General features: G+C 33.2%; 1 protein-coding gene across 1 annotated transcript; it reads right to left on the bottom strand.

The window, feature by feature from the left end:
* Positions 1 to 48,177: 48,177 nt before the first annotated feature.
* Positions 48,178 to 113,287, bottom strand: LOC129231619 (gastrin/cholecystokinin type B receptor-like). The gene is made up of 4 exons (XM_054865985.1): positions 113,038 to 113,287; positions 55,613 to 55,813; positions 52,780 to 52,950; positions 48,178 to 48,734 (listed from the first exon to the last, which is right to left on the bottom strand). The coding sequence occupies exons 1-4, from the start codon at positions 113,285 to 113,287 to the stop codon at positions 48,178 to 48,180; spliced, it is 1,179 nt and encodes a 392-aa protein (XP_054721960.1).
* Positions 113,288 to 144,179: the final 30,892 nt, after the last annotated feature.

Raw genomic sequence — 144,179 nt, 5'->3', positions numbered from 1 at the left:
ACCTCATCCAGAATATTTTATATCTCTTCGGCATAACGCGAATAAGATAAATGAACCTATATCCGAGGTTTTAACGTTAAGAGCGATGTACTACTGCTGAAAATTGTAACACTGAAGGGTAGGTGCGGTCTCACAGATCGCTTCTAAAGAATGCAATGAAATTCAAACCAGATGCACTTGCCTAAAGATACTGACAAGCAAGGGGGGTGTTCAAGGTCAAAAAACAAAAAGCTATTGGGGAAAATCATTCAGTCGGACTAAAAATGAAATAGGGGTGATCGGATGAACTTTTGAGCGGTTTGTGAGACCGCACCTCCCTTGTTAAGGTTTAATAAGGGAGAAACGTTAATTTACTACACCATAAATTTTGTAAACATAACAAACTTGTAAACTTTAATGCAGGAACATAATTTTAAAAAGTTCTCGATTAATATGACCATTAAAAAAATAAATGAAAGCGAACTCAAAATTCGCCATATTTCTCTAGAAAATAAAAACAAGAGCTTTTAAAAATATATTGAATGTGAAATACAAAACCATATAAAAAATGTTATACTATTTAATCAAAATATATCATTCATTATATCAGTCAAACAAAATTCACACAGTAAAGCATACACAGGCATATCAGCTTTAATAAAATTAAAAAAAAATGGTTGAAGGTTAGTTATGCATATATTATCAATATATTTTTGAAAATGAAACACGTTTTTTCGATTCATTTTCTGTGCATAATGCTTAGGTTTAAAAATTAAATGGAATCTTTTGATGAAAATTCGTACCTTTTTTAGTTGAGTAACAGCATATTTCAATTTTTTAGCATAGACAAATCGGTCATCTGGAAGAAAAAAAGACAAGCATTGACATATTTTAATGCTCAAAAAAAAAATAAATAAATAAATAAATAAATAAAATAAATAAATAAATAAATAAATAAATAAAATGTTTTCAGATACAAGAAACAGAAAACAAAATTTTCAGTTATTTTTCTCAAGTTTTAAAAACATAATAAGCTGTTAATGGTTAAGTTTACTATCTTATAACTAACGTAGATCATCTGGAACCTTTTTCCAGAACTTAAATATATCAGTCGATGTGACGCTAGTGGGGTGAGAAGGTCGAATTTTTTGTGTAGAAAATTCAAAAATAAAAAATCCAAATAAATACCTTTCGCAACTCGTAGAAATGATTTCAATTTTTCCATTGCGTTAATCTGGAAGTTCGGAAAGAATAACCTGGTCTAACCTGGTTAGCCTTTACAAAAAGGTGCTCTTTGTAGATGACAAGTTGGCTTAAAATTTTCATTTGTGTTATAGGTGAATTACATTTCCATAGTGCGTACTAAAATAGAAACAATTTATTCGCTCTCTTAAATCTTAGTCTAAAAGTCAAGTGAATGGGAAGTGACAGTTCAAACTGTAAATACCATAATATTCATCCATTTCCTAAAATATTTTGTTCCATTTCAGATAACACAGATGAGTTTTTTGACAAAACTGCTGCTGAGTTAAATTTTTGTGTTGCTTTAGAGTAAAATAGGCCTGCTTATTTCAAAACCATAGTTAGTTTTCTTTTTACACGTTAGTTTTTTTTCCACTATACCTTATGTGAACGTGACCACTTTCCTTGGTAGAGCGCGTATTATATTTAAATCATGAATAATGTGATTGCTTTCCAAAATATGATTGTGGCAAATTTCAAGTCACTTCATTATCATGGCAAAAAATAATTTTCATTCATTAAAGTTAAGTAAATTCCGTACTTATCAGATATACAAAGGTTCTTTTTTTTTTGGTATTGTGTATGCCACATAGTTGCTTGTCTACAATTTGTTTTTCTTATTTCCTATATTTTGTGAAATGTCCCATTGTTTATGAATTGGTCGCCTTGAACCTTGTATAGCTTTAAAATTTGGCGTGATACCCTGAAGTTGAGATCATTTTTGAACTCAAAGATCATAAATTAGTCAAAAGCAAGTCGCATATCTAAGACATCCAAATTGCTGTTCCTCAGTGTAATCTACTGTACTTCACTAATGGAATTTTTGAATCTTTTTTAAAATTGGAATGAAGATTGGGAGGAACATTTTAATTTTGGTACTCCAAACAGCAGATGGCCACAACGCATTGTAATATCTATTATAATACAAGTTGTGTGTGCTATGAATAATTCTTCTAAAAACCGTTAAAAAGCATAGGGTTACTAAATAAATTTCTGTAAAAGCACTTGTTTTTCCGAGCCGTAATTTTCGCAAAAATGAAGCGGTCATTTCGCGGGATAAAAATTTCATATCAACAGAAAATAGAACCGAAATTGAAAAACCCCGAACAAAGAGGTACTTCGCGAAGCTTAAACTTTTGCACTCACTACGGGCTCGCGAAATTAACGAAAATAAATGCTTTTACAGTATTGTTTTGAATGACTCTCTTCTCCTTTCCTCGGAAGTAGTTATATAATTCTTTAATGGCAGCACTTACCTGTTACAGCTTTCTGTTTCTTTTTGATGAGGGCTCTTATTAATTGCGCAATTTCTTCGTCCACATACATATTAAATGACAATTCATCGACTTCGTTGAAAGTGTCAACTCTGTAAAAGAATGGTTAAATTGAAAAAAGTTTTAAAGACAAAAATACATAAAAGTAAAAGATTGGATAAGAAAGTTAACTTTATCTACTAATTATGAAACTGGGGAGCAATGTTGATAATGAGTGACAACTCGTGTACGTCGAATTTTACTATCCTTGCAATGTTTAATGATTAAGTTACTAATCCTGACGCTGTGTCATAGTATATGAAACTTGAAGATATGTGGTATTGGCAAGATGGAGCCATGTGCGGCAGGATGGGCCGAAAAAATGATATTTTCGAGAAGCAATTTCTAATAAAAGAAAAAATTCTGCCTTTATATCCTAAATACGAGAAAAATAATGATAAAATTAATATTTATCTCTTTAGATCGCGCACTGGCTGCAAAGTTTGAAAAAAAAAAAAAAAAGCAAACAATTGTCAAGTTTTACATTTTTATCAAAATTTAAATTTTCAAAATTTTTGTCCGAATAACGTTTAAATGCTCTCTTTTAATACTCTTTTCATAAATCTTTGAAAATATTTACATACCTTCACAGTTTTTACTTTTCGTATGAGTCTCAAAATTACGTGAAATTACCAAAAAATAGACGCTTTTAGCTCATTTTGCACATTGAAGTATTGCTTCTTTTCGATCCCAGTTATAATTTCTTTTACAATAAATGTGCGCTATACTGCTAATTATATTTTATTTCATTAACAATCCAGAACCCTGCACAAGTAGGTGGTAGCTTCAAATCATAATGTAATTCCCTCATAGCAACTGAAGTGTTTCTTGATGGGTTATCTTTTGCGTTGTATATTCTACTGTAATCCGATTCATTTGAATTTCACCTCCACCTCACTACCATGACAAATAGCAATTTCTCAAAAATAGCAAAGTAAGCATTTCTTTGAATCACCGGATCCACGATGTTTAGAAGATCATCACGCACCTGACTTGCAGATTTTGTATCTTTAAATAAGTGCACAGGTTCGTGTTTCACAAAAGTTTGTTCTTCTCTTAAAATTTTAATTTATCGAACCGTAGAAGCATAATTTTAAAAGAGAGAATTCATGAGTGTCTTCATTCAATAACTAGTTTAGTTTGAGAAATATACTACCCCAATACTTCATTAGCACGCGTTAACGAATGCTAATGACTGAAAGGTCTTGGTCATAGGAGAGCGAAATCACAATTCCTCACATTTTCTTGATAACGTCCACCAAATAGTTTTGCTCCCTATTTGAAGCAGTTTTAAAACTGCGATTTCTTCAGACCGAGTTCTTTCGAAGTTAATAATATTAAATTTTACAAGAACAGTTGAAGCTTTATCCACAATTTAGTAAATGTTCCTCTTTTACACTCTGGCTGTTGAAAGGTTATTAAACTGGTTAGTGAGTCACTAGGTTTGGGTATTTCGGGATGAGACAAGATATGAATTTTAATGAAGAACTTTATCCTCGAGATCATCAATGCGAAAATTGAATCCCAACTTGAAGCCTTGATCCAAACGTAAAAACTTTTTCAAATAATATATTTATTGTGATTATAATTTGTTTTACAAATACATACGTTCTGCAAATAACTATTCTTGTTGGGAATTGCACGGTGGAACACAAAGTGAAACCACCTACTTGTGGTGGGTTCTGGGTTCTTAATACAATAAAATATATTTGCATTTCCAACAAAGAGTTGTATAGTGCACATTTAATGTAAAAAATTGTAACAGGAATTGAAAAGAAGAAATACTGCTATGCGCAAAATAAGCTGAAAACGTCGATTTTTGGTTAATTGCACAAAGCTTATGTTCGAATTAAAAACTGTAAAGGAATGTAATATTTTTCAAAAATATATGAAAAGAATGTTAAAAGGAAGCATTTAATCCAGGGGTTCCTAACCTGTGGGTCGCGACCCCTAAGGTGGTCACGAAGCATTTCTTAGGGGGTCACGACATTATCATTACATTTAAAAATATATCCTTGCATAGTTGAAAAATTCAAATACATAGGGGGAAATTGCATCCAGTCACTTCCTATGCCGGGCTGATGCGTGCTAATAAGCACGAAACTGCAGTCCTCGGCCGGAATGACTGAGCTGGCGGTGTATTTCATGTACTATTGTCATTCAATGGTCTTTGGGCTTGACACAACACGATATTTTCCTTCTGCGTTTCCTGTGCTCTAAGGTTTACAAACCACAAACAATTCGAGATGCGCCGTAAAAAGAAATTTAATGCAATATTCCCTTTTGAATACTAGATACATTGAGATCAATGATCCATTTGAGTGACAACAAACCTTTTCTGCAACTAATCTCATCATTTCTATTTAGTTAAATAGAATCGAGATCATCCATTACATTAAATGATCCATTTCCATGTCTCATTTTATGATGAAAGTTTGCGTACATGATAGGACTTGCATTACATAAGTAATTCGCAAAAGAGATAGAACAATTTGAAATGTCTAAAAACGAATATTTAGAAGATGTGCAGCAAAAAAAAAAAAAAAATGCATTACAAAAGTTAAAATCAACTTCCTTTGTCTTTAGTTTAATCAATAATCAAAGAAAAGGGGAGAATGACTGAGCAACAGAGTTGGATTAAGGAGCCAAGAGACAATAGTTCCGTGATATTAAATAATTTTTGAAGACATGAAAGAGAAACTGTCCTACACACACACACACACACACACTGCACGAGAAAGATGCGAGTGACATGAAAACCAGCAATCGTCCCGTCTGTAAACATTCAGGATAAAAAAATGGCTGAATATATAATAAAACATTTGAGTAAGAATCTTATCGGTGTCGAAATGGGTAAAGTGAGCGACTTAACGTATTATTTAAATGCTCTTAGAAAATTTAAAGAAAAGCAATTGCGGTAAAATGATATAGTTCGAGAATGTATTTATTACAAAAATAAGTATCTTACCTCGTATTAAGCAGTGACTCTTCGGACTGCATTATGAAAATGATGAATTAGTTCAACTTCAATATGTAAATACGAACAGATAGATATTGAAAATGTTATTTCTTAAAAACATAAACCAATGCTCACCAAGTGTTTTGCTTTAATGGATCCTTCATCCAAGACAATTTCTCCAATGATATTAATAGCTAATATGCCCACCTAAAGATAAGAACATTAAAAATCATTTCCCTCGTCCCCCTCATAACTCTTATGGGTAAAAACTAAACATGAAGCTTTTAACTTTTTACCTGATTACACATGTTAATCTTGTTAACATGATTTTGGTGGAGGACAATTTTAACAAATTTAGCTATGATGTCTAGAAGTGCTGAGCGAAGTTCTCGAGCTTTATAACCAGTAACGCTGTTTTCAGAAAAGGCAATGTCACTAGAAGAAAAAAAAAGTTTTTACAAGCAATGAGTTTAAGTCCCCCCTAAAAATGCATTGAGTTTTATGAAGTGAATTGAAGATAATACTATCATCTTCAAAATAATTCGAACCATGAAAATTTAATGTAAGTCTGCTTAGTAAGTAGTCAAGATGAAAGAGAAGAACTATAGAAGTTGAAAAACATCAGTAAAAATTATTAATTACAAAATAAAAAAACAGGGATTTAAAAATAAATGTTAGGATACAAAATTACTACTGTGGTACAGAATTCTAACAAGGGCGGTTCGTTCTTCCATTTTCCCGCGTCCTCTAAAAACTTACTAATTATGTGACTAATTTATTGTTCTTTTTATTCATTTATAGGTTTTTAGTCATTGCGCTATTGGCAATTCAGAGAATTAATTACAAAACCTATCTGTTTAAAAGTAAAATTTTCTACAGTTCATTCTGGCCGAAGTTGAGCTCAAGTAAGATAAAACAAAACAACTTTAATAAGAAAATTTTCTGGAAGCTGCAGACACGTGTTTCATGGTTAAACGGAATCTTTTTTAATGCAAAAGAAGTTGTAAATGTCTTTCCATCTAATTGAGAATCCCTGTTCTAGATGAAAAATACTTTCACAGCTTAAAAGATTTTTTTCAAACTGAAAGAATACGAAATAAATATAAGTTAAAGTTTAACCCAAAATATGCCTGATTTCTTCAAAGCATTTTGAAAAATGTTCTTCGTTTTTTATTTCTTTGCAACATTGGGTTTTAACTGAAAAGTAACAAACATTTTAATGCAGATACACTCAAACCTTGATAAATATTATAAAAATAGCTTACTCTGAAAGCTATAAATTTCACTCTTTACATAAGAAAAACATCAGCACTCTTAAGTGTTATTTTTCATCGCCACTAAAGTTGCTTCAAAATTGATTTAATAGCAACCTCACTGTTTGTTACTGGTTATTTAACACAGCAGAGCTACAATTCTGTTCTCTTACTATTTTAGACAAAGGACTGAATTGGGTACGTTGCCGCATGGAAACATACTACATTTTATGGGTTAAAAAATAATTTTTGTTAATGAAGGAGCAAATTTTCAATTTTCTTAAAAACCAGTGTAGCGTTTAGTGTCAAAAACAGCTCAAACGATTATTTTTCAAAATTTTCTTTTTTCCATAATTTGATGCTTCTTGATATATACTATCAAGCTCCAAAGCCATCTGGAACGCGTTAGACAGGTAAAAAATTGCTGCCAAAAACCGGTTTTCTATGATCTACATCTCATACCCGAGTCATTCTACGTTAACTGAACTAATTTTTCAAATCGTCCCCACTGGACCATCTCCAATTTGAATGAAAATTTTATGGAGGGGTAGAGATGCCTTTGAAACTAACCTATGCAAATTTTCAGCTTCCTAAATCCAAATCCTGAGGATCTAGCATCTCCGAAAAATGTGATCCAAGATGGCGGATTAGCTTTTTGTGCCAAATTGCCACGTTTACACCAAGTTTAGAAAAAATTTTATCACACCGGAAGCCGGAAATTTTAGGCGCTTAAAGTATGTTTGACCGTTAGTATATTCAAGGATTTCTGTGAATTTTAACTTGTTAGATTTTGTGTAGCATGCGCGTGAACTTGTGAAAAAGCGCGATGGGAAACATTTTTCATGGGTTTTAAGTTGTCATAAAATTTGAACAAAAGTAATTCAAAAGCTCATGCTGCGTGATTCCATTGTAAAAATGCTTGTTTTTAATGGGTTACAGTTACAGAGCTTAAATATCTATTTTCTAAACGATATTGTCATCCAAAGTGGCTATCAAAACTGTTCAAGTGAAAAATAGCCTATTTTCAAAGCGCTGTAGCTCTTTTCGTTTATACCTATTAAAAGAACATGTTTTTTTTCTTTCAGAATAAGTTTTTTCTTCGATGGTGTTCTTTCGAATAATGATGAAAAAAAAACGAACTTGAAATTATGTCTAACGTAACGAATTGCCATGTTTAATCTCAGATTACGGGACATTTCATAACATTGGAAGCCTGAAATTTTAGGAGCTTAAAGTACTTTTGGTTGTCAATACGTTCGAACATTTTTGTTAATTTGAGTTGATTAACTTTTGTGTAGCACGTATGCAAAGTCTTGACAAAACGCAGCAGAGAAACTTTTTCCTGGATTTTAGAATGTCATAAATTCTGAACAAAAATGATTCAAATGCTCAAACTTTGGAATTCTTTTGTCGGTATGCATGTTTTTAATGGGTTATAGTTGCAGAGCGTAAATATTGATTTTCTAAAATATATTGCCATACAAAGTGGCTATCAAAATAGTTTACATGAAGAATAGCCTGTTTTTAATGTCCTGTAGCTCAAGTTTGTCACCTTGGATCTTCTTTTCGTTGGTACCATGAGAAAGAACATATTTTTCCCCTATAACAATAGTTTTCCTTTTTGATGGTGTTTTTTCAGATAAGCGGGAAAAAATGAGCCTGAAATACTATTCGCTGTTAGTGAGAAAATCTTGTTCTAAAATGAATAAAGAACGGGAAATGCCATGACAACCGATTTATAGGGATTATGCAACTGTTACAAGAGAGAAATAGTTTTTTATTAATCATTTAAAAAGATATTTTGCAAATGAAATTTGATAAAAAAAATTATCTCGTTCTGTCTGATGTATTAGTCTGATTCCTGAACAAAATACTTTTCTGATTCTAACATTTTTTTTTTTTGCAAAAGAACTTTGTAAATGATTAATAAATATTTATTTCTGACTTATAACAGTTGCAAAATACCTTAAGTCGGTTGTCACGGCATTCACCATTCTTTATTTATTGTAGAACGAGATTTTCTTGCTAACGACAAATAGTGTTTCAGGCTCATTTTTTCCCGCTTATCTGAAAGAACACCATCAAAATAGAAAGCTATTTTTATAGAAAAAAATATTTTTTTTTCTCACAGGTACCAACGAAAAGAAGGTGAAAGGTGAAAAACTTTAGCTACAGGGAATTAAATACAGGCTATTCTTCATGTGAGCTATTTTGATAGCCACTTTGGATGCCAATATCTTTTAGAAAATCAATATTTACGCTCTGCAACTATAACCCATTAAAAACATGTATATTGACAATAGAATTCCATAGTTCGAGTATTTGAATCATTTTTGTTCAGAATTTATGACATTCTAAAATCCAGGAAAAAGGTTCTCTGCTGCGTTTTGTCATGACTTTGCATACGTGCTACACAAAAGTTATTGAACTCAAATTAACAAAAATTCTAGAACATATTGACAACTAAAAGTACATTAAGCTCCTAAAATTTCAGGCTTCCAGTGTTATGAAATGTCCCGTAATCTGAGATTAAACATGGCAATTCGTAACGTTACACATGATTTCAATCGGATTACAAGCTAAAGTTTTATTTCACTGGAGGTCACTATGAAAGGATTAATAAAATAAAACAAGTTGCATTTTCTACTTTTGTCCATAGGCTGCCGGTCTGTGCGCCGGTTCGATCTACCTTGCTTACTTTCCGCGAGGCATTTTACAGTGTTAATGTCCTTCTTAAGTATACATAAACCACCCAACTACTCTCCACTTATATACGAACGACGTGTAAAGCATACATCAAAAGTTTAATTCAGCTGTACGAATAACTTTTAAAACCCGAATTGTTAACGTATCCTATCACATAAATTTTTTAGAAGTTATGATTTCTCAAATTTTATTGCACTAAGGTGAAAGGATAAATTTCAGCGGGGAAAAAAACACTTTCGTATAAAGAACGAAAGTTAACAAAAGCGCGGGTAAGGGCTGCATTTTTCAGTTACATGCATGACACGAGTCATTTTGAAAGTTTTTCGCCAAACTGGTCAAAACAACAAAGTGTTCAATTGTTAGTCACACGATTTTAAAAAACAAGATTGTTAAAATTTAAAATTTCAAATTTGGTTTTTAAATAAAGCAATCCAATATACTAATAGTAGCATTAAAATAAAATATAAAATCCAGTAAAAATATTGACCTAAGCGATTAAATACATAAAATTTGTAAGTGTCAGACGGTCTACGTAACTGTTAGAACTGTTTTTGTCTTCATGTATTTTTGACTCTTTCTCTCTTTTGTATTTTTTTTTTTTTTTTCATTTTTTGGAAAACGAGAGCTGTTGCTGTATAATTGAAATTCATTTCTTAAGACTACTTTTGAACAACCGTTAGATATGTTTTAGCCTGATTCGGGAAGACAGTAACTAACACATGAAAACCACCTGAAACTAACTACAAACTACGCAAGAAATTACAGGGAAATATTTTATGTGACATTAAACGCACTTTATCTTTAAACATGCGTATATGCTAAATAATATTTCCATTTTGTTTTGCAACGGTCCATAAGGCACTTTAGGATTCCCCTTTTTTCCAAGAGTTATCATTTCGCGCTTATTTTCATGACCCATAATAACTGCTTATATGCTCTGGTCCCTTTTGAATACTTCAAAAGGGACCAGACCTCGTGAATTTACTCAGTTCCAGAGGTTTGTGAATGAGACTGAGATTGAATTTATATTTATATGCAATAGGATCACAAATAAAACTGGCAGTTAACTTAAATATTTATCTTGAATCACTAAAATTGATGTAGCGCATCTCACAAATCTTCTGATTCTCTACTTCTTTTCAAATTCTTTTTTTACTAAATTGAAAGAGTTGCTAAAAACTCAAATACCAATACACTCTGGAAAAGTAGGATTATTTTCATAAACGCACAAGCATTCTAGTTACTTTCATAGCATAACGAGTAACATACAAGCTTAGATATTTTTTCCATTTTTTGATGAGCCATCCATTTCAAAAGACTGTGTTGTGTAAACCTTAAAATAAACTAAATTCAAACAGTAAAATTGGTGAAATTTAAAAAAAAAATGTATATCAATTCTTAACCGTCGCTAGTATTATCTCCGTATGTAAAACGCATTTTGCTCTTTTGCGCCGTCAAGATGTATTCTATTTATAGAACGATTAAAAAAACCGCTTTGGTGCAAAGAAAAAGAAATTCCAAAATGAAGAAATTGAAGATAGAAAGTTTCATTTACAGTAAACTCCCGTTGAGACGTTTTTGCACATTTTGATGCGTACGGAAATGTGCTCATCGATCGCACCAGCGCTAAACTGAACTCTGCATTTGAGACGGTGGGGCGAAGCTTAGACCAATGACCTCAATGATCTAAGGGGCGAAGCGCCCCTTATTGTTAACGCATAATAATTCGACACTATTATCGGAAATATCCTTCGCTTGGAAAAGAACGCGAACGCAGTGTGATGAGCGTCAACCCTTGGAAATCGGGAAGCTTCCTCGTTGATGAAGGAATCCCCACTCCAGTGCCATGTGAGTAGGTGTGATCGGAGAAAACCCGTTTTTTAGTATGTATCAACTTTTGTGTTGCATTAAACTGGCGAGAAGAAACATTTTTGGTGCAGCATATCGTGACTTTCCGCTTGATACACAGGGCTCTATTTCCCCATAGGCAGAGTTGGCAGTAGGGTGGGCGAAAAAAGAAATTTTTGATAAGCAACTTCTAATAGCAAAAAAAGCTGTGTATTCCATCCTAAACATGGGAAAAATTATAGTCAAACCCCGCTATAGTGAACCCGGGATATAGCGATCCCCCGGTTGTAGCGATCCTTTTGAATGGTCCGAACTGAAGTCCTATGTCATTAATGCAATTTCAAACGCTTGTAACGATCCCCAATTGTTCGAAAATCGGCTATAGTGAACCAAAATTTTCAAAAATTTCAAGCTTTTCAGCATTTGGTGCAAAAAGTAAGAAAGAAATCCTTTCATTCGTAAACGTTCCTGACCTAAAAAGTGGATACACTTCAAACAAATTTTATTGGACAAATTTTATGACTTTAAAAATGTGCAAAGAAGTTTTCTGGTTTCATGTGCTTCAGTATTTTCTGATCTATGCAAAAACCTTTCACAAGAACAATTTCACTTTGAACTCATCTTCTGATATTGATGAAGAAATAGGAGATCCCGAACCTCCAATTTCAGCTCCGAAGGCAACTGTCAATGTTTTTAACTTTTTTTTTTTTTTTGCAACTGAAACATGTTGCGGATTTGTTTCCAACAGCTGACGAAAAAAGTGGTGAAATGCGTTTAAAATCAAAATGCTTGCATCCTAAAATAACATCCTTCGTCCATGCTGTAGAATTTTTTTTTCATAGAAAAAGTAAATTTTTATAGTTTGCTTTTTATTGAGTACAATGTAAATAATACATTTCACTTTTTGTGAACCTAACTACTGATAGAAACATTGTGTCATTAGGATGTCCATTATGGAAGTAATTGAGTGAATTTAGACTTTTTTTAAAAATCGGATGTAGCGAACCCTCGGCTATAGCGATCTCTCAAGTCGGTCAGTTGAGGGTTCGTTATAGCGGGGTTTTACTGTATTAATATTTATGTCTTCAGATCGCGCATTGGCAGCAAAGTTTGAAGAAAAGGTAAAAATGGTCAATCTATCTATACATATAATAAAATAAGATGTTTGTGTGTGTGTGTGTGGCGCGCATCTCGGGAAAACGGTAAGGCCTAGAAAGATGAAATTTGGTATACAGGTGTAGTTTTTGCTGAAGTTGTGCACCTCGGGCTTCGATTTTCGATATTTTAATTAGAAAAAAAGTTATTTAATGTTTTATGTGATTTTTAGCACTTTTTAGTACTTTTAACCTCACAGATCCCGAACCAATCTCGCCACACAAATATTTTTTGTACTATAGGGTCGGAAATTTAATTTTAAATATGATGAACAAAAAAATTTTGAAAATAGAGCAATTTTTGTATTTTTTATAAATTTTTGAAAAAACCTTTATTTTGCATTTTTTTCTGGGTTTTATATTTTTCTAATATCTTCCTGCGAGAAGTATCAAAGCCTCATTTCTAAAATTTAAGTTGGTAATAGTAAAAACATTTCGCCCTCTTCAAAAGAAAAAAATTCTTAAAAATACGCAATAGTTTTTTTTTACAATTTTTTTAATGCTGAACACATCATGTCTTTCCACGCATCAGTCGAAAAAAGCGTTCTTCAATCTTCTATGGCTCTGACGTCACTACTTGGATTTCGCTTCGGTATTTACGACGGAATTTTAATCGCAAACAATGTTAATTTTTTTTTACTATATAGCTTACTTCTAATTTTATGACGTGATGACCACGTGTTTTTCCGGCAGCGCTTGCTTTTTTTCTTTCCTTTTTTTTTGTTTTATTTAGGGATTGCATTTATTTCTTTTTTCATTCTCCCCCCCCCCAAGCTGGACGTTTTGTTGTACCTATATTACGTTACATTTCATAGTTGTGCGCAATTAAGTCACTAAAAACAGCGAGATTTTTTTTTTCTTTGTCACTTACTTTACCTTGTTACTTTTAGCACAGTACGGGGAATTTTGGAGATAACTTTTTTTGTGCTCTACTTAAAATAAAAAAAGCGGTTTTTTGAGTGATCTTTGTTTTTATTAGGAAAAGATGAGCTGGGAGGTTAAAATAAATAGAGATGGATAAGAAATATTAGAGATAGATGGTAAAGGTAGATAGCCGCCGAAGGCGTCAATCTTGGCGTAAAAATGTGAATGGCACAAAAAAAGATAGAGATGGATTGATTAATACTGCTGCCATATTTATTTAAACAGCCGCCAAAGGCGGCAAACTTGAATTAAAATGGTAAATGACAAGTTAGCCAAACAGCCGCCGTAGGTGGCTGCTTGCATAGAAAGGTGAATGGCGTAATAGAAGGCGAACCAGCTGGTCGCCGCAGGCGGCGAGTTTTAAATATTTTTATAAAAATCCAAATGTTCAAAATTTTTGTTCTAATTCCGTTTAAATGCTTCCTTTTTATAGTCTTTCAATATATCTTTGAAATTATTTACATTCCTTTACAATTTTTAGTTCGCGCACAAGCCACAAAATTACGTGAAATTAACCAAAAATCGACGTTTTTGGCTAATTTTGTATATTACAGTATTTCTTCTTTTAAATCACAGTTGCATATATTTTTTACAGTAAATATGCACTATACAGCTCTTTGCTGGAAATGCAATGAAATTATGTTGCATTAACAACCCAGAACCCACACCAATTTGGTGATTGCACTTCGTGTTCCACCAGTAGTTTCCAAGAAAAATGGTATTGACAGGACTCATACATTTGTAAAGTAACTTACAATAATAATATTTGATTTTAAACAAGTTTCTTAATTTCGATCAAGGTTTGAAGTTGGACTTGTGACTCAATTTTTGCGTTGAAGATCGAGAGCATAAAGGTTTTCACATTAATCCATATTTTGTCTCATCCCAAAAAACACCCTGCATACCGACTCACTAATCAGTTTAGTAACCCATTCTACAGCCAGAGTGTAAAAGAGGTACATTTACTGATTTATGGGTAAAGCATCTACTGTTTTTGTAAAATGAAATATTATTAACTTAGAAAGAACTCGGTCGGAAGAAATCGAAGTTTTGGAAACTGACTTAAGAATCAAGTAAAAGTAGTCGATGGATATTGTTATTGCAATACAGAAAGGAAAATGTGACTATGATCTCGCTCTCACAAAACTAAGACGTTTTAGTCATTAGCTTTCCTATAATTTGTGCTAACGGAGTGCTGGGGCTGTATAATATTTAAACTAAACTACTAATGGAATGAAGGCACTCGTAAAAAATATCTTTAAAAATTATGCTTCTATGGTTTGATATAATTAAAATTTTAAAGAAAAAAACAAACTTCCGTGAAACATGGACCTGTAAACTTATTTAAAATTACAAAATCTACAAGTCAGATGGGTGATAATCTTCCCAACATCGTTGATCCGTTGATTCAATGAAATACTTACTTTGTTATTTTCGAGAAATTGTTATTGGTCAAGGCAATGCACTAAATGCGAAATATAAAGGAGTTGGATTATAGTAGAGTATCTATACAAGGCAAAAAACTACCAATCAAGAAGCACTTCAAAAGCTACAAGAGAATTTCTTCCATCAATATTAAGATTTAAAGATTCGAACTACAGCAGTTAGTTGACAGGTCAGCGTGCTTACTTCCTCCGCTTCAGTGATGATGTGAAAAAAAGGATATTATATCCTCTCTAGAAACTATGCATTCTTAAGTATGTATTCTAAAAAAATCCCATATCAGGCACCGATATTGGAATGGATTGTGGTGTTCAGTGAATCTGCAGAAATCCATTTGAGGTATCAGACGGAAGAGATGGATTTCTGGAAAACCTTTATATTTTTCAAACATCAGCACCAAAGCTGAGTCGTAAGCCCAACTTCACGCCTTGATCAAAACGTAGAAGCTTGTTTAAAACTATATAGTTATTACGAAAGTTACTTTACAAATTTTATGTCTTGTCAATAAGTCCAGTCTTCTTGGGAATTGCAAGGTGGAACACAAAGTGCAACCACCTACTTGGGGTGAGTTCTGGATTGTAAATGCAACACAATATAATTGTAGTTCCAGCAAAGAACAGTATAGTGCGCATTTACTATTAAAAAAAAAATACATAACTGGGATCTAAAAGAAGAAATACTGCAAAATACAAAATAAGCTAAAAACGTCGATTTTTGGTTGATTTCACGTAATTTTGCGGCTTATGCGCGAACTAAAAACAGTAAAGGAATGCAAATATTTTCAAAGGTATATTAAACGACTGTTAAAATGAAGAATTTAAACGGGATTAGAACTAAAATTTTGAACATTTGGATTTTTACAAAAATACTTGAAAATTGACCATTTCTTACCTTTTTTTCAAACTTTGCTGCCAATGCGCGATCTGAAGACATAAATATAATTTTTTTATTATTATTTTTTCCATGTTTACGATGACGATACACAACTTTTTTTTTGCTATTAGAAGTTGCTTCTCGAAAATATCCTTTTTTCGGCCCACTCTAGTAGGCAGCTGCCAAGGGCGGCAAATTTTGCTTTAACCACGCAATTTTTTAATTAATTATTATTGCTCTGGAAGCTAGCATTCTTTCATTTTCCATAGTAACATCCTTTTCCTGCAATTTAATAATGTTTACTTTCAATCATCTTATGAAAATGAAATATTTTTCAAGCATGTGTGTGGAAATAGATGTGTGTAAAACAATAAGTGTGAAGACGAATAACGGTGTCGATTGAAGAAAATCTAGTGTCATTGCGTTTAACTAGAAGCTCCAACAAGATTGGAGTTGAATGAAAGTGAAAACTAAAAGCTTCAAATAGAACCTTAACCAGACGTTTTCTTCAAAAATATCATCTTGAATACTTTCGAAAAATTGTGTTTACATATCGGCTACAGAGATAAAAAAATTTTGACTCATTAAATGGAGCATTTTTTTTTTTCGAAGTTTTTTTTTTCCTTTTTGAATTTGTTAGGACATTTTTTTCCTTAACAAACATACAGATGTTTTTTTAGTAATCAGCCTTCTTACATGTATAGATTTGTTAAGAACATTATGCTCTAATAATGTGCATAAAATAGAGACGCGTTCATACTAAATTTTTCTTTAAATGATCTGAGTTCATCGTATTCAATTCGCATTATGAACTTCTCCTGTTGTTTTTACTAAGATTATCAATTGTATGTTGTGTATTGTTAGATGGTTAAAAAAATCTTCGCTGGTGAGAAGTTTAAAATCTCGCCAACCTTTCTACTGAATCGAATTACTTTTAAAGTTTACAGAGTTATGATAATGTGGTTGTTACGAGTTCTCAAGTGACTCATCTATTCCAATGAGTCCATAGAAAATATGGAAACTCTTTAAGGGTCTCAACGTGTCAAAACGGTTTATAGGCGAAAATGCAAACATCTATTCATTTACAGAGGCGGTATTTTGTTCGTTACAGATGTACGCTTTTGTCTCTTAATTATTTAGACGCAGTTTTGTAAAAATAAAAATTTTTTCAAGGCAATATTTGTTTAAAATCTGAACAACCATCCGATCTTTGTTCTAACTGCCAAAAAAAAAAGTATTTTGTTTTAAAATATAATTTTGCTCTTCATGTTTTGCTTTACATTTCCGGACGAAACGAAAATACTTTATTTTCTCTTTGTTGTTGTTTCCATATAAACTCTCTTTGTTCCCCTCATTTTCAACTTAGACTTCGCGATAAATTAATAAGCCCTAGTGCTGTTATTAAACGCGTGCAACAAAACCCCATCACTATCTTCCCTTCTCCTTTGCTAGATTCATTCAGATGGAATCGTCAGAACTTGGTCGCTTCCCAAATTCCACGTCTAACGTTGGCAGACTCTATGTTAACGTGAACGGACTGTATGTACTGCTATACTATCTTATTACCATTACCTCGCATCAGCCGGTGTGCGGGAAAATAATGGAGGTTGATCACGCTTTCGAAAGCTCTTTCCTCGTCCTTTCCTGCTTGCCGTTAATAAAAAAGTGATAAAATAGTTTTTATTCATCATAATAAAAAACTTCTCATCTTGTCAATAAACGTCCATCATTCACTGAGATATTAATTAACAATACTATTTTTACTAAACTCATAAGAAAAATATAACTGAATAAGAATAATTTTATTTAATGTTAAACCGAAATGAAGCAAACGTTTGTGGTCCTGATATTAATTTTTATTATAAACATGAATACTTTCCTATTACATAAAGAAATAAATATTTTTCATGCTAATAAAAAAATTCCTTATACCTCTAAAAGGAATTTGAAGTATTTTATTAAAAAAAACCCTAATAAGTAGCAGTTGCTATGATGGCTTCTGAGTCACTCAGTTTATTGGCATATAACTGAATAGGGGATGGTGGGGCACAGTGAATGAGACGAAAACTTAAAAATTGGGTAAATTTTGAAAGAATGATTCTAAAAAAACATTTTTTGTAGTGGATTTGTACTGCAGCATAAGTATACAATGTTTTGCGACAATAAAATTTTCATTATCATTTAAAGGTTTTTAAAATAATATCAAAAATGGAAACAGAAATTTTCGTCTCATATATTACCCCATATTGGGGTACATACGGAGCACAGTGACAGCATACGAGCCATAGAAAGACAGCATATAAGGTTGAGTGAAACATAATGTGTTCAATTTTTAAAACCAAAATTAAATCTATAATGAAAAGAAAAATCAAGTTATGTCGCACATCGAAATAAAAATTTAATTTTCAAACCGCAAAACGGATTGATTCCGCTTTGTATCATTTCTTTTCGTAGGAGCTGTTAATTACAATTTAATGTTTTTATTCGAAACGGATGCAACATCTGGTACAGATGGTCATATGAAAACACTCAACATTGTTTTACTTTTGCGATAAAAGCTAATCCACAAGTCTCCATGGTTATCTGCTGCCTTTAGAATATTTCCAGCAAAAAAATAGTTCTGTTTGTTGCCAAATTCTGTGAGAACGAAGTATTTTTCAAGTAAATGCTACTTACTGGTTTGGGACAGATTTCTGCACATCTGTCGTTCATTGTAAACGAAGAGTAACTCCATGTTTTCCAAATGCGAATTTGTTTGCTAAACGAAATGACATTCGGTTACATCTTATATATTTCATTAAAAAAATTAGCTGCTCACTATTCAGAAAGTAAATTTATCTAATGACAAATAACCGCTGAACACTTTTTTTTCTTTGGGAAAAATTTGAAAACGGCTTTATACAATAAGTCAAAGTAAAATCATTTACAAGAAGATGCAACAAATTTACAATAAACAACACACATAAACCCTATTCGGATTCCATTCTTGTATATACTCACGAATTCTAACATGTTTTCTCGTTCAATCATCATAAAAATGAAAGTTTTGGATAAACATAACGACGTCTAATTTAACGATGTAAATTTATTATGTTTCCACAACCATTACACTGCCGTGTGCAGGTAAAGGGCAGTAACTGCAAATTTTTCATTTTTTTTTTTGCATTTTTTTCATCTAATGTACGTTATTTTTATTGCACCAGCTTGCTTCTTGGTTTCCGCAAAATTTCCAACATCTCTCTATTGTTAGTATTGAATCTAAAAGGCGTTTCTTCAAATATCTCGAAAACTCATTTCTGAAGATACTGCCGTTTACGTGCACACGGCAGTATATGCACGCATATAGTGTTTCCTTTGCACATACATGGTTGAACTCAATAGAAAAGTAAGTTACCAGTTTAAAGTATGACAACATTGAAAAAGTTTTCAAACCATTAATCTCCGATGTGATTGTCATAGTGGGATTCAAAGGTGACAAGAAAGAAATCTTCCATACGTGGAAGATTTCAGTAATAGGAATGTGTGGATTACTTTCCCGCCTTGGCTGTGAGTTAAGTTTGCGGACTGTAGTCAGGTCGATGACTCCTCAGGCAAGTACCGAGATGAGTTGATGGAATGCCAAAGGTGTCTAGTTCCGTCCTTTATGGAATCATGAATTGTAACAGTAATGGTTATGAGAATGTTGAATGAAGACTTCTTTAAAGCATGCATCAAGTTTATTCTCCGGCATTGCTCTATCGTGGGGAAAACTTAACTTGAAAGCGAGGAAAATCATCTATGTCAATAATAGATTTTGAGGCTAAGTAAGGAGATATGGGATTGCGTCAAATGCACCTTGTATGCTTTAAAACATAAATTAGTTTGGAAAAGCGTTTACGTTAAATGGTTATAATGAAATCAGCATAAAAATGTATCCCAGGGAGGAACAAGGATAGATTTTTTATTGCCAATCGCTTAAAGTTTGAGGAGTGTTTATAGTTTTTTTTTAGTATGGAACATTGTTATGAAAAAATAAGGTGAAGCTTCGTGATGGTAACTTTGTATATTTTCTGAAATACGTTTACACTAAAAAGAATAAAATAAAGTAATTTTGAAAAAAAAACATAGAACCGACTTCAAATTTGCTTTAAAAAGTGAAAATTTTTTTTTAAACCATCGATAATACTTTTAAACGTAATTTTTGAAGTTGGCGCAAAAACTGTAGATAAAATCATTAGTAGCCATAATTCAACGAGTACAACCATAAATTTAACCGTGCCCAGTTTCTTCAATACCACTCGCATACATTATGCATTGATGACAGCATATATGGTACGTAAATGTGTACGTCAGCGTGACGGTAAAAATGTTTCGTTCCGATCTTAGGATGATTTTCTTAAAAACTATGAACAAAGTATTGTTACACATGCTTTTTACATTTTGTTTTTTGCATTAACTTCAAAAATTACGTTTTAAAGTATTATAGATTGTATTCAAAAAATAAAATTATTTTTCACTTCTTAGAGCAATTTTGAAGTCGGCTCTATTTTTTTCTTAAATTAATTTAGTAAACTTAAAAAAAAAAAAAAAAAAAAAACTCATTTGAATCCTTTTTAATGCTTAACAAGTCAATACAATTGTCAATATATATCAACAAGTCAATATATAATAACAAGTCAATAGTCCAACAAACCGTGTGTTTTGCACGTATGATGTAGTTATGATGTTCTGAAAGTGGTCTTAAGAACGCCTTATGACATGCATGTAAAACGAAATTTTTTCTAACAATTTAATTAATTGAAAATCTGATGCATTCATGCCACAAATTTAAAATAGTAGTGTACTTTATCAGCCGCTTCTAACCATCTAACTTTGTTATTTATGTACCTTTCGGTTATGATAGCGACCTTTGCCAATTAGTTTATATCATATATCCATCTCAAGTTAAATACATCCGTCATCAAACTGGTGGGTTTTTAATATTCTTTAACAATAAGTGGGTTTTGAGTTTTACAGTTAGTATGTACCAAATAAAAGTAATCATATAACGTAGGTTCCGAAAGATATTAGACAACGGGCACCAATGACAACCGAAGTGTGCAATTAAAATAAATCTTTTGAAATGCATTGTACTGTTCCTCATTTTGTGCTCTTATGTCATGTAATTCAGTTCCTCGTTATAATTGAAAGAGAGAAATTTTGAAACGTTGCGCAGCATCAAAGTAACAGTGCATAACTTAGGAGACAAAGCTTAATAAACTAATATGAAATCAGAAAAAAAAAGGTTTTAACTCATACTGATAAAGTAGGAGAGGGTGGGGCACAGTGAGGTGAAATACATAAAATTCAAGAAGTTTGGAAACTGATTCTGTAAGAAAATTTTTAAGGTGGATTTGTGATGCAGCATAAGTTGACACAAAAAATTTCATTTGCTATTTAAAGTTTTTGAGATAAATACAAAAGGAAAACGTAAAATTTTGCCTCACCGTACCCCACGCATTGGGCACGCACTGAGACAAAATACGGGTCACAGTGAGACAGCATACGGGGCACAGTAAGGCAACATACAAAGTTCAGAGAGACATCATATAGGGTTAAGTGAAACATAATCTGTTCAATGCTTAAATTCAAAATTAAATCGTAATGAATAAAAATATTTAAGTTTCATCGCACAGCTAAACACAATTTAATTTTCAAACCACAAAAAAGATTGATTTCTCTTTGTATCACTTTTTTTTTCGTAGGATCTGTTATCAACAATTTAATATTTTTATACGGAACGGAGGTAGAGTTGGTCAAGTGAAAACAGTCAAAATGGTCTACTTTTGAACAAAAAACTAATGTACAAGTCTTCATCGTTATTAGCCATTAGAACAACGCACCAATAGAACTTTTCCAACATAAAAGTATTTCTGTTTGACGCCAAATTCTCTCACAAAGAAGTATACTTCAATGTCTCACCAAGGAAGTTTGGAATTACCATGCTGCGCATTGGAATACAAAGAGCAAAAGACATTAGCTCTTTTTTCATCCAAATGCTCGATATTTGCTTTCAAAAGAGATTCCCGAAAGCCTCAAAACACGTGTACGCAGTAATCTGCTAATTTTGTGCTTCAAACCGTTGTTGATTATAAGTGTTATAGTCTATCCATTGTGCAAGAAAATAGAAATTAATCTTCAGAAGGCTGGGAAAAGAAGTTCCAATAGCTCGAACTACCGATTACTCGTGGACTCTTATCCGGTCTATTAGGCCTTCGAGTTATCTTTATAGTTGACGAGTTATCTTTATAAGTTGACTGTATATCATTTAAAAAAAATAAGCGATTTAATATTCTTGAATACTTTTATTTCTGGAAATAATTGAAGTCAGCTGGCATAAACCCGTACTAGTTTTTAGTATGACAATAATTACACAAATGGGACCATAATTTGCCATACCAGTGTAGTCCAATTTATATCAAAAAATTATAATTGAAAATGATTAAAATTTTCACAGCTGTAAAAGTGCAATACTATGTTCTAACAACGTTGGAATTAGTTTTTCCATGAAGTAGAACTGCAAAATTCGTATTCAAATAATTAAAAAAAAAAACTCGTATATATTTGCAGTCGTGAAGAAATATAACACGTACAACACGAAAAAATTTACACGTAAAAAAACTCGTATTGTTGTGAAAATATAAAAAATCACGACTATAAAAGAGCAATTTCTATGTTCTAACAACATTGGAATTAATTTCTAAGTGAACAAGAACTGAAGCATTTGAATCCACATTTAATAAAAAAAAAAACCTTAAGCAGGTTAATTGCGCTTAAATTTCGGTTTTCCATAAAATCCCTAAAACAAATTTTTCATCGAAATATTGTAGAAACCTTATAACACCTTTAAAATTGCACAAACAGTTTTCAATGCTGGATGAAATCGACCCTGTGAATGAAAACTTTCAACAAAACGTTTACGTCGGAAGTCTGTTTGTGCATAACTTTCATTTTCATTACACATTAATTTGCATTTTCCTTCCAGTTTGATTTTTTTTAAATATTGAGCTTTTACATATCCTTTTATAAATTTACTAAGATTCTAAACGTCGCTTGAAATTCATTTGTATATTTTTAGTTAATGAAATATGAACTATTGGAGAAATGTGCCCAAGAAAAAGGATATTTACCCTTGTTTTTCCCAGGTAACATTTTGAAGGAGATCAGGAAGCCCTTTGTTAATATCTCCAACGTAAAGCTCTAACTTTGAAGCTAGAAAAGACAGGATGTTGAATTTAAAAACATTGATTGGCGAAACTAAGTTGCCAACCGGAGTTGAAACTAACTTACATATTGAGCTTGAATGGGACAACACTTGGAATTTGCACAGACGAGCTCTGGTTTCCAGACGTAGCACTATAACCTGCGGGTACGAGCAGAACCTGTTAAGTAGAACGGGAGAAAAAAGATTGATTCAGAAAATGAAAACAGATATAATTGTGTGTATCCAAATTGCATATGGAATATATTAGTATGAAACTGCGAAACATGTGTACAAATTCAAAATCTTTTTCAATGGTTCCTGTATAAACTCGTTGAAATGAGTTAACCGAACAATCAAAAATCAGGCTTAAATAGAAGAAAAAAAAGTAGCCTGAAATTTCCCGTCCACGTGTAGAAAAGAGAAATTTTGTGACTCAAAATTAAAATTTAGATCTCTTTTAGATTTTTTTTTAAATTTCAAACCACCCTTCCCACACCCTATGGGAGTTCCAGAGTGTCACAGGACCTTTGTGGCAATTTCATAAATATCCCACGTAAACAAATTAGTCTTTTTTTCTAAATTAGATAAATACCATAATTGGAGCATGCACTCACACATACCCACATACAGCCGCTTTTTAATTTCATCCCTTCTACTAAAACTCAAAATAATCCTCCAACTTTATATAGTTCATTGCTTAACGCTCCAAGTACCACGCTACCATAACCCTGCCCTTTAGCGAGTGAAGTGTTTTTTTTTTTCCTGTAATTTAAAATTGTTCGCCATATAAACAAAAAAGACATCAAATACTATCTTTCAAATGTAAAATACAGTAACACTCCTCCTAACGGACACCCCTTAGATGCGGAACCCAGGCTCAGGGAAGTGAGGTTTTGGGTGACCGTATGCCGCACAGTGGGACAACCCTAATAGTAATTTTGGACATTGGGCGGGAAATAAAACCATTTAATATTGCATTTTTATCGTTGTTTTGATAAACTAAGAACATATTCAAACTAAACTAACTAGTTTTTAGCATTATTACCCGAAGATAATACCTTTTATTCGAAGAACTAACTTGCTACCTTGTTAGTAGACAATTCAGTAAACAGTAGGTAACATGTTTAAAAACTCAACAAATTTAATTATGTTGTGTGCTGTACTTTATGCGTCCGTAATAAATTACAAAGACACCCAAAAACGTATCTTAGAAAATAAGAAAATTTGGAGATAATTTTCAAAATATTTTGAATATATTTTTGAATTACAAAATCGCTAACAAATCTATGAAATCCCATACATTGTAGAGAGTTTCAGCTTTTATAATCCGGTTTCAGTTCTTGCCTAAACCTGCCTATCCAAAATATATAGACAATTAAAGCCAAGTAACCATTTTACGTTTTATAGTTTGTTTACTTTTTATTGCAAATCCTTCTAATTGAATTCCTTTGAAGTATCAGTTTCATTTTATCCTTTGTAGGGTGTGGGAGGAAAGCATGAAAGATGCTAAGAAACATGGTTTCATTTGCCGATTTCGACTACTACAAAAAGTTGTATTTTTCTGAGTTCTTAGTGTCGACAGATGAAACTAGTATGTTGTGGGCGATTCAAAAATTTCTTCTATTTTTTTCTTATGAATTCTGATCCCTCTCACATGCTTGACGAGGAAGCAATATTCCCAACAAAAACAAAATTACGCACGCAAAATCTTGACGACCATCCCAAATTCCGAGTGATCGCAAAAGCAATTGACAAAAAAAAAAAAAAAAAAAATGACCTACTTCCCCCAATTAATTCTAATTTGAATTCCGAAACTTTGAATTCAAATTATGTTTTTCGCAATCACGAGTTGCGACAATACCCTACTGATTAGAGTTATTGTTTCTAGAAACGGCTCCCCCCCCCCCCCAAGCATGTCCCTCCTCCTGGGTGGTTACGTGTGTATAGTTGTGTGTGTAGGCTTACGTGTGTGCACGTAGGCGTGTGTATGTGTGTAAAGGCGTGCGCACGTAGGGGAGTGTATATGATCATGCGTGTGTAGGACATGGACGTAAACGCCACCGCCCAGCAAAAGTGAATTCTGGTGGACAGTGGTCAGGAGCAGCCGCGCCGCCGCCGCACAGTGTGGCATAGTGGGCAAAAATCCGCCGAACTCGCGGGTTTTGAGCTAGGATCATCTATTATGGCTCAAAATGCGGCAAAATTCTTCGACTATTTCGTAGTGGTGCTACAATTTTGAATTTCTTACCCCCCTAAGCCCCGCAGAGCTCAGAATGGACCCAAGTCGTGATTTTGAAAACTAAAAAGTATGACCATATTTTTTCCCTGATATGTGACTCAATGCTTAGTATAAATCGAGGAATCGGATGATAAAACACAACTTTTGATCGCTGCCGGGTGTTTAGAAATGCTTTTTTCCACCGTATAAGTCATTAAAAACATTATTTTTCAGGTTTTTCCGTTGAAAAAATGGGTTTTAACGGTCTTCACACATCACCCGCGCAAGAACAAATATATATTTTTATTCCAATCTACAAGTTTTTAATCATTTTCCAAAGTTCAAAAGGCAAAAACCTCCCTAAAACACCGAAAAATTGCCCAAAGTCCGAATTTCAGCTCGAGATCCTACCATTGTCCACGGGAATGCACCTGTGCAATAGCGGCAAACAGCTTATTTTATATGTATACATTTATATGTATACATTTTGAGAATAATCGTCTGCGTTCGAATAAAGATCTTTACATTTAAAATTTCCGAATGCTTTTGATGTTTTTAAGAAAATTTAATATATTAAAGTAACAGTTGAGCAAATGTGTAGACGCAAAATTAGTATGTTTGTCTGTTTCCTTGGATTAATCGTAATATTCGAATTGTAACAGGTATGTTTACTCTTTTACATAAGTATAGAAAATAGTAAACTTTGTCCTCTGTTACATAAATAAGTATTTAAACAAATAATGTAAATTAGATTTTTTTTAAAATTAGTTTTTGCGTATAAGACCAACAAAACAACATAAATTTTAATATAAATTCAATTAAAGTTTATAATAAAGTTAAAATAATATCTCTTTACTGTTTTTCATACAGAAAGTGAAAGTTAATGGACATATATTTGTAAATATTTGTTTTTTAAATTAAATAGAGTGAAGTAAAATCATATAATTTCATTAATCCTTTCATCCCTACCTTAAATTTAGCTGTATTATAACCTATAAATTATGTTGTTAGGAACAAAACTGGGCTAAAAGGGTTCATCTGAGCATTAATTGTTTAGTTTAAAACACATTAAAATTTTAACATGTGTTTTTACATTTTAAGTTATAATTCCAACAAAAACACTTACGTAAAAGAGTGAACATGCCGTTACAATTCAAATATTACGATTATTCCGAGAAAACAGACAAACATACTAATTTTGCGTCTACACATTTACTCAACTGTTACTTTAATATATTAAATTTTCTTAAAAACATCAAAAGCATTCGGAAATTTTAAATGTAAAGGTCTTCATTCGAACGCAGATGATTTATTCTCAAAATGTATACATATAAATGTATACATATAAAATAAGCTGTATGCCGCTATTGCACAGGTGCATTCCCGTGGACAATGGTAGGATCTCGAGCTGAAATTCGGACTTTGGGCAATTTTTCGGTGTTTTAGGGAGGTTTTTGCTTTTTGAACTTTGGAAAATGATTGAAAACTTGTGGATTGGAATTAAAATATATATTTGTTCTTGCGCGGGTGATGTGTGAAGACCGTTAAAACCCATTTTTTCAAAGGAAAAACCTGAAAAATAATGTTTTTAATGACTTATACGGTGGAAAAAAGCATTTCTAAACACCCGGCAGCGATCAAAAGTTGTGTTTTATCATCCGATTCCTCGATTTATACTAAGCATTGAGCAACATATCAGGGAAAAAATATGGTCATACTTTTTAGTTTTCAAAATCACGACTTGGGTCCATTGTGAGCTCTGCGGGGCTTAGGGGGCTAAGAAATTCAAAATTGTAGCACCACTACGAAATAGTCGAAGAATTTTGCCGCATTTTGAGCCATAATAGAAGATCCTAGCTCAAAACCCGCGAGTTCGGTGGATTTTTGCCCACTATGCCACACTGTGCGCCGGTGGACGGTGGTGCTGCAGCCCTGGTCCAAGCTGAAAAAGGAACCGGGACGTCAAGGACATTCAAATGAAAGCAATAAGCAATCGTGATTGCTCAAAAAAAAATTAATTTGAACTTTGACACCTTGAACTCAAATTATGTTTCTCGCAATCACGAGTGTGTGTGTGTATTTGTGTGTAGGGGGATATGTGTATGTGTGTAGGTTTTTTTTTGTGTCTGCGTGCAGATATGAATGTGTGGGTAGTTGTGTGTATGAGTGTTTGTGTGTGGGGGGGAGGATGTGTATGTGTGTGTAGGCATATGTGTTTGTGTCTGTGTGCAGGCATGAGTGTGTGTGTAGGGGTATGTGTTTGAGTGTGTTTGTGTATGTAGGAGTGTGCATGTGTGTGTGTGCACGTGCGTGTACGTATGCGTGTAAGCGTAGGATATTGACGCAACCTGGAGACGGTTTTCGCTATAGGAGCAGTATCGTGAGGCGGCCGGTCTACGGTGATGGTGCGGAGGGTGGCTGTTGGAAAATAAAATGACAGGACGCCAAAAACAGTCAAATGAAAGCAATAAGCAATCATGATTGCTCAAAAAATTGCATTTTGACATTTTGAATTAAATTATGTTTTTCGCAATCACGAGTCTGTGTATGTAGGCGTGTGTGTTTGTGTGTAGGGGTTATGTGTATGTGTGTGTAGACATGTGTGTTTGTGTCTGTGTGCTGGCATAAGTGTGTGGGTAGTTGTGTGTATGAATGTGTGTATGTGTGTGTGTAGACATATGTGTTTGTGTCTGTGTGCAGGCATGAATGTGTGGGTAGTTGTGTGTATGTGTGTGGGTGTCTGTATGTATGCGTGTGTGTATGTGTTTGTATATGTTTGTGTGTGTAGGTGTGTGTAGGTGCATGTGTGTGTATGTGTAGTTGCGTATGTATGCGCGTGTGTGTAGGACATGGATGCAACCTGGAGACGGCTTTCGCTATAGGAGCAGCATCGTGAGGAGCCCGCCTGTCCACGGTGATGGTGCGGAGGGTGGCGGTGGGAAAAATCAAAGGAACGTCAAAAACAGTCAAGTGAGAACAATAAGCAATCGTGATTGCTCAATAATTTTAAATGCCTTGCTTGAATGAATTACAAATATTTTATTATTAACAAAAATAAGATGGCAACAGTTAAAAATGTTAAGTCATTGATATATTATTTCCGATCACTTTCGAACAATTGAAATTACGCGAAATACGCAGACGACAGTCTATTACGATTCATCTTTCCTATTGTTGCATTAATAAAACTAGTATTTTTATTTGCTTTGAAAAAAAAAACAAAAAAAGTCAGCCCACCTTTAAGCGATTGGCACCAAAATCGAACCAACGCCTCTAATTTCATATAGGTTCACATTTATTCCAAACTTAATCGAGAACGTAGTATTAGTTTATGAGATAAAGCGCTCGCAATGAAAAAGAAAGAATGTTCGAAAGCACCACCCCCCTTTCAGCAATTGAAGCCAAACGAGAATCAACTCTTGTACCCTCTAAGGGATATTTGTCAATACATTTTTGTTTGATTCCGTGCATTATTTTATTAGTGGTGGCAAAAAAAAGTTCGATAGCTCCACAACCGTTTGAGCTATTGATACCAAAATTGCATCAGCACATGTACCTGTTAGGGGCAGCATATGGACAAAACCTCGTTCGATTCCGCCAGTTACTTCTTATGGAACAGCAAGCACGCACAACTCAAGAAACGTTCTATTGCTCCACCCCCCTGGGAGGAATTCGCGCGAAAAACTAATGGGCACAAGTTCCATAAATAACAATTTATTAATCAATTCTGATCCTCTGATTTCAAATTTGCGACCAAAGGCTTACAATTTGGAACACGATATGCCAAAAAAAGGGAAGAATTTGCTTGAAGATGATGTAATGCAAACTGGATAAACTAATGTTTCATATTTCTATGAAGTTTGTTTATAATTGTTTTTGACTTACTTTATTTTGCATTAATTACTTAGCATTTTATTATTTTTACACTTTAAGTAATGAAACACGATTAAATTATTAAGTAGAAATTAGTTTTACTTAAGTGTTCAACTTCTCCATACACTTGCCCCAGTATGTGGTGCCGGTTCGAAGCCAGGGTAAATGGGGAGGGTTTTGCGATGGTGTAGCATCCACGCATGTAAAACTATCACTCTTTACTGACGTTTGATCAGATCTACAGTCCTGAAAGTGACTGTTTTTAAAAACGTATTGCAGGAAAACGGTAAATGATAAAAAAAAATAATTCTTTCATAAAATTCATGTAGTTGGCCGTAAATTTTTCCCCCTGAGTTCCAAATTTTAGTTGAAAAGCTAAATTCGAAATAAAATGACCAATATCAAACTAAAATAAACATAATGTTTAAATTATAATACTTTGGTACTGTGTCTTTCAACTTTTTTTTTTATCTACGGACCGGCGAAAACTTCTGAAAAAAAAAATGTTGACTTTGCTTTTTTTTACTTTTGATTCGCAGACCGTTTGAAAAAATCGGACCAATGAGATTCCCCCCCTTTAAAAAAAATAAAATAAATAAATAAATAAAAATTAATTTAGTACACTGTAACGAAAACACAAAGCTTGAAATGCAAGGATAAATAACACTACTCGACAAAAAACAACTTTTGTCTGCATCCTGGTTTAAAATTATCAATTCCTGTTAATTTTGGGTTGGCAAAAACAAATATGGTAGTGGATTTTTTAAACTTGCTCTTGTTTTCAAGATACACAAAAGCCCACTGGAGAAAGATGCACAAAAAACGACACATTGATTCGAAGGTAAGATTAAAAGGAAAAAAAAAAATCCTGTGTAATAAATGTTATTAAATAGGTCCTGTATAATTAAACAATGTTTATTTTTCCGAAAACAGTAGTTGCTTTTGATCTATTACTGTAAACGTTTCATTTTCGATAGCTTTTTGTGAGTCAAAGAATTAGTGAACATTATTAACTCGGCCCATTGACCCTGATATCTGCGTTCCATTGTAAAGATATCTTGGCGAAACCTTTCTTCATACCCATTGCTCATAGCTTCACAGTTTTTAAGCGAAATATCCTGGAGGAAGTGAAAAAATAGTTTTAGAGACATGTCATTCATCAATGGTCTCCGAACTTCCGTAAGGATTTTTGACCAACTGTTTTCAGATCTCGTCTTCTCTGCTGTTTAGAAATAAATGTAATATATCTTTAAAGGCTTCTTAAGTGTTTTTTTTCCCCCTTCCCTTTCACATTTTTTTTTAAAAACAGGGATTTTCATAATTGCTCGTATATTTGAAGGCCCATTAAAAATTCTCTCAACCTTAGCTTCAATATATCTTTGAAATTTCCCGTAATATATTAGAAAACCATCTGTTCATAGCTTCCACAAAGTTCCTCATTATTTTTAGCACAGTGAGCATGGGGTTTAAACAGAAGTGGGTGGAACTACTAGCGGCTTATTTTGGGCATTTCTCTTTCCAGAACTGAAATTTCCCGAAGTCCATTTCGATTTTATGTAGTGAGATTTTCTATCCTAAAAAGGGGTCGAAGTTGAGAAGACTGTCAGTCCCACAGGGGATGCTTCTGTCAGGAAAAAAAAAAGCGTTGGTGAGATTTCACCATCCTAGTTTTATTTTGAAAACTAGAGCCAATCTGAACTTTTTATGGTGAATTTCGTGTTTAGCGAGGCAAAATACTTCGGAAATAGTTATTTTCTAGCCGGGTGTATTTTTGGTGTTGACTAGTGTAATTACACACATGTAAATAAATGTTGGAGAAAATCATAAAAAGGTGCAAAAATTGTCTTTTTTCTTTTAAGAAGCACGAATTGCTTATTATTTTCACTTGACCTTTGAATGACGTCTGTCAGTTTAATTTGAGTTTTGGATCATCACCCTCTGCATCATCACCTTCGACCTGCCCTCAAGCCACTGTCTCCACCAGTAGGGGGGCACTTTCCCCCCTATGACCCCTCCCCTTTCCTGGTTTATGCCTATGATTCCATCTCCACGCATTTGAAAATTAATTTTTCACCAATAAATAGTAATTTTGAAAAGATCTGTTCGTTCAATATCTGCAATATAACCGTATATGGCAGTTTTTGCGCATGCCCGAAAACGTCGTCCTTTTTCTCTCCCAATTCTTATTCTAATGATAAAGCACCAATTGACGATCAAATGCATGAGACGTCCACATTTTGTAAAAGCGCTTTTAATGGTAGTACAATAGTGATTCGCTGTGCAGCATTGTGATCTGTAGCGTCGTTCAAGTAATTCTCTTCAGCTCCCCAAGCTCGTGCCTGAGCGCATGCGCATAGAATGGGGAAATTTAAGAATTTAGCCAGCCTGCTAGCTAGCAGCCGCTGTTCAAGTGCAAAGTCTTTAATCCGCAGCCTGATGTGAGACCTCTCCTTTGATCCTTTCGGTTGCGAGCGCTTATTGCTCAGCAGCGCTATCTGTTGGGATCGACCCTCAACAACCGTATCGGTGTTTCTCTGTCTCTGTTTTATAATTTGAATTCCCCTTGATCTGTATTTTTTCACTGTTTTGCAATTATTTTGTGCCAATTGGCCTCTATAGTGACCCTTTTTCATAGTTCGTCTTTTTTCTCCCAACGGTGGTTGTTGTTTAGAGTGTTCTGAGGGTTCTATTTGCTTAGCGATTCTTTTGCTCATGTTCCTTTCCTTATCCTTTTTATTACTTGCATTGTATGCTTATTTTTCTATCTCGCCCTTTGGTAGGTCACAGTTTTTTGAGCGTTTAATAGTTTCTTTTTTCTGTTTTTTTTTTTTTTTTTTTTTTTTTTCCACCTGTTTACATACTAGAATTCTTTATTTTGTTCACTGTGCTCCTTTTTGCTGTTTTTTTTTTTTTTTTTTTTGTTTGTTTTCCTCTCGCATAGTAACAGTAAGTTTTTGTAGCTACCAAACTTACAAATAACAGTTACCTTTGTTTTTTTCATCCTTGTGATTTCTTCCTGCGCACCTGGACAGGTGTATTTTCGCTTGCGTTCTTTAGCAGATCCCTTGTTTCTCACTACTCGTCTCTTGCTTACTGTTGTTTTCCCCGTTGCGCGTGTTTGTTCTCACTGTAGTCCTGATTTTTTTTTTTCATTTGCTATCTTTCGTATCCGCCAATTTTTTCTCTTGAGTTCCCTTTTCCCTCGCCGCAGTAGATTTAAATGCGCCTATTACGCTACCGTTGCGACTTCTGGCGCTTTTTAGCTTCACACTGGTGGATACTTTGTTGGTGTTGCTCATGTTGAGTGTTTTCTTGCTTCGTCGGTGACTTTCTTCTGTGTCCTTCTCTTTTTCTTTCGTCCCTCTTCATTCTGGTAGCAGGTAGGGTACCGTACCTCCTCCGCTCGCCAGGGATTCCCGGATACCCAGGATTTGTTTCTCACGAAACCACTCACCAGATCAAAATTCGTGCTGGTACTACGACAAAAATATGCCGTTTTTGCTTTGTTTGCTAGCTATTCATGCTATGAAAGACTTTATTATGCTAGCGAGCATCACATGCTAGGTTTGCTAGCATACAAAGTAATAGCATGGCACTCTATATAAGCATCTTATGGGTGTTACCCCCTTCAATAACTGCAGAATGCAAAAGAACGTGGGAGAGGGCCCCTATCCCACCTTACAAAATTTCCTTTCGTAAGCCCTACGTTAAGCGCTTACGGTGGTGGTGCATGACAGGATGAAATGGTATTGCCCCAACGTATATCTGATGCGCTTGAGTAAATCCCCCCCCCCCCAAAAAAAAATAATTGGACTCCCATTACCTAGATCTCAGTCCTTCCCCACTACAGTTGATGGGGAATGGACTGTTTGCAAAATATTTCAAAATGCCTGTGAACGACGGAAAATCTATTTAGAATTTAGATGATTAGTCGCAATTATTGTACTGGTGGCTATACGTCCCACAAATGTATAAAATAACAAACACTTTCGATTTGCCTTTCTTTTTCTTCCTTGTGTTTCTCATGTGATCCATTTCACGAAATTCATGCAATTATACAAAAATCGGTTCTTTTAAAGTTACTCCATTCGATTCAAGTCCTTTCATTAAGACAGACGTTTAGTAAGGACACAAAGTAATTCAATGATAACCATACTCCAGAAGTATCTAGTGTTGATGTGGGTGGAGATTTTCAGGATCATTAACGAGTTGATATCATACGTAATAAGTTTTTTATTGTTTTTATTATTATTATTATTTTGAACTAGCTGTGTAGTCTAATTCTTATTTGCAGATAAAGCTAATTTGGATTGAGCTTGTTTTGTCATGAACGGACCCATTTTTTCCTATTATTTATAAATCTCAATAATTTTTGCGGTGTTATAATTTTATGTCTCGTGTTAACGCGTTTGTTTAAGCAATTCATCGCAAAAACGTTGTTGAAGTTTCCCGTTCGCTTTTGCAGCGACTGCTCGGTTTTTGGTATTCTTATTCGATGTGATTGAGGTGATCTTATGTATTATTTCTATAGCCTGCTTTTCTGTCGCTGCGCGAGATCTTCCTTATTTATTGATCAAATTCAAATATTTTTGGACTTACGCTAGTCTGGCTCTGAGGTGCAGGTATATGGAATGATCATACTGATTTAATCAGAAAGTCTCAATGTTCTTCTTTTTCACTTGATGTTTTTTAAAGAAAAAACACGCTGAGTTCATTCTCGAAATTTAAATTGGAGTTCTTAACCCGAGATTGCTCGCGCAGGGTATGATATACCTACATCTTCGCTTTCAATAAAATTTCTCCCCACCTTTTTTTTTTGGAAGTGGACGATTGCTTGAGTAGCTGACGCATAGGTCATAACCTTGAAGGGGTAGAAACAGTGGGGACATTCTAAAATTAGTTTCATTGGAATTGACTTTTACGGGTGTATCATACCCTGCGCGAGTATTTCTGCCACAGTTCTGAACTAAAGCATACGCAATGCTTTCAAGAGACTTAAAATTAAAACCAGGATCTAGTGAAGACATTGCATCCCCTGCTAAAAATGCAAAGTCAACGTACAAACGCTGTACTGAAAGCCCCAATATGAAAGACAAAAACAAATTTATGTGTGAAAAATGTGACAGAAACATTTGCATGGACCATATCGCATGCATTTGCAAAAAAATGTAGAAATTGAATGCAAGTCTTTTAAGAAAGTATTTTATAACTATACTCTTTTCTCTTACTTGCATTTTCAACCTTTTTGAAAGAAAAATTGAACTCAAAAATACTAAAAAACCTCCTCGGATATGAGATACCCTACGTGAGCACTGCCGTTCATTTTGGTCGCGCGAGCAATCTCGGGTTAGATTCCTTTTTATATCTTCTTTTTTTTTCTTTGAACAAGTTACGTTATACTTTAACAACTCAAAACGCTCAGACGCATTCAACTGGTCAGGAACAAATAATTCTAATTCAGGGTAACTCGTTGTCCCCGCCCCTCTTCCAGGAAATCATATTTCATTTTCTAAATGTCTTGGTGCAATTTTGATTTCAACGCAGTGGCATTATAAGTGTCAGCATTTTTTAAACTCCCTCTGAAAAACAAATATTCGTTTAAAGTTTTGTACAGTTTTATCAAAAAGATGAAAATTTAGTGCCCCGCCCCTCTTTCAGGAAATCATATTTCATTTTCTAAATGTCTTGGTGCAATTTTGATTTCTACGCAGTGGCATTATAAGTGTCAACATTTTCTAAACTTCCTCTGAAAAACAAATTTTCGTTTTAAAATTTTGTACAGTTTTATCAAAAAGATGAAAATGTAGTAATATGCGTTTTGGGCACAATAGGAAGGTTTAAAACAAGAACTAATTGTCAGTAAAAGCTATAATTACTATATTTATGATCAAAAAATTGAAATACAATGTTGAATAATCGCAGTTATGGTTATTACACAATGCGTTTTTATTCAGGAGAAAAAAAGCTGCTAGTAATTTAAACGCATGTTTATAAGATAAAAAAAGATATTAAAAAAATCACACATCAATAAAATAAACTCGTTGAAATAACTGAACAATCAACAATCAGGCTTAAATAGAAGAAATAAAAGTAGCCTGAAATCGCCCGTCTACGTGTAGAAAGAGAATTTTTATGACTCAGAACTAAAATTTAGATCTCTTTTAGACGTTTTTAAAATTTCTAACCCCCTTTCCCACACCCTATGGGAGTTCCCGAGCGTCTTAGGATCTCTGAGGCAATTTCAAAAATTTTCGACGCAAACTTATTATTCTTTTTTTCTAAGATAAATTCTTTCAAAACTGGCTAGTAGTAGATGGTTTTATGTACATAGTACAATATGATTCAAAATTAAAATTTACACCCTTTTGATTTTTTTTAAACTACGGAAAATCCCCTATATATGAACTCCTGACCTGATACACTCACACACACCCACATACAACCAATTTTAAATTTCATTTCCCTTCTACTTCTAGGAAGGGTATATAATCAGGACACGATCAACATTGTGGAAAGCATTTCTTGGGTGAGAACCGTCAAATACTTATACTTGCTTAGGTTTTCTACTTACTGGTAGACAAAGTCAAAGATTTAAGTAAATATGACTGTGGAAATATAGTTTACTAGTAGCACGCGCATGACAATACCCGTGCTAAGAATTTAAAGGAAGTCCGTTGAATAAAAAACAGTCACGCTTCCCCCCCCCCCTCTAATGTTAAAATGATCAATTCTCTTTAACTAAAATGCGTACACACCTTAAAAAAAAACTAATGTTTCTTTGGAATTTAAATTTTTCCCCAAAACTTTAAATTAGAGTAACAGTTGCTATAAATCTCAAATAATCCTTCAACTGTGTATAGTTCATCGCTTAACGCTCCAAGTACCACGCTACCATAACCCGGCCCATTAGCGAGTGAAGCGATTTTTTTCTACAATTTGAAATTTTTCGCCAAATAAACAATAAAGGTGTCGAATAGTATCTTTCAAATGTAAAATACAGTAAAGCCCCTCCTAACGGACACCCCTTAGATGTGGACACCCCTCTTATGCGCACAGTTTAATTCCCCGGCAAACAGGCATGGACCCTAATTTATTAGAAACCTCTCTACTGCGGTCACCCTCAAATACGGACACGGACACTGTTTTGGAAGCTATTTATATAAATATTTCCTTTTTTGCGGACAATTGAATTTAGGAGTTTCGAGAATAAAATAATCAAACATTGGAAAATTTGTTACATTTATAAACACACTTGTTTTACAGAGTTTGGCAGGAAAAAACTCTGTTTTAACGGACAGAACACTGCACTGGTGAGAAATTTTCTTAATCCGTTTAACAATTTTTGAGCACAATACATAGCATGAAAATTGAAAAATTTTGTAATCCGGAAAGCAACTAGGCTCCAGTGCTTTAAAGATCTGGATTTTGAGTATTTGCCAGTTGACTGGCATTCAATTTAAAGAACCTGGCGGGAGGACAACCAGCGAACAAGTATTATGTCAGATCGGCTTTTGATTTTGGATAAAATATTTGTTGGAGAAAGAGGCATGTTGTTTTCTTGATGGATCAATGCGATTCAGTTTCAGACAAATTCGTGAACAATATAAAGACTATCTTCTTGTTAGCAAATACAGCATCGAAATTTCAACTTATGAACGCAGAAAGTCATTGCTAGAAAAAAAATGCCAGATTTAACGCATTTGATCAACTAGACCAAGAAACTAAAACTAGTAGCGAATTGCCCAAAACCATTGATTTTTCTATGCGATCAGCCGTGTAAAGTACGCTTGAAGAGGGATTAAAACTGAAATAAAAATAACAAGTTGCTTTAATCGTGTTAAATTCAAAAAAGGATATGTCAGAGTGGAAAGTTTTGTGGCAATGGTGAATCCGAAAGTTTGCAGTCGTTAGCGCACCTATTAAGGTTTAGAAACGCAACTTGATGTCACGTATCCTGATAAAATAGCATTCGATATTTGCTAAAATTACAGTTAAAAAACTAGTAAATTAGAAAGTTGAGGAGATGTGAGACATATATTATACAGATAATTAAATTTAGAGTAAACAATCAGTTATGTAAAATAAACAAATAAAGTTGTAAAATCCCTCTCTTTCGGACACCCCTCTGTTACGAACAAAAATGTCCGCTTCGGAGAGGTTTTACTGTAATTCCGCATTTCAATTGTTTATCGCCAAACTTGCTAATTGACTACGCTATCGTAACCCAGCCTTAGCGAATGAAACGAACTCTGATTAGTTCGCTATCCCATCTGTCTAACGAAAAACGGGAGAAAAGTCCCGTGGTACATTCGAAAATCGTTGTCAGAAAAAGAAGAAAAAGTCGTTTATTTCATTTGTTTTAAAAAGTTTCTTTGGAATTCAAAGCAATTCGCCAGAACACTTAATTACATTTACAGCTACTTTAAAAATTAAAATAAGCCTCCAACTGTAGTGCTTAACGCCTAAAGCGCCAAGCGACCGCGCTACCTTAACCATGCCCTTTTGCGAGTGAAGCGGATGTTTTTTTATCTTGCAATTAAAAATGTTTCGCCAAATAATTTAAAAAGTATTAAACATTAACAGTTGCTTTCGAATGAAAATAATACCTCAAATCTGTTGTTTATCGCGAAACTCGTCAAGCGATCCCGTTACCGTAACCCTGACGATTAGCGAGCGAAGCGAACTCGGATTGAATAGAGATCCAATCTTTCTAACGAAAACGTTTAAACGAAAGTTCCCCCACAGAAAAGCCACGTAATTAAAAAACACCGTACATCTAGGACAAAAAGGAAATGCCGTACCCCGTATAAAAAAGAATTTAACACTATAGGGGCTATCGTTTGAAAAAAAAAAAAAAAAAAACAAAAGCAGAAAAAAAACCTCTAGAACAAAAAAAAAAAAAAAATTATCCCCCCCCCCCTTCTGATATCAAATAATCAATAATCATTCTTTAACAAAAATGTGTAAACACCCTTTAATAACCTAAGTAAAATCCTTTGCAATTTGAAATATTTTGCCACTCAAACAAAACACACATCAAAATTACATTAACAGTAGCTTTCAAATGTATAATAGTTCCGCCACTCCATTGTTTATCGCGAAATTCGCCCAGCGACTTTCAAATTAAAAAGAAAATCAATTAACTTTTGCACAATGAGTTTAAATAAAGTAATAACTGTAAAACATCCGTAAACAATAATGAAAACTTTCTCAAAAATGTTTAAAAAATAAGTAAGGAAAATGTGCGAAGTGCCATCTTTTGAGAGAAAAAAAAAACAAAAATCCCGAGGGACATTTGAAAATTGTCGTCAGACAAAAGAAAAATTCGCATATTTTATTATGTTAAAATGCTCAATAAACAAATCATGGCTCCCTGGCAGTCCTATCTGAACGTATCCGTCTGCCGAAGACGACGTCACTACAGAAAATTCTGCCTGAAATTAATCTAAGTTTAGTCTTGAAAATTGGCTAATTAGGATCGCTTATATCTCCTGTTGTAATTAATTGATAGAAATGGAAAAAAAGAACTTCTTGTTCAGAAAAGAGAACTCTTTCCAAGAACATATAATGTATGGAGGGGGGGATTTTTTACCCCCTAATTAGGCGAAATACGTGAAATTTTAGCTTAATTTATTATTTTTGAAAAAACTAACTCGAAATTTCGGGCATCCAGGGGCAGACCCCCTGGGGTACGTTCGAATTTTTTCACCAAGTTTCATGGCTATAGGTGTTTGGCGCCTCCTAACGATCGGATACAAAGAAAGAAAGAAAGAAAGAAACACCGCGTCACCTTTATATATTTAGATTGCGGCACAGAAGATATTTTTTTCTCTTAGATAACGAAAAATTTCCATAGAAACGAAACATTTTCTTGCTCTCGTGGCGTCGTGGCTCTTCGAACCATTTTTTCCACGAAACAGTTCGTTTTCCAAATGAGCGCAACTGATTTCGATTGACTATACGAATATACCGACTGCAGAGTGAAAATTAAAATTGTTGTATGCTTTTAAAAGTGAGCGCCGTTGTTTAATTCTTCGGAACAGTCCACAATATTTCATGCTGATTTTATACCTGTTATACAGCGCTATCTGTTGTGGGGAAAAGAAACGAAGTATGAAAGTTTTTGCGAAAATATTTCCGGGTTCCTCAGGCACAAAACAGTAAACAACAAAATACATCACTTTGACACCCTTTATAATGTTTATTATTATCACTTCTCCCCCTCAGACAGAACTTTTGGTCACTCCACTGCAACCTTCAAAGAAAATCTTGTTTAAAATTGCCATTGATTTTTCCTACCAGTTAGTAAAGTAAGCAAGCTCTTATAAATATATTTCACATTTATTCCAAGATGTAAAACAGGGCGGGCTTTCTCCTATCTCATGTGATACGAACTAGTAGGGAGTGGAAGGGGGGGGGGGGGGGGTCTTTGCCTGGGGGCAAAGTGAAACAGTTAAGATAACTTATTTTTTTCAAAATAAACAAGTCAGAAATTTGTTCTGAAAATTACGGTACACAAAGAAAAAACAATAAATTTTAGAATATAACTTGCATTGAAACATTATTTTTTATTTTTGGCAGTAAATTTTTATCTCTAAAAAAAGATGGAAAACTTTCACTTCTGTTTTTTTCATGTGGCAGAGTGAAAGATAAAATATTCTGGGGGCAAAGTGAAACAGTTAAGATAACTTATTTTTTTCAAAATAAACAAGTCAGAAATTTGTTCTGAAAATTACGGTACACAAAGAAAAAACAATAAATTTTAGAATATAACTTGCATTGAAACATTATTTTTAATTTTTGGCAGTAAATTTTTATCTCTAAAAAAAGATGGAAAACTTTCACTTCTGTTTTTTTCATGTGGCAGAGTGAAAGATAAAATATTCTGGGGGCAAAGTGAAACAGTTAAGGTAACTTATTTTTTTCAAAATAAACAAGTCAGAAATTTGTTCTGAAAATTACGGTACACAAAGAAAAAACAATAAATTTTAGAATATAACTTGCATTGAAACATTATTTTTAATTTTTGGCAGTAAATTTTTATCTCTAAAAAAAGATGGAAAACTTTCACTTCTGTTTTTTTCATGTGGCAGAGTGAAAGATAAAATATTCTGGGGGCAAAGTGAAACAGTTAAGGTAACTTATTTTTTTCAAAATAAACAAGTCAGAAATTTGTTTTGAAAATTACGGTACACAAAGAAAAAACAATAAATTTTAGAATATAACTTGCATTGAAACATTATTTTTTATTTTTGGCAGTAAATTTTTATCTCTAAAAAAAGATGGAAAACTTTCACTTCTGTTTTTTTCATGTGGCAGAGTGAAAGATAAAATATTTTTCTAATGAAATATTTTCTATTCGATTATTAAAGATATTTTTGATCAAATAAATGAGGAATTAAAAGAATGAATGAATAATTGTAAAGGAAACTAAACAATAAACGAAAAAAATATAAATGAGAAAAATAATTAGTTAATAAAATTGTAAATTAATGAATAAATCAGAGAATTATTAAATGAAAGAATATAAATGAAATAATAAATGAATTCGTAAGTGATTTGATGAAAGATTGAATAATTAAATGAAATAAACTACCTTGCTCCATCCACTTATTAAAATTCAACAAATAAATACTGCACTGAATATAATTAGGTCTCAATTAATATTTAAAATATTACTAAAAAAACTTTATCATTAAATAATACCAATAATAAGTTTTGACGAAATAGTTCAACACTTGTAACAGTTTTTGAAAATTGATTGTACTATCATATTCTGTAATTTTAGAGGGTTTTTTTTTGACTGGAATTAGACTACATGTATTACCAGATAGTTTAAATATTACTAAGTAGATGGCGCTAAAAGCATAGTAAATATGTCACTATTTATTTTGACTCACATTCCCTTATATCGTTCAGTTCACGGAACGTTTTTCTACATCTGTCTTATGAATTCTTGGATCTAAAGTATGTTCGCTCGAGTGATCTCTTCTACTAAACTACTTGAAAAGCGGATAGATTTTGATGATTAGAAAATTTGCGATCTCAATTCTTTCTCGATAAATTTTTTGCACCTGTGACTCCTTGGAGAAGGTTTTTCTTTTTATTACATAAATCAAGAACAAGGTGTATATCTAATTGCATTGGGTTACAATAAAAGAACAGTTTTAACAAAATAAAATTGCATGAAATACACTGCCAGCTCAGTCATTCCAGCCGAGGACTGCAGTTTCGTGCTTCGTCAATTCAAATTACTTATACTTACACTTTTTTTCATTCTTACGGTGTCATAAAAAATCTTGACCCTGTGAGGTATTATGGAGCAAACTGCATATTGATATGACAATTTGTTGCTTTTCTGTAAACTTTTAAAAGTTGTCAAGGATTTTTCGAACACCCATACAGTGTTCGATATGAAGTGTTTCATACACTGCAGAGAAAATTGAAATGTTTCGAGAAACTATTTCGAAATATTACCATTAAATACGGTGTCGTTTCTGAAATCCTAGAAAGAGAGATTTGTGCATGAAAAGAAAGTCTAAAAATCAATATCACACCATACCATTGAACTAGTATTTTCGACAGTTACATTTAAAATCATATTTCATGCTATGATTTTCCAACATACGTGCAATGTCTTTACTCGCAAAAACTGAAAAAAGTACTTTGAAATAATTTGAAATTGGTTTAAATTTCAAATTATTTCTGAACGAACTCCAAATTTATTTCAGTCTTAGCCGTTATATTCATTGACAAGTGGTTAAGCTAAAAAGAACGCTTATGACGCATTTCGGTAATTATATTTAACTTTTTTATTTCAAATTTGTCCTTTATTACATAGTTGGTTTTTCAAAGCATGGACATTTCACTATCACGTGCGGCACAATCCGACTCTATAATTTCACGAACATTTTGTTATAGATCTTAATATTTTAACTTAACAGGAGTAAGCTCATTTTTATTGTTTACATTGGATACAAAGATACTTCTGAGACAGTAATTTTTTTAATAAATTACTTTGTTACTTAACCTCTAATGTATTTGCATGCATCACGTGCGAGGACATCCAAAGTCAACCATTTGTTGCTTACTCTATGCATTTTTTAAAACTTTTGTTTTGTAAATATGGCAATGACGAAACAAATTGTAAGTTTTGAAAACTAATGTTTCACCGTAAAGGAAACATACCTCATTTTCTGAGAAATAATAATTTAACCGTAGAAAAAGACATATGCATATGGCCATTCTACTGGAAACAGTCATTTTGTCTCGCACGTGATGGTTTCTGTATTTCATACAAAAGACTTTAATTTAAAAGGTAGTGACGACAATTTTTGCTCAAGAAGTCATACATACGTTTGTGATTTTGTTCATTACCCTTTTAAATTACGATTTTTAATGAAATATATGAGGCGTCACGTGCGATACAAAATGACCGTTTTCCGTGGAGTGGCTCTAAATTTTGCCTTTCAAAAAGGTGACAGTTCACAAGTGATATCACGCTTGAAATAGGCGGGGTTTGTGAACTTGGTGACAATTTGTTGTAAAGGGGGATGATGGTAATAAGAAGTGTGATAAAATACATCTTGATAGAAATAATAATAAAAAAAACTTATAACAATATAGTTGTATATATATTTGTGTAATATTGTGGGAAATGTAAGAAACAAAGGAGGGAGGATAGAATATGTTAAAAAATTGTGGCATTATTAAAGGGCAGCCTCAAATATGATCAATTTGAAAGTGTTAATACATACTTTGGTGATATCCATCCTTTAGCGGTGGGACGTTGATTGTTTAATTCTACGGCGGGAAAATTTTCGTCCTCTCCAGATACTTTAATCACAGAAAACTCGATTCGCTTCAACATCTTCTTTTTACTAATTCGTATTTGTGACAACAGAATTTCATTGCATGGCCGACAAAGCTCATCCAATCACTTTCATGAAAACACTTATTGAACCCAACATTCCGGTAACCACCATCTACACGTGAAACACACATTTCTAGCATTTCGTCATAGTAACACTAAAACAAACAAATAAACTTAACTCTCACTTTATCGTTTTGTTCAGAAATGTTAAACTGCTTTGTATTCTTTTTTTTTTAAATAAGAGGAAGATTTGCCGACCAACTTTTATGATAAAAAACTTTCATTAGACAGACTTTTCAGTTTTAACTCTTCGTGTTTTTTTTTTTTTTTTTTTGCTCATTTTAAGCTAGTTCTTATTTCTAGTTTCAAAAATATTTTCGGTAAACTCTTCACTGGAGCAGCATTTATATGTTTTAACAACAAGTGTTGAAAACCTGACATTAATTTTCAAGTGTGAAAATGTCTTTTAGAAAATTGGCACTTCTTATTATGATACATAACAGTTCCTTCTATTCGAATATATGGTTTCAAAGGTTAAAATTTCTGGAATAAAATGCAAACATATGCATAAAAACGTCACACCCGTGCGAATGGATTGAGTATTGTAGATCATATAATTGTTGTTGTCTTATGCCAGCTAGACTGGCAATTTGAGATGCGCTGCTTCACTTTTCGAACTGTACTGTAATTTGGTGTGAAGTCCGACTCCAACAGTACACAATTTCCATAAAGACACGTTTATAGGGTAGACAACCAGTCTCAGCACAACATTATATTTACACAAAGGAAGGACAAGGACAGGATAGAGAAAGTACACCCATGCCCGATCCGGGGTAGAACTCGGGCCCTCCTCAGCGCAGTCAGACGCTTCTGACCACCAGACAAGGCGGGTGGCAGAACATAGAATTAGCCGAATAATTTAAAGGTTCGCTTTTTTCATGACTGCAGCATCGGAAAGCCTATAAACATTTCACTAGACGAAGATGCTTGAAATGAATATATCGAAACATCCTTATTTGAAGGCTCAACTTGATCTTTTTTACTATCCACGTGAAAAGTTACCCATCATTGATAGGTGAACTAAATGTAAATCTTTCCAATGAAGTAGAAGTCGTATGCTCTTTTCTAAATCTCAAGTATAACGGAGTGGTATCTACAGTATACTGCAGAAAAACAATAGGATAGATGCAAAATGCAACTGAAAGGCTTTTCTGAGAAAGAAAAGTTTTTTTTTTATTGTTTGATAACGAGGCTTTTCTTCTTCTTTGAATGATTGGGAGGCAATACGATTTGAACTAAGGAACTGCCAGATTTCCCGCCGGCTTTTTGTAGTAAAGAATAGGATTAGCGGCTGGCCACTTGCCGCGAAGCGAACAAGTAAAAACAAGAAAAAGGTGTGCCTAAAAATTTGTATAATGATACTAATTTTTAGTCACGCTATACAATTGCCACTCTCCTTAACCCCGTCTGTGTTATATTGAATTTTATATTATCGGAAAACATTCTTTTTAAAAATAAGAAGAAATAATTCCTTGTCTCTAAATTAAAACTTGATTGCTCGATTAACGATGATACTGCCTGGTAATTTTTATGTTTTTGAAACAGTAAACAAGCTAATTCGTTTTTCAGTTTTTTTTTTTGGCTAAAACAAAAAACAGTGATGACTATCAAATTTTCTTCTAATTGCCACTGGTGACAAAAAAAGAAAAAAAAAAATCCAGTCTTGATATTTATTTTACGGCTGTAAAAACATCCTGCAACACCTTTTACAGCTTTTCCTGGCTTTCGTACGATCTGGAGGAAGTTAAGGTACATCAGGAGATACGGCGTTACCATTGTTTTTGGAAGAAATTTGGCAAGTAGAAGAACCGTGGATGCTGTCTTTAAGTGACTAAATAAGAATTACTAGTGTTATTATCACCTTTTCCTTTGGAAGCTGACATGACTTTTACCTCAGGAAGTTGAGATTACTTTCACCTCAATAAGAGTATCTTAGCGTTGTTCTCGTTTATGGCTATTCCAAACTAATGCTCGTTAATTACAGCTAAGTTTTAGTATCCGGATGTCGTAATCGAGCTGTCGATTTTTGCTTTGTGGTTTGAGATCGGCAACTTTGTATCTTAATTAAGTATTGTTTTTCTCTTTCTTTTTTTCTCTTTTCTTTTTGTTCTTTTCCCACTTTTAAAAATGGAATTTAATAAAATTCCATTTAGCAGAACCAGAACAGCTGATTTTAAAAGGAAAACTATATCATTCGACTTTAGTCTGAGATTTAATGATTGACTAGATGGTTTTTATGGTCAATTAAAAAGCAATAATACTACCAACATTGAGCTGTTGTGCTTTAAAAGAAATATCATTTTCTTTCTAATTCAGGGTGTGACAACATTTTTAATATAAAGGATGATGGATAATATGTATATGTTCCCTTATTATTGTTTGATAGACAAAAAGTGATGCGTTAATTCAACAGACCTTGCTTTTTGGGAATCTTTCCATATTTTAGAGAATATTTTGAACGAATGAGCAGTCTTAAAGGTATTCCTCATTTATCTTCCCTATGATTTCCATTTTTATAATTTTATTTTTTGTATATTTATTTATTTGTTTTCTTACTCGTCAATTGTTACATTTTTTGCATGATTTATTTTGAACTTGCTTTAATATTTTATACTAAGATGTTGTGAATCTTTGAAATATTTTTTCTATTAAGAAAAAAATTTCCTTGAGGCACTTCGTAAAATTCCCTTTTACTAAGCCTGTAAAATGAATTTCAGAAGAATCGAGTTTTTACTTTGTATTGCTTCGTTCCAAATCGTATCTTAAAAATGAATAAACTTACATAATCATTTTAATAGCATTATAAACTATATGCTGCCCTGTGAAGGTACACCCAGCAGTATCTAGATTTTTAATTTTTTTGGCATTTTTTTCATCTATTTTACTTTAACTTTACTGAAAATAAACCATAAAAAGAGAGCCAACTCCCAACATTTCAGTATCGTTTGAGGGCAATCAAGAACGCGTTTCTTAAATTATTTCAAGAACTCATTTTTGTAGATACTGCTAGTTACCCGCCCACGGCGGTATAGTACAGCAGGTGTTTCGTGCCTCATTTTTTTTTTTTTTTTATTTGAGCTATTAGTTGAAAAATAAACTTATAGAAAGGGATCGAGAGCAAAGTGAAATATCTAAGATAGTTTAGTTTTTTTCTGAAATGAACTAATTAATTGGAAGTTCGTTTTGAAAAATACAGTACATAAAGAAAGAAGAATGTGTAAAACTTGCATTTTATTATTATTGTTTTTTTCTTTTTTAGCAGAAAATTGTACTTTTTAAAAAAGAATGTAAAATATTCACTTTTTTTTTTCAATGTGACAAAGTGAAAAATAAAACATTTTTCTAATAAAATGCTTTTTTTTAAATGCTAAAAATATCTTTATTCAAATGAATGTGTAAACATAATAATGAAGGTATGAATGAACAGATAATGAAAAATAAACGAATAATTGTAAAAAAATAATCAATAGATGAGAAGAAATAAATGACTGAAATAGTGAATGAATAAGAAAACAGGTGAATGAATGACTAACTAAGCGAATTATTAAATAAAGAACTGTAAATGATCTAATTACTAAATGTATATGTAAGTGATTTAATAAATGATTGAATAAATAAACAAAATGAACTATTGCAGTTTTCCCCATCCACTTTGCCTCGCCATGCACTTGACTAATTGTACGAAACATTTAAATAAAAACTAGTTTCGTATGAAATTAATAAATACTGCACCGAATGTTAGTAGTTCTCAATTATTATTTAAAATGTTAATAACAAACACTTTATCATTCAATTAAGAAAAAACATTTTTGACTTTCAAAAAAATATTGCAATACAAGTATCACTATTTAAAAATTCCAACTTCAGCGAGAAATTTTTCCTGACAAAAATAGACCATATAAAACGTTACAATGTTAAAATATTACCAGACAGCTGGAGTGCATTTTCTTTTTTGTGTCATAATTCAACTTTTTTATTTATTGTTGACTCTTTTTTCAATACTTAGTGAAGAGGGCGATAGTGATCCCATCATACTTCCATCCGTTATTCAGCACATTTTAATGAGTTCAGAGTGAACCATACGCAGATGAAGTTTTATGAGGTCCATAATACTAATAGTTAGTGGAAAAGTCTAATCTTACTTGTTTAGCAAAATATGTGCTGTTACTGTTGTGCTATAAGGAAAGCGTTTGGTGACGTTATAAGCTGTGAGCCAACCAACCGCAGCTAAACTGTAACTGTAATGTTATGAATGTTCTAGGATTTGTTGTTGCGTCGTGTGTTTGTAAATCGTCAAATAAATAATAAGCGATATCGATAGTAGTACTTCCTCGCCTCCTAAACATGCACGCGAATTATACAAGTGTTACTGATACACACTGAAGCCTATGCTGAAAAATAAAAAAAATACATCTCGTGCGCTGCTATTCCAACTTCCTTACAAAAAACTTTATTTATGAATTACAATAACTAATAACCAACATTTGATCGCATTACTCAATCAGAAAGAAGAAAAAAATACAGTAGAAAATAGTGTCTGCAAAAAATATTTTTGAAATTTAACCTTGTATGCTCCTCTAAATCGATTTTTTAGGCCATCACTCTATGGTTAGTCTAAGAATTGTAAGCTTCCTTTGACACTCATTAGCTTCAAGTGAGTCTGCTTCCGAAATCTGGTTGAACTCAGCGAGCTAGAATAGAGTGGAATGCAACTCTTCTTCTTCTTCTTTTTTTTTTTTTTTTATTATTTCTTTCGTTTTATTTGAGACGAAAAGAGAGACGTCTTTGTTTGGTTCCATTTGAACGTAATTTAACATTACAATAAATTTTTATATGGACATTGCTAAGAGTAATGCTTTTCGGACGGTTGAAATTAAAAATGGTACATACTGAATAAACTTTTTTTTTTTTTTTGTTTACATGACTCTCGATTAAATACAGCTGTTCAATGAATCGCATTGCAATCTTTGGTGTAGCATAGTGAGTCTGATGACTCCAATTCCTGCTTAAGCTTGCTAAAAGAATTTCATTTAGGTGTTTCGAGTCCTTTTTCTTCTCCAATTGACTATAGATATCATCTTGACTGTAGGCTGACCACTCCCTGAATCTCATTTCTGTCAGGCAGATAATCTTCCGCAAAGGAAATATCTTTCCAAAGTCTATGTGGGCTTCACAGAAATTTTGCAAAAACCAAATCAGCCCAATTGTTTGAAATCAGGGAATGAATGGTGAAGATTTTAGTTGAGTGCAGGGTTACTTCTCGAACTTCTCTTGCACACTTTACACGAGAAACACAATCTTGTAAAGGTTTGTAAGAATTCTCTTCGGAAATTTCTGTTCATAAAACAATAAGTTATTGGGTTGCAGCAAGACGAAACGTATGAAAGTAAGTGAAAGAATGATATATTAAAATATCCAACGCCTTCATAAACAAAATTGGAATCGAAACTAGCAATTGTGTTGATGACATAAATGGGTGTCCAGCAGATAAAAAATTCGAGGACAACAATCAGCAACATGCAAGTTACTCGTTTCTTTATAGCTAGACGATGTTCTAAGTTATGGCTGTTCATGTTTAAAGTGACTGTGCTGACACTTTCAGTTGTACTGTATTGATGCCCAGAATGAAATTGAGACGTGACTGTTGATGTCCGGGTGGAACTGCCATGTGTAGGACCACTGAAGTGACTAAACTTCATTGACCATTTCGGTGATTTGCACAAGATGCAGTCATCTGTCGATGTAATCTGGCTACTGAATCTCTGACGATTCCGGGAGTTGCTGATTGATTCATCTAAAATGAAAAAAAAGTAACATTTATTTCTAGAAGCAAAAGAAAATGTAATTGAAACTTTGTTTGAGGAGTTTTACAGATATGTTTCAAAAAAATATTTATATTGTTAACAATTTTTTGGTTTAAGGAAATGTAAGGTAGCTGAAACATAATAGTGGCCTTTTCATGGGAGAAAACTTCTCAAAGTGAACTCTTAATCTTTAAAAAATATTTTCCATTTAACTTAACTAAACAGAAAGAAAGAGAAAAAAATTGCCGAAAAAGGGGATAAGCAACGAAAACCTTGACAGAAAACTAGCAGAATAGTTGCTAGTGATATTTTTAAGAACTCTTTTGTTCTTGAATATGTATGTGAAGAAAATTCTCTATAAGATAATTCAACTGCTTCTTCTTTATTTTATTCTTATTGCAGTAGTTTTCATGTTGTATTTTTGTATTATTTTTGCAAATGGCCCACTAAAAATAATGCATACGAAACTTTTCACTAGTTTGAAGAATTTATATTATCAAGCGCTGAGCATAGGAATTGCATCATTTAACAAAATAATGTTCTAGAATTTTTACTGCATGCTTTAATGAAATCCAATGGGACTGAGCTGGAAAGGGAATGTTATGAAGAAAAAAAGAAAAAAGGATGTCAACTAGATTGATCAGGGTTATGTAAATACATTAAAAAATTTCTCTAATCAAACCTAACTACGAAAATAATGACATGGTTGTGATATCACCCAGTATAGGTTTGTATCAAGTCAAGCGAATTTTGTCAAGTCGCTGAAAGAATCAAATAAACACACTTTGTGAAAGCTGCTGAAATTGGTGTGCAAAATAGATTTTTTGCTACAACAAAACCTGCCAGTTATTCATCAACGCTATCTAAAAAAGCAGATGTTCATGGATAAAAACTGTTGTTATATGTCTTGCAAAACGTACAAGAATGAAATTTCCCAAACGATGCAGAAACTAACTTGATAGCAGAAGGTCACTTGAAGAAATGAACAACAATTGCTATAAGACAGAAAAAGTACAGCATTAGTTTCCAAGGTATTTAAAGCATCCAATCTTTTAACAAAATTTTATAGAAATAAAATCAAAAAATTTGAAAAATCAATCTCACAGTCGAAGTCTCTTTTCATTTTTTTTCTTCCATTTTGACATTGCTTATTTAATTATTTACAAGGAAAACTGGAAGGAGTTGTGAGTCATTAAAAAGTATGAAACACGGCAATCTCCGTCATAACTGAAATCTCAGAAATGTTTCTAGATGTATACTTGTCTTACCATACCCCCTTTTTTTTTACATTAAAATTCGTTACGTCAACTCAAATTAGAAGCTTACTTCTACATTACGATATCAAACAGTATCTTAAAAAAAAAATAACCTTTTGTTTTTCTGACACTTTAACTCATACTTTTAAGTATCGTTGTACCTATGAAGAATTGAGCAATTCCACATGCAAGTAGAATTTTACAGGAAATTTTATTGCGTCAATGGCATTGAATCCAGTTTAAAAAGTTATAAAACGATTCGTTTTTTAGCTTTCCCAACTTGAGTTAGCTTGCTATATAGGGGAGGGTGGCCCAAAGCGGATAGGTTTTCGAAGAACGCTCGAAATTGTAGGTTTTGGACTTTTATCGCAACAATTTTGGTTTTGTTTCCTAGCAGGGCTCTTGAACTTCAAATTAAAAGTGATTTTTGTATTACTTCAAACCCAATATTTATTTATTATCAAACATTACAAAAACTTGGAAAAACCCGATTTTCCCTATCAGGGTGCCCAAAGCGGGTAAGCTTAACTAATTGTGATTTGGTACATTTGCCAATCAAATATGAAGTCATAAATGATTAAAATAGTTGACTAGCTACCTGCCATTATCAAAAAAAATATAGAAAACAGTTGTACTTATCCAATTTAAAGTCAGTACGTTTGTTTATAATAAAAAAAAAAAAAAACTAACTGATGGAAATTAATAGACGAATTCTAAAAAATAACTTTTTAACGTTATATTTATCCTATTGAAATAGAAGATCTAAGTCAAGCACACGAGTCAAGAAATTATACGTAAATATACGATTAAATCCTATATCAGCTATGCCCGACCTGCTCTGCCCGAAGGCACATTTTTATTTCAATAATTATAGCGTTAAATTTAAAAAAAGAAACAAACGAAATGACTATCATAGTTTGTAAGTGGATGGTGTCAGAATAGCGTAATGTTATTGACAACCAAAAAAAAAAAAAAACCTGGTCTCCGACTAATCACAAGTTGCAAAACTTCATTTTTTTTTTTTTAATTTTAAGCCTGGTTGCGCCATGCCGCTTCACTGTTGCTTCGCTGGCACTGATTAAAATTCGGGGGTGTTCATGTAAAAACGAAATACGTTTGCATCACCGAGTACACACCAAGGGGGGGGGGGGGCATACGATGGCCTATTCGCTTTGGGCGATCTACCCGTTTTGAGCCACCTTTCCCTATGCAAACTTACAGTTATTTTCTCTAAAAGTTGGTTGCGGGATCAAGTTTATTTGAGAGAAGCTAAACCTTGTGAATTATCAGAAAACATGCAACGTTAAAGAAACTCACAATAAAGCAATGCATCACAAAGTATGTAATCGAGTTTTGCGCTCGAACTATGTCTTCATAGCAACCAGATTTCACACAACTATGTTTTCTCTCTCTCTCTCTCCTTTTTTTCTCTTTTTTTGTTTTACAATTCGTTAAGCGAGTTATTTGGACTACCCACTCAAAGTGAAATAAACTGACTGTGGTTTTGTTTTTCTCTCAACGTTATGCTTTATCAAAACTCTCCTTTTTCTCGGATAAGCTAAAGACTAGTTTTGGTCGAAATCGATTAAACTTTTAATTTTTGCTAGTAAGTAGGAAATATAAGTAGAAAAAAAAAATCTGTTTTTTTTTTTTTTTTTTTTTTTTTTTTTTTAATCTAATGAAAAATGATCTTTTATGTAGTGATAAATGACGATTGATATAGTTTTGGAGAAAGAAAAACTTTTTTTTAACTAATATTTTTTATTCCTTCCTATTTATTATTCATTTTTCACATTTAAAGGAAACATTATAATCATTAAGACATACCATTTTATCATAATTGCATCTTATCTCAACTCTCCAGTGGAGGGTCTCCACTCTTTAAAAATGCTAAAACCGCATATCTTTCCTGAGAAATATAAATTTTTGCTTTTGCTGTGTATATAAACCAACTGAAACAGCAAATTAAAAATGTGTGAGCCTTGTGCCTTTTGGACCAATCCCGTTTCATAGCATCCCCAATACAGAAAAATCTCGTTACAAAGAATACCAATACAACGAAAATTCGTTTCAACGAAATTAATTTTCAGTCCCGATTTCATTCCCATTACAAAGATAGAATTCCATCACAGCGGAATAATCGTTACAACGAACAAAATTTACAGTCCCTTGAGGTTCGTTACAACGATATTTCACTGTATTAACTCTTTCGCTTTAATTTCAATGAGTGATATATGCATCACTCTGGAAAATCTGCATATGGTATAATCCATATAAATTCAGGCAGGGGGGTTAACCTCACAGTCTCAGAAGCTTTTGAATTCAACATTTGCTAAAATTCAAAAAATAAATAAGTTAGAGGCATATTTTTGCTTTTTGTAAAAAAAAAAAAAAAAAAAAAAATCGACTCCAAATACATTCCGCCACCAATTCCATTTCCCACTTGGCGATTTTCTACTAAACGTTTTTTTTTTCTGGAACGGTTCACAATATTTTGCTGCGGTTTTTTGCCTTTGAAACAAAATAATTTTTTCTTCAACACGATATCCCTCATTTAGAAATTTGTGTACATTTTTTTTTTGCTATAGTGTCTTGAAAAAGTTATTTTAAAATCAATTTTTTAATTTTTTCAAAAACATCAAATTCAAAATTTTTGATTTTTTTTACTGTTGATCAGTACTTGCTAAGATTTTGTTGCCTGAATTGAAATGGGCTATACCATATAATATTTTATTTATTGAAATATTTTATTAGTTGGATGAAGAGAAAAAATACTTACCTGCTTCAAAGACACTGTTTTCCGTTATTTCTGTGCGCAGAATTAAACCTATTCTGGTATAAGCTGTTGCCATGACGATAAGGGGCAAAGCTAACAGAATGCTGTCAAGAATTAGATTGAAGCTTCTCTCCCATGTACTGCTCGGCCAACTTTCTCGACATTTAAATTTTCCTGTAAAATATAGTCACAATCATTACATGGAACCAAATTTTTCGATACAATTTTGAGCAGCATTTTTACTAAAAGTATGTCGACTAAAACAGAGATTTTGTGAGTTACAGTAAAGGGAAACAGAATTTTAATACTTTAATTCTTTTTATGCGTTAAGACATAAATTTTTAAAAAGCTGATTCTTCATATTGTGATTTCCATATGCTCAAATTTATTGAAAGTAAAAGCCAAAGTTTAAAGTTCCTGGAATAAAGTTCAAACATATGCGTAAAAATGTGTCATTAGTGTCATTATTAGGATTGAGCAATGTACCTATTGTCAAAAGCGGTCAAAATATGCAATTGCATATCGTCGCCTCAGATAAACAGTAAGATATCTTAGCGTTATTTCTGGGATCAGATATTTTACTGCTGTTCTGAGGCGACGATATGCACACATGCATTTGCATATACTCAGGGTTTTAACTACTAATGTTTGAAAAAAGAGCAGTATGAAAATAGTATGTTATACTTCGCTCCCCTTCTATGGACCCTGAAACATGGTTTTGAAACATTCATTGCAAATTTGCATTTTAACACATCGACTGCTAGGGACGAGATGACTCAGCCTCCAGAATTATGCTGTATGCGCTACGGACGTGATAACTCGTCCTACAGTCAACACGTTGCTATATTTTTTCAGCGGGTTCCATTGGCTTTCCTGGCTGTTTTGCCGCGCATAGACGAACATTTAGACAAGGTTCAAAAAGAGAACACAAAATGGCGCCACTACTGCGTTTGCTGTGAAAACCTTTTCTGACGCAAGCAGGCGTGCGCGCGATCAAGCGAGATACCTTATGTCTTGTCCCTTGGTTTGAAAAATATCACAGTGTGGAAAATTTCTAGAAACAAATATATAGATTTGTTTTGTATGCTGTATTATTCATGAAAAAGTCCAATAAAACCTTTTCCCTTCAAATTGTTTCAAATAATTAGCTTAGCGCAGGGAGTTCATATATAGGCTGTCGACGACGCAGTCAATGTGTTAACCCTTTGTTCATATAAAATAATTTTAATAAAATTTATCATTTAAAGGTAACATTTAAATGCGTATTCACAATATATAACGAATATTCGGAATTAAATTTGACAGAAAAGAAGCTTTTGCCCATCATCTCCTCTTATCAATGACTTTCGCAAATCACTTCTTGAAAAAGCTCATACTTTTAATAATAAGTTTGGTATCGTTCTGCGAAGATTTATGTAGGGCATTAATTTTTTCGTGTAGTCTTTCGAACCGAACACGTAATGAGCAGGTCATTGTCCTTGATGTGGATGACAAATCTATCCTTGGGCATCCTGGATTATCAGTACGTAAGATTAATTCCAACTTTTCTTTACCTAGCTCTCATTCAAAAGACGGATAATATTTCACGCAATAAATATCTCATATTTTTTCGAATCAGACGCTAATGGTACTATGTGTTGATTACACATTTATCGACGAAGAGTCAAACTGACTGATTACTAAATGATTCGGATTTATCATTACTTATCAAAAGCTCTTTTTTCCCTCACACTAGTTCATTCACTTAGTTTCCAGGAATCCTATATATAATTGAAAGTGGGCTGAAACTAAAAAAATCTCATTTATAATTTCAATAGCCAAACAAGATAATTATAATGAATGCTTAAATATATTTGATGCTATGATCAATTTGCACTTCATTAAGTTATTTAGGTAGATTTTAAAATCAAAATATTGTTAATCAACATAGATTGACTCAAAAATCCTATTTTTTTTGTTTTAGATTCTGAATATATAATATTATTAAGGCATAAAGGTACATTAAGTGCAATACGAGTTAGAATATTTAATCGTGGTGTTGAAGGATCACAATTTTTGTTAATCAACATAAGTTGACTCAAAAGTACTTTGTTTTTGTTTCAGATTTTTAATTGATAGTATCATTAAGGCTTAAAAGTACAATAAGTGCAGTGCGAGTTAGAATATTTAATCGTCGTGTTGAAGGATCACAATATTTTTTTGTTTAACCCCTTCAGACCTGGTGTCCGGTATACCGGACAACCACTTTAAACAGCTACTAATTATTTAAAAATTGATTTAATTAGTTGATTTTTTTGTAGTTGACTCTTAACATTCTACTTATTATAATCTGTGAAATAGTTTTTCGTTTTGGGATTGACAACACTGACATATAAGGATTGAGAGATAGTGGCTCATTTTTCCAACCATGGATTTTCATCTGAAAAGCGAGATTTATTCCTGATTTTTTTTAAAAATATATAATCTTTAATTAATCGTTTCAAACTCTTATATTATGTTTTATAATTGTTTGTAGAGCATTTGATATCGAAGTTCGTTTGGTATATTATCGTTTTTGTATATGAAATATCGATATCAAAAATATAAGTTTGGAATATTGGGCGTGCCATAACTCTTTTAATTTTTCTCCTACAATCTCAAAATTTTGTCTATAAAATACCCTTTACCATAGTACACTGTGTACCAAATATCAACATTTTTGGTCAAATATTTCATAATTCCGACTGAAGGGGTTAAAACTTAAAGATTTATCTCCTTCATAAGTTAAAGTTCACAAAGTTGAAACAAAATGGGAAAATATATTATTTGGTGAAAATGGAATCGTACTTGTTTTTACCTGGAGGGTCCGACGGCAGCAATCCAGATACATAGGCAATCGGAGCCATTGCAATGAAAGACATAACCCATATTGCAATGACTACTCGACAGGCATGGGATGACGTCTGCCAACGTCTTGATTGCAGCGGTTCACAAACAGCATAATATCGTTCCAATGATATCGCGACCATAGTCCAGGCATTAACTGCTACTGTTACTCCTGTAAAAAAGATGACGTTCGGTTATTCGCAATTTCTGGCATCCTTAAAAATCAAAAAATCACTCGCAAGCGACTGATATACCAAAAAGTTTCCTAACGTTACAAGGCAGAAACTATTTTATCAATTAACAGAATTTTATGTATGTTTGCTTCAGGAGTGTCATAGTTGACTCCCGGTCAAATGGGTAGTCTCCCTAAGATAGTTAATTTCACTAAAATTTACACCAGAATTGCTTAACGGTCACTTAGAAAAACATGATTTGGAATTTTTGGTGAGGAAATTTTCAAAGTGATACTTAATTGCTTTTGACGGGATAAATTGTTTTTTAATCACAGTTTAAATGTAGTAAATTGTGATTTTAATGTCAGAGATAAAAATGCGCTCATATAGAAACATTTTTAGTGTTATTCACACTCTTAAATTGATTTGAGTAGTTTCAGCAAATGCAAAGTTCCGACTGGAATGACCTAGGGGACATAAAGTTCGTATAGAACTGAAGAAGCGTAATTTCTCGTATGGCAACATCGAGTTAAATATTCATTTCAAAAGCATATGAAATATTTCTCAAAAAATTTTTTTTTCCGGGGGGGGGGGGGGGGGCTGGGGACACTACACCTTTCTAAATACTACCTCACCTAACTTAATAAGTAAGGTATCATTTTAAAGATATTGTCCCCGCTTTTGTCAAAAATAAACAAACAGTTCACCATTTTGCCTATTTATATTCAAACAAAAAAAAATCCAAAATGCTGGATAGATTCGTTCGGCTTATTTACAAATTTCAGCTTGCGTTGTTAAAAGGGAGAGCCGAACAGCTCAGTCGGTAGAGCGTTCGGCTTTCAAACCGAATGGTACAGGGTTCAGGGGTCAGTTCAAGTAATCTATCTTTATGTGGTATTTAAAGCAATAATTTTGCGGATAACATCTAAAGCGTTAAAGTTAAAGCCACTGAACTGTTACGATTCTTTACTTTTTTGACTCATTGATTCTGCCTACAGTTCTTATTTAGATAAATTCAATGCAAATTGAACTTAAAAAAAAAAAAAGAAAGAAAGTCTGAGAGTCCCGCAAGGTCGGATTAGCAAAGCGTTAGTCTTTCAACTCAATGGTCCATGTTTTGAGTCTACATTTATAGCATTTTTAAAGCAAGCATTTTGCGTATAACACCTTAGGCGTTGAAATTAATGGAGTGTGAAAGACCTCTGCTCAAGAAGACTAAGTGTAAATTAAGCATAAAAAGAAGCATCGTCTTTCAAAATTCAGATTTAAAGAGAACATTCTTTATCTGCAGCGATGTAGATTTTCTTAATAACTGTTTTTGACTTTTAGTATTAACAAAAAATGCTACTCCAAACAAAAAGTTACGATTTTACCAAATAAACCTAAATATTTATAAGAAAACTAATTAAAACAATTTTGTATTATATACGTACATTTTTAAATAAGCATGACTTTCTCTCATAATCTCTTTTTCCTGAAAAATATCAGAATGAATTTTTACTCATTTTTATGGCATCGAAAAAATTTGTTCTTCAATTACTGAGTCCGGTAGTTTTTTATTTGGCGAATATATATTACTTTTTTACATATAGTGTTTTCATATGATATTTTTACCGCAGGGCTATGAATTTCGAGTGCAGATGTTTCGTACGGGCGAGCTAGTAAATTTTATTGTAAAAAAAGAAAACGTCTAGTTGTTATGAAAAATGATGATAAATTTATTCCATCAATCTGTTAGGAGTTAAGTTTCAGTTATTCGGTACAATTGACGTTTAGTAGAAAAAATACCAAATAAAGTGTATGTATAATTCAACGTGTACGCGTACAATTGCAAAAACAAAATGCTGGATGAAATTTCAGCAAAAAATTTTCACAATACAAATATTCAAGCTTGATTAAATTGGAAAAATATGTAAGGCAGGCACATCTTTTACATAAAGGACTTTAGGCTCTATCGGGATTGGAAACGTTTATTTCGTATGAAACAAATAGTTTTATTTTAAATAATTTTCAGAATTCTAAAGATGGGTTTATTTTTAGAAAACGCCCCTTCATTATAAGTTATATTTTTACTTTTATTCACATAAAGGGTACTTTTGCACATTTTACATGCGTTTTTCATGGCACTAGAATGTGTAAAAAATGGCTCAAGAAGTTGTTTTTTTTCCGTATAAACAGCATGTCTCCTTTTAATCTAATTTTTTTCTACCCTTTATTTTAACAATCGTTAGTCCAAGATGCATACTTCCTGTTGCAAAAATGGTCAGACTTCAGTCATTGAAAGTTTTCTGCAGAATAAATAAATAAATAAATAGATCGACAGACAGACAGACAAATAAATAAATAAAAAAATAAAATAAAATTCAGTGAAAAGTTAAGAAATCTATACATTTTATATGGTCTCTATTAATACGCCCCCATTAACGTTTAGGGAAATCACGATAATTGACAAACAGTTCAAGTATAAAAATCTTGACATCAGTACTACCAATATGCGCCGATATATGCAACGCAGCGTTTTCTGACTTATACCATTTTACTCTCGTGGTTTTTAGGGGCCATTTAACGGCTTAAGAGCCAGTTTTTATAAGAACCGGGCAGAAATGGGGTGTTCGAATACACACCCTTTTTGATTTTGCTCAAATTGTTATGGTGCATTCTTTTAAAGATCTTAGAAGACACGTATTTTTTCTTTTCCTCCAAAAAAAAAAAAAAAAATGTTTTGGGGACCTGTAAAAATTTATAAAGTAGAACCCGACGAAGAGGTTTTTCCAAATCAGAGTTTTTTTAATTCGATTATTTCTGTGTATTGAGCATGAGCCAAAAAAATTCTTGTGTGTAGCATGGCTCACCCTCTGCGCTGCCAAACATTAGCAGTTTTTCTATGGGAAAAATGCTAAAAAGTGCAGTTTTCAGCAACCTTTATCTCAGTGCATTGAGGCTCAGTGTGGAACTGGATGCCTGCATTTCAAATTAGTGTAGGGGAGACCGGGGCAAGATGACTATGCTAACAATTTTTGTTGCTTATTAATTTATTTTTAAGGATAGTAAAATTTCCTTTACAAAAGCTGTTAGAGTGGTCCTTTGTAGTATTAAATATAGTACGAATTAATTTTTCAAATGAAATAAATGAAGGATATTTTTATTTTTTCATACCCTTAACAAATCGTCATCTTACCCCAGTACTGGGGCAAGATGACTTTGGCCTGGGGGTAAGATGACAACACTGAAAAAGGTTGAACACAATTTATTTTTTGAATACATTACATATTTCAACAAATTTTTATTATGTTTTTACATCTCACAAAGCATTAAATTAAGCGTAATAAATTGCAAAGTTACGTTGAAGTGCCTAATTGTGCAGCTAACAATAGTCACTAATAAAAAGGCCATTTTCATAATTGGAACATTCCTCACGACACCATTTCTGGCATTGCAGCACTAGAACCATTCTTCCGTTGGAGAGTCAAAATATTCCTCTTTATAAGCAGGACTTGTAAAGAAGAAGTATTGTCATCTTGCCCCGTGTTTCGGCCCGTCATCGTGCCCCGGACTGCCTGTTTGAAAGGATTCGTCTTCATTGCCATAAAGGAAGCTGATTAATTGACGTTTATTCATGGTAATAAGCAGTATATAACCTAAGTTACTTATAAATACTAAAGAGAAACTATCATTCCTGTATCTTTAGCAGAGCTTATTTACACATGCATAAATGTTATAACGTAGCAGCGGTAAACAATCAGAGCTTCAGAACTAAAACAAATATGATAATTTCAGCGTATTTATACTATTGCTGAACGACCAGCCGATAGAAGAGCCAGTAGTATCCAGTTGATGCTGTTTCCTAGAGAAAAACGCATTAATTAAAACATTCGTCATCTTGCCCGGCTCGTCATCTTGCCCCGGTCTCCCCTATGTATATTTTCACAAACAAGTGACAGAACTGTGGGCAAATTCTTTTCAAGAACACAATACAAAACTAATTTCAAAACAGTAAAATGAACTATTCAGTTTTCAGTTCAATCAACATTTCCGGGCTTAAACTTCCCCCCAGGGACCTCCAGATATTATTTTAAAAACTAGTATGATAAAAAACTTACCATAAAAAGTTAAAAACTTGCAAGTAGACTGATTATACTTACTCGCATACTTTATAATATTTTCATGGAAGCAAAGTGAAAAAGAAAGAAAAAAAACGGTTGTTATATCGGTAAAAACATAAGTTATTTGTAAGTCTTTTGAAGGTGCTTTAGGCATATTTTTAAATATTTAAATTAAGAGGGCTTTTTTCGTTTGATAATTACTTACTTTCTACCATTTTAGGCTGTACATTTTGTGACAAAAGTTATTTTCTCTGAACTAAACTACCATGATAGCAAACAATTTCAAAGTCATATTTTATTACTTATGATAAAAGCAATATAATGACATAATAAAACAAAGATACAATTGCCTAACTGACAATAAAAAAATGCAAGAAAAAGCATATAACTTGAGCACAACTAACTGGATGTGTCGTTAACTCGTAAGCAATTTCCTCATCTTAAAGTGCATTTTATGAGCCTGCAGAACCATTGTCCATAGTTATGTCACTTATTTGTGAAAATACACATACTCTAATTTGAAATGCCGGTATCTTGTTTTACATTGACCCTCAGTGCACTGAGATAAAGGCTAATGAAATTTGCACTTTTTAGCATTTTTCGATACAAAAACCGCCATTTTTTGACTGCGCAGAGGGTGAGCCATGCAACTCTAATGAGGGTATTGAATAATTTACATATAATATTACACAAATTACGTACAAAAACCTTGGTGGAGCCTCAGTGCATGGAACTAGGAGGCCTCAAACATGTCCCATTTTCAATTTCTTCGGCACAGTTTAGCCACCCCTGCCAGGATCCACTGAAGGTCAGCCATAAAATTTACGATACATTTCATTTGAGGCACTAAATATCATGTTGTAATCACAAGATTACTTTTGCTGATGCTCAGTGCGCAGAGATAATTGAATATTAAAAAAAGTCGGTTTGAGAAGAACCCTAAGTCGGGACCAATTTTCGGAATTTTTGTGTTTCACAAAAATTTTTTTTTGGAGAAAAGAAAAAAATACGTGTTTTCTAAAATCATTCGGAGAAACCACTGTAAAATTTTTATAGAAATCAAAAATGGCATCTTTCAGATCTGCTTGACTTTTATAAAAACTTGCTTTTAGTAAGTGAGATTTTTTATCTTAAATTGTATTATCTTTTTTCACACACACACACACATACACACACATATATATATATATATATATATATTGCTTATTATAATATGATTCTTTCTTTCTTTCTTTTTTTTTTTTTTTGGCATCAGTGAAAAGTGTGAATACATATCTTTTCTATTGCTTTTCTGTAATCTGTGTTTTTTGGTACAGCAAAATATTCCCGTCTCATTTTCAGTACGGTCACTTAGAACTTAGAACTCTAATATTTGAGTGGATATTGATCGAATGTTGAACTGTTTTTCATGCTTGTCATTCCTCTAAATATGAATAAGGGACATAGGGACCATACAAAAAAGTTATACTTCGTATTTTTTCACTAAACTCTTTTTTCGTTTCAAAATTTCAATGTCTTGACTCCGCATCTTTTTTTGACCATTTTTGCAAGTGGAAGTACGTATCTAGGACTAACGGTTGCAAAAATAGAGGCCTTGCTGGTTAAAGAATACACGCTCTGTATAGGGAAAAATAACTTGTCTACACGCGAATGAACTACTATAAAATCAGAATCATAACCTTAATTTCATACTTTTTAATGACAACAGTGTATTCATTTAAAGTTAATGAAGTAAACAATAATCTGTAAGAAGTTTCTTCATACATTATTTTCTCTCAAAATGGCTGTAATTTGTGCTGCAATAAATATATTTAATCGTTTTCTAAATTAGTTTGAGGTTTCCTAATTTAAGGACATTTTGGCTACTTCTTTTTTATCGATTATTTTGCGCAGCTATTTTTTTGACTTTGTTGACTCTGTATGAAGTACGCATTAGTGGTACTATACATAAAAAAATAAGTTTAAACTCGTGAAAAGTGCGCTACAACTTAAAATAAGAAGCTGCATTTCTCTTATAGAATTTTTCGTTTTTATATTGTCTTAAATTTCTCGATTTCTTAATAGTTGAAGTATAAACCCAGCTTTTTAACTAGTAAAATACTTTCAGAAGAGCAGTTTAACTTATTAGTTTTCTCTAAAAACGAAAAAAGTGCCATATTGGTGGTTTGTATCAAAACATGGCACCCGTTTTTTTTTTTTTTTTTTTTTTTTTTTTTTTTTTTTTTTTTTGCGCGAACTCCCGAATATTGATGCATTCTATAAATCCATTTGTTGAAACTGGCTTATTACTGATATTTGACTAAAACTCGATTTGTTTCAAGGAACATGGACTTTTTCGGAATCGAGAGCAAATAGGAAAACATAAGAAATATTTATATTGCAAAAAAGAGGAAATAACTTCCAGGGCAATATTGGAAAACGAACCCACGACCTCAGGCATATGAAGCAAGTATTTCCACCGCTCGACCACGGAGACCCCACGGCACTTGATGGAAGATCAGTTTTCTCATACGGGAGAGTAGGAAGGTTTAATTCTTGGAGAACCTCTTGTTATATTTCTTTTTGTAAATATTATTCATCCTAAATCTTAATGTACCTGAATGATAGTTTTTTGATTGCTTCGTTTATTGCTGAAAAGAATTTCCCAAAAATGCATGCACTTCATCCCATCCATCAAATCTGCGTTTTCTGTTTTACGAGTAAATTTGAGAAACATTAAATGCAGATTTGGAGGATGGGATTAGATGCATTTCCTTTTGTGAAATAGTTTGTGATTTAAATTATTTTTTGTCCATCTATCAAATACTTGGCAGTTTCGTTGAAACACTTCTTTTTAAAGTGCGTTTCAATCTTAAAGCACCTAAAAATGTAGCTGGAATCTCGCTAGTATAGACAATACTATTTGTTTATATAATCAAGTAATATCAGCAAATTATGTTCCTGCTTTTTCGCCTTTGGAAAAGTGTCAGTTCGAGTTTTCAACATTGTTTCCTTATACAATCCAACCAACTGCTAATTTCAAAGTATGGATTTTCTAAACCTGTAAATTTTGCTCCACTTCTTCAAATGACAAAAATCTTTTGTCATGTCTCTAAGGCATGAAACTAAGCGTAAAATTTCGAGCAGTTCCCCAACCACATTAATTTCAATTATTCCTTCATAAACTTGAAAGGAACTGTCTCTTAGCGACTCATTACCGAAACTACTTGACCCTCGTTAGAGAAAGACGACTGGCTCAATTTCATACTTAGTGCTTTTCTTGCTTGCTTTTCTTTATAGGGCTTCACACTTTTTAAAAACTTTATGTAAATAAATTATTTTAAATGTAACTATTTAAGTACAGGGTGCGGCAAGATATCTTTTTACTTCATTTTACAAAAAAGGAAGTATTGTATTCGCGAAAAAATTTTCACTCAGAAATCGACCTTAATTTCCATTTTACTCATCCCCGAATGAATATTGAGTTTTTTTTTCAACCCGATCACACACGGATAAGTGCCTAAGAACGTATAAACATTCGAAATATCCGTTTTGACATTCCCCGAGTTAATTACAACGACTTTTCTCGTGACGTCCGTATGCACGTATGTACGTATGTATGTCGTCAAACATTCAAGAACGGTATGTCCTAGAAAGTTGAAATTCGGTACGTAGGCTCCTACTGCGGTCTAGTTGTGCACCTCCCCGTTTGGTTGCATTCGGGTGTTTCTAAAGGAGTCTCTCGCCAGTTTTTGGGGAGAAATAATTGTTAATTTCGATGTAAACTCAAGTGGTGTTATAATTTGGCGGACTCTTGGCGATATATCGCCAGTCTCCTGGTCGCCAAGCTTTTTCGCCAACTTGGCGACAAATTTGGCGGTTTTTAAAAAAAAAAATCTTTCAATTTGGCCACTACTATTGACATTTAGAGAGTAAACTATTGAATCACATTAAAATTGCAGGTAATGCGGAAATGACATTAAATTGGAGTAAAAAGGAAGTCATGTGATGTACACATGAGCTCGTTTATTTTACAATACAATGAAACCCTTTTTATGATTCAGAACCAGAAGATTTTGTTAATTACACAGATAAGTATCTAAAGTTCTGTTTTATGCATTTATGAATCTCTCATTTAATGGGTGACACCCCCATTTTCTATGCATTGAGTAAGTTTTGACATTTATCATGACCTTTTCAAACATAGAAGCAGGTCCACTGGCACTTTTTACCCGGATGTTAACCTACAGGCCTTGCAGCGGCTTTGGGTGGTTTTCATAACGCGAATTACCAACACACAAACAAAAAATCGGAAAGGGGCCTAATTGGGGTCTGAAATGACCTAGTGATTGAGGTAATAGGTACTTTGGGAAGTTTTTCCACAAAATAACCTACGATACGAGTGGTGTGGGGAAAGAGGGCGTCAGAATTTTCGTGACAAAGGGGTCCCACCGATGTGGTGCCGCGTGAAAAAGTGTCTGCTATGCCAGGGGATCGCTCTAGGTCTGCAAAAGGCGGGGCCTCTATCCCAGCCTCATTAGAAAAAGAGACAGAGAGAGAAAAAGAAACCTTTTCAAACTTATTTCAAAAATTACAGCAAAAGGAAGCTACAGTTTGGTGGTTTTCACGCGAATGCAAAAACAATGTATGTACTAGGGGAGACTGGGCTAATGGTGATCAGCGTGTATTGGCAGTCACTATGATTTATCGTATAGTGAATAACTCTGATTTAAATTGATTGGTGTCGCCATTTCACGGCAGTTTATGGATGTATCACTGAAACGCTGGACATCATGCGATCATCATTCGGTTCTTGTGTAAGAAATATTATTTTGACGTTTCGTCTTAAAAGAAAGAGAATTTTATTCCTTTTACTCTTTACTTTTCTTGGAACGAGACTGATCTCACAAGAACAAGGTAAGCCATATTTTTGTATCAAGTAATGTTTTATAAACATTTAAAGCATTGGTACACTGCAAAAAAAAAAAAAAAAAAACTGTTGTTTTTACAGTATAATACTGGTGGCTGAGGTTCCAAACTAAAACTGTAAAATTAACAGTTCTAAACTTAAACTTCACAGTAATATACTGACTTATAAAAGAATTTCACTGTGAAATTTACAGCGATAAAATACTGTCTTTTGATGGTATTGCCCTGTGAAATAAACAAGGATAAACTGCAAAATTAGCATTAATATTCTGTTTACGTAGGAATTGGCGTGTAAACTTAACAATGGTATTTGTAAAATTAGCAGTAATATACTGTTTTTTAGTGGAATTGCCCTGTGAATTTAGCAATGATAAATTGTTAAACTAGCAGTAATATACTGTGAAATCAGCTGCATTTGACAATAAAAGTTGCAGTAGTATACGGTTTTATAAATGATTTGTACAGTAAAATTAACAGCAGTAAACCATAAATTTAACAGTTATCAATAATTTCTATGCTAAAGGGATTTTTCCTATCATTGTCTCTTTTCATTGCCGAAATCATTGTCTTTACAGCTGGAAAACAATATAGAAAAGTAGAGCAACGATTCTGTATCTACGTTTTAGAACATATATACAAAATGTGTTCCTTTTCTAAAGTTTTTCAATAACAAAAATAATGATTTAGACAATAAAAAGCGACAATGAAAGAAATATAAAATACTTTTACATAAAAATAATTAACTACTGCTGAACATTTATTTTATTGATATCAATTTCATTGTACACAAATTAATTCAATGCCATCTCTATATTTTTTAACATATGTTAGAGGGAGGGAAAAAGTAGCGCTTTTTCATTTCTACAAAGAAAACAAACTTTTAGCTCTATTGCAACCGACAGAAGAAAATTGCTTAACATGGTCTGTAGTTCTATTTTAAAAACAATTACAGAATTTTCATAAAACAAAGCTTTTTTGATTTATAAAGGTTATAAAAATGAGAAGAGTGTTACATATATAACAGAAAATACTGTAACTTCATTAGAAGTTTTTTTTTTAACTTTCAGCATTATTGTGATGCTACAATGTGCAGCATAACGTGTAACATGTTTAACAGTATGCAACCCATTATAGCTTTGAGTTTATTAAAATTTTATGTATGACATTCTGTGTATTTATTTTCCTTTTTTGGTCCAACTGAAATTATTTTCTTGGTTTTCTTCTCCTTTTTTTAATGTTATGAGTTGTACTTGAACCTACCTTATTTGAGATGTGATACAGACAAACTTTGTATTTTACATCATGTGTGAAATATTCAGCATTTAGATAGCACAGAACGGATTTTATTTTCAACTGAATATTATTATAGATTCGAAAATATTTGATGCTATTTAAGTTTTAAAGTTTACATGGGTGAAAACAATAAATATGCGTTGGTTCAAAATTCCAAAGCTTCTGAAAAGAAACTTTTTCCCTCGGTATAGTAAAATCTGTCAGGTTTATAGGTACAAGTAATTAATTGAAAAATTTCTGTACTACTCCAAAACTTTTATAACTTTATGTTATGTTATGCTGTTTTTATGAGAAAGAACGAAACATTCACACCATTAAAAATTATTTTTTAACGCCTATAATTACATATTCGAAGTTTTTACAGTGAAATTACAGATTTTAATTTAAAATCGACTGCTAGATTCATCTAACTCAAAACTTTTACATCAAGAACTGACTTTTTCTTTGTGACATCTTTGCTTACTTTGGTGCCATCATTAGGGCTTATATTATGAAACCATGTGTCAAAATAAAAAGTGTTAGTATCCACAAGTTTTATGTGATTCTAATTTAAAAAAATACATTGGAAAACCAATTTACGTAGGCATAAAAATAAAAATGCTCCCTAAAGTGATAAAAAATAAATTATGTATGATCTGAAATTAAGGATGCCTCGGGAGTTGTTTTTAATTTGAAACCGTTTAGTATCTATCGAAATTGTAATTGGATCGTTTATTTAGGGATCCATTTAAACGCTAAATATTTTGTTTTAAAGTTAAAAAAACTGTTTGGCAGCAAACTGCAAAATTAAAGTCGATCTTATTTGGATACATTACGTAAGAACTCTAAAAATGAAAAATATAATATTATCTTACGTTTTACTTTCTCTGCAAAGAAATGCACTGACACTGGTTTCTAAAATTTTTTTATAAAAAAATCCTTTTCATTTCAGACATTTTTGAAGGATTTGTAATACGTATGATACTTTAATGAATGAATTACTATCATTTTAATGCACAAAAATTACAAATTGCTGCAGACACGTGTTTCGGAGTTCGAAGGTTTCTCAATGCAAAGATGAGGTTTCTCTCAAGGTTTCTCAACGCAATCTTTTGGGTGATAAGTCATCCGAGAAAAGGCGGGTGACTTCTTGGATGGCTTCTGATCCAAAAGCTTCGTTTCCACACTTCGTTTCATTGCAAAATGGATTCTTCGTAACCCGAAACACGTGTCTGCAGTAATTTGCAATTTTTGTGCATTAAAATGTTGGTAATTCATTCATTTAATTTGCAATAACGTTATTCAAGGTGCAAGCTGTTTATTCGTTACGTATTAGACTGTTGATTAAAAACACTGTTTATTTTGTTAGATCGATTAACTGAAGTGATCGAGAGAATGACTCTTTCGATTAATCAAGAATTCCGGGGGAAAATGCAGCGGAAAGTTTTCCAAAATGGGGAAGCTAACATATTTGGCCCAACGAAAAAAAAAAAAAAAAACTTTTCAAAGATAATAAAACTTCAAACTACTTTCTCCTTAGACTAGGCTTTAGATTATCGGATAGCAATGTGTTTATTTCAAAATAATAATTTGAATGAGGTAACAAAATAATTGTTTTTAGAAAATCAGCAAGGTTCACGCTTAGGACATCCGGTTGGGGAATATGGGGTATTCATTTAAAACAATGTATATTCTTTCTAACCACTTCCAGTTTTCCCCCAGAGTTGTTGGAGTTCCCTAAGGGCCATGGATGTTTTTTCTTACGCTGAAAGAAAGTTTCATACGCTGTAATGCACCGTGCAGCAAACTTAAATCTTTGTTGTTGTTTTCATTATAAAGTTATATTTAAATTTTATTCTTTAATTTTCACACAAATATATACAATAAATAATAAAATACTTAGCATTCTGTTTGACTCCTTCAAACTTAATAACATTTATAAACATAGAATCAGTGTTCCGTAAATTTACTGGCAAATTTGGAAAAAAAAACCCTAAAATTAAAGAAATGTACATGTAATTTAGTTTCATCAGCAAAAATTTCTGTTTACCGGTGACGTTGAAGTGATAATATTTAACTACAGGGTAAAAACTAATATTGAATTAAAATTCAAAAAACCCAGACGTATGAGCGGTCACATTCAGGGCCCAATTTCCACAAAAATCCGCTTTAAAGGCCCAATATGGCAAGCAGGCCGTAGAATAGGCTTGAGTGGCTAAGAACGCTCTAAGTAGAGTCCACCTATTAAACAATAACAGGCCACATGGATCATTTTCGTGGGCCCCATGTGACCGTCGGGCAGTAGGGTGGTCAGAACGGCTAAGAGCTTTCGATTTAGTCATCTTTCGAACAAAATAAATCAAAATCTATTCATAACTCTTTCCGTACATAGTTTCCGGTTCTTAACATTGAACATGACAATTGACATCATATAACATGAAAGCGGGCCCCATATGGCACGCATGCTGCAAGTTAGGCATTAATTGCTGAGAACAGTGTTGATAAAGTTTTCTTTTCAAACAATAACAACGGGCCACACAGACCAATTTTGCGGGTGTTAGGTTGCACTGTAAAAACGATTCAGAAACGTTCCTGGAAAATAATGGGCAGCTGATGTGCATGCACCATAGCTAAGCCAGAATTACAGCAAGTACAGTACCAGCCACTAATAAAATCACTGGATTATAAAATCAGCCGCTTAAGGAAATCAATTCTGGAAGAACAGAATCATTGCAATACCAAAACATGTTAAAACCATCCTTTAATAAAATCACTATCACCGTTTTATAAAATCAAAATTTTGGACATCATGCGAAAAAAATTGATAGAGAAGCACCAAGAAGGGAAGGAATTTGTCTCGGAAGATGAGAAAATCCTAGCGCCAAATTTGCCTCTTCAATGGATGTCAGAAAAGCGCTTGATGATATACGATGCACTTCATAGCAAGAAAGAAAATATAATGTTGAACGATACAAAACATTTAGTAAACTCGCAAACGATATTGAATCTTTACTCTCTAATTCTGTTAACCAAACTGCAATACGCTAATATTTTGAGAACCTTGTGCAAAAAAATAAAAAACCTTCATGTTTAGTTAAAATGAGAACTGTATTTTGAAATACTTAAAACAAAAATAAATGGCGTAATTCATTTTGTTTTTTAAAGTATTTGAACTTCAAAAACCTTTCACTTTTTAAAGGTAAGTATGCCGGTTTTTAAAAACAGCCGCGTTATAAAATCAAATGTCCTGAAAACGAATGTGATTTTAATAAGCGGTGGTCACTGTAACGAGAATTTTACTCGGCTGCAATTCTTGCAAAGCTAACGTAGCCCATACTTATTCGCTCTCTTAGAGAGCTTAACGAGCATGGACGCGCGGTAATCGAACAGAGGTCGATACTCTTTATAAGTACGCTCAGTTAATCTTTAAACTGGGAGCTGAAAATATTTTTCACAACAGTGAGAAGTCTGTATTCGTGCAACTTGTAGAAATTCAGGAAACTTTTTGGTAATAATACTACTTGATTTTTCCAGGAAATGGATAAAAACCATTGAAATCCCGAAACAGTACACGGAAATGCTCAGTAACGTTTCGGAATTTTTTTTACAGTGTGGGTTACCTTCTCGATGAAGTCCTGCTTCAAACAAAAAAGCATTATCAAGATCGGTTCAACTTATTTTTATGTATCATTCATAGTTAACGTGTTTTCCCAGTCTATCTTTCTTTTTTCTTTTTTTTTTTTTTTGCTTCTTTTTAATGTTCATCATGGTTTACGAGATCAAACGAGCAATTAGAACAAAAAAAAAAAAAAAAAATGAAGCATTATAGTCGTAAGATAAGTATGTATTTCCAGTGACACAAAAAATGCCAGAGGAGTGACGCCAGGTAAGTGAAAAAATCCCACATAAACTGTAAAAACAACATAACGCGTCCTTTTTACTAGAACTTAAACGTAATTCGTGATGTCTACGCACAATAAACGTTGCTTTGTACAAACGTACATTTACGTAATGATAAAATATAGAAACATATACTTTCCAGGGAAATACTGCAACGACTGCCACAAGCACGCTTTGTGGAAATGCAACGGTAATTGATGCAATAATATTTGAATTTGGATCAACACCGTCAACTAGCTTTTTCCTTTGTCTGTATTGTTGAAGGGTTGCCTAAATGAAAAGTGGACAAGTGCGATAACATCAAAATGAACAATTCAGTTAGAGCCTCACTGCACAAGTATATAAAAGGTGGTATGGGTCATTCTACAAAAACGCGCTTTTTTAGGTCCAGGGTGGTTAGTTTCAAAAACATTTATTTTTAAGCACTTTTTTATGAGATTTAGAAAAGTATAACAAATTTTGAAAATGATCAATACAAATTAATGATGTTATAAAAATGTTTAAATGTTTTTTTCACTGAAGGGAGATACTTGTATCCCTCCGTTACATGTCCCAACACATTTCTTCCCATGTACTTTTTCATTTATTTAATCAATACAAAAAATATAACAGATTTAATAGTGAAATTTAAATTATTTGATGTTTTTTAATAGGTTAAAAGAATTATGTTGTAAAATAAAAAAAAAATATATATATATAGCATTCATAAACTTTTGAATTACTGTCACGGTATTTCTTGTGTCCTCCGTTCAGGATTTAATTAAGTAATAAAATTTCCTATAGACGGCAGTACTGGCAGCTTATTACAGAGGTTTAGAATCACAAGTTAGCCCTTTTCAACTCTGGGTCTTCATAATGAAGCTAAAGAACTTAGTGTGAAAGAATTTCAGCATTATTCTCTTTGAAGTCAAATAGGTCCTTAACTTTGTGTATCCTCCATTCTTGAGTTAAAAAGGAAAGAATTGCTTGTGTACAAAAAAAGATTTTGTAGTTAAAATTGAATCACTTTTTTAAAGTAAATTCCATGTTGCGTTAACCCTAAATCAACCCAATGATCATAGCAAAACATAAATATTTGTATCCTCCGTTTCTGTATCCTCCGTTACAGTATAGATATAATGGAGGATATACAATCAGAAATGGAGCATACAACTTTCTTTAAAAATCCATTTTAAGAAAGATGTGTACATTTTAATCAGTTCAAACCGTGTTCCTCACACAAAAGGCAATGTTTATTTAAATGAAAAGTTGAAAAATAACATTTTAAATATATATTTACTATCCGTTACCCTCCGTTCACATCCAAAATTTTAACTACAAAAGAAAGTTACAAAATAACCAATAAAGAATGTGACTAACTATGTGAGAGTAAAAAGGTGCCTAAAAGGAACAATGTGAAGTATTTAAAAAAAAATTGAATTTTTTTTAAATGAATTCCAACTTCAAAAACCTACGTTTTTTGTACAATGACCCGTATGAGGTATGCATCTCAAATGCCGTTCAGCGGTTAAACCTGTTTTCAGTAGAGGAAATTGTACCAAAGGAAACTCGTGCTATCCATGTATGATTGGAAAGCGCGGTAGTACGGTTAAGAGCTGCAAACGACATCAGATCTGCCGAGACCCGGCAAAGCAAACATCGCAATCACCAATGATTCCATTGCCTTCGTTAACGAAATGATTCGAGCTAATCGAAAGATTATAAACCCGTGAAATCAGTGACGAACTCAACCTGAGTAAAGGAACGGTTCACACTCTCATCCACAAATATCATCCCAGGAAACTCAGACGACACACGACATTAAACAAATTTTCAGTTGAGAAGTTCTGGAGCATCCCCATATAGTCCGGTCTTGTCAATACGTGACTTCTACATCTTTGGGCCACTTATGAGAGGGAAACGTTTCCATTGGAACGATGAAGTGAAGGAAGCCGTGCAAGACTTCCTCAGGAATCAACCCCAAACTTTGTACAGCGAAAGCATCGACCTGCTGCTGCAACGCTGGGACCCGTGCTTCAACGCCCATGACGATTTCTTTTGATTTACATAAAAATATTATTTTTATTCAACTTGTCCACCATTTGGACAACCCTTATATTATGCGGAATATTTGCGGTTAAGGAGCTCCCTTAGTAATTTAATGTTGAATTTCAGTCTTTGAATTTCACCAGGTGATGGGTGAAGTTATTATTCCGTGGCATAAAGTATCATTACTTTTTTTGTATCTTAACAAACAACACAATGTATTTACAATGTGTTTTGATAGAATTTGTTTTGATGTTTATTTAGGTGTATGATTGTGGTAAGAAACATTGTGTCATGTTATTTCAAAAAGAACTGTGCACATGTTTGTTCAAAAAGTCAAAAAAAAAAAAAAAGCCATTGGAGTATACAACTATTTTTAGCTATTAATACTAAAATTAAACAGTTATCGCGAATCGACTGTGTGGGCCAAGTAAAAGACAATATTCATTATTAAAAAAGCATACGATAACAATAATATAATTTGTTTTACCTAAACAATTTTTATTCGCCGTTGAAGTTCAAATAGCGTATATTCACCTATCTACTAACGAAAAAGTATTCAAAATTTTGATGTAGAGGCTTAGAGTATGCAACCACATCGACCGATTTCATATTTAGTAATTAGTCGTGGCATGTTTACATATTCCATTTTTAAAAATGCTGCATAAAAATGTGATTCATTGTATTTTGTATTTCAATTAATTCCGAGGGGAAAACATTATCAGTCTTAAGCAAAGAAACTTAAATAATGAAAAGCTCTGCGCTTCGAATAAAAAAAGGTAATGCTTTGGTTATGAGATAAATGTGAAATTATCAGAAATTGAATCACAAAAGATCCCGGCTTCTTGTATTTTAATGAATGGCAAAATGAAATTCCTTTCGCCACATAAGAGAATAAAAGAGGCAGAATAAAGAAAAGAAATAGGACATAGACAAAGAAAAGTCGTCGGAAGTTCGCATTTTGATCCTTATACAATCACTGCAATCGAGCCCACACCAATGATAAACTATCTTTTTAACTCAATCTTTTTTCTGCGCCGGCGCTTTTATCATTTCTCATTTGAAAATGTGGGGTAATTTCCCGAGGAATGACAAATTTGAAGAGTTGAACGAGGTAATGAGATTTAAATATGGATTCTACGAGACTGGATTCGGATCAATGCTACCCAAGCGAGGGTTCATCATGCGCCGTTTATGGAGAAAAGGATCCGTGGACAAAGAATCACGTGAGTCGCGGCAACCATTTTTTACCACAAACTGATCGCTATCCCCCAAGTTTAAAAACATGCAAAAGTACAAAAGTATTTCACCAAATACTTTTAGAAATGTAGTGACATTGTATAACAGCCATTTATACTGTGTCTTTTAATTAACCTACAAATTTAAGCTGAAACAACACAAGAATAGTTGCAGATAGCACTGTAAAACCTTTTTTTTATTGAAGTGAACATCGAAAAGAAAGTTAAATCAAAATGTTTTCAACCTTCGGAGTCGATACAATGGCACAACCTTGTCACGAAGTCATCAGCAACTCGTTCAAATGTTTCTCTTTTAACACTTGAAAATCAGTCAATGATGGACTTTTTGAGGCTATTGATGTCAGTCGGCATCTTCTTGTACAGCTTGTACAGTTGGTCTTTCGTGTGACCTCAAAGATAGAAGTCGCTCGGATTTATATCCAGTGAATACGGTGAGATCAATGCCTGGTTCCAAACACACTCTCAAGGGGGTTACACCACATAAATACCAATTTTTAACTATGAACGGTTTTCGGTTAAAATTTCATACTTTGGGAGACATTTTCGTAATGGTGTGAAACCAACGTGAAAGAGTTTCCTTTTATGTATACCCTCCGCCACTGAATTAATCAGCAGAGCCATGTTGTGAGTCACTGCGAAGATATTTCATTTCAAAGTTGTAGGATAATCAAAAGACAACATGTAAATCACAAAGTGAAACAAATATGACCTTTTAAAAACGATAACTACAACCTAAATTCAAAATAATAGAATACTTCTCACTTTTTGTAAAAAAGTATATTTTAACCAAATATAAGTGCAAATTAGGTGTTTAAATGAAAGTACCACCTTTCTTAGACCTTAAAGTTTGCATTTAATTTCAAATAAAAAAAAAGTTAAAAATAATCTTAGACAGAATAATCCAAAAGTTTATAGTGATGAAGTTTTACATTGAGTCAAAAAATTAGAATATTCAAATTAAAGAGGGAAAAACACTTCCAAAAGAAACAATATCAATACTAGAATGCGTCGTTTTCTGCTAGATTCAATGCTTTAATCCTTTCACACACGGATTCTACCACCTGTTTACATTAATCGTTTCACACTGTTTCCAAACCCTCTTCAATGCAGCAACGAGCTCAATTTTGTTGGCGGGCACCAGGCCTTGAACCGCTTTCTTTAGATTCAAAGTTGCCACAAAGTCTTGATCGTGTTGAGATTGGTAGAGTTTCTTGATTAGTTTATTACCGAAATTCCTCTTTCTGTTAAAAATCTAAGAGTCGATTTAGATACATGACCCGGAGTAGAATCTTGCTGAAAGATAAAATGTGTCTCTAAATGTAACAACTGTGCCTCAGATGGAGTATCATGCAGTATTATTGATAAACAGCGGCAATCAATCATTGCTTAATTTTAAGATATATATAATTTTCCAATTTCAGCAGCCGTCATGCACCCACAAACCGAACAGGATGTGTCAAATCGGAGAGAACGTTTTACACAAGATTTCTCATATGCTTTTCTCTTTTAACATTAAACCCGAACACCTTTTTTTTGTTCACAGATATTTCAAAAAAAGATTCATCACTGAATATAATACTTTTCCAACTTTGTTACCTCTGTATGAGCTTCTTTTAGCACCAGGAGAGTAGTGCACGTTTCTGCTTCAGGCTTATCTTTGTTCTTACTTCGTAGATCCGCAATTAAAACTGCAATTTATGCAACCGTCCACGTGTAGTTAGCATGGACAAGATAACTATACATTCTTTCCAATTATTATGAACGTAAGAAGCATTTTTCAACCATTATTTTGGACGATTTACTTTAATTTGGGTTTGTCTCTGCCATGTGTTTCAATTTTTCTCTCTCATTTACTTCGGTTACTTTTTAGTTGATCAGTCCTTCTTTATTCCTTTAAAATCTTACGTACGATAGATTGTAAAACGTTCATTTGAATTGAGTTGGATAGTTTTTTTCTATTTTTAAGAAATGATACAATATGTAACTTCGTTTTTTCTCCTATTTATCACTTTGACGACCCTTTTTGAGCAATAAAAAGCTTTTAAAAGAGCATAAAATTATCCTGGGGCCAAGCTCCATACTTGTGACAAACAATCGGTTAACAGGTAAGCAAATATTTTCGCGACTTTTTAAAATTCACATTGAATGATTAGATTATTCTAATTTTTTGATCCATATAAAAATCTATGTACTTTTCCAATGCGTTAATGATCCATAAGTTGTAAAAGTAATATCTGAAAAGCTGTTCAAATTGATTTACTTATTCATGAATAACAAATTTTACTCTTTTTAATTTGCATGCTTTCATTTTTCCGGATTCAGGGACTAGTTTTGTTAAAACAGTTCTGTTATGCTAATATTTTGAATTTGGGTTGTATTCATTATGGTATAGTATCATAGATCTTCATGTAAAAAAACAGAGAGTATGCATGTGAGTTGATGTATCTGTTGTTTGAGTTCGAGACAGATAAATAAGTCCAAAAGGACGAAATTTTGGTCGCGATTTATCTGGCGACGAAAGAAAAATCGTTCTGGAGACCAACAGATGGCGCTGTCGGATTTCTGAAGCAGAATCGTGCACAGCAATAAAGTTGAGAAAGCCATCTTAATTTTAAACTGTATTATAAGAATTATGGAGAAATAAAAAGCGACAGCACCAATTGTTGGTCGAAAACATAACTATTTTTGTTTCGTTGTCACACAAAACCTGGCATCTTTTCTATTCGTTCAGTGCAAACTGCATTTTTTATATTTATTCGTTTTCGAATTATTAATATTTGAAGCGTGTCCTGACTTTTGGATTACCTTGTAGTTGTCTATGCCCAGAGAGGAGAAAAGGTTGGCTATGAATGATTCATTCTTCACCCCCCTCCCCGCTAATTACATAGTTTTTTATTAGTTTGCATTTAAAACCCTAACAGACAATTTTGATGGATTTGGATAGTGACGTAGAACGCTACGTTCTTCTCTAAATACCTTAGTTTCTTCATTTTAAATCAGCAATTTGTGGCATTTAATTTTTAGAATTCCTTCAAATCAAGCATTTTTTAATGTACAAAATAAAACTATCGAATCGCAAATAGCGTTAATTGAATATTGCAATTATTTTAGGTCTTTGCATGAAAATTTCTTAATAATGATACCATCTACGATCTGACCTGAAAAATGTCAAATACCGCTCAGTAACTTTTGCACAAAAAAATAAATAAATAAATAAATAAATAAATAAATAAATAAAAAAGAAAAAATGATGACAAAGCTCTTCACGAAAACAAAATTGCCTGCAAAGTTAGACCAGCACGAAGTTTCTAGGTTAAATAGTTGTGACTTTAAAGAGAAAAAAACTCCCATTTTTTGCTTAAAATCAGTTTTTTGTAACTTTGGCCTTTTTGAGGCATGTGTTAATGTTGTCGGACAAAGTTGAAACATTGAAAATTATAAAATAAGAAATAACAACGTCAAAACTCACAAATAGCAGATTACTGCAGACTCGTGTTTCAGCGTTATAAGGAACGCCTTTTTCAATGTAAACGAAATGATCTTATGAATGAAATGACGCCCGACAAAAGCAACTTTTCAGCACATTGGTATTTATTTAATTTAATTGAAAATTAAATTAAATAAATACCAATACCCGTACTAGCCCGTTGGCACACACGTTGGTTGCCGTGATCGAAAGTCAAAAAATGATTTTTTTGGGACCACCTAAAGGCACAATAGGGAAGTATCAACCTATCAAATATTCCAATTTTAACTATTGCACAATGTTGACAGGCTTACAAAACACAAAAATTCACCATGACCGGATTTTTAAAACCAACGATTGATTTTTTATGAATTTTTTAAAGAGCGATGCGCAAAAAAGAGGTGTGGCCTAAAACGTCAGCAGCTGACGTCATTTCCCTGTTCCGATCAGAGCTCCATTTCCATGCCGTGTTGCGCCTACCAGGAGGTGAATAGCACTGTCTTTTTCAGCCTTTTTAAAGCATTTTAACCAGCATTTTTTCCATCATGGGGCTAGGATTCACGAAAGGTCAATCCAATAACCTTCCTCAAGTAAAGTCATTCATGGTGTTTGACTTTTTTCGAAAGGACGAGAGATTTAATGTCCTAGAAGTACGGGGAGTGAGACAACAAAGTTTCACCATTGTTATTCTTTAAAATTGTACGTACATATCCGTCTATGTTTGCAGTTCATATTATTCGCATTAGTTTCCCTTATCAAGATTGATCATTTCCATTTGTGTGTCGATGGTTTTTTTATCTGAATATATAAATTACAATGTAAGAGCGCTATTCCAGTTCTTACTTGGCGGCTTTTAATGAGGCGCGCATTTTGTAACAACCCTACTGCAAGTGATTCCAGTACTAAGTTTTAGAGCAGTTTTTGCATGAAAATTTTTCGCTTTGTTGGCAATAAAAGTTGATCTGCTTTTTTTTTTTTTTTTTGTGGAAAATTGTTTTAAATCCACTAATACATGTTAATTATCCTTGAGTTTTTGTGCAACTTAGCAAAAAAAGGAAAAATATATTTTTTTGCTCTTTTGATAAAAATAATAAATTTGAAAATGGTGTTCATTTCATAAAATAAGTACCTTTTTGCAGGTGAGAAAAGTCTTGTATATATAGAAACGCTTCTGGTGATAAACTGAAAATGTATTTTTAAATTATCAATTTGTAATAGTTAAAATTTGAAGATAGTTTGAATGTTAAAAAGAAAGTATTAATAGTTTTTGCATTGTTATTAAAATGGAAATAGTAATGCATCTATTACTTTCTATTTAAGTTTATTGTGCAGGTTTTAAATTCCTTTGTTTACTTGCATTTTTTTTAAAAATATCTCATATGCTTATTAAACATTTATTTATGAACAGTTGTGAACATATATTTCAAACTGTATTTCTCACTTGACATAGTTTTTAATTAAAATGAAGTGCAAATTTTCATTTTCAAATTTTAATTAATAAACACACTTGAAAACACTTCTTTCGAAGATCCTGCTGGGACGGAACAATAACAAATCGCTTGTGAGGAGTTTTTTTAGATGTAGATACGCATCCAGGAACGAAGCAATACTTGTAATTGATTCTACTAGCCATGACAAAGAAAATCAAATTAAAAACAATCGCAGAATGCATTAAACCCTACAGACAGCAAAAGATTTTCACTAGCCTTTTATGCGCGCTGCTGTTAGAAGGCTCTTGTTTTCCCGCGCCTTCCCCCAAAGATCGCCAAGCACTTCTTTGTCCTAGCCAACCCTGCCAACCCCGCCGCCTCGCAGCGCGGCAGTGACGTCAGTCAAAGGACTTACAAGCAAATGACGTCACTCGCGCGTGAACTTTAAAAAATTATTTAAAAAAAAAGTATTAGTCGTATCGTAAAAATTTTTTCGCAGATGATGTTCATGTATGTTACTCTATCAAATAAAAATAAAATTAGAAAATCGAATACTTCCCTATTGTGCTCTGATAACAAACTTCGTAAATAATACTTCAGCCCGAGTCACTTTCAAAGAAGTGTTGTCGGAGGGTCATGCTAACATTTCTGTTAGCTGAGCTTACAGTCAGTCGACTTAATTTTTACGTTTGCATTGTTATGAGAACCTTCTTCGTGACGTTGAAAATCATTTTCCCCACAGGCGCGCGCTGAGCTTCAATAATGGGGGTACCACTGCATCCAGGCTTGTCATTTAAAAGAATACGGGGAGGACAATCACCACATATTGGGCGGCGGGAACATTGGGCGTCGAGAACATTGGGCGTCGAGAACATTGGGCGTCGAGAACATTGGGCGTCGAGAACATTGGGCGTTTTTTCCCCTCTATGCGCAAAGGAAAAATCAACATCTAACACGGAACAAAACACATGACTTTTTCCGATTTCTTAGATCGTTTAAGAACAGGCCATACGTTTCCACATAACATTTAAACGTATGGCCTGGAATTTTTAAACTGAAATTTGACATTCCAATTAACACATTGGGAATGGCTTCTTTTACAATCCATCTGAAAAGTAAAGTCGTAACAACCCTCAAAACAAATCGAGTAGAAGCAAGTTCTGACATACAGCAATCAAACGCTTTCACTAAACAAGCGAGGGAAACGTATGTCTACACGGCGAATTGGATCTGTAACCTGATTGGATGTATCCTTTATTCACGCTGCAATGTCAAAGAAAAGGGGAATATCTTCTACCTTTAACGCGCATGAGAGACGGGAGCAAAATATTTCACGCGAATGGGTGCAGTTCTATGACTTGGTGTCTGTGACGTGCCCCGATTCAGCCAATAAGATACGCTTCATTCAGTCAAGTAAAAGATCTAGTTTGCTCCGTAGACACTAGTGAATACTTTGTCTTGATTACAAAATATTAGAGTTTCCGGAGTAAAAGAGTCTCTACGCGGAGTAATGGATTCTTAATAATTCTCCGGAAGTTGGCAAAGCCAGTTGACAACCTAGCATTTAGTCGAGGTGCTCGACAGAATGTAAAGCACCCACACCAAAAGCACAAAATACCCTGTGCACATATAACGTGATCGAGCAAATCATCATTGCGCTTCCCTATATTATAACTGAAGGGCCTGAAGCCTTCTGCAGCAGCGATTTTCAACTGGTAGTCCGGAATACGGGTACCAATTCAAAGAAAGATTTGACTGTTCCCCAGGGATTTTGCTCGTCCACGTAAAACATTCCATGCAGAAGAGGAAGAAAGAAAACAAAATATATAAGGCTTCTATACCACATCTTTTACGTGAATTTTATGATTATTTTTCGTAGTTTTTTTTTTTTTTTCTTCAATGCGAATTTCTTTTCAACAATTTCATTATAATAATTTTACTTATCTTAATCTCAACATGAAAATATTTTTTGTAACAATTTTTTAACATGTAAAGCTTTACTTACATACATATATTATTTATTATTATTGTTATTACAATGTATAAAAAGGAAAAACCCCTCATACTCTTATGGTTCGGGTAAAATTTCAGTGCGGGGTCTCAGGAACCCTTCTTTTCAACAGCACAATGCTCAGTCACACAGAGCAAGGGTCTCAGCAAGCTTCCTCTGCCATATTATCAAAGTCTCAGGCCTGCTCATTTATCACAAATCAAACGTATGAGGGATCGCTTAAGACATTAAATTGGACAGCCTATGAGTTTTATCGAATTAGTGGCGCGTTAACAGTAACTGGTACGGAGGACATAGGCCATCGTACTAGATGACTATGCCTCAATTCTTGGCTACATCGCCTTGTACATTCAAGCTAGACGTGGAACAACAAGGTTCTTACACCTCCATTAATTTTGGATTTTTCCAGTAATAGATGTTGTTGCTTCCATTTTGTAATCTTTCTAATATCAACGTTGAGAACACGTATGCAAAACTACATTTCATTCTCGCAACTCTTTCTTGGTGCCCAAACTTTTTTGGTAATGAGCAGGGGCGCCCAGATAGGAGGTTACTGTGACCTCCAAAAAACTTCCTTATTCGGCATATTTTGTTTAACTATTCGCCAAGATTATCATCACTCGGCAAAGTTTGGTGATCTTTTAGGCAAATATATCACAATTTGGCGACATTTGGAGTTCCATCCGGCAAAATTATCATCATTCCACAAAACTTGAAGTATTCCGCAAATTTAGACCAGCTGCTGTTCGCTGCGCCCCTTGCAACGACTGCATTTAGATACTGTAGAACAGTTGTGCGAAATTACGGCTCGAGGACCACACCCGGCCGGCAAAGCTGATCAGTGTGGCCCGTTATTTTGTCATTGTTACAAATCGAAAAGTTCATTTAGTGATAATGTCACAAAAATGGAGTCAAATGTTTATAATTTGGTTTCAGAAAAGCCGGAATTTTCTAAAACAGGCATCAGGTAATTGATAACAACAGTTATTGGTTTCATTTTTTCTTTCCGTCTCCATATTTTCACATGTTATATCGAAAAGGGTGCAATGTCTTGAAATTTTATATTATGTGTTCTTACCCCGCGAGACCGGCCCTCGGGAAGAAAAAGTTGGGCACCACTGCTGTATAACATTGTTTTTCAACTTTTTTTGACCAACTGACCGGCAAGGGCATTTATAAAAAAAAAGGAACTTCTGTACCAGTAATGTTCTTTTTTTCCCCTTCTCTTTTCCCTTCTTTCTAATCATTTTTTTTTTTTGCTAAAAACTAAAAAAAAATTAAAAAAAAAAGCTTTCATTTCCAGACCGTGACTTTTAGTAACCAGAGAGGTTTTTCCCTTTTTCTCCGCATCCCCCTTTTTGAAAAACTGTAGCCAGATGTTTGAATGTAGTAGGACCATACGTCTGCCGGCCTGTTGTATGTATCTCTATGTCTACAAATCAGCGTTCCGTTCATTTGCAATGGCGTCGTCAGCATTGCAATTAAAGGGAAAATCTCGGGTTTGTGTACTATTCTCAGATGGGTGGAGGTTCAGTTTGTCGTCTGATTGTTGACAACTGACCTCGTGTCAGAGTGGTACTACGTTCAAGCCGGTAAACGCCCAAAAAATGAAGGACCAATATCCTACAAATGGCGTCATGGAGTGGGATCATGATACATTGCCGTACACGTCACTCAAATGCATCCAAAGGGACTATGACCGCACCTATTTTCGTGGGTGACATTGCTACATGTCTTTAGACATCTGCTGTCTTGAAGTATCTGTAGGGCGTTGATATTTAACTCATAGGAGGGCAAGCACGTTCTTCAGATCTCAATCCCATTGAAAATGTGTGGGAAGCTTTAGGGAAGCGTCTTGCTGGCTGACAGAACCCACCTCCCCCCAATAAACAAGAAAACCCATATCCATGACTGACAGAGGAATGAGATAAATTATCCTTACTTAAACGGTGGAGCTTAAAAGCTGCGGGGGAAAAAAAATCTGATTTTTTGATGTATCATTCTTTTATTTGATTCTATTTACCATGAAAATGATGCATGAAAAGTTTGAACACCGTACTAAAATATTTAGAGGTGACTTAAAGGCCTCAAAGTTTAGAAAATAAAGCGAAAATTACGTTTTTTTGAAATGTAACAAATGCGTTTAAAATTATCGCATCAGTTTCAAAGATTTTAATCGCACACATCAACTGTTTATTTAAAATTAAACTTAAACTTTTGTCTATGCTAACAACATACTTTGACTTTCAATACCTTGTAACAGGAATTGCTGTTGCCTTTCATCACGAGTTAACCATAAACGGGTTAACCATTCCGCAATAAGAGCAATTTCGCATTTGGTATGGTTTCATCATTTACTCCCTTCTACGGTTTAATTATATCCTTTATTTGTTTGAAGTCTACTCTGTTAACCTACTTACTCTGTTAAGTGTTCTAGATTGCATTCAAGATATCCAATTTGAAATTGGAACAATTGATATAATATCATTGACTCATCTGCAACAAAATCTTCTAAGATTTGTTTTAAAAATTCAATTCAATTCAACACTGGTTTTTAAAAGTGATTTCATCTTTAGCAGGAGCTTCATTTTACGTATAATTCAACAGCACCATCAGTGGGACCCCCTTTTTTTGACACTATATTGTTTGTCCTGATGCGTACAGGTTAAAATTTTCTGTGACGATTTTTGACTCATGCCTTATCATTAAATTATTATTTTTTGTTCATCTTCAGGGATTCAATGTCATTTAACTTTCACACGATCAAATCCTTTTTTTAGCATTACCGTCGTCACGAATGAACACAAAATGCGAATCAGAGTTAGAACGGTATTCTAATATTCATCATCTCCGCCCTTGCCGAAGCGGGACAAGGATATCCATGAATCACAGCAGAAGCCGGGTTTACTTTTACGAGGATAGTTCCTAAAACTTGTACTATTGTGCGCTGAATATTTAACTGGTGGGTATTCTTTCAACATTTTTGGTATCAGTTATAGAGTATGACGTGCGTAAATTAGATCGTGAAACATGGTGAATTCCATTTAACGCCCCAATAATGCGTAGTAAAATAACTTTCTAATGAACGAGAAAGATTTAATTTAATGCTAGCTAATGGATTCTAGTTATGCTTTCTGCGAGGCTGTGTGGGAAAGAGGACTAGGAAGTTCTGATGTATTTAAGACATTATACTGGACATCTTTCTAGCCTTTTTCTTTCTCCCTAAGAAATCGTTAATTGTCAGTCTTTCCCGAAGTAATTTTTGATGGAAATACATACTTAAAAAGCGAATATTGTTTTTTTTTTTTTTTTTTTTTTTTTTTTTTTTTTTTTTTTTTGCGAGTATTGCTTGCGTATAACCAGAAAGTAAATCTCTAGTATCAATTAGTTTTGTAATATAAACAGTGTAAATTGCTGAATTGGGGAGCATTCTTTCTATGAGTCCTTTAAAAGACAATGGTCATTTCAAGTTTGAAATTTTTAGCAGAATATCAAATGAAGAGAAGTAATTGGCAAGTCGAAATTTGATATTTTATTATTATAATACATCATCTTGCTATTATTGTTACTGTCTTTATTTCCATTATTATATACAACGTTATTACGATATTTTGAGTATGCAGTCAAGAAAAAAATATATTCTCGAAACTAACTACTAATTTTAATACCTGGTATCATTAAAAAGGCGACTGTTAGCTCAGAATTCTATTCGTTTCCTTTAAAGTACTTAAATGAATTTATTTGCCACTAAATAAATAGGAAATAGCTTAATCAAATTCGATAATTTGATTAAATTTGTGGAAAAGTAGTATTTTAACGTGCTACATTCGGACACTTGCGTCACGGTTGCGTTGCGTAATTGTGTGATAATTGTTTTATTTTTTTTAATTTAAACTGAATATTTTGAAAATGGACGGAAGTAGAAGCCTGATCGTTGTTTTTCAAACTACAACAATACTTCTACCTACGAGTCGCAATTTCTCTTTTCAAAGGATGAAATTTGAACAAACTTTTCAATTTTTTCAATTAAAAATTATATGTATTAATAAAAAAGATTTTATTCCCAGCGGCAAGTGCAGTGTGCATCAAATACTTAGCATCACAGCTTGTCATTAAAGAAGAGAGTTAACGGGGATGATGGTAGAGATTTAGTTGTGTCACACAAAATACCAAAACTAACTAACGATGCATTTCCTTCTAGCTTTGAAAACTATTCCTGTTGCCTTTCTTGTGAGCCTTGAAAACGAGTAAAACTGCAATAAAACTGAAAGTAATTCAGGAGAGAGAGAAAGAAATTTTACTGATTGGTGCGCAAATGATATAATTAAATCATTCGAATGCTTTTGTAAATATTTAAAAAACAAAGTGAAGGAAGAATAGAAGAGCATTGAATCAAAAAAAAAAAAAAAAAAAAAAAACGAAAAGAAAAGAAAAACGTAATATGCAACATGTTAAACATTGAAAAGTGTCCCTCAACATAATAAAAACAAGAAATATTAAACGATTTTGTTTCTGAGCATAAATCATTGATTAAACCCTTAAGATTTTCTTTACAAAACGACCCTTTTTAACGCAAGATTAAAGACTACGTTCCTCAAAAAATACTCTTTTGCGCTTATTATTTTCAAACTACAAGGAAAACAAAAATAAAGCGCTTACAACCGCATTCCCTCTAATTTACTTCAGACTGTAAAAATCAAATCTAGTTCTTTTAAGAGTCGTTTTTGCAAGTTTAAATGCCTTTAATCGCTCTTCATACACGGCGCAACTCCTCAATACGCAAAGCGAAGAGGGATTTCTTCTGTTAGGTTACACAGACGGTTAGGCCTCACGTTGTCTCTTCCTATTTTTCTTCTCTTCCCCACATGGTCCCGCCACGGTTCTTCTGTGTCCCACACGGCCTCGCTTTCAGAGGGCAGATGACGAAACACACAGAAACACAGTGAAGCAGGCGTGCCATCTATCTTCTGTGGCTTGTAACCTTTTCACCACTAAGGACCACTTAGTACCATTCCGAAACAGAATCGGTTCACATATTATAGAAAAAATTAAAGTTTCCAACAACTAATATTACTTTAAATAAAATAAATCCAAACGTTTCTTTTAATAAAATTAATTACAACTAAGAAAATGATCTAGATTAACTTTCACTAACTGCTCTCTGACCATAGGTTGAGAATCACTGGTCTATGTCATTTTAATCCAAAAACTTATACTGGAAATTTAGAGCAATGACAATGGATCCTGATAACTACAATTAAAGCAGATAACTACGATTTTGAAATGTTTAGAGCGGCATGATTTCAAAGGTTTTGATCTTGCCTCTTTATATTAATGTTTCGATAAATTCACCCCAAACTCCCTATTTATGTGATTCTGGGCATTGAGTATTGCCTCAGTGAGAGCAGGGACTTCAGTCATTTTCTTGACTCCCAAGTGGGAAAAGAACCGCACTTTTTACAAGATGAACTGAAGGATGAGAGTAGACCCCAAAAACGCTGAGAGGAGACTCACACTTACCGTGCAAGAACTTGTAAAAAAATTAAAAAAAAAAAAACGTTAGAGTTAGTAAAATTATGTTAAAAACAAAGGTCAGACTTGTTTTTTTTATAATCAAACACTATTTAAAACTTTTTTATGAACTATAAAAGTCAATAGGTTTTGATATTGCGAGCAACTTTCTTGACACATTGATTTGATTTAGAAAAAAAAAATGTTTAATTAAAAAACGAAACATTTTTCTACAGTTCATGGAATTCATTTTTGCATAAATTTGGAGCAACGAATAACTAAAAACTTGTAAATGAGAGACTTTGCAACATCTATGTATTCCAGCCCTAACGTATAATAAAACAGTCAGTCTTGTGTTCTGAAATAGACTGACTGTTTTCAAATATTCATAACAAGAAAACTGTGAATGATAAAATAATAATTCCTGCAGAAAATTCATGTGGTGGGCTGTAATTTTTTTTCTCGTAGTTGCAAGTTTTAGTTCAAAAATTATCCAATCGATGACGTTGCAGATAGTAACCTCTTAAATCAAAGAAAGATAAAAAAAAAAAAAAAAAAAAAAAATACATCATACACTTTCAAAAAGTGTGCTTAATAAACAAAATTACATAACAGTAATTTAAAAATGTCTTCCGTCGGTTACAATTAAATGTCACAATTGGAGAAAAAAGATCGGTGAATTTCAGTTCTTCCTTTTTGATTTAAGAGCTTACTATCTGAAGCACCATATGTCAAAAAAAAATTTGAACTAAAATTTACGGCCCATCCCATTAAAAAAAAAATTGAACAAAACATTTTTGAGCTCATAAAGAAAAATGTTCAATTCAATGTTTGGATCCTGTTGTCAGAATGCATAATGATAAGTTCATCTCTCAGATTCCGAAAAAGAAAGTTCTGTCTAGGAAGAACGGTTGAAATATTTATGTGATGCGCTCTGTCTGTACATTTAGCTGGTGGGTATGTGTCCCTTTTTTTCGCGCTAGAGTAGTCAAATGTAACAGTGAAAATTAAAACGTCGCCGAAGAAGCGATATAACTACAAATCTGGGCTTCTGCCCACCCGGCTCGCTCGCCGCGTGAACTTAACGCTTGATTCGTGCATTAGCGCATCCCAAGTGGTATGAAGTTTAACTTGAAATTATGCCTTCCAGAAGAGACGTACGTGGTTATGCTTTCGTGCAATGGTTGGAAAAACTACATTTTTTTGTTTTGAACTACAACAATAACTACTTTAGTACAAATGTGGTTAACTACAACAACTACTTTAGTATAAATGCAGTTAACTACAACAACGACTACTTTTTTCAAAATGTAGCAATTAAAAACTACTTTGGAAATGTAGTCGCTACTCCGCTACTATTTAAAAAATAAATAAACAAAAAGCATACACACCGCTTGAGGATTGAATGAAAAAACTCAAAAAATGGTTTAGATTAAAAATTTACTCATTAGATTATGGAATATTTCGAAGAATTGAGCTTTTTTATTTCCTTTACTGAGCCAATTTGTCAATCTAAACATTTTTTACAATTTTTACGAATATTCGCTGCGAGAAAGGATTGAACTTTCAACTGAAAGGATTAAAAATTAGAAAGTTGAAAGAATTCAACTTTCTAATTTTGAATCCTTTCCTGACAGTGAATATTTATTGTAAGAAGAGCAACTAGGCTACTTAAAAATGCAGTCATAATTTGATTTCAGTTTTACACAGAGATACATGTTCAGAAAATTGATTTAGATGATGAAAAGCATCTTTTAAACGAAAAAAACTTTTAATTTTCATTAGAGAAGCTAATTTTTCGGAACTTATATTTCGTAGGAACTAATTCATTAAATTTAAGCTTCAAGCTAGGGGTCCAGACATGGACACGATCCAGTTGCGGATCCAGACGACCCTGATTGATCGATTGAGTAATGCATTGGAGGGGGGGGGATTGTTTGACAAATGAAAATAAAATTTTTAAAAAGTTTAAGAACTGTGGCATGTTTTTTTTTTCGAATAATCTGTATTGTTCAAAGACTTTGAATGGAAGTTTTAGTGTTTCGAGTACCATGATTAAAAAATTGAAAAAAAAAAAAAAAAGAAAAGAGGAATTTCTACTAATATTTTGGATAAATTATCTAAATTAAACCCTTCAACTTTTGATTCGTTTGGGGACTCGTAATGTAGAAATGCATCTTTTTTTTTTAATTTTAAGCCTGGTTACGTCATGCCGCTTCACTGCTGCTTCGTTGGGACTTATTATATCTCGGGGGGGGGGGGGTCATGAAAACACGACATACACTGTTAAAACCAAGAGTGCCACAGGGGTAAAGAATTTCACCCTAGGGTGAAAAAACAGTGCCGCGGGGTGAAACGGAGGCTAGGAAGTGTCGTCAAGGTGCTTTTGGTTCCTCAGTGGGTGAACGACGTTAACAAAAGTGATTCAATAGGAGAGCGACTCCTTGCGCATGCGCTCTGACTTATCATCCAACGACGACTTCAGTTTGGATGGCGAACGAAGGAAGTTGCAACGAAATTTGCTTTCACATTGAATGAAGTACAAAACTGAAAATTTCGTGGATTAATCTTCGAAATATCGCGTAAGTAAAGGCATTTGATCATATTGTAGCACTTAGAGCTTTCGAACATATTTAAAGTGTTTAAAGTATGTTGATAACTGCTTATTGTTCCGTTTACCTTATTAAATATTTAATATCTTGCTATTTATATCCTGCAAAACTGTTACCTAAAACTATTTATCAGTACTATCTTGAACAACAACAACATTAAAAAGCAGCCAATTAGACCAATATCTATTTCTTCTCAAATGAAATACCACGAACAAAGCAGCAAAGGCGGAGGAAAAAAAACCCGCCTGAAAAGAAATCTTTCTCACTCAGCGTTTGACTCATGAGTTTCACATCGTATTTTGGTTAACGTATCTTTCTTAGGCGTTATTGCATGAAGCGAATGTAGTTATCTACTCGTTTTTATTTTTAGTCTGACGGAAAACTTGACATTGGGAAGAAGGGCTTTTATATCAGTATTTATCTTGTACGCATAAGGATACTCAAATGTCGAATCTTATACTAAGTATTGATATGTTACGCTCGATTAAAATTTTAAACGTTTATGAACGCTTTTATTTTCCCATGATTCTAATCTAATGTTACCTAATATTTCTAGTTGTTCCGACAAATGATTGATAACTACCTTCCCTATTCATTTCCAGTACGGATCATGCAGTAAAAGTTGTCAACAACATATTCATTACTGAGCAATCCAAGTGTGAATATAAGAAAGTTAGTGCACGAACAGACAAATTAAAGTCATGAACACTTCTAATCTATGTTCGAAAGTTGAAATGTGATCAAATGCCTTCGTATATATAAATCAAAATAAATAAAACACAATTGTATTAAAAAACGCAAACGCGGGGGGGGGGGGGGGAGGGGATCTCTCTAGGAAGCAATAAAGGTGCCATTTTTCTCACCTAGAGTACCATCTTTCACCTACGGTGCACGTTGGGTGAAGGGAGCCAGTTTTTCACCCTTGCTAAGGGTGCAATTTCGGCTCTCTTTCGGGTGTCGCTGGTGAACAAGCGTTTCACCACTGAAAGGTGCCAAACGCAACCTGTAGTTTTAACAGTGTACGTATGCCTTGCCGCTTACACACCTTAGGGGTGGGGGGCATACGAAGGCCTACCCGCTTTGGGCCGCCCTCCCCTCTGTATATTCTTCCTTTCATCAAATGGGACGACTGATTCGTAGCAAAAAATTTTCTAACATGAAATTTATCGCTAATTTATTAATTTGAGGTTTCATTTTGAGAGCAAAGTGAATTTTAATGGGTCTTTCTAGTGATATTTATTTCTTAAAGGTTTTCTCTCGAGGAAATCGTGCAATAAATTTCGGCTCTGAGTTCCATTTTGTTTCGTTTGTTTTTGTTGGTTTCGATTTTACTATTTAAGCTGTCTGCTGTTCATTTTCGTTGGTTTTACCGGTTGTCATACAAAGCAGTTGAAAATAACAACAAATCCTCTCGATTGTTATTGAACTACACAGTGATAAACTGCAGAAGCCAATTGAGCATTAGAACTGCTGTGCTGATACTTAAGCACTGTTGGGGCTGAAACTTCGATAAATTTGCCCCAAATTTCGTATTTGTATAATTTTGAACGGAGTGAGGGAAACAGGCTCATTTTCTTTAACTCCAATTTTGAAAGGAGCCTCAACTTCAAGAAGATGAACTGAAGGGTAAGAGTAGGCTCCAAAAACGTTTAGAGAGAAGACAGGCACTTTATGTGCAGGACCTTATCAATGAACGTTTGGATATTAAAACAAAGGATATATACTTAATTTTTTTTACAATCAAACTATATTTAAAGCTTTTTTTATAAACAATATAAGAGTCAGGTTTTGGCATTAAATAGGTTTTGATACTTTGCTTGTTTGTGCAATTTTCTTGACATTGCCTTGATTTTATTTAGGAGAAGAAATATTAACTTCAAGTCAAAATATTTTGATAGGATTCGTAAAAATCATTTTTGTATAAATTTGGAGCATCAAATAACTAAGACTTGTGTATAGGAGTGGGTGGCGGCGGGTATTTTCAGCAGAGAATAAATGACGCATGTATGTACGTAAGTCAAGACTACGTGTGCGCTAAAAAAAAAAAAAAAAAAAAAAAAAACCTCGTTCGTACATTTTCAGTTTGTGATATTTAACATTTATTTACATTTTTCAGTTTGTGATTATGTATGTAGAATTCACTAAATGAAAAAAAAAAAATTCAAATGTCTATCAACGAGAGTAGGATATTTTTTTTATGTGACGCAAAAATCTTTGCCCGTTTATTTTCGATCTTTCCCAATCCTCCCGCGTTTAATAGCAGCCATTTGTTGCTGCTAAGGAGTCATGTACCTACCGTTGAGAGCTAAGGTGGGTCCCTAGTCAGTTTTGTCCGTCTCACCAAGAAAAAAGAAAAAAAAAAATAAGAAAAAAAAATTAAACCTGCTTCTGGAAAACAATTTACACAATTTTAATTGCCGGAACAGTAAATACCAAAAAAGAGTAAATTTTTTTTAACAATCATAATTTTAATTCAGAATACTACTAATAACAACTTTAAAAAGAAAACAAAATACAACGCAGAAATTCACTCATCAAAACCAAATTTTCATACATTGATAGTATGCATATTCACAGCATTGAACTTAAATTCAAAGCATACTACCTTGCTTTTTGATTTGCGAAAGGATTTTTAACTTCATCGAAGTTCAAGAGTTTCCTGAAAGCTTGTTATCTAGTACTAAAACTCCAAGACTAGTAGCCCATTACAATGTACTTTAGGAGTGCCATTTGTCTTTCAATCTTAAAATAAAAGTGTTTGATGAACATGTAATATTTCGGGGTTTCAAGGATCCCCCTTTTCAATGCAAAAGCTTTCAACTTTTGCATTGAAAAAGGGGTTCCTTGAAACCCCGAAACAAAAGTATGCAGCAATCTGTATATCTTACCTTTAATAAAATGAGACATTTGTGTGTGTTTGTTTGCGCATTGCGGGAAAACGGTAAGGTCTAGAAAGATGAAATTTGGTGTACAGGTGCAATTTTTGCCGACGGTGTGCACTTCGGGCTTTGGTAAACACTCATACTCATTTCCTACACTCAAATAAAGGAAAACTACTTCCTGTACACGTATGGAAGCTGTGGTTTTTTTCCCTGGGTACTCTGCTATAGTTTTTGATTTTATACAGAAAACACTGCGGTAAAATAATACCTGCGTAATGCTTCTGACATAATTCATGCTAATTCTTATGTAAAATGACTCCTTGAATCCAAACATGACAGCCGTTTTCCCCCTGCACTTCCCACTTTTTGAAACTGGCGCTCAACAATGTTTTTCAGTTTTCGTTAGTTTCATTGCCATTATTTTATTTAGAGGGGATTTTAATGGTATAGTTATTCAGTCGTACTGAATAACATTCTAAACTATACTGGGCTTATATTTTTTCTTTTTAGTTTTTTTTAATTATTTTTTAGGGTTTTTACGCAGTCGGGTTTTTTGCTTTTATTTAAAAATCATGTTTAGTTTTTTATTCGAAAACAATAATTTCTAATATTCTATGTAATCCTTATGACAATCCCTCACATAACTTTTTTAAAGAAAAATTCCCCTTGTTGTAGTTTGTTGAAAAGAGAATTGGTTGAAAGTATATAATTTAACATCTGTTCCTTCTCGCTATAAATTAAAACTCTCCTGCTATATAGGTCCATATGACCGGGTATAAGTTTTACAGTAATAAAACAACTTGAAAGGTTACACATTTTCCCCCACTTAAAATGTAGTTAAAAAATATTTGAATAATTAAAATATAATAAAAATATCTAACTTAACCATTTTTTTTTAAATTACGCGAGCAGTTGATTGTTATTTAACGCATATATATTTGATTTATGCAGCGCATTGTTTATCGGGAGTAACGGTTGACCTCGAATTTTGCTGAAAATACGCAAGGACTGCGCGCTCTCTGCTCTCTATCTCAAAAACGTTTAAGTGTACAAAAAAAAATATTGTTTCTACAAAAATTGTAGAGAATTTTATGCTCTACAATATTTAAAACATATGTTAATAACATTAAACCTATGGAAAGCGAGATATTGGCAAAAAAAAAAAAAAAAACAATTTTTGTGACCTTAGACCTTGATTATCTTAAGATGTGGACACGAGATTTTTGGAGACTTGTGAGGCAATATTTATAAAGGCAAAATAAAGGTTTATAAAAGTTAACAGCTTCTCATTCCGAGGTGAAATCTCTACAATGACTGGACTACAAGGGACAGAATTGATTCGAAGAATTTTTTTGAAATAATCAACTTATTAAGGTTCCAATGAATTTAGTCTATAAAGTGTAGCAATACAAAGTTTTCAATTAATATTGAGAAGATTTGAAATTGAACAAAATATTTTAATTTACACATCAACAAAAAAGTAAGAAATGCAACATAAATTATTTTTCACTTACGTTGAAAGCATTTTTCATAGAATTTTTAAAAAAAAATCTTTTTAAATTGTGTATTTTCTGTTTTCTAAAGTTGAGTTTAAATCTTTAAAATCTTCGAGCTCAATCGCATTAAAAGTCGGAGGAGTAAAAACTTTGGAGAAAGTCTTTTGCAAAGTACTTTAAAAGACATTTCAACAATGAAAAGAACGAGAAAGTGCGTTTTGTAAATTTTTTTTCCCGTTGCATTTCATTTTAAGACGGAGCATGAGGACGGAATAACTGAGAGTGCGCAAAAGAGAAAAGAGTTAAATTTGGAAGTACAATCTTTTTGTTAAATAATGGTGTTATTTTTTATGCATTTAGAAACAAACTATTTAAGGATAATGTTGTATCTTTTAAATAAAGGCCTGAAAAACTAACTTTCAAATTCCCTCAGAAATCAAGGGAAGTTCAAAGCACCTATGATAAAGGATTTTATTCAATGATTTATCAAAAAAGAACCATTCAAACTTTCTCTTCAGCAAACATTTTATTTTCCCGATTTTTTTTTTTTTTTTTTTTTGAGCAATCACGATTGCTTAATGCTTTTATTTGACTGTTTTGATGTGCTATCATTTTATTTTCCGTCAGCACCCTCTGCAGCACCACCGTCGACCGGCTCTTCACGATGCTGCTCCTATAGCGAAAACCGTCTCCAGGTTGCATCCATATGCTACACACACGCGCATACATACACAACTACACACACACACGCACACATTCACACACAAACAATACACATACGCACACAAACATATACACAGACATACACCTACACACACAAACGCAAACACATACACACACGCATAGATACAGACACCTACACATACACACACACAAACACATACACACACATATACAGAACTACCCACACATTCATGCCTGCACACAGACATGCCTACACACACATACACATACCCCGCCCCCACGAATACAAACACTTATACACACAACTACCAACACTCATGCCTGCACACACACATACCCCCTACACACAAACACACATTACTCCCCCCCACACAAACACACATACCCCCCCCACACACACCCGTCATTGTGAAAAACATAATTTGAATTCAAGATGATAAAATTCAAATTAATTTTTTTTCTAAGTGTTTAATACGTACTAAAAGGAGCAAAGGGTCAGAAATTATTGCTTTTGCCCTGACTGCACATAAAACCAAGGTAAGCATATCTTCGCACAAAGCCGTGCGGGGGGAACCGCTACGCGGACCTCCCGGACGGTGGAACCTAAGGCTTACAGCTAAGTGGTGGGGTGCGTGCGGAGAAAAGGTAAGCATGTCAAAACTTTACAGTTGAAATTGCACAAGCATGTTTGAGTGTTACGTAATCTTCGATTCGAAAAGCAGAAAAATCGAAGTAACAAAAGAGATATTTCAGTTCTATATTATCATTTGCGGAATTTTTCACCCTTATTTTCTCAGTTAAAATCTGTTTCATCAAATGAAGAATGTGTGCCTGCAACCAACTCTATGATGCAAAACTATTTCTGATAATAAATCGTGTACAAATGCATAAATGGGAATAGGCTTGTTAGATCTTTTACTTGTATTCCAGTGACTTGTGTGAAATTTTTTAACGAATTATGGCCGCACGACAGGAATTGACAAACTTAAAAGGTGGAAAGGATGCGGGGTCACGTTTACGCATATTTATTTTGACACCTAACGTGGTTCTGTTACTGTTTTGAACATAATGTCTTATCATCGTTAAAATAAAGGAAATTTATTACAAACTGAATAGTAAGAGACTGAATAATATTATACAGACTGAAGGGGCATGAAGACAGCACTATGTGATTGCAAGCAATAAGACACGAATGTGTAACGTAATTAAAAATTGAATGGTGATTTTTAAAGCTAAATAGCCTGAAAATACTAAAAAGTTTTGAGACAGTTTGGAGCGAAAAAAGCGTCATGACACGTTTAGAAGTAAAACACAGTAAACGTGCGTAAAGGTGCTCAGACGTCAACGCGTAAACTTGCCCCGTCACCAGGTTTGGAACTATTTTTAACGTGCAAAAAAAGATATTAACATTTCAGTTCATACAAATACAATTCTCAATAAAGGATAAAAGTCGGCTAATTTCTATGTATTTGCTCTTTCTTAACTAAGTATTATTTATTCACAATAAGTTTCAAAACGTTCAACTCAAAATTTACTCGACTTGGTAGAAAACAGATTATTCTTTCTGCATTGCCATACCGAAGCTCGACTGATGCTCAAAAACTTGTGAGGATATTTGCTAGTGAGCAGCATCAATCTGTTATGATTGTTGGCTCTCCAATTACAATTCGTTTTGAAAAAAGGGCACTGCGTAAACATGCCCCGGTCTACCCTATATAACGACACCCGACAAGTATTACTCAAAATAAATAAAAAACAACAAAATATTTACAGTATATTTTTTTGGAAAAGTAATCAAGTCAAATGTGCAAAAGTGGTAAGATGATATTCGCATTTTCATTGCAAAAGTTTCTAACCAGTCTTTTGACCAGTTAGTTGTTATGTTAAGTGTTCGCATCTTTACTCTACGTCGTACTTTGACCATTTTTGCTGTTGAAAGTAAACATCTAGAAACTACGTTTGCAAAAATAAAGATCAAGTTGTTTAAACGTGTTTTACTTTCGTCTCAATTTCTTTTGTAAGTTAAAGAGTAAATTTTGTTCCGCACGTGACGGCTCATTTATTTCATTAAAAATAATAAAAAAAAGGGTAATTAAGAAATTTTGTACAATTCCCTTTTTAAATTATTTTTTAAATGAATTATATAAACAGTCACGTGCGGGACAAAAGAACGACTTTTTCGTGAAATGGCCGAACCTAAGAAGGAAGAAGTACATGAAATAAATGAACAGGAAACACAGGTGTCGCTAATCCTGATAAAGTGAAATGTTTTTTGAACATTCAAGGTCAGATTGAAATCAAGAAAATGAAAGTTTTTCCTCTGTAAAAACATTTTTATCTCACCAATTGGTACGTGCTTAGCTGTTAATTACTATATCATCTAGACAAATTACCATTCACAGATCATTATGCTAAAAACTGGGCTGCATCTACAAGCAGGAGCTCTTTAAAAAGGTAAAACTATCTTAAAGTTCAATATATAACTTTTAAACGTGAATTTCGGGTAAAAGTTAAATTTTTTTAGTGTCTTGAATGAAACTTCTTTGGATACTGTAAATTTTCTGAGAATAACTATATGAACCGCTTTCAGAAAATTCTATATATTTAAATGAATTAGGCAATACCTTTTTATACCAGAAACCGGAAGATTTTCTTGAACGTAGCAAAGTTGAATTTAATTATTTTGCCTTGCAACTAACAGATTTTTGAAGAAAAGGGAGTCGAGTCACACTAGAAGGAAAAGACAGCGATGCTATACAGACCGCTGCGGATAGATTTAGAAATATCCTTATAGCATTTATGTGAGCAAAAGCACATTACTAATTTCAAACAGAATCATTGATCGAGAAACAGTTGTTCTATCTGTATTAAGAAATAAGTCATTTCGTTTGGAAGTAGGTTAGTACAGTTGGACCTCCATATATCGAAGTAGCAAATTGCCGGAAAAAAATTCGATATATAGAAATTTCGATATATAGAAACGATCTTATTTTATCTTAAAAATCTCCTAAAACATTAACATTAAAGCTAACTTTTGTGATGAAACCTAATTTATAATTTATACGAGCATCGGATTAAATGAAAATAATTAAAAATATAACAGAAAATACATTTTTACGCCTTCATGCATCTTCATTCTTCGGCAATTCAACTTGATCCGCAACAATAGGGGAGTTTCGTTTTGACAATGTAATCGAGAGAAAAGTAAAAAATTTACTTAACTTGAATGATTTTTACTGCAGCTAAAACGACCAGGAACGATAATCAACAGACAAAAGACTTGAAACTGATTTTACAATGTTACTGGTTACAATTAAGATAGTATTTGAAATAAACTTGAGGGAATTTAAGAACTCTAGAACGAAACAACGACCTATCTACACACCCCTCAACATCAGATTCCTTATGAGTTTCGTAGCAACCTTTAGTGAACATAATTTTCTCCCCTAACCTTTATTTTTAATGAGACAAACAGCCTAAAGAAGAAAAAAAAAATCTACGAATGTCTCGAAAAAAATTCGATATATAGAGATTTTTTCGATATATAGAAACAATTTTTCTATGTAATGAACATAGAAATTTGCTGGGATTTCGATATATAGAAAATTTTGATATGTGGAAGTTCGATATATGGAGGTCCGACTGTATTTGAAACCAAACGTTTTGAATTCCAGGAACTTTGCAAGCCTCATGTATGCATTAAGTCCGAACAAAACTATAAAATGACAAGAGTCCGAAGAAATTTTTAAGCGCAAGATAAAGTATTTCCCACATGATGTAGCTTAGAAGTTAGTCACGAAGGTATTATTTTAGTCGTCTATGCTTTGCTGAGCTCTGCGTATAAATATATATAGAGATACATATGTACAGTAGGGTGTTTCATAAATCTATGAAGAAAAAAAAAAAACTTACCCTCTTATTTTGTGCCACTACATACAAAGATAGTTTGTGTAACATTTTAGTAAAACATATTTATATTTAGAGGTGGCGCAGGCCACACTTAAGTTTTGTAATATTGATAAAAATGATCAAGAATGCATAATTGCCACATTTGGGGTAAACCTAACAAGGCAGCTTCATAATGCTGTGATTGGGCATTGCCTGGCCTTCACAATGGTGTCAGGTTGGATTTTTCCCAACCATAGTTAAGCTGTGCATTTTTTGTATTTATGAAAAAGGAAATTTTGCAATTACAAAATATGAAAAACAAACCAAGTTGAGAAAAATATGAAAAGCCAATTAAATCTAGAGAAAGTTGGGAAAACAAAACAAATGCACAGAATGTATGATAACTTACTCATTAAGTTCGAAATTAATTTTTAAAGGTACTTTTATTGCAATTTCTATACTTTTTCGATGTTTTAGAAGCGTTTGAAGAATAAACTTTCTATTCTTCGTCATTGGTGATAGTCTCAGCAAATATACTTCGATAAAGGTCACGCTATGCTCCGGATTATGTTCACAACTCTCAGTTTCTTTGTTTTTTTGAAGTTTCCTTGGTAGCTATCTTGAAGCTCCCAATGCTCAGAATCAATTTCAAACGCTACTTGTCTATAAATAGTAGGATAAAAAACATGTTTTTCATCAGAAAACTGTATAACGTTATATTCATCAATTCAAGAATATCCTTCCCTTAAAGTCTATTTCGTTTTTTCTCTTTTCCCCCACTTGGCATCAAAATCAAATACAGCTAGTGCTGCGAAATACTCTCTGAACTGAGATACCAGAGATGTTGTGGCAATTTTTCGCTGGCCACAGTTGATATTTCTGGGTTTTCCTCTTTGTATGCTACAAGACGCTTAAGGAGTTTCGAATAATTTTTTGTTACTTGTCCAGGAAGGGGTACTAGAAACCAAGGTCTCAGAAATTATTTCATAATGAAGATACAGGTGTTAAGAATTCCTTTACAGTCACTCCTATGCCGGGCTGATGAGTGCTAATAAGCACGAAACTGCAGTCCTCGGCTGGAATTGACTGAGCTGGCGGTGTGTTTCCTGTATTTCTGCCTTAGCCCTGGCTATAGGGCGGTAACTTACTGAACAAGAATTCCTTTGCTTTCTCTATGCAAGTTTAAATATAGTTACGAAGATTCCACACACATAGAGAGTCTTTGATATTCACTTGGAATGATGAATAACTACTGAGGCACGAAAGCGTACGCAATAAAAAATAGCTCCATTCAGAATAATTAAAACAAGCTAAGCTCCCCCTGTAATATTCCCTTGCATGAATAATCAGAAGTTGGTTAACGCTAATTCCTTTATTGATTTCATATCGCTTTAAATGGCCGTCTACTCCTCAGCATTTCTCACTCCAGCTTCAAAATGAAAGTCGTGTGTCGACCATGATTTCTGAAATCGTTCAAAAAACAGTACAGTAAGTATATGCTAGATTTTGATGGTCTCGTACATTGTGTAAATACGAAAGAAAGCATAGACTGCAGTTCTGGCAAACAAAATACATTAGTTGTTTTTCTAGATTTTGTTTCAATGTCAAATACATTCCAATTTTAGTAGCAATATTACTATTTTTGTTGTATCCAAGCAAATACCCGTACGAGCTGATCGAGTGACCATTTATCTAACAGTTGTGCAAGGGTGCTTGCCATAGCAATTCCCCTTACTGAATAATTTAAAAGCACTCAACAGTTGTTCATCAATGTACAATCCTGATACTAATACATATTACTAAAACTGTTTTTCCAGATATACTTAAGTTGCATTAGTGTTTCATTCTAGTGCACTATCAGTGGGGCACATAAATGAAAAGTTTTATAAACGTTAATGACCGATTCGGAGCGAATAGTTTGCCTTCGAAAGATAGACGAGCGACTAAGTGTAAAATATTTTACTTCTTAACCAATAGTTTCTACTGTAGCAGCTACTACCAGCGTGGCTTTTTTGTCACTTATATTGACCCTGTGACAGGCAGGGAAAATCCTATATTTTAAACTGCTCGGACTTTGTTATCCTTGTCGAGTATTTACATGTTTCAAATTACACCCTTCTGAACGTAGTATTATTTTGGGTAACGGAATTAGAAACTATTCTTCACCTTTCCAAAGTGCCAAATTTTCACCTAAATTCGATTGCTTTGCGCCACCTTTAAAAATTATTTGATTGGATTGAAATTTTTCACACATCATATTTATAAAAAATTTAAAAAAGTTACTGGATACGAACAAATAAATTCGAAAAAACATTTTTTTTGAAGCACCCTAATTTACAGAGTGTTTTAGTAAACTGTTTGAAAATTCCTAAGAGGGTAGGTGCATCATGACGGCTGGAAACCAAAAAGCAATGCAGAATCGGAAATGGGTTCCCGATGCGGTGATATCTTAGAAGTCCAATGAGCGACTTAGCAAAAGCTGAGGTAAAGACCCCAAGTCACGTGACTCAACAACGACGAATGGTTCACACGTTTTGCGTGAAACTAGCAAACGAAACCCGATTTCTGCCGATGCTTTGCTTTAAACTCTATCACGAGACTTGGGGTCTTAGCTTCACGAATGAAAATTTTCACTCACTCCATTTTATCTCTTTTCAATGGGTGATATACACAGAAGCACCATAAAGAAATAGACCGTAAGTGAGAAATCTTTTCAGTAATACATGTAAAAAAGCAAAGGGTACATGAGTCAAACGTGTTCGAAGTTTTTACATTGGCTACAATACATACCACACGTCTTCAGCTCATGGAACTCCGAACAGTTTGGAATACTCCCGGCATTTCTCAAAGTTCGGGAAACCATTTCCGAGCCTACATTGCTCTATGATTTTGAGTCGTCACAATGAAACCTTCTTAGCAGTTCTGAAAAAGTTAACTGAAACAATGTGTATATGTTCGCATAAAGCGTGCTTGCGCTTTCAAAATGTTATCTACAATCTAGTGACTTTTCATTAATTCTAGAAACAAGGAATCACAGCAAAGGATTGTTCGTAAATAGTAAGTTTCAATTGTTAAACATCACAAAGGTGAAATGAAGGACAGCGAATATGTATACAAGATTGTTATGCAATCCCTTACTATCGATTTTATTTTAGAATCATTAAAACACAATTCACTACATAAACGGTACCTCTCGTAGTTTTTGCGACATTTACCTGATTTTTGGCCATGTATATTTGAAGACGAAATTCTGAAGGTTACGGAATTACTACCATTCGCGCATGCGCAGAATGAAAAATCCTTTAAAGGATTAGACTATATCAAAATATTCACCAGAGAATTACACGAAAAGTATACTAAGGGAAATTTTTTTCCAGGTAAAAATAAAAAGAACAAATTGCAACGTATTTCGATCCAGAACTTATTTAGCTTCGCGTCAGAAACGATAATAACGTGCCAGATATTCGAAGGCTAACTGTATCTTTGTTTCTAATCTTAGTATAATGTTTTTCTTTCATGCTATCAAGTTTGTCGAAATTTAGTGTAAATACGGTGCTATATCCGTCTCATACCGAGACAAGTGAAAAACACTGCCAGGGTATATATTTTAGCGATAATCTTAGCCGTTTTATCTCTTTCAACATGCGTATACTTCATTTCAAAATAATCCTTTGAATTAGCAACAGTAGATGCTATACCTGTTACTTCATTCGATGGAATGGCAGCGACATCTGAGTAATTGTGGTTATGTTGTGCTTCGGTTAAGTGTACCATATGTTGTGCTTTGGTTGTGTGTACCATTTGGTTGTGCTTCGGTTATGTGTACCATTTGTTGTGCTTCGGTTATGTGTACTATTTGCTGCGCTTCGTGTTGCTAATTCGACCTCGTGGGCTGATAATAATTTCCGCCTCTCATTTGGAATATTCACCTACAGTTTTATACCAAGAATTATTCTTCATTAAAGCAGGTATGTAATCATTTTTCGTTACTTTTACTGAATGGTGATTAAAATTTTTCCAGTTTACTAAGCATTAGGCTGTAATTCCCGTTTTTAGTGAACATTTGTTTTGGTATGTTTATCTGTGACTTTTGCGTGGTAAAGTTCATCACCGAGAAGTTTTTGCATTCACATTTCACTTGAGAGATGTTCATTAAAAGGACTGTAGATTCTTTATCCGATGTGAAGTAAATGAACGCTCCAATGCATTCCCAAACGTACTCAGGCATCGAAAACATGATGGTGCTCATAACTCAATTGTACAAAGCTATTATAATGTTCGAAAGATGTTTGATAGTTATCATACATTTAAAAAAATAGTTAGTGATAAATATTAAGATGAATAAATATACATAAATTTCTGTATTTGCTATTAAGAATCTGCTACGGAGCTTCAATACATAGTTGTTTGGTTATGGAATCTATATATTTAATCTGTACGATTAGTTCGTTGAATCAAATGGTTTATAAAAGTTAACTGTATAATATCAATATCATATAACTATATAATATAATATAATATAACTGTATATAACTGTAAAATAACAATATAACTGTATAATGGTTTATAAAAGTTAACTGTAAATGATCTTCCCAAACGATCATTTAATGCAGTTACTGAAACTTTACAAATTCCTTATCTTTAAGTTAAAAATGTCAAACATTCTGAAACTATGCCCCCTGCAAAAGGTGTACGACGTGGACCAATATATTGGCAAATTTTAGCCTTCCATTGCTGGTTTAGAAAATGTTATAGCTATGCAGTTTTCAATTAAATTTCTATTGTATCTTAAACATCAATTTTATATTGACGGTAAACATGCTGCTGCAAAGTTTTAGAAAATTTCGTGCTTAGAAAACTGAACATTATAAAAATGTTATGTGACAAAAGGGATTGATATAACATAAGATTGCAGCCAGATTAAAAGACTACCTCGATAGGAAAAACACAGAAGCTATGAAAGAACTGTTGATAATTACCATGAATTAGAATCTGGAAAAAAAATTTAAACTGCATAATGTGTTAAGATTTGCAAACAGTTTTAGAAATGATTACGATGTTCCTAAATCCAGTCACTAGTATATCGGTCTCATTAAAAGGGAACAATATGGGTAGATTCAATGCATCAAACAAAAATGAATGTTTTAAACGGGGAAAATATCGAGCGGGGGCGAGAAATAGAAAACGAAAAAGTAGGGAGAGGTGCCAATAGAGTATTTTAATTATTTTAAAGTTAAGCGAATGTTTTCCTAAATAGGATAGTCAGGAAAGTAAAATGCCAGGTGATATTCAAAGAACAGTCTGTTAGAAAAAGAACGCTGTGTTTTCCAATTGTTTACGTAAAACAGCGCGTGTAAAAGTCCTTGCGGAATCGACAGAAATAAATGTAATTGATCAAAAGTCAGTTAAATCTGCCAACATTTGCAGTGCAATTAAGTAATGTTTTAGTGCAGTTAATGACTTACACAAATGCGCTAAAAGATTTTACCGACGAAGTTCTTATACAAAAAATATTAAAAAAAAAAGTTTCATGAAAAAAATTCTGAGAAACATTTTACTTTATTTAATAGTCTTGTCATTGGATATTCACGAGGTAAGGGCCACATGTTTCTTTCCTTTTTTTTTCTTATTTAAATTTACCCAGCTTGTTCATTTATAGTATTGGTGTAAGAATTAGAATAATAAGTATTAGTCTACTTATTTATTTAATAAAATATAAAGTAACATTAAGCTAATAAGTGAAAACCGAATAAGAATATTTGAAGAAAATGTCTCTCAGAAAGTAAATAAATGTTGCTTATGTGGTATTTTTTAATGAAAAGATTACTTACAAGGTTTGCTTTTAAATGTAAGTTACCATGATAAGGAATTTTTCTTAACTATTCAAAGTAAAATCAACTTTAAAGAAAAATAAAACCAAAAGCTAAAAATAGAAACGCGTTTTATTTTTATTTCAATATCTTTCTCACAAATGCAAACAATTTACATAATTTCCAGCTAAACGTCTTGGATTAACTTTTTAACTAGGGAAAATTCGTATTTAAAATTACCTCTGCTTTTAATGTTTTTCTTATTTTAACAGTTAACTTTAGATTTGCATTTGTTTTGCTAAAGATGACTGTTAATATTCTTTATAATACTGCATAAAATGGTGCTCGAAACGAACTGATGGTAATATTTTTATTAACTGCTTAACCCTTTTGATTTAGATTTTTTCGAAGAAATTCTTGCCCTTGGAACGGGTTTATTTCAGAGTTTAGTACTCGTTTGAATGACGAAACAGAATCGTTACTTAGGCAAAGCAATCAGATAACTCAAAGTAATTAGTCAAATGGGGTACAGAAGAAAAAAAAAATACCATCAATCAAAAATGGATTAAAATTTTGGATTTTTCAGATACACATTTTGGATAGTATTTTTTTATCCTTTTCCGTCTGAAAGGCAGAACTTACGAGAAATTTTTACAAAAATGCATCAAATATAGCACACAAAGTAAACTTTTCCGCTGATTTTTAGTTGTAGTACATTGCGACGTTCAAAAACATCTTATCTGTTTTCGGTTTTATGGTTGATCCCTTAAGTATGGGAATTTTTACAGCTAAGTAATGGCTTTAAATTAAAGAACGATTAACCTGTATTTCTTTGGAAATTCGGGGAAAATGTTTTATCAAAAGTGTGTTATTTCCGTATTGTTACATATAAATGTCTCTAATGTAGACACGAACAAAAGAACGTTATTTGGCCCAACTTGTTTCTGTTGCATCATATCGTTTGCGGTGAATGAAGTTAACGGGTGCGTGCAATTGTTCGTTGTCCAATAACAATGCGTGTGTGAACTTTTAGATTTTTCAGCTTTTTAGCTGGAAACAAGTTATATAAATAGTACATTTGGCTAAACAACTTAACCATCTCTATGAACAAAAGAGTGCTTCACATTTTCTCTTACCTTTTTCTGCACCCTTGTCCTGTATATATCTTTGTACTTAATGTAACAAGAATCAAGTTCAAACGATTCAAATAGTTATGGCTTGACCACGAAAAGAAGGCGGATGACCTTGAAGCAAAAACATCATTTGTGTCATTTGTAATAGGTTGTTTGTTATTCTTTTGGAATAGATAAGATTAGCGAGACCATGCCTCTTACTATTCGATGCTTTGTCGCAGTTTCTACCTATTATGATACAAATGATGTTTCGCTTGAAGGTCATATGCCTTCTTTTCGTGGTCAAGCTTAGCTTTATTCACCATCCGCTTCGAACCTCAGACAACCGAAACACCGATCAAAGCCTTCTGCAATAAGAATGCTTCATAATAAGGTTGTTATTAGTAGAACACGACTTCGATCGGCGGTTCGAATATCTGACAGAAATTCGACTCAGTTTGTGAATGATGCCGTTAAACTTGTTTAAGTTTTAGTACTCAAAAATATTGGAGTTAAGATTTAACGTCATTTTAGTTTCAAGTTGTTTTGCATTTTTAAGGGTTCATTTACCTACAAAAAACTTTTTTTAGAATGCACTCACTTAGTTATTCTTCCTGTGGAAAAATAGAAATAACAGTTACTTCATTGTCCATTATGTGTTTCGTTAAGTAAATTTATAGTTTTCTAACCTTCCAACTGACATGTAACAAAGTAAAGATAGAAAACTAAACAAGACTTTCAATGCAGTTTTATGATTCACATTCCATAATTGACAGGTTCATAAGAGGACGACCCATCTGTTAAGTTTCGAAAGAACGACCCGCGTTGTGGGTCTCATTTAATACTTATTTTATGTGAACCCTTTTCGCACATCTGAACCATTAAAAATAAGACATTCAGAACTAAAACGGTGCAAGTCAATAGATCAAGATTTTGAGTTGCTAATGGTTCAGTAGCCCCTTTTGAACAAACACTACTTACTGCTCCTCCGTTTTCTGATTGTCTGTCGGCTGTTGGAAAAGAGTTAAACCTAGACTTAATCCACTTTTCCATGAAGTAGAACGAAATGAAAACTAATTTCTGATGTTGTGAAAACAAAATATGAAAAAAAAAAAAAGACTTAAATTACTTTTGCTCTAAGTGGCTCAAATATGAAGCATAAGATCTGTAGTTTATTTTCAGTGCTAAAACAAACGTTTTTGCAGAAACTTATTTCGCACGATTATTTTCGCCATCAAAAATTTCGATTGAGTTTTACAATGTTATGAAATGCCATCTTGAAATGTCGTAAAAGGCATTCAAATCCGGCATCGCAAGGAGGAAAAAAAAAAGTCAACATTTTTTCCACCGGTATGCAGTTGTAGATTTGAAGACATTTACATTGCTGCTCTGATTTTATATTCAAGTCCGCATAGAAATAATGCAGTTTAGGAATACAGCTCAACATTTGAGGTGGTGTCAACCTCAGCAGAAATTTGTTTCTTTAGCTAGAAAAACGAGAGCGGCATCCACAAACCTTTCTGGGCGATCCAACGATGTTTCTTCCGATAAAATACGTGGATACAGGAGAAGTATTAGATTCCAAAATTAAATTCTCGAGTAGTGGGAATATTTTACTTGAATGAGCCTGAAATTCCAATTTTCTGCGGAAAAAAGAAGACATTTTATTTTACCGTGCTATGCAAAATGGGCCGCATTTTTACTGTTTTTTGAGACGTTGAAAGCAAAAGTGATGAAAGTAGCTACGTTTCTAAATCAACAATTAGCACTTGTTATTTTGTTATACAGTAAATTCCCAATTTTCCGCTGAACAGGGTGGCACGGTAACCGCGGATAAGCAAAAACCGCGGATAATCCGAATAATAGATAAGAAATGATACTAGTGTGTATAACAGCTCAAAATTATGCATAACACTCAATCATACATTTAAATTATAGCTATAAACAATAACATTAAATGTAAAAAATATATGTAAAAGCTAAAAATGAACAATAACACAATCATAGTAAAGCATCACCGTTAAAAAAAAATGCAAAAAGAGTCACGGATAATCCGACCACCGATAATCGGGAGTTTATTAGCAACTTATAGACGATGTTGTTGCCTGTTAAACAATTGTTCAAGTTGCAATAACTTTCTCGTAAAGGTGTCGTGAAAGTTAAGCACTCTAAAATAGAGATTATGATGAAAATAGCTCTGTTCCGTTCCCTCAGAGCTAGAGCCTGCACAGTGATGAGAGATGCAGGTCCTTCATTAACATCTGCTTATTTTCATTACACCCGGGTAAGCAGCACACATTGGATGTTCAAAACGGTTGGCTTGCAACCGCAACCATTTTCTCCGCAGTGTGGAATTACCCACAATAAAGCAATTACAAAGCACTAACTTCCATTGGTTCCATGACGCACATGACGAAAATTTCAAATCTCACAACAGATAATGCTTAAAGATAACATTACAGCGGTTCTAAAAGAAATGTAGCAAATCTGCTCTAAAAATGATGAGAAGATTTTACAAAGGTATAAGCACCTTTCTTTTCCATTCTATATAAAATATATTATACAAAATATGATAAAATTTTCCGTGCTTAAATATAATGAAATATATAATTAGCTTACGTGACGAAAGAATCGTCAAAAAATTGCAGTAAATATCAAATCTATGATTTTAGCTGGAGCGCCTTTATTAGTGGCTTTGCCGTTATTGAACCGATAGAGGGACTTCGCTGTAGCACTATTAGCTGCATTTTCGATTATTTTTGTTTCACTAATGTACCTGTAGCATTTAAATACTATTCCCAACTCTTGAACTCGGGGCAAAAGACGATCATCCGAATTATTTTCAAGGTAATGATTTTTAATGCTGCAGTTTCTCAATCACCATATTGTTTAATTCTTTTTTTCTACTTGAGTTCGTTTAATTTTGTGACAAATGATTTATTTTTATTTATTTTCTTGCTTATTTAAAAAAAATAGCGTTTAAGACTTTTATTAAAGTATTTAGTAAGTTGCCATGATCAGTCCCGACCTTATAAGTGTAGCAGTTTTTTTTTTTTTTTTTGGATTATTAGTAGATACTGTATCAAGGGGTTTTATTTTTTTATGAAAATTACTAGCTGCATGCCCGGCGTTGCATGGGCTCCCCAAAAAAGGAAAGAAATGTCCGGTTGATGTTTTGTAGCACTCTGACATCAGTTTCTAATGCGTTAAGGAATTAATAAATGCGCCTTAATGCAAGGTTTGCAAAACACCAGTAAAACACATTTTTGGCAAAAAATCTTACTAACGCCAATAATAGTTATGAATTATACAAGTTATGAGTATTTTCAATTAGCACAAAAGATGAATATATATGCATTATCAACTATAATCTGTGCTCACGTTAAACTGAATTACAGATTATATCTGAAATATTTATGTACAATAACAATCAGCTTTTTACATAAAATGACACATACTGCTTGCTGCTTGGTTGATTACGTGAAACTAACGCATCAAGACTTGAAAAATACCAATATGCATTAATTTAATACCAAGTCATCAGATTCCAACTAAACTTTAGTTAAAATCAATAAAAGCAAACTTTTTTGTTCAACTCTGTTTCATTTAAAGAAATCCAAACAATCTTAATTTAACGTGTTCTTCTCAGTGTACAAAATGTATTTCAAAAGTAAAAACAGGGAGGAAAAAGAGAGTTATTATAATTTTGAAACTCACTCATGTGAAGAGAAAAAGTCCAAAAAAATAAACATAATTAGTCGCACATCCTTAAATATACCAAAATATAAGACTGGTAATGATAAACTTACACTACAATAAATAAACATAACTGAAGAAATAACTTTCATTTGCCGAAAAGAGTTAAAAACGTAGGCTGTAGAAAATATAAAAAAAAGGTAGAGGATAATTAAAGGTTATGTACGAATAGAGCAACCTATTAACCCGGTTGGTTGTTTTGATGGCGTGAGTCCCACTGAAGCAATTGTTAAAATGTTATTTATTAACAGAAATGTAAAAGGGCAACAGAAAGAAATAACAATCATTGCTTAGAATAAAAGAGAAACGAAGCTAATTTTTGCAATAAACTTATAGGCAAAAAAATGTTTTAAAGAGTAGTTTTAGGATTTATACATTAGTATAAAATATAAATTAAACTATTTTAAAATACAATTCTAGATGCGAGCGTTGTTTTACGATTTGGACAGCAGCCAAAAAATTCCCTTTTGAAACAATTATTAGAATTTTATTTGCTCACCCATATGCAAAATGGTAACAGGAAAGAAATAAAAATTCCTGAATAACGTAACGTTAATTAACGTTTTAATTAATATCTCCGTTAATTAAAGTTGTACAATTACGAAATTGGTCCTATTATTTTCTTTGGAAAATTTCGATCGGTACCTGGTTCGACTCTCCACTCGCAGTGATTCTCGAGAAGTTCATTCTTCAGATGGACAGACAGACAGACTGACAGACGGACGCGAGCAGATTTTAATAGTATGGATGAGAGAATCTTAAAAGCCTTGGCCGTCATTTACATGTTTTTCGGGAGTGGGGAGCAAAGGTTATTAACTCAATGCATATTATGTCAATAAAACGACAATAAACAGACCAATATATACATAAATACATTAGTTTAAGCAAGGGATGAAATAAATCCCTCCTGAACCCCTAAATGACGGGCGTGCTTAAAGTACTATGCTAAAGGTAGAGTAGTAAAAAAAAGTAACGACACATGTTGGAACATTGTATAGAATGTGTGTATATAAAGCACGCAAGCAAACGTGAATACAATAACTGACGGGAAAAAAGTTCGAATAGAAGTATTACATCAAAAAGTTTGAGGAGAGCTGAGACCGACGACTTGCCATATAACCATTTTATAACTACCTACTTTTCTTTCTTCTTTTTTTTAAAAGTACATTTACTCATTGTTTAAAAACTAATTTAGCGTCATCTCTTATTCTAGGCATACTTAAAGTAATTTTAATCAAAAACTATTTTCCTGATGAATAATAGGCAAAAAATGTGCCGATTATAAATAGTCCGCAATGTAGCAGATTATGATTGATTATTGGTTAGTATTAATTAATGGGTGTATCTAACCTTGAACACAACCCTTGAGTTCTTTGACACTTAGGGAAATTCTGTTTTGATCCTTCAATGCATGGTTAGGAGCCTGCGTGGCGGAGCGATAGAAGCATTTGCTTCGTGTGCTGAGGTCGAGGGTTTGATTTCCATCGGTTCTGTGTTTTTTTTCCTTTTATTTGCGGCGTAAATTTCATTCTGACTAATGCTATCTGTAAATCATACAATTTTTTACTGAATTTAGAACTCAAAACATCGCAAATCCGAGTTTTCAGGATTGATTTTTATCGTAATCAACTCATCTAATGTGTAACTTCGATTTCCCCTAATATTCACTAGCAGTTTAATTAATTCTAAAGTAAGTAAAAACGGTATGGTTTTATTTATGCATCACAGTCCTTTTAAATGTTAATAGACGCATCAAGTGTTGCACAAAACATCCTACAAAGATTCCAAACATGTTCGATTCTTGTTTCATAGTTTCAGTGCATGAATTTTATGACGAACGCGGACTTCTATTGAATACAATTAAAGTTTGAACATTTTTAACCGACTTCAAAAAGGAGGCGGTTATCAGTTCATACCGTATGTATGTTTTTTTTTTTTTTGTTTGTCCACTCATAGCGTCTCACCTAGTGAACCGATTTTGATGATTCTTTTTTTAATGGATAGGGGATGGCTCAACTTAGGTCCCATTACTTTGTTTGACCATATTTGTTCTTTAGAAAAAAAGTTATGGGCAAAAAACAGTAAATTTTATGCAATTAAAATGATATTGTAGCGAAGTTCGCTCTTTTCATTCGTGGATAACGGTGGCTCAGTGGTAGAATTCTCGCCTCCCACACGAGCGACCCGGGTTCAAATCCCGACTAGGATAAAGTGAATTTTACTAAAATTTTTGTTTCTACTGTTTCCCGTATTTTCTCGAATGTTCTATTAATTTCTGTATCTTTCCAAGTCTGGAAAGTTCCAGCACTTTCTCAAGTTGTATATAAGGAGATGTAACGTTCATTCGTGGTTCTGAATAAAGATCTCGAGTTGAGAATAACGAGTATTCGCTTCATTTGGCTTTCACATTGTCTTCGCTATCTTCATCTACGCGACAATATGAAACTCATTGTTATAAAAGTTTGGTGCCATATAACAGTAACATTAATAGTAATTGTAATGATAATTTTGAATAAAGGCTTTTCTAAAGCAATACAGTGATATAGAGCCGAACTTCTTACTAGGTAACTTCTTACTTTTACTGAAATATCTACATTTACACTAAAAAGAATGAAATAAAAATTTTTTGAAAAAAAAAAAAAAAAAAAAAAAAAAATAGAACCGACTTTAAAATTGCTCTAAAAAGTGAAAAATAATTTTATTCTTTAAACACCATCGATAATACTTTTAAACATAATTTTTGAAGTTGGCGCAAAAACAAAAAGTAAAATCCATTGTAACCATGCTTCGTTCATATTTTTATCAAAAAATCATCCAAAGTTAGGAACGAAACAGTTATATCGTTACTCAAATATGCTGTCATCAATGCTTAATGCATGTGGTAGTGAAGAAACTGGACCTGGTAAAATTTATACTTGTAGTTGAGTTATTGCTGTGAATGATTTTATCGATCGTTTTTGCGCCAACTTCAAAAATTATGTTTAAAAGTATTATCGATGGTGTTTAAAGAATAAAATTATTTTTCACTTTTTAGAGCAATTTTGAAGTCGGTTCTATTTTTTTTTTTTTTTTTCAAAATTTTTTTTATCAGAAACGATATTCAAATGTTTCCTGACTTAGCAACGTACTTGGGACGTACAACTATGAGATACGTCTGAGGCTAAATTCAATCGTAAAACAGGAGTTAAATCTCATGCTCCTATAATTTTTTCTTTCATTGATATGGGACTCTTGTTGGTCTGAATAAACCCCAGGAAATCCATGTGAAGCACTTCAAGAAACATCTAAATTATTTATTTTGTAAAATAATGTAAGTAAGCGAAAAATCGATATGAAAGTTGATTCACGTGTTCTGAAATAAGTGATCCCACAATGAGGGTAAAGAAAGGGTCAAAAGTGGAACAATGTTTTAAATATGTGCATTTGTCCCTTGAACAAGAAAAGAAATAGTCGTTTTACGAAGTCCACTGCACAAAGTGGGATAAAACTAAAAAAAAAAAAAAAACCACAAAAAGGAACTGCAAATGTGATATAAAATAGGCTTAGAAGCATGTTTTTATCAATCTTCAAATGATATTACATCTGATCCCGGAAGCAAAAGTGGCTCTTAACAATTTGAAAAAAAATAAAAATAATAATCATTGATTTAAAATCTGCAGCAAATGTGCTCTATCTTGCCACTAAAGTCGCACAAAGCTAGACTATTTTTATAGCATTAGGTTAGTTAGCTAACTGATGCATGGTAGCATATAAATGATGTAATTAACAGTGACACTCAAAATTTCATGATTTAGAAGAAAAATTTATGAACTTTAAATACATACTATTAAATTAAGACAACGGAAATAAACCAGTAAATAAATCACTAATGCTTTTAGAGTTGTAGTATTTGAGAAAAAAAGCAGTAAAAAGTTGGACGTAAAAACTTGTTTTTTTTTTTTTTTTTTTTTTTTTTCTAATGCTGTTATTTTTTCTTTTGAGCACTTCATTTTTTCGCGCATCCTTTTGAGCTCTCTTCTTGTGAACATTCATTTTTAGTAGATTTAAAATGAAAATATTTCCATATCCAATAGATTCTGTCCACACTGTTTTATAAGAAACTTTGTACTGTATACACCTGTTGAACACCAGTTAAGTGAGAAGTTAATGTATTTTCTTATTAAAGGAAACATTGCACGATTTTGTATCAAAAATCGTTAACATTTGTGCTCCTTTATTATGGCTGAACTGCTAAACTCTTAATTCCTTCGTTATTTAAAGTTACCTTCATCCAAAATAATATATGAAGATACTAAGAACAACGTATATGAAGGCAGGATTATTTATTATAAGTGAGAAAAATACAAAAACTGTAACTTCTTTATGTATATTAGCGATCAAAAAATTCATAGATAACGTGTGGAAAAGTCTTAAAATTGGATACAATTAACAAAATTCAAGCGAAAGAAAAAAAGTGACAATGGACTTAGGTTCGAAGCATGGACAGCTTCCTTAATATGAGGATGTGCAGGAAGTATCTCCCCCTGTATTAGTATTGAACAAGAAGCTGAAACTTTAAGAAGGCTGACACTTTTTAAACTCTTGCTTACTAAATGTGAAAGATATTTTAAAGTACATTATACCTATTTCGTTTTAATAACAAAATGCTGATTTTATTAATGATATTTTGGTGAATTCTATTATAAAAGTAGGTTTCCATTCAAGAATATCCCACCCAGGCCTGTCATTTCATAGTTTCCCAGTGGAGGGGGGGGGGAGGGCAAAGGATATGAATTCAACACATTTTAAAGGGGGGAAACATCAAAATACAAGCAAAAATTCATAATTTTAAATTACCTTTTTTAAATCCAAGAAGGGGGGGGGGGGAGGAGAAGGGTCAATCGACCCTGCCTTAATTTTGCAAATGACGGGCCTGATCCCATCATTAACACTTGTTGCTTTTTGACTTGACTCCAATATTTTTAATGAATCTTAAATAACAAATACACAAATCAAAGAGTAACTGATACGAAATGTTTCCCTAATGTCACGTGTTAATAAAAATGTCATACTACTAAATTCATTAAGAAAGTGACGAAAATAGTAGTGGAAATCTTACCTTGAACATACGAAATAATTTTGCACATAGCTGGGCCGAAAACGAATTTTCTTAATAATGTTCCAACAAGGGTAATTGGCATGCAGAACACCCCCAAAAGCAGGTCACTGATTGCTAAATTGAGCAGGAACACGTTAGTGACTATTCTGAGTCGTCTGTTTCTTGCTAAGGTGATGATCACAAGTATGTTCCCAAAAAGTCCACTCAAAAATATTAAAGCGTATAATGGAATTCGAATAGAACCTTCCATGTCAGGGTACCACCTGTTGCCACTGGAATTAGCGTTTTCAAAAAGAATGCTGTCATTAAGTGAACGATTCATTCTTTTTAAAATAATAAAAATATTAGCAATGATGAAAAAGAACAACTATTTTTATTGAATCAAGTTCGAATCTATCAATCATAAATTTATGCTTTTCTTTACTTTTAAGCGTTGCATCTCAATTACTCGTTTACTAAAAAATCGAACCATAGTCCTGAAAATCAATGATAAATTTCAAAAAAAAAAAAAAACTTTTATGTAACTTACAAAATGAAATTCTAACCGATTTTTTTAAATGAATTCTTTAAAAGTTTCCGACATGTTTTTGTTGACATGTTTGCTAAAAGGATAAACATATGAAAAACGGATCAATTCTCTTTTCTGAGGTTCGCAAGCCTTTCAAAAACAATGGCAAAAAACACGTGATTTCAGAAGCTGAAACTTCTTAAAGGTCTGAATACGAACAGATTTTGAACCCCGAATGAGACGAAGATCTAAGGGGTCGTTTCAGCCGCCAATTTTTCCCGCCTAAGCCTCGCCAAGAAACATCGATAATTCCTAGAACTCAATTTTTCTCAGCGAGTCTAAAACAGTTTTAATGAGCAGAATGTGTCAAATAATAGAAAGCAATAAATATTTTTTAAAGGGATGTTTTCTAGTATTAGTAAAAAAGGGAGGGGGGCAGAGGATCTTTTTACAAGAAAATTAACAGAAAAAAATAATTGCTTAGTATTTAAATAGCGCTTTTTCCAAAAAATGTTTCTACTCTTATGACTAAGTTTTTCTTATGAGCTGTTATGTTATCGTTGAAGCTCAATTTATAGTGTTCAGAGGAAAAAAAAAGTATTTTATTTTCCAATCGCCACCCTTTTTTTTTGTTACAAAGCTACGACTTTTTTGAGACTTTTTCTTGCTTGAGAGTATCACCTGCCGTTTAAGTAGTATAAAATATTAGTTTGTAAGCCCTTTAGCGTGCATGAGGAAGACAAAATTAAGAAGTACATTTTAAAACATAAAAATATGAGGTACGGACATTGATTTTTTAAAAAAAGATATTACTGTAAATAGTAAGCAAACGCTGCTGTGCTTTTTTTTTTGCTATTTCCTAATTTTGTTTACGGGTGAATATACGGTACATGAATTTTAAAGAAAGAAAAAGTCATCTGTTTCGTGTGATATTCATTATTTGAGTAGTTGCCATTATGTTTGTGTTTGCAAAGATGAAGATCAGATGATTTTTGATTTTTTTTTTTTTAGTTTTATAGGCCCACGGGAAAATGTTGTCAGGGGTGTGACATTATTGGCAGAGTCATCTATGTTATTATCTTAATTTTTGACCCTTTTCCTTTTTTACAAATGGTTTTTGCTTTTCTTTCTCTTTTAATTCAGAAATTTTGTCCCTATCATTTTTAATGTTTCGGTAATGTAATCATTCAGCTTGGCGCTTTCTTCCTAGTATCTTTCCTATCTGCTTCTCTTTAATGTTCATCACGATATATAAGCTCGAATGAGCAGCAAGAACAAAAAGAAAAAAAAAATGAAGTGTTATAATTGAAAAAAGATAATTATGCATTTCCAGTGGCTCAAAAAATGCCATAAGAGTGACGCCAGAGAAGTGGCAAAATCACTCATAAGCTGTAAAAACCTTCGAGCAGGAATCAGTAAATGGAGAGAGCAAGTCCAATCACTGGCTTAACAAAAACTGAGGCAAAGACGCCAAGTCATTTGACTCAACAGCGACGAATGGGTAATATTTTTTGCGTGAAACTAGCGAAATAAACATAATTTCTTCCAATGCTTCGCTTTAAAATCAATCACGTGACATGGTATCTTTGCTTCACGAACGAAAGTTTTCGCTCCCTCTATTTTATATCTTGTCAATGGTAAAAACAACATCACGCATTATCTTTACCGAAACTTAAAAAATGCACACAGTAAACATTGCATTGTACAAACGTACATTTAAGTAATGATAAAATTTAAAAACATATCATTATTAGGAGAAATACTGTAACGACTGGCACAATAGGACGGTTCAAAAAAACTTTTTTTCTGCTAGAGTTCAGGACACCCCATAATTTTTTTTTTTTTGTACACTTACTAATAGTATTATGCTGTAAAAGTTTTAGCTTCTTACTCAAATTTTAAGACGGTGCTCAATGATCTCAATTGAACGTTAGCCGTAGCATATAAATTGCCACAAATTGAGAAGTAGTTAATTTCCCCAGCTGTTTTTTTCTTTTTTTTGTAAATAATTATTTTATTGCAATGTATATGCATATTTCTAGTGTATATTATAATATGTAGCATTGTTTTTTCAGTTCGAAGTATTTTTAACCCCCTCCCCATACTATTGAAGTTTGGGGGAAGGGGGCTGAGCACCCTCTTTCAGTTGAAATAGGAAGCTAAAATTCTTCCAGTATATTGCTATCCAGAAATCTAAAATATATTAAAGGGGGGGGGGGCCGTTCTCTAGGAGAAACTTTTTTTGTTACATGTATTTTTGAACCACCCTATGGCACAAGCACGCTTTGTGGCAGTGCAACGAGAATGGATGCAATATTATTTGAATTTTGCTCAATCCCCGTCAGCCTACATTTAACTTTAGTCTGTATTACGCTGATTATTCGCAGTCAAGGACATCATTTATCTGTTTTTATGTAAAACTTCACGCAGTGGCGCACACAAGGGAGGGGTCTAGGTTGTCTGGACCCCTCCCATAGGTCTTGTTTTTTTTTCCCGGTTGATTACGATTCTATATATTTTGTATGTAGAATAATTTTAAACAAAGGTTACAATTTCAGTTCTAATAAGTGAAAAAATAAAAACCTCTTGTTAAGATTTTTTTTAATATTGTGCACTTTTCCTGTTGCAAATTGCTTATAAGAAGCAGAATGGTGATTATAAATGAATACACTGCAATAACCATGTTTTCAGTTTTGTAATTATAGATTAAAATGAGATTCTATGAACTTGAATCCATTTTTTTGAGAAAAGTAAAACCACAAATTATTTTACTCTCTGGTTATTTATTTAAGTATATTTCATTAAACTATGCTAATTATTTATTCAATTGTTTATTTTTTACTGTTTTTCGTTTCCAGGAATCGATAAAATCAAGTCAATATGTTTGACGGTTGAATTGGGCTTTGATATGAGAATGAGACTTTCGACCTTGGACCCTCCCCTTGCAAAATTCCTGTGTGCGCACTGAACTTCAGCCCTTTTAATTTTGCCAGGTAAGGGTAACATTATTTTTGCTTGGCGTGAAAATTATTATTTTAATGCATATATATTTTTTCAAAGTGTTTTGATAAAATATGCTTTGATGTTTATTTAGGTATATGATTATATGGTAAAATACATTATGGCAGGTTATTAAAAAAAAAAAAAAGAACGTTGAACGTGTTTGCACAAAAAGTAGAAAAAAGGCAAGCCAAGGGAGTGTACTTTTAAACTACTTTCAGCTATTAACGCTAAAATGAAACAGTTATGGAGAATTGACTGTGTGGGCAAAATAAAAGACAATATTCTTTATTAATTAAGTTTAAGATGACTATAATGTAATTAGTTTTACCAAAAAAATTTCTTTGCTACGCTGGAATCCCAATAGCGTATGTTCACCCTTGTCTAAAGGAAAACAAACTGAAATGAAGCACAGAATACGAAGTTGAGAATAGATGAATAAAGCATCGAAAGGAGGAAGCAATAACGGTTGTGAAAATGTCAAGTTTTTTTTTTTTTTTCATTTTCGTTCACTTCTACACGCAGATGTAAAAACTTGATATTACTCAAGTGCAATAAGCGTATGACTTAGAAACGAGCAAGCAATGTCTCATAAGAATAAAATAACTACGGTCCTTTAAGTTATTCTGAGGTGTTCTTGACATTTAAGGTACAGTTTTAAATATTAAGAAGCAATTTTCAGGAAATAAGTTTGCATTCAAATTGGGTTCTCCTTCGAGCAATTTATCTGACAAAAAGCTTAAGTCGAAATTTCTGTCATACTGTATGAATCGTCAGTACAAAACTCCCGTTCGTTGCGTTTTATGATTATTGTCTGTGTCTTTTAACAGTTTAAAGTCTATTATGCAGTAATAGACTCTTTAAAATATAACATAGGTGAAAGGTAATCTAAGCAAGAAGACTACTTCTGAAACACCTTTTATTCGGAACATTCGCACAGAAAGGTGAAACAACTTGTTTTTGGTAAAATTCTCAACGATGAAAAAAATTTCGTTTTTTAAAACATTTTAAAGATATCACATCACACGTAGACTGTATTTGTTAAAAGGGTAAAGTAGTCCAATTTGTTAAAATCCGGTTGCTGGTTAAACTAGACATGTATATCTATGTCTTCTTAGTCAATACATTCTCCATAGTCTTCACGGTCCTCAGAGCTTATTTGATGACACATCGCCGAAGAATGCTGTGAATGTACTCTAAAGGTAGTAAAATTTAGCGTTTCCATGACTCTTACAAAAAATCACCTGTCACCATGCTGATGTTTTATAACTGTGCTAAGAACCCCAAATAAGGATTCAGAGATTTTGAATCTGTTCTCCTTTGAAAAAAAAAAAAATTTGAATTTTGACCTTCAAATTATGTTTTTCGCAATCACGAGTGTGTGTGTGTATGTAGGCATGCGTGTTTATGTGTGTGTGGGGGTATGTGTATGTGTATGTAGGATTGTGTGTTTGTGTCTGTGTGCAGGTATGAGTGTGTGGGTAGTTGTGTGTATGAGTGTTTGTGTGTGGTGGGGAATGTGTATGTGTGTAGGCATATGTGTTTGTGTCTGTGTGCAGGCATGAGTGTGATGAGTGTGTGGGTAGTTGTGTATAGGTGTGTGTATGTATAGGTGTCTGTATTTGTTTGTGTGTGTGTATGTGTTTGTGTATGTGTGTAGGTGTATGTATTTGTGTGTGTGCGCGTGTGTAGTTGTGTATGTATGCACGTGTGTGTAGCATATGGATGCCACCTGGAGATGGTTTTCGCTAGAGGAGCAGCATCGTGAGGAGCCGGTCGACGGTGATGCTGCAGAGGGTGCTGGCGGGAAAATAAAATGATAGCACATCAAAACAGTAAAGTGAGAACAATAAGCAATCGTGATTGCTCAAAAAAAAAAAAAAAAAACATTTTCGTTCAAAAGATTTAGTCAGGACATGTTCCCTTTTGTTTGAAGCTACATGAAAAAATTGTAGGGGACGGATATGTTACCGTTTGATTGAAAAGCCAAACTTTACCCCTTCATAAACTATGGATTTGTCCCGGTTCAATTCTAGAGTCTAGGGGAATTGATTGAGTTTATCTGAAAGACATAGAAAATGATAAAAAACAAGTTTATTTTTAAAGAGGATTTTGACAAATTACTCCTAACGTGTAAAAATTACGCAGATCTTACAGATTTGGTTTGAGTCGATTAATTCAGATAGCTCTCAAACACTAAAAACGATAAAATAGGAATTAAATAATTTTTTTTATTTATAAGGCATGTGTAAGGCGGCAAGGTTTGGATCGTAAAAAAAACTTAATTTTGTAAGAACAAGTGCATATATAGTGGAAAGACAGTACTGTTGTGATATTTTTCTTCTCAAGGATCAAGTTGACGTTTAACAAGTTTCCAAACTAAAGGATCCAATGACGGGAAATGGTATGGCATGAATCCAATAATGTTGGAAGCAGTTAGAACTCAGCGTCGAAAAAAAGTTTCTGAAATTAAATTTAAACAGTTTTCTTCTTGCCTTCCATTCCCATTTTAAGGAATCTTTTCACATAAGAAAATGCTTCTAATCTTATTTTTAAATCAAATGTGAGTTTTCACTTTCACAGGAACTCAACGATATTAATATTATTACTGTGACTAAAAACATTTTTTTAGCTTTTATAATTTTATATAAGTCAATAAAACACACCACTTTTGCTCTCCACGGCTAATGAGGGTAAAATGCTACTTTTTCTAAGAACAAAGAATTTTTTTTTTTCTTTAATGAAAGTTAAAGCAATTTAGTTATAGTACATATTAAGCAGTTGAGAGGAAAAATGTCATTCGACGTGTAGCTGTTAAATAACGATGTTTATTATGAAGCTGAAAAATATAAACAGTTAAGTAAGTAATTAGGGTTAAATAGAAATGTTTGCTATCCTGCTATATTTAAATCTCTCACATAGTACTCAAAGATACGAAATTTTAAAGTGAAAATACTTTTTTTCATTTTAAGTATCATTCTTGTATTATTCATTTGAAAATGTTGATTTAAAAATGCGTTCTCTAATAAATTTTGATACTTTATTTAAATGTATGTGCAATTTTTAAAAGATAAATAGAAAAATCAATTTTTTGAAAAAAACTAGGAATTTTAGACCTCTTGCTGAACATCTAAACATTTTTTAAATTTGGATACATATTTTTCCTGTACATGGGGGGACGGGGGGCTATAGGGAAAACGTTTTATCAACAAAAAAGTTTGAACTTCAAAAATATTTTTTTTTTTTTTCTACTTGGCCTAGTGCACAGTGCTGGCCTCGTTGTTCAAATTATATGAAACTTTTTTTTTACATTTGGTTTAATATTAAAGGAAAAATATAAGAGGGTGTGCGACTTGAAACTACGACTTTCGTTTTTTGAGGGAAGGGGGGAAGAACGTAATTTATATAAATATACATAGAAATGTATGCGTATGTGTATTTATATATTACGCATGTGTAATATACGCATGTGTATAAATACGCATGTGTTCCTTATACAAATCCACAATTTATGTCAAAATTTTGCCGAATTTGGCACAGAGGTCCTTTGACGATCAGAAATTTTCATAGGGGGGTTTCCGAAATTAAAAAACTCGAAAACGGTTAGAAACGGAGGAAGCTCCTGCTCTTTTCTACACGTTGATTTGAAATTTTATCTTTTTTTTTCTTTTTAATCAAGTCCAGTGGCGGCTCTAGGGGTGGGCAAGGGGTAACTGCCCCCTGTCGGAGACCTAATGTTGTCCTTCGTGCATCAGGGATGCAAAAGACCCACGGGGCGATTGGCGCTCTGATGAGATGACTGATTTTAAGAGGGAACTTGAGGGTATGCTTGTAACGAATGAACATTGACAGAGATGGTTTCATATCGTAATGTAGCACGATAAGTTGTTCTTTCATTCATCAAAAAGGTAAGAGCTTTGTTTTTCAGTTTGTTATAAAATTTCAAGTCAATTGCATATGATTTTTAATTTTAAAATACATGTGAATAAAAAAGTCTGTCGTAACATGGTTTAGTCGATATAATTATTAACCGTCGTATTACGCGATACCGTTATATGATTCTTTTAATGTTAAATGATAGCCATAGAAAGTAACTGCTGTCGGTCGGGACATTAAAAATTGCGGGTAGCACAGATTTTAGTATTGTGAACTGAATTCAAACCATTCGATGATTTGTGTCGATGTCGATGAATGTTCCCGCCCTCTAAAATACAATCAGTTCCAAGTCGTATACACAATACGCATGCTGGTAAAAAGGAATAGATCATTGATCATTGGAATACTATTATGCTCTAAAAGTGAAGATATGCTCTAAAAGTGAAACAAAAATTCCCGGAATTTAATTTTTTATTGTTCTACTCAAAAAATAAAGGAGTTTTCTTGCAATTTTGAAAAAAAATAAATGTTTTGAAAAATATATTATCTGTCTCCATCTATCTAATCTACATTTTTGTTAAAAATATTATATTTATACTAAAACATCATACTCATACAGTTAAACATTAAGAAGGGTTAGGGGCGGTGAATTTGTCATCTAACCCGGGTGGCAGACTGGCAGAGACCTATGGCTATTCCATTTGCTCTCCTCCTTGTTTTCAGAAAAGGGATCGCTAACCTCATTTGGTGATTTAAGAAAATGGAAAACTTTTGCAGTGCTCAAAAAATAAATCAAAAGTAAAAAACACATAAATGCTAATAACAAACACATTTTGTCTGTAATATTATTCAGATTACTTAACAAAAGAAACTTATGGATATATGGTTCACATGTTTTTGACTGAAAGAAAGAAAATGTAACATTTCAGAAAAATATGGCAATCGTAGTTTAAAATAAAATAAATAGATTAAGGGGGAAAAACGTGATAGCATCACAGAGACAGCTGAGCTAAGGTCGCCTCCCCCGTTAAAACTTGTAAAACTCCGATTCCGACATGGGCCCCAAATTTCCAAAAGCGCTAACATAAACTCTCGCCGTCCCTAACTACTGACATATATTTAGAGAGTAAGAGATTGTAATGTAAAGTGACAACCGTAGTTTTAATAGCTTAAAGGAAAAAAAAACGGAAATGTTACAAAACTGCTTTATGCTGGCCCGATTGAGATACCGAGGGGTGATAGGCCAAATACTTTTTTGGAGGCCCCCTGAATTCAAACTGTATAACTTTAGCCTTTTGCTGAAACAACCTTAGCCATAGAACAATCACTAAAGTAATTTCAGCCATCTGGGGGTCCCTAAATATCAGGACCCCTCGACCACGGCCTAGTTCGTCTACTCAGTAATCAGCCCTGATGTCATGAGATTCAGGGGGCATGTAAAATGCCTCCATAGATTTAGTCAGGGGAGGGAACAGGGATAGGGGCAACTGCCCCTCCCTAAAGAGAACCTCCGACTCCCTCGTTCATTCCAAATGTCACCAAAGATAATTTAAAATTGTAATTTTAGGACTTCAATTCTGAAAAATTTCTGGGGGAGAGCGACTTGACAAAAAAAGTATAAAATGTATTTTTAGGGAAAGAGAACTATAATTTCAAACACTTTCCTAGGTCCTTACTTGGGGAGGAAGTTATTAAAAGCCACTATCTTGTGCCTATGCTTGCCCCTCCCTAACGGGAGTCCTGGCTACTACCATAGGCACATTTAAGTTATAATAAAATAGAAAGTCATTGTAAAACATCATCCCAGTAAAAATGTTGAAAGTTTTTTACTAAGGCCATAAAATTTGTATTTCAAACATAGTCCATATATAGTCCCGAACCCAAATGTCATTAAAGATGGTCTAAATTCTGATTTTAGGATCTCAATTTAAAAATTTTCAATTTTGGAACACTTTACCGTCTCAACATAATCGAAGACCGCTTAGAATGGTTTCTATAATTTCAATTTCAAAAATTTACCATTTTAGAGTTCTTAACTTCCATCCCTACCTTTAAAGTAACAAAAGGTGATTTAAGATCGCGTTTTAATGTCATAAGAAATAAAAATCTAATTGAAAGACCTCACCTCCTCTTTGACATTAAAGTTCTTTTAAAATTGCATTTTTGGAATTTCAAATTTTCGAATTTTTAATATAAAACTATTTCTTCTGTTTACTTACGTTGTGGTTTTCTCTGCTCCCCAATAAATATTTTGAGCTAATAATGGTTGAGCACCGCTACACCCCTGAAGTCACCATTCCGTAAATTGTTGTATTTATAAGGTTTGACTACGGAGGGAGGGGTGGGGAGTGGGAGAAAAAGTGTATGACCGAGGAACCCTCAATGCCCCAAAATCTTAATTGGTCGTCCCTGATCCCGCGCCCCTTACATTACCAAACATGACCTACAATTGCGTTTTTGATTCTTCAATTTTGAAACTTTCCCAGGGGAGCGCCTTGGCTCCTCTTCCCTCTCCCAAATACCAATTCGAAACCGACTAAAATAGCGTTTTTAGGACTTCAATTTCTTTGGGTGAGCACCCGATCCCTTCTCTCCATAAAAATACCAAAGATCGTCTAAAATTGCGTTTTCAAAGCTACAATTTCAAAAATTTTCCGGCGGAGAACTCCTGTACCCCCCAAACTTATGTAAGTACATTACGCTCACAACTACGTTTTTGTTGTTAAGTTTCTTTTTTTGCATGTGTTCTGTACAGCACATATTTCTCCAGATTCTCCGCCATATTCAGATTTCTCGCCAAAGACTAACCCTCTCAAACTAATTCCAATATTTTTTTGAACTCGCAAAAGCCTAGTTTCGTGTTTTTAAATTTCTTCTATATCTAATATATAGAAGAAAGTATTGGTTTCGCGCAAATTTTCGAATTTCAAGATTTGACGGATTCGAACGTTTTAAGGTTTGCTGAGTTCATTTCGACTAATTTTCAAAAATGTCTGCCTGTATGTGTGTGTGTGACCAGTTTTTTGTGGCCACTCTACAGCAAAAACTAACGCTTGAAATCAAACGAAATTTGGTACACTTATGTGCCCTATGTGATCTTGTGCCCATTGGATTTGGCGCGAATACCTCCAAGGGGGGTACAGCAGTGGAATGTTTCTTGAGTTATGCGTGCCTGCTAGTACCCAGGAAGTAACTGGCGGAATCAAACAAAATTTGGTCCATATGGTTGCCCTTAACGTGTACGGGTGCTGATTCATTTTTGGTGTCAATACCTCAAAAAAGGACTGAGCTATAAAACGTTTTTGTCCTCACTTGTGACTGAACAAAAATTTATTGACAAGTAGCCCTTACTGGATACAAGAGCTGATTTTATTTTGGCGTAAAAAGCTGAAAAGGGGATGGTGCAATCGAACGCTCTTTCATTTTCATTGTGAGTGTTCTTTCTCAAAAAGTAATGCTACGTTCTGGATGAAATTTGGAACAAATGTGAGCCTACATAACGTAAATAAGCGTTGGTTCAATTTTGGCGCCAATCGCTTCAAAAGGTGCTGCTTTTTTTTTTTTTTTTTTGAGAATTAAAATAGTTTTTTTAAGGCGACAGCAAGAAAGATAAATCGTAATAGACTATCGTCTGCGTATATCTCATGATTTTAATCGTATCGGGAATATTATCTAAATGATTAAAAATTTTTAACTGTTGCCATCTTATGTTTGCTAACAAATAAAACATTTGTAATTAATTCAAGTAAGGCTTTTAAAATAACTTTAAATTTTCGCTTTTTGCTTTACTTTTGCGATAATTCGGAAATTGGGACAGTCCACAAGTTTTTTGTGGTGCGTAATTTTGTTTTTTCTGGGAATATTGCTTTATCCTCAAGCATGGGGAATGGTCAGAATTCATAAGGAATATATAGAAGAAAGTTTCGTGATGACCACAACATTCTAGTTCATTTTAACTTGATTTTTTAAACATGATTTATCTTTGTGTACCTCTGGTATTCTTACTGGAAATAAAGCTTCCATATGTACATTTTTATTATTTTATTTAAAAATTTTTGTTTTAATTATTATTTTTTACTTTTAATTTTTATGGGGAAGTAGGCTACACATACAAAATCGATATTCGTGTTGTTAGACGCAAGAATGATTGTTTTATTGCTATAGAAATTTGGGAAAAGGAGATTAGGAATTCTGCAAAGTATATTTTGTCCATGCCCCCCCCCCCCCCGCGTCGGGCAAGCTCGCCCCCCTTCGGGAATTTCTAGCGCCACCACTGATAGAGTCTAATTGTTGAAGATGAGCATCTGGCCATTTTTATAGTAGACAGTGCAACACTGGGAAACAGGGTATATTTTAAGGAAATTTGACTGTATGGGCAACTCCAACTTCCTCGGAAGGGGAGGGGATTGTAAATGTGCAGATTATGTTAGGTGAATAATCATCAAAAAAAAAAAAAAAAGTTGGGGTGTGAAAATTGGAATTAGGGAAATTATTGCTAATGGTCGTTTTGTTCGATAGGAAAAGACTGTAAAGAACATAAACGCTGTGACACAGCATTTAGTTCAAACAGTCACTGAGTTTTTGAATTTTTTTAACTTCATTCATTATAATACAACCATTCATTTTCATTTTAATACAACCAAATTCAAATAACATTGTCTTTTTCAAAAAAAAAGATTGCATATAAAACCTCCCTTTGCAAAGTTCAGCTTCTGGTTTTCCTTCTCTTCAGTTTTTAATTTGCAGAAATTTTATGACGGACGGCCGCGGGTTTAAATAGGCTGTCCCACAACCATTTAGAGCAATATTCAATCTTTTGTTTATTGTTTCAATTGTCGTTCCGGCACGATGGTCCGATTTGACTATATTATAACTGAAACTACCCGCTCCACCTGCATCAAATGGGGAGTTGCCATGATAAGTGTTCCAAGCATAAGTGTTCCTTTGGATACGACGAACATTTTCTTTAGTCTTGAGGAAGTGTAGGAACCAATGTCCGAATTTCCTGGGAGTTTCCTGGGAGAGTTGGAATTCGATCAATGAGCAGCCAGCTTTCACATACCGAATCCGCAAATTCAGAAACTTCATTCGAAAATTTTTTTTACAGAAAAATAAACCGATGGAAAAATTTAGGAAAATGTAAGTGGGCAACTTTATTTGACTGTGGGGCCAATTTTGTTTGACTGTGTGGGCAATTGCCCAAAAAAAAACGCATTAAAATATGCCCTGCTGGGAAAAGCAGCTAGCACTTTGATAAAAATTGTTGTTGTTGTCATTATTTCTCAGTACAAATATCCTGTGTTTAGAATCCGCTATAAAACTCCAAGAGTAGTGTTCTTTTTTATTAACCGGCTTTCTTTTTTTTTTGCTTTTATCATCACCTTCCCAATTCTTTTAGACTCCTTCTGATTTACTGCGATAGTACTTCATTTCCACTTAATTAAGCTTCGTTCCCTTATCTCAATATTTTTTCTCCTAAAAACGCAAACAGAGAGGGGGGAAATGTTCGATGATGCTTCATTTAGTTACGAGAGATCGCTTCAACAAGTATACGTTTTTCGTTCTGGCTTTGTTTCCGAAGCCCATTTTTATAAGTTCCAAACTTTTAAAAATCAGCATTAGAAGCATGCCTGATGTACGCTAGAAACATCCTTAAAGCTCATTGTGCACATTATTTCCGCTATGCAAATGCCTCGAATGTGTGAGCTTTTTTCGATGTGTTGAAATTGATATTTAATGATTTTTTCTATATTCGCATTCTTATGTATTATTGTACAATTATCTATCCGTTTGATCATAAATAAGTAGGGTGAGTTAAGATAAATGGAAAGTATTTCAATTCTCTTACATCAGAGCCCTCCCTTTCTTTTGTTTGAATTAAGAAATAATATATTATTTTTTGGTGTTTAAGATTGCATTCTCTAAAAGTAACTGGATTTGAAAAGTTTGGCTTTATGACTCTTTATTAGTTAATGAGATCGAACTTCCTTTTATCCTAGAGGGTTTCCTTTTAACACTTATGCTAACGACTATAGAATTAAGTCCCAGATTATCGATTTACCCATGAGTACCTTACGGATTTGGTTTGTCTTTATTAAATGCACCCTTCTTGTTGCGAGAAAGTTCAAAAAGTGGCCCTAGGGCAAAAAAAAAAAAAAAAAAATCTGAGCTAGAGCATCTGTAAAATGGTTGCGAAACTGCTTGTTCTTCGGTTATATTAATCGGGTGCCAGGTCTTGTGGTTAGTGGAGAAAATGGACGTGCGTTTTGCTAAATGAACGGACCTTTTACTCAAACATCTATTGTGCAGCTCTGAGAAGTTGAGCTCCGACTCGGACAATGTTTACCTCTGTTTTGGACAATCGGGAGAGGTAATTGGAGCTAATTTGAGTTGGGAAACTCTCTTAGTAGTTTTTCAAATAATTCCAATTAAAATCCGAGCCAATAACACGTCTAATTTAACACTCCCCTAAAACAGGTAAACATAGTCAAGGTCACAGCTCAAGTAACCAGAGCTGCACAATATTCTCATTTTTTCTCACATGTGAAAGCAAAGGCGGTTCTGCATAATAACCCCATTCCGATTGAGTGAAAAATAAATTTTGCTTTTCCAGGAATCCCGCAATTGTATTGAACGTTCAATACATTGAAATTGTATTGAATGTAAATCAATTGGGAAGATTATTTTTACTTGGGGTAGACAAGTAACTTAACTAAGTAACAAACTAACTTTAACCAAGATAACCTTAAACGCTGCAGTCAGCGAAGTAACTGCGTTGTGATCCGCATCTATAAAAGTAGTGCGTAAGAGTAAAACTGTGTGAGGTGAACAGTAAAAAAATAAATAAATAAATAAATATCAAAGAGAGCAGTGTAAAAGAAAAATAATGATTATTGTTAGGCATATTGCACGAATTTTTACATTTGCTGTACTGTGGTTTAAAACAAACAAGCAAAAAAATCTTTTATAAATATCGCAGAAAATCTTGAAAAAGTAGAATAATCTCTTTAATGGCTTTGCTTCAACTGGTTCATTGTAAATGTGCTTAATAACTTCACAGCTTTTTTTTTTTAGAGTCAGCTAAAATTTGCAGTGCCATAACTCAGACTCTTTTAAATGCCAAAAGAATATTTAATGTAAAAGTACGGAAATAAAAAAGAAGACCATTTCAAATTTTAAGTCTTTAATTACACAACAAACAACTTGAACCTCTGTTATAATGGATTAAATTAAATGATGCAAATGTAGATTGTGATATTCATGATAACTTATTCAAATTTACCGGAATTTTTTAAAATAGTATTTCGAAATAGGAGTCGCTGACTGCAATTGCAGTGCATAACTTTGAAAGAGCATTTCGAACTACTTGACTGCGTCGTTAGAGAAAAAAGTAAGCAAGCCATTTCTTTGCTTTTCCCATTACTTTCTGTCGGGAAATGACGTTTGAATTCTGTCATTTGGCCTCGCGGAAGCAGACAGATTCACAAAGCGGACAAAACACGTCCAGCTACGAGAGTAAGACGAACACATTAGATGGATTACACGTGACATTTTCAGTTTGGAGGAAAGTTAACATAATGGAAAAGATTCCAACGTAGTTCAGGGGATATCAGATTAGAAAAGATTTTCCAACGGAGAAAATAGGAGGAGACTATCCTCCAGAATGTTATTAAATTTCGTGTAAATAGATTCGATTTTCAAAAACGCTTGCTTTTGCTATAGTTATCAATTGTTTCCGATCAAGTTTGATGAGTTTTAGATTTTAGTGATCAAGTTTTAATTTTAGGCAATTTTTAAATTTTTGTATGCCCTGGTTTTAAATCTTTTAAAGATTGCATTGAAGAATTAACAGGTTACGAAATTTTGATGTACAAGGCAAGACCAAATAACTTTCCAATTGCAATCTGGTAGAAACACACCCTGTTTTTATCTTTTTAAGAACAAGAACCTAAAATCAATTTTCTTATTCGATTTTAAAAGTTCTTATGTTCTTTTCTAGGGGTAGCCAATCATAATTAGTTTCAAAATCTTATTCAAATTTGCCTACGTGAAAAACATTAGTTACAGAATTTGATGTCTTCGAAATGTCCAATACCGTGTTAAGGACATCATTCGAACACCTTCAGATAATCTTCAATGACTTTTCTGATGTCCACAGACTATATTACAAAAGCATGGTAAAATGGTAAAAATTAAGCATTTCACTGTAATATGCGTAATAAATTTACATTAATAGTTCACTTATCATCTCTACTTGTAAAAAATAGTTAAATGTCAGTAGAATCCTGCGTTATATGTTGCAGCTAAAAAGCCCATTTTTTAAGTAAACATCTATAGTTAGACTCTCAACCTGTGGGACCACGAAAGAAAGGAGTTGCGACCACAAAGGCAGGGCAGAGTAGAACTGTGATGTTAAGGGTGCAAGGTGCAAGTTCAATATGAATGCTCAACTCAAGATGACACATGCAGCACTGGCGTTACAAAAAAGAAGGGAAGCCTAGGTTTCTCGAATGATTGATAAACGTGATGAATATGACTTGACGTTAGAGAGTGTAACGGTTTGACTCTCATAAGTTGAAGCATGACGTTGAGAGAGTCAACTTCTTTTTGGGAATTCAGTGAAAAAGGAGCGTGTTACTGGAGAAGATTAAGTCGGAATGACTACTACAACAGTAACACCACTCATCCTCCCTTTATTACCCCAAAAGAAGTGAACATTGACAACGTCATGCCTCACCTTATCAAAGCCGAGCAATGCCATGGTGAATAATAAAAGGTAGGCGTCAAAGAAAACATTTTACGCGATTAAAGTCTCTTTCGTTTTCTAAGATGTTTGAACGGCTTATGGGGATTGCTATAGCAAGACGGCTTTGCCCAACTCTTAATAAATTCGCTTCTTATCAAGAATGCTTTTTCAATTTAAAAGGTATTCGTGTTACATTTAAGTTCAGTCCGATTATTCCTTCTTGATGATGTAATAACGGACAGTGTGCCTTGAAATTTTCTGGTTTGCTTACAGCAAAAGTTTAAAATGTGTTTGTTTTAGTCGAAATTAAAAAAAATAAAAAAAAAACGAGCTGATATGTGCATCACATGACTTCCTTTTACTCCAATTTTAATGTCATTTTCCCATTATTGGCAATTTTAATGTCATTCAATAGTTTACTCACTAAATATCTCCACTAGTGGCCAAATTGAAACCAGATTTAAAAAAAAAATTTGCCAAATTTGTCGCCAAGTTGGCGACAAACTTGGCGACCAAAAGACTGGCGATATATCGCCAAGTGTTCGCGAAATTATATCACCACTTGAGTATACATCGAAATTAACAATGATTTTCTCCCCAAAATGGGGAAAAAGACCCCTTTAAAAACACCCGAAAGCCACCAAAAGAGGAGGTGCACAACTAGACCTCACTAGGAGTCTACGTACCAAATTTCAACATTCTAAGACATACCATTCTTGAGTTATGCGACATAAATACGCACATACATACATACGTACATACGGACGTCACAAGAAAAGTCGTTGTAATTAACTCGGGGAATGTAAAAATGGATGTTTCGAATGTTTATGCATTCTTAGGCACTTGTCCACGTGTGGTCTGGTTGAAAAAAAACTCAACATTAATTTGGGGGTGAGCAAAATAGAAATTAAGGCCGAATTTTGAGTGAAATTTTTTCCGCGAATACAATACTTCCTTTTTTGTAAAAGGAAGTAAAAAACCCAAAAGAAAAAAAAGAAGTGGTTTTAAAGTGAATGATTTAGTAGCACGAATATTGTGTAGAATAGTTCTGCTAATCACTTATGTTAGCATCGGGAAATAGGAAGATTGAAATCCACTGTTACAGTCTTAATTCATTAACAGGCTTGCTACATTATCAGATTGTATCGATTCATCCATTTTGCTTCATTGCAAATTCTGTACCTTACAGCAGAGTTGAGCAAATTTTAATTGCATTGACAATTAAAGATTAACAATTGATTAATTGGTAAACGTAACCACAACAACTAACAATTGATCAATTGTAATTGTGGAAAATTACAATTAACAATTAATTAATTGTTAATTGTAGTTTTCTTCAATTAACAATTAATTAATTGTTAATTGTAGATTACTACAATTAACAATTGTAAATTGTAGTTTACTACAATTAACAATTGTCGATTGTTCTGTGAATTTTAGTTAAAACTAACTCATAAAAAAATTACTGGTTTTGTACAATATATTCTACAGACGACAGGTCTACCTGGGACATGGACGCTAAACGGGTACCATATTACTATCTATTTAAATACACATGTTAGCAACAAATAAAATATCTTTAAAATATCAATAACTTTCAGTAAATTACCGCCCAATAGCCAGGGCTAAAGCAGAAATATATGAAATACTCGAGTCGAACCGAACCATTCCTTCGGTCACTCGTCTGGTCCGCGCTAATTCTATATTAACTACCAGTTTGTTTGGCACTTTTGGCTTCCTTAAGTGATTTCCATCTCCAGCACAGACACTTTCTTCTGCCGGGCTAATGCGTGCTAGCACGAAACTGACTAAGCTGACGGTGAATTTTATGTATCAATAACTAAATTACGCGGAGTAAATTATTTACTGCAGCATATGACTTTGCTCAAAAAATCTTATGGCTCCAGCAAAACATCCTAAAAAAAGGTATATTTCAATTAAAAATTTAAATTTTTTTCCGTACTAGTAAAAGTCTGAAGAACATCTGAGGAAAATTACAGAAATGTATCTTAATTACACGATTAAAAAAAAATTAAACAGAGCGATCTCTGAGATCTTACGCCCCCTGTTATGTCCTTCTTTCTGATCCCCGCCCCCTGGATTACCCCCCCCCCCAGGTTAAACTATAAAACAATGATTTGCACAATTTTAAAGCACTTCATTAAAACACAAACATGTACGTGTGGAAAAAACTTGCCAAGACGAGAATAGTTCACGCGGCAAGTGAGCAATCAACACTGAACGAAAATACGAATTCGAATAATGCTTTGAACTCTGTACGCTGCGCTGTACCAGTTGATACATTAAATTAATTGTTAGTTATAATTATTCCATAAAACAATTAAAAAAACTAATTGCAATTATTTTAATTGTGAAAAGCGATTAACGTACATTAATCTAATTAAATTAATTGCAAAGTGCAATTAACAGTTTAATTGCAATTGATTTAATTGCAATTAATTTAATTGCAATTACTTTTTTAATCAATTAACAAGGCAATTGAAAAAATAATTGATTAATGCCCAACACTGCCTTACAGCCAGATGTACGTAAGTCATATTACGGTAACTTTACAGGAGAGAGGAAAAACTTTTTTCTGTCACGTGCAAAGGATGGGACGCGCGCACTTTTAACCCTAGTAAAAAATTGAAAAGGATTTTTATTAAGATCTACGTTCACATGGTTCGATGAGGAATAGACTTCTACATACCATTGTATGTAGAAGTCTATTCCGCATCGAACCATACTATATATATAACTAATAAACCAAATACACTAATAAAAGAATGCACTAATAAACCAAAAATCGCAATTTTTGGACCTTCGTGTGTCTGGCTCTGAGGTACACAATTGTTAAATTTAAAAAATGCTTAAATTGGCATTTTTACTTGTTTCTAACTTTAACGGTAATTTTTTTACAAATTACATTCATTGTATTAACCAAACACTCCTCATTTGACATGAACTTTTGTAAAACACATTCAATGAAACACTCTCATTCGCATTAAATTCTGTCTCCTTATGAGATGCAGCTAAGTTCCGTTACAACGGAAATACAACGGAATACCCGTTTCAACGAAATAAATTTTCAGTCCCGATTTAATTTCCATTACAACGAAATTCCAATTATAGCGAACAGAGTTTGTGGTCCCTTGCAGTTCGTTGTAATGGAATTTCACTGTATTGCGAATATCAGGAATAAAAAAGGAATGAATGATTAAAAATGAAGTTTCTAATATTACTTGTACATGATTTAATATTGCGTATCAGGATTGAAAGTTTGCTATTGCATGCATCGCAAAGCAAAATATACACAATTTTGACAGTCTGTAAAATGACATACTAAAACATAACGTACTAAGACCTAGTACTGTAAATGGAAATGTAAAAAACTAAGTTCAGGGCTGTAATACAATTTTACAAAATCCGTATTTATGCTGAACTTCCCTTATTTTACGCTATGCTATTATTTAATCTACGGGATGACTGCCATTTCGTTTTATTGAAGCTCAGATTTTATTTAAAAAAAATATCTCAAAAGTCTGTGATATCTTTTTATTCACTTCGATAAATATGGAAAAATACATTTAGGAGATTTCTGAAACATGTAGCTTATTTGCAATGCAACAGCGTCGAGAGATTTCTTGTATGCGGGTACATTCTGTAACTTCTACTTTTATAAAAGGATATACCTAAATGTAAATTATCAACGAAAAAAAGAAATTTATCAAGAAAATGAGATACGTGTTTCTGAGTTACAAGGAACCCTTTTTACTTCCTTTTAGAAAAAATCAAGTATAGTATTCGCGAAAAAATTTACACTCAAAAATCGGCCTTAATTTCCATTTTACTCACCCCCAAAAGAATGTTGAGTTTTTTTTTTCAATCCGAACACACGTGGATATGTCCCTTACGTAGGAGCGTACAGACACCCAAAATATCCATTTCGATGATCCCCAAGTTAATTACAACGAGTTTTCTCGTGACGTCTGTATGTACGTATGTATGTGTGTATGTATGTCGCATAACTCAAGAACGGAATGTCCTAGAAAGTTCAAATTTGGTACGTAGACTCTTAGTGGGGTCTAGTTGTGCACCTTTCTAATTGGTTGCATTCGAAAGCTCCAAAGGGGGTCTTTTGCCCCTTTTTGGGGGGAAATCATTGTTAATTTAGATGTAAACTTAAGTGGTGTTATAATTTGGCGGACACTTGGCAATATATCGCCAATCTTTTGATCGCCGTTTTGTCGCCAATTTGGCGACAAATTTGGCGATTTTTTTTCAAAATCTGGTTTTAATTTGGCTATTGTTGGTGATATTTAGAGAGTAAACTACTGAATCATATTAAAACTGCCAATAATAAGAAGATGGCATTAAACTGGAGTAAAAGGAAGTCATGTGATGCACACATTAGCTCGTTTTAAAAAAGCTTACATAGGTACATGTATCTGGCAAGAGTGGATCTGTGAATTTAAACCTTGTAAATCCTTAAATTTATTTGCTGCACAAAGGTATTTTCTAGTGACTTAAGAACTTGTTAGTTTATGTGGAGAATCCTGGCTACGTCCATGCACAATCCCCTGCATGTTTTAGTGCACTTTCTGGTTTGTTTACAGCAATGTTTAAAATGTGTTTGTTTTTGTCAAAATTTGAAAAAAAAAAAAAAAACTGTTTTAAAGTAAATGACTTAGTAGCAGTAATATAGTGTAGAATGGTTCTGGTAACCACATATCTTTGAATCGGAAAATAGGACGAATAAAATCCACTGTTACAGTCTTAATTTAATAACAGGCATGCTACATTAGCAGATCGTATCGATTCATTCAACCATTTCACTTCATTGCAAATTCTGTATCTTAAAGCTAGATGGACGTAAACTGCATTAAGGTAATTTTACATGAGAGAGGAAAAACTTTTTCTGTGGCATAGCAAAGGATGGGTTTAACCCTGGTAAAAAAAATTTAAAAGGATTTTTTTAAAGATTTTCTTTGCACTAATAAGCGGAAAATCACAATTTTTGGACTTACGTCTGTCTGGCTCTGATTAACGTAAGTGTTGGATTTAAAAATATTATTCTTACTGACATTTGTAAGTTATTGTTAGTTTTTTTTTTTTTCCAAAATGTTTTACTGAAAAGATATAATACTTAGATCGCTTTCGATTATTCTGTAATTTTTCTTTTTCTTTCTGTCACGCTCTCTTATTTTCTGACTTATTTTATTCTGATACGCTCACGTCCTGGAAAGCTTCTCGTGCAGGTATTGCCAGTTTGTATTTAAATATAAACGTTTTTAAAGTTTAGTTTTTGTACTAAAGTTTAAAACTACTTTAGTTTTACCTCTTTGTACTAAAAACTAGAACATAACAACTCAACTAATAAAAAGATAAATAGTATTTAAAACTATCTTTTCAGCACTTGATAAATTTAAAGATTTTAAATTATCTTTGAAAATATTATTGTTTTCACGAATGGAAGAAAAAACTTGTTTTTTTAAAAGTTGCATGCTGAAATGCAATGCTACTCTTAAATAAAGTGCAGAATTGCACTAAATCTTTTTTTTTTTGGACGCTTTATCCATTGTTCCGCTAAAAAGAGTTCATCCAAGTAACAATAGAAGAAGTCTTTTCAATTTCTCCAACAGAGACATTTTTTATTTGGATCGATTGAAAGATGTTTTCTTATTGTGCAGTGAAGAACTTTAAAGAAAGTAGAAAATAATCTTTTAGAAATCGTAAAATCTTAACGCAGTTTATTAAAGAGCCGACCTTTGGCGTTTGACAGTTCGAAGAAACACATTTAATCACAGAGCAAGAAAACTTTTCTAATTGTTTGTTTGTATACATCAATGTCAAATCAAGTTAAGGGTCATCTCTTTGATACTGTTTTATTTATGGCCTTGTTTTTGTATTTGTGCTGCGATTGGAAAGGGAAGATTTTTTTCCGACCTGAATATTGCTTGTAAATAAACTTTAAATAAGGCGTTTAGTAAGAAATTCAACTCAATCCAGTTTTCCAAATTTTACAGAAGAAAGAAACATTTTGTGGTCTGACTGCTTAATTTTTCAAAAGAATTTTGTTTTCGTTTGAATAAATTTTGGTATATGATTTTATTTTTGCATTAGATGAAATTGAAAAGATGTGCAGGAATTGAGCTCTCGTGAGCTTCATGCTCTGTGTACTTAAGTTTTCAAAAGAATTTAATTTTCGTTTGAATAACTTTTGGTGTATGATTTAATTCTTGATTTTTTCTCTCTCAAATCAGCAGTATTGTCTTATCATTTACAGATTTTAAAAAAATAGAGCTGTTTTGAAATTTAAAGGATTTTTTTTTCTTTAATTTTTATTTCAAAATCCAATTATGTTAAAGTGATTTCTCACTTTTTCAGAAGCCTGTACATTCAAAAATGAGTTGATAAAGAAGTTTATTATAGTAATGTTGATGTTATACTTACGCTTTCTCAGTGGTGATATGGTATAAGTATGGATTAATCTGATTTTGAAGTAAAAAGGGTTTTGGGCAGTTCATTCAATCTGATTAAAAAGGTTTCGTTCGAAATTGCTTTGCAGCGGGATATTGTTGCCCAAGAAGTATCAAACTACGAAACAAGAAAACATATGAAAATTCATGCAATGAGCTGGTTTTGATACTAAACATTTCAATTGTTGAGTTTTGTTAGTGTAGTTTATCTTAATCGCAGCTATGATTACTTCCACATCTAAAGTTCGGTTTACTCCAGTCTACTCCGTCAGTACTGTGGCAGCATTTTGATAACTGTCACCAAGTATTTGAGAGAAAATATCTTTAAAGTTAAATAGATTTAGATAGGAAATACCACATTTTGCCAATTGTCTCTAAAGGCCAGGCATATTTCTGGGGATTGTTGACAGCACCTCTTTTGCTATACTGTCAATGAACATACCCTCTTCATTTCCGTGTACCATGAATAGGTATTCAATCTAACTTGTACTTTTTGATTTGAACATGGAATTTCCAAATCGCTGAAAATTGCTTTGATGATTTTATTTTTATGATACTGTTAAAAAGAAAAAAAAAGGTTCCCCATGTGTCCTATTCCAAATGTTCGGGGTACAGTGAAAAAAAAAAAAAAAAATATGCGCACCTCAGTGAGACAGCATACAGAGCTGAGAGATACCTATATGCTGTCTCTCTGTACCTCAGATACAGAATTTTATTTTTATGATACTGTTAAAAAGATAAAAAAAAGAGATTCCCCATGTGTATGTTCCCCATGTGTCCTATTCCAAATGTTCGGGGTACAGTGAAAAAAAACATACGCACCTCAGTGAGACAGCATATAGGGCTGTGAGAGACCTATATGCTGTCTCTGTGTACCTCAGATACAGAATTTTATTTTTATGATACTGTTAAAAAGGTTTAAAAAAAAAGATTCCCCATGTGTATGTTCCCCATGTGTCCTATTCCAAATGTTCGGGGTACAGTGAAAAAAACATACGCACTTCAGTGAGACAGCATATAGGGCTGAGGGAGACCTATATGCTGTCTCTCTGTACCTCAGATACAGAAGGATGTAAGTCACATAATGGTAATTTTACAAGAGAGGTAATCTTTTTGCAAGGAATGGGAAGCGCACTCTTTTAACCCTGGTAAAAAAAATAATGAAAATAAAAAGGATTTTTATATTAAGAATTATGTTCACATGGTTTGATGCGGAATGGCCTTCTACATACAATGTCCTAATAAACGGAAAGTCACAATTTTTGGACTTATGTCAGTCTGGCTCTGAGGTACACTGCTTAAAATAAAAATTAAATCATGTTGAAGAAAAGATGAAGAGTTTCTCCGTAAATTGAATACAAATTTAATTTTCAGATCACAAAAAATATTGATTTCGCGTTAAAAAATTTCGTTTCGTAAATTTCGTTCATGCATCTTAACATCTGCTACGGAATACTGAATAAAAACATTCACAATGTTTTTACTCTTGAATAAAAAACAAATGTACTAATTTGTAGAAGCCCATTCCGCACGTACTTAAAAAAAAAAATAGATTTTTTTACCAAGGTTAAGAAAGAGCACGCGTTCCTTACTTTGCATACGCCAGAAAGAAGTTTTTCCTCTCTCCTGTAAAATTGCCATAATGTGACTTACGTCCTTCTGGCTCTGAGGTACACATATTAGAAATTAAGAATAGAGAGGTGCAATGTTCAAAAACATGAAGATTTAGAGCAATTTGGAAGACTCCTGTAGGTATTTCTCCGTGAAATACTTAAAAATAAAAAAAAAAAAATCTCCCCCCCCCCAGTCTAGCAGTGAGTTTTACATTTCCCCCCTTTTTTGACATAAAACCAGGGTATAGGAATTACTCCTATGAACTTGTCCGAAAAAAAAAAATACGCTGTAAATAAAAATTACAAAAAATATTGGAAGCATCGCAGTTTGCTTAGTCTGAGTCGCATCGCAGATCTTCAGTGAAGAACTTTTCCATATTACTCAACTTAGATTCACAAATATAATTAAGAAAAATAATTATTAAAGTGCGAAATGTTAAGACAAAATTTATTTTTCCCATTATACAAGCTTTACAAATAATTAAGAAGCAAAATGTTTTTCCTTTTGTTATCTTCGTTTAAACATCATATTAACATTGTAGAAGCGCTGAATAGGCGCTACCAAACAAGTAAATAATAAAGAAAACTTTTGAAAGAGAGTATCTGAAGAAAATGCCAGAGACAAAGAGAAGATGTAACTGCACAGAATTACTCACTTAGAAACATCTAATAACGAAAGGCGCATTCATGATTTGAATGAAAAATATGTCTTTGCTGAACAATGGCTCCATTGAATGAAATAAATATTTAATTTTCTGCTGCGATGAGTCAATGAGTATGAAAAGAAATGGAAAATAATTTCATTTGCGTCGACTGTAACACATACTTAGAAATGATTAACAAATAGCCTTATCACAAAAAAAAAAAAAAAAAATGCCCCCTTTCTTTGTCATGTTCAGAATGAATGTCGAGTTTCTCATAGATATCAAATCTGACGAGCTCTGAAAATTCGGGTTTAAAGAGCAGAAAAATGACGTGAAGAAACAGGAGTTAAAATCAATATTGCAGAATCGGAGTCGGACTGATTTTTTAGGGAAAGAAGCAGGAATCAGAGGATTTTCAATTCGAGGAGTCGGTGTGGGTTATTCTCCCTCTGAATCGGTAACTCTGCCAAGGTTACGAAGTCGTGGATTCAGACTGACTTTGGCGTAAGGGATATGGAGTCGAAGGTATTAAAGTTCATCGAGCTGCTATAGGCCTATTTCCGCCTACCCCGCTGCCCCTGGTTAAAATAATCGAGTACAGCTTATTATTGCTGACCTCCAGTTTTGAATACTTGTAAAATGAGGCGAAAATGCTTCGCTTTCGATTTGATTTTGATATTGAGGAAGAATAACATATTGTCCCCTCAAGTTTTGGTGCGTATTTAAAAGTTTTAAATGGAAATTAATTTATTTTTTAAAATTGTTTATTCATCAGTTTCATTTTCATTTAAAACTGATTTTATTATTTTTTAATCTCACAAATTGACTTTTGTGGGTAGTTTTTTCAATGCAGATCTATCTCTTCAAAATGAATGCATAGAATCTTTGGAGCTCACGACCACTCATCGAGTCAATGGGGATAATAGGAAACATAGTTTCAATGCATCAACAACCTTCCCTTTCTTTTGTCTGAATTAAGACACACAACTTTGTGCATTGTGTCCAAGGCTGCTATCTCTGACAAAGGTATGAACAATTGGATTTTATGACTTTGCTACGGAATGAAATGATTTTTCCTTTTAGAGTAAAGTCGGCATGCTTTGGACATAGGGTCCTTCACTGACCCAAATTAGGAAAAAGAATCAACGTTCTCTTTCAACTTTCAGAAAGCATTTTTTAAACATATTCTGACAGAATCCACAAGAGAGCATCCCTCAATAATCGTGGTTCTTCGTTCCTTGTGCTATCATGTGTCTTTGTAACTTCTCAAACTTTTACATGTGAAATCAGTTCTACATCAGTAAAGAGTTTAAGTACTTATTTATGAGCACTATTTCATACTTTATGCACTAGTGTAGTTGTACTTCTCACTTCTGTTTAGGTTTTTATTTAAAAAATATTCACAATAACAACACATCTCCAAACGTAGAGATTTAGTATTCTTTGCTTTATGAATGGTGTTCTGTCAAAAAAATTATCCAACCTCCAAAACTAATGAAAATTTGACTGTGCTCAGTCGGAAACTTTTGAGACAATAGTTAGGTGCTCACACACATTAAGAAAAAAAAATATTTCCCTTAAAATAAATATGTGTGACTGCATCTTTTTTGAAATATATTTTCAATTTTATTGATTTTCGTGTGACTCTAGTTAGATCTACAATGATTTTAAATAAGGAAAACTACTTTGGGCCAAAGTATCCAAAACGCAAGGGTAACATTGGCGCAAATAAAAAAAATATTAAGTGTAATAATACTTGGAAATAAAATGATCACTACCCAAAAATTATATTGCTAGAACTTTAGATGCGTAAAAAAGGTTTCCACAGCGTGGAAATATGAATAGTTACAAAATTATTAAAGATGAGAAAAGTTCTCAAATGTGGGTCAAAGTAGCTCGTGTTTGCGGTACCTTGGAGACTAGATGGTAGATGGGGGGAATGTGACCTGATTGGTATGGTCAGTATGGCGCTGGGACTCAACGTCATTATAACCTCCTCGGTCCCCTTGTATCACATGCGATACATACGTTTCATAATTTTTTGTGAAGCCTGAAACGCAAAAACAAATTTGGGACTGGTTGTATCACATGTGATACAAGTTGAAATACCGCATATAATTTTCTCGTTTAGTCAGCAGATGGTAGTACCTTTCCATGATAGGGATTTCAAGTAGAGTCTCAGAATCAAAACAAGATGGCTGCGCGTCCTCGAAGTAAGTATTTTTTTCTTATTTATATACAAATATTAAACTCTTTTTAAGCTATGCATTTTCTTTGCATGTGTACTTTTTACTGGTTAACACCAAAAAAATAAAATTTTATTGAAATATTTAAGCATAATGACTTGTTAAATTTGTTTGTATCACATGTGATACAAGGGGTCCTAATCACTTTATGAATACACTTTTTTAATCTACTTTGTTTTAATTTTTTGAAATATTTTGGAAGAATTTGCAGAGTGATATAATTATTTCTCAAGGTAAAATCTTTAGTTGAGGTGTTTGCTTTTTATTTTCATCTATTTTTCATGATATTTTTTTTAATAAGTTTTTTTTTTTTCAGTGAAATATTTGACACCAGATGCAGTTTTGGAGCTGATGAATCGTGATGATTCTGATGTAAGTTCACTGTCAGACGAAGATGATTATCAAAGTGATCATGGAAGTGAGATGGAAGAAGAAGATGATCCGGATGTATCATCTGACTTTTTTTGCTCAACGCTTTTCATGAAAATAAAAAATAATGTTACTGTACTACTATGATACTACTAATATGTACCTAAAACGTCAATAAAGCTTGATTTTCATGTTGGATTTATAAAATGTATGTATTGTGTGATTAAAGACTAAGATTTAATTAATTATTTTAATCTTGCTTGATACTTAAAAAAATTCTGATTGTAGTGTCTTGGTCCTGATGTATCACATGTGATACATCCCCCCTAGCTGCTATAAATTAAAAATATTTTTTTTATTGCACTTTTCTACATCATAGTAACCATAACAACTATTTAAGTACCTCTTACCAAATATCAAGCTTTTATTTTTCTCTCGGGTCTGAGGAGGTTATACTGGAGAATTCCGGGTTCGATACAAGCGGCTCGAAAATTATCCCTGTTCACTGATGATGACTGGGGGAGGTAAAGGCCGACTAAATAAGCAGGCTCTGGCCACTGCCTTCTTGAAGTCAAGAAGGCAGCAGCCAGTCCTAATTGCCGTCAAGAAGGCCTCTGTCACTGAGGGTGAAAAAGGAGGTCAAAAATTTGAGAAGAAATGTGTGCATCTTCGGATCGGGCTTTATCTTGCGCTTTCGCTTCAAGATAAAAATAATAGCTACACTTGTTTCGTGAAATAAAGCTTGCCTGCACCTATCATAATAATTATGTGTTATTCAAAATTATCTGCAAGATGACTTGAATAATGAATTATTTTATTACTTTTAAATAATTCACCTCCTATTCAAATATCATTTAATCGTTTATATTTAAAAAAAATCATACACAATTTGACTGACATTTCTCAGGTTCGTTCCATAAAACTTTCAAATTGTATTTAGCAATGAATTTTTTTTAATGGGAAAATGTGAAGCAGATTTAAGTTTGAACATAAATTAAGCCCAACTAAATTATTACAGCATTATTTAAACGACAATTCTTCTAAAAAAGTTTCGAGCTTTTGTTTTTTGTGACCGAAACACTGAACATATGCACTTAATTTGTTTTATAGTTTATTTTTGAAGTCCCTTTGAAGAGCATATCTTTCAATTGACAGGAAGTTAAATGTATTACAGGTACTCTACATCAATGTACTTTGATAAAAAACCTGATATGAACCCTTGTGCAGTCCTACCTAGCACCTTTTGTCTTATTTTCACTGTTTCCAAAAACAGAATTTCCTATAAAGCTTAAATTTGGTTCAACATAAATTTCATCCAAAAGCAAGTTCACCAGAAATCCACTCTTTCAAATACAAGCAGTCGGCACTATAATCTATGGAGCTACTTTGCAAGGAAATGCTACTTATGGCTTAAGTAAAAATTCTTGGATGGGGTAGAACAAAATATCCACATTTATATAATGATTGGTTAACAGAAGAAGAAAAACATAGATACTAGATGCGAGAACAATGGTTCTTTTACTATATCTTCTCTTTTATTTGTAGAATTATTCGCTAATAGAAGTTAATTTAAAAGGAACTCTAGATTTTTTCATGGCTTTAAATAGATTTCAAAATGTGAATTATTACTTCTATCTTAGACTGAGCATTTAATGTATCAGGTTTTCTTAATATACAAAGAATATCACCGAACTTATGAAGTGAATTTAATACTTGTAAATGTTTAGGTAACTTTTTCAAAATAAACTCAATTTTATCCAGAAATAACTCATTTTGAGAAACTTAGAAATGAAAAAAAAAAAAAAAAAGAAAAAATTAACCCCTTTTCCCCTACTTGGTTTCCATTCACTCCTGATTGCCGGATTCAAGGGGTAGATCCTATTTACGCATCAAAAAGCTGGAAAAATGTAATTCATGACGTAATTGTTTTCGTAAACTTTTGTCCCAGAAGTGTAACTAGTTTAGTCCAATTACTTTGCATTTGTAGATCTGCAGGATAGGAACATGTAAGATTACTGCTTTGTGAAAAATTAGTTTTCAATGTGTAATCTTCAAACAATTGTTTTGAAACACTTAAAAGTTTCAGATTAGCCTTTATTATTTTACCTAAATTTATAATACTTTTAAACCTTTTATATGTTACCATTCATCAGCATTTTAGTTTCAAAATTTACCAGAAGGGAGGTAATGGTTTGCTTCCGTTTATCCTATATCTCTATTAATCTATGTGATTTTCATGGCAGTTTTTAAGTTATTTATACTGTATTAGATCTGTCTGCCGTATGCGAGCAGCCGAATGTTTGTTTGGAGACCAAAATCAGATCAGAAGTAAATAATAAAATTAATGACGCTGTAGAAAAGCAACCTATTTGAATTGCCTGGATGTAAAAAATATTTTTTTCCCCTAAGCAAAGAGAAAGAAAACTACTATCAAAAATTATTTTAGTTTGAAAAATAAAATTTCTCACGTCTTTCTAAGGTACTGAAAATCCAGAATCTTCAAGAGAGTACTTGTTAGGGCATCTACTTAATGATGCGCAAGTTTACTTAGCTATTCAGTAACACTTCAGTGCTTTTCGAGTTCAGAGCACTTATGAGAAAGAAATCGATGAAATGACTGCCTCTTCATTGTGTAAAGAAAAGAAGGTTCTAACGAGTGTTAAAAATACTTGAAAACACAACTGTATTTAGGTACTCTGTGCATCTGTATACCAGGTAATGCAACCCATGGCATACAGGTTTAGGAATGTGGGACAAAGTGAAATAGTTAAATTAATTTAATTAGAATTAATTTAATTAGAATTAATTTAAATTTGAAATGTATGCAACTTTGAAACAGAAACGGCAGTTTCTCGTATTTTGATAATTATTTTATGTAAGTTGTTCTTAACGTTAGTAAACTATCAAGTTTCGTTTTCTTCCGCTTAAGAAACCGAGACTTGATAAACGACAAGACTCAAAAGGAGAGCATTTCAATGCCTTTTGCCTGAAAAAAGTTTCTTTTCAGGAGGAAAAAAATGAACTTTTTTTCGTCTAATAATTCCTCGATTCAGGGAAAAGGAACGGAAATGAAGGATAAGATGCTGAAATGACAAGCGAATATTTTCAGAGCATTGGGATTGCTCGAGCGTTTCTTTTTATTTCTCTTACAAAACTGATGAGTGAGAGGCATAACTCATAACCTGATTCTTTTAGCTACATACCCAGTCATAGTTTAATTTTAATCCCTTAATCGTAAGATCTTGCCTTACTACATTACGTCAATTGCACCAACAGAGGAGTCATGGGGCTCTTTTAATTAAAAAAAAATGTCAAATCTGGATCTCTTAAACAAATTTATTCAACTTAAATTGAAAAAATATTTTAAATTTAAACGCATGCTATTTTGAAACTGAAATCGTAGTTTTGCACCATTTGTGTTGCGTTGTCATAGCTTTTGTGTCTTCGATTCTAAAACAATGATTTGGCAGTCGATAATAACGAATATTGCTTCATTATTTTATCAAATATCTGTCTCTCTTTAAAATGTTAACGAAATTGATCAGCTTTTCTACTTCCAATTTGTTTTTAAATTGTTGACGATACGAGGAGCAAAAACAAATTTTGATTCATTTTCATAAGAAATGGCGATTTAATTAGTTACCCATTTTTCTTCAGCTAA

This window comes from Uloborus diversus, chromosome 10 (assembly GCF_026930045.1).
Source record: "Uloborus diversus isolate 005 chromosome 10, Udiv.v.3.1, whole genome shotgun sequence".
Lineage (NCBI taxonomy): Eukaryota > Metazoa > Arthropoda > Arachnida > Araneae > Uloboridae > Uloborus > Uloborus diversus.
The sequence above is the reverse complement of the archived record's forward strand: the minus strand, read 5'-3'. Positions and strand labels throughout refer to the sequence as shown.

What these genes read in the sequence shown, in the direction of transcription:
- LOC129231619 (XM_054865985.1), bottom strand. Translation starts at nt 113,287, where the DNA reads ATGGAAGGTTCTATTCGAATTCCATTATACGCTTTAATATTTTTGAGT. An exon ending in GCTGCCGTCGGACCCTCCAG is followed by an intron (nt 52,951 to 55,612) that starts GTAAAAACAAGT and finishes TATATTTTACAG; the next exon opens with GAAAATTTAAATGTCGAGAA. An exon ending in AAACAGTGTCTTTGAAGCAG is followed by an intron (nt 48,735 to 52,779) that starts GTAAGTATTTTT and finishes TTTTCATTTTAG; the next exon opens with ATGAATCAATCAGCAACTCC.